The sequence below is a fragment of the Cryptomeria japonica genome, chromosome 5 (genome assembly GCF_030272615.1).
Source record: "Cryptomeria japonica chromosome 5, Sugi_1.0, whole genome shotgun sequence".
In the NCBI taxonomy this organism is placed as follows: Eukaryota; Viridiplantae; Streptophyta; class Pinopsida; order Cupressales; family Cupressaceae; genus Cryptomeria; species Cryptomeria japonica.
Window position 1 is genome coordinate 771398045 of NC_081409.1, and position 144179 is coordinate 771542223.

The 144179-nt window shown below is 34.9% G+C and overlaps 1 protein-coding gene across 1 annotated transcript; it reads right to left on the minus strand.

Moving 5' to 3' along the window:
• Window positions 1-78593: 78593 nt before the first annotated feature.
• Window positions 78594-79082, minus strand: LOC131876153 (uncharacterized). The gene has a single exon (XM_059220969.1). The coding sequence runs from the start codon at window positions 79080-79082 to the stop codon at window positions 78594-78596; it is 489 nt and encodes a 162-aa protein (XP_059076952.1).
• Between the last annotated feature and the right edge of the window lie 65097 nt (window positions 79083-144179).

Genomic DNA, 144179 nt, shown 5'->3' on the forward strand with positions numbered 1-144179 from the left:
ATGGTGAGCAAGTGCCTCAGAAAATTGTCTAAGCCTAAGAAACTCAAAATGCAAGCAATGGTGGAAGTAGACAAGGCTACATGTTAGTGGGTGGCTGAAATAGGTAAACCTATCCTAGGCAGAGATTCAGAGAAAGTCACTGAAGATGATTTTACTATTGAGAAAATCGATTTGGGAATTGCTTCACGAGTGGTTGATGTTAAGCACCTTGAATCCTCCATAAAGAGGATGATTTCTAGGTCTTGGAAGGATGAGAACGATAAAAGGGAGTTAAAACAAATCATCACCCAAATGGCTGAATACATCAATGCCATACATAATCCAAGTCCTCAACCCCTGTCACAAATGACACTATCTTTTGATCCCAAGTCGCTGGTGAAACAAAAGTTGTTAGATTAGGTTCAAAGGAACAAAATGGTGGTAGAGATATTTGATGAATGGCTCGATCTTCTAATACAGCAGGGTTCAGATTAAATTGCCAGCTTGGTTAAAGTGTATGAAGATGATGTAATTGTAAGTAAGGAGTTAGAGCTAGAAGTTGTTGCCTGGGAAAAGGAAAGGACTAAATGGGTGGTGGTACTCACACAAATGAACAATGTGCATAAATTTGGTGTAATGAAGTTCTTAGCTAAGAAACCCATGGAGAGTTTGGATGATAATGTGCTTTATGTGTCAAGGAAAAATGTAGAGTGGAGAAATTCCATCATCAAACAAGGCCATGAGGAATCTATAAGGTTTATTAAAGGGCTAATAGATCTAAATGACACAATGTTGAAAGATCTTAAGTGCATTGACATCCAACTCATGAAGGAAGATGCTCAGACAATTGAAGCTGCTATAGATATGGCAAAAATCTTCAAGGAGAGATTACAGCTCATCAGCGAAACAAATTCCTTGACCACAAATGATTTTTCAAAGGTGGTTAGAATAGAGTCAATGCTCACAGTTTTCTGTGACCATTTGGAAGTGCATAAAGCTAAGGTGTTGCAGTTAAATATGGATAAGGAGGTCTGGAAACAACCCATCTTACATATTGGACTCCCATATTTTCAAGTCATCTTGAATTTCTCAGCAGCACATCTGGAGTCGCGTAACATGCACAATTCCACAACAAAGTAGGAGAAATCGACAGTTGTCTCTTCCATGATGAAGTCCTAATCGGCTAGCAGATGAGCTATCATCCTATCTATGGCTTTTATTTATTTAGTTTTATAAAGTTCAAAGAAGATGGTTTCTTTGACTCTAGGTTAGAGTTAAATGATTTAGGGTTATTTCATAACAAACTATTGTCCTGGAGGCTATATATGCTAAAAAATGAAGCTTTATAAAGGTCTGAAAAACTTTGATTTGGAGGAACAGATTTGATTTTCCTTGAATTTCTTAGAACTGATATTTCTGGTATTGAAATGAAATGCTATTTTGATGCAATCTTTAAATTCTATGTGTTTAAAAGGATTAGCAATCTCTGTTGGGATATTTGCTGATTTGTGAAATATATCATTTCATTATCAGATCTTTTTGTGTTTGTGGATTCATTGATTTTCTTCATTTACAAGTAATCCTCATTGTTGTTTGAATGGCACTGATCCCCCTTGTCCTGTGAGGCATGAGTGAGAATCAATCAATATTTACGCTTTATTGAGTTTACTAAATGAACATATGTGGAAGTAGAATTCTGCGAGCTCTACACTTGAAAATAGATCTTTGTAGCATTCTTTTGTGTTGATGAATGAATGCCTATGCCTTCCTTTTGTGGTTTCTGGTGAAATGTGTATTCATTTCTTAATTGACTGCATACAAATTTATTGTAAATGTCATGAGGAGTTGCCCTCTAATGCAGAGGATGAACCTCAATTTGGTTCACCCAATTGTTGGTTCATTTGTTCCTTTTATAAAGGGTGTACACGAGCCAATATTGTAATATACATATATAAATCAAAGAAAGGACAAATCTGTTAACCAACAGAAACAACATGTCATTTACTTACACACATCATTAATTTAGTTTACATTGGAATACCCAAATATTGAATACTAAAATGTTGTTCAGGTCAAATGCCACCCAAAATATTTGATAGACTACAACACAAACTATATAATAAAAAAAGACACATCATAACATGTGCCCCTTGTGATTGTGAAAAGTGGACTTGTATCTGTATCTGAAATACACAACACTTCAATTAAGTCATTACATGTATGGTTAGACATATATAAGCATGAATAATAAAAACACAAACAATAGACCCATTGCCTTCTAAAAGATGCGAGTATAAGATTGCTCTCAGATTTGTATAAGCAATGCCAGTGACTAGACTACACCAAGATGGAGGATTTTTAAATCTATATGAGCATGAATATGAGTTGAATGGATGCAAGATTTAAGCTAGATATGCAAGATTAATCTAACATGATTTAAGCAATATATGAATATTTAAGCTAAATGATTTAAGAAATATGAAATAACTAATATGCAATATCTCAATGTAAATTCTCAATGAACCTAGAGCAAAAACAACATAATAACAATATATTCTCTAGGATATTTGAATGAGAGATGAGAGCCTGAATTTATAAGAAATTCAGAAAGAAACCAAAGGCTGAGATCAAATGATGATGAGTGGTCAAGATTTTCCAAGAGGAAGCACAATCGAGGTGAATTGATTGGATGCTTTTCTCAGTTTTAAAGGAAATTGAACTAAAATTAAGATAAAATTAGGAAAAAACTGATTTATTCTCTATTTCATTCAATTTTAATATTTAATTGTTTTAATTGCTTTTTTTGAAATTATTTATCAATTTTTAATTTGTTTTTCAAGATTATCTCCAATTGATTTCTTTTCTCAAATTTTAATTCTTTTTTGGTCAATTAATTCCTTTTTTTATTTATTTCCTTTTTTGAAGATTTGTGCTCATACTTTCCAATTCCTCTTTCTTGATTTGTTTCCTTTTTTTGAAGATTTATGGCAATTTTTATTAATTAATTCCTCTTTTTGATGATTTAATGGAAAATTGATTTATTTAATTAAATATGCTAGGATATTTAATAAAATAAATAAGATAATTGTTTAAAATGATTTGATTGGAATGATCAATTAATTAAATAAATATTTAATTAATATTGAGTGATTAATTTTGCCATGTGACATTGATGATTTTAGAAATTAATTGTGTGCTCAAGATTTATTTAATTGCCTTTGGTTAGGACCTTGGTGACGTTGTCGAGATTAGGGGCCCATGGTTTTAGATGACCATTTTAAGGGTATTACATTTGCCCCTCTTTGAATTAATGTGCGAGTAGCATGTTGGTTCAAAGAATAGTTGATGTCTAGGAGATACCAGTTCTGAATTTGATTGATCACAAACTAGATGAAAAGCGAGGTGTTTAGCTTGATTTGAAGCGACGAAGCTGAATGAAGTCTGATTAAAGCGATACCAATCCCGAACTTGATTGAACTTAGGAATGATAGATAACAAAAGATACTAAACTTGAACTTGATTGATCAAGAAGCGGATCTTACTGATCTAGAACTTGATAGATCTAGACACAGTGAGTGAAGATAAAAATTGATCTTGAACTTGATTGATCAAGATACGATGAGCGAAGAATAAACTATCCAGCTTGATTAGATGCAATGAAAATGAACACTTGCTTAGATTGAGTGCGATCAAAGATACTCTTTAAACCCTTGATTGAGTTTAAACAAATAATCAACTTGATGAAAAGTGATGAAACTGATTAACATTAAGAGATTGATTCAGATAAAAGACAAATATCAGCTTGATTTGAAGTGATGAAACTGATATGCCCCTAGAGATTGATTTGATGAAGCTTAGCTGCTTGAAGATTTGAAAATTTTCTCAACATGTGAGGTCATAAGGTCATGAGTATGCCCCCTCGGGAGAGAAATCGAAAGATAGCGAGGGTTGTGTAGTGATTGTAGGCAAAAAAAATTTGTAGCGATGATAAGTTATTTGAGCACAAAGATTAATGTTGAAGATTAAAATCAGAGTTAATGTGAGAATTCAATTGAGATTTAGTGTTGATTAACGTGAAATTGAGAGAAAATTGAAGAAGAGAATGAGAAGTTGATGAAAGTGCTAAGTGGTCAATGTCGTAAAATTTCAATGAGAGAATTGACATCAAATTTCAATTTTGATCCCGAAAATGGACTAAGGATAGTCGATTTATGAGCTCTTGATTTGATTTCATCATACTTTGATTATGAGATGTTGTTCTATATGCTTTATTCTATATGTATGCATATCTTTTCAGTATAGATGAATGAATGCAAACGGAATATGGATGTTTATTTTTGTTTCTTTTTATGCAAATAAATGAGGAGAATGAGTAACTAGTAATGCAAATATTTATTTTTCTTCATGCAATAATATGAATGCAAATAAGTATAAAATGAAATGTATGGATCTATATAAGATGCTCATTTATGCATCTAACATCTCAATACACAAGTACTCGATTGGAGAAATGATGATGAAAAAGAGACCACTTAGCTAAGAGATGATGATGCTTCAAACTCTCATTCAGAAGATAAAGAGATCATTGTTATCATGCTGAAATCACTGGAAATGCACAAAATGCAGGATGAAATGCAAAATGCAACCTAAACCTAGTCATTGGATTTTGAAAAGCTTAATTTTCATCATTGAGCATTTTACAAACATAGCAGGCATATTAAAGTTCCCTTCTTTTCATGTGCAATATTAATTATCTTGTCCACAATGACCCTTTTTCTCGTTCATATCCTTGGACAGATTTTGCAGGGACTTGGATTGCATGATAAAGAAATTCCCTCAAAACAAACAAAGAAATGATGGGAACCTCCCTGTAGCATTCAAATAAGTGGAGTCGAGGTATGTGTGGCGATTTCACCTTAATGTGAAGACACTTATCACAGGCACTCAGTTGATTAGATGTTTCCAGATCATCGGAATCATTCCTACAAGCAGAAAACAAAGAAAATATTATGCCCCCAATCCTTGCTCCTCTTAGTCAAGATAGACTTTGTCGAGCCACTCAGAGGGAAAATAATTGAAAACCAATATAAAAGACAACACACAAAGAAAATTTTCATGCATATCTCAAACTGTTCAGTAATTGTTTTTAGTTATGTTGTTTTTCTTATTTACTCAGTGATAAAACTCTTCAGTAGTTAGGAGATAGGTGACTGACTCAAAGTGGACGACCAGGTTTCACTGACGGAAAGATGACTTGGTGGATACTGCTTAGGACATGTAATGTACTCTGTTGATGAACCTAACACTAGGACATTGATCAGTTTCAATCCATGAGGGTTCCAACGAACCAGGATGTCACAAAAGTGACTGAAATATATACAAGTGAAAGTGATTATGCATGAAAGTGGGAAATGCCAATGTTGCGTTGATAGATGGAGCGCTTGAGTACAAGAGGCACCTATTTGCCAGGTTTTCACCTGCTTGGCAAAGATTCATTTTTTTTAATTTTATTTTCTTCTTTCTTTTTTTTTCTTTTCTTTTTTTTTTCTTTTCTTCAAGACTTTTTCTGATTTTTATGATTTCTTCAGGACTTTTTCTGATTTTTAGGATTTCTTCAGGACTTTTTCTTATTTTTATGAATTTCTTTAGGACTTTTTCAAGTTTTTTAAGATTTTTTAATGTTTGCCCCTAGTGTCTAGCAAGGCAAAAGGGATTTTGAGTACATGAATGGATAATCAAATGATGGTGGACGCTTTCAAGGACTATTTCACAATTTTAATCCAAGCACAAGGTCCAGATATAGTAATGTAAAGCAAGGATTTTAGCGATGTAAAGCAAGGATTTTAGCAATGCAAAGAAAGGATATAGCGTAACAAAGTCATATGGTCCAAAGAAGTGGTCTGTCAAGAGGTTTGTGGAAAGCATGTTTTTGCATTTTCTCCATAGTATTGATCAAGATCAAGGGATAGATTTGGATAGGAGGCAGATATGATAAGCAAGATCAAAAGGGAGTAATGAAGGATGTAAGTGAGAAATGGAGAGGAGATAAAGGGTCTAGATCAAGTGTAATAGATAGGACACATGAAGCCTGCAAAGATCCTTAACCTTGTCAAGATCAAAGGTGGAAAAGGGATATGAACGTAGATAGAACAAATGAGGGATAATGGAGGAAGAAGGATAATAGATGGATATACATAGATGAAACTTTCCCCTAGTGTAAAGTGCAAAAGGATAATTGATTTTGCATGATGCCTGTTTGCCAGGTTTTCATCATGGTACTTGACCAAGGTGCCACAAGAAGTGGTTTTCACTCGTGGACGAAATTATTTCTCTTTACTTCTTTTTTTGATTTTTTTTGCATCATTGTTTTTTTTTTTTTTTGGAAGATAATGGAGGCATGATAGGGGATGGAAGAAGGACCCCAACAACTCGCTGCTTTGGATGGTACCCTTAGAATATGAGATGCAATAGACCATGGCTATGAAGGTATGCTCAAAGATGTTGGCGGGATAATGAAATGAAACTAGGGCAAGGATTTATGCAAAGGATTGTATAAGAGGGATGGAAGGGTGGAAAAGAGGTGTTGGATAATGGATGGGACGTTGGAAGAATTGTGTATGGCTAGATGGAAATGTTGGAAAGATCAACATTGGTACACACCTTGAGAAATGGTAGACATATGGAAGAGAATTGAATCTCAGATTTTGAGATTTGGATGGAGGAAAGGTTACAAATTTTGGGGCATAAGTACCCAAAATGGATGAAGGAGGTGATGGAGGAATAGACTCGAAAGGTTTGGATGGAGGAACAACAAGTTTGGATGCCAATTTTGATTTTTCTTTAGACTGTTGTGCTTCAAGCAGCCGCTTAGGGATCCACATGGTTTTTGATTTTTCATGATTTTATAGTTCCTTAGAGTGCATTGCTTGTACAAGTGCCTTAGGAACCCATATAACTTTTGACTTTTCTTCTTTCTTTGTGGGCCTTTGTGGTGTTTTGTATTTTTCTTTTTCTTTTTGGATTATATTTTTCTTTGTTTTGACATGTCGATTAGATGGGACATGTTGATCCTGAATACATGTAGATTACTTGACTTATGACTTCTATGTCTGGCATCCAAATTGCTTGGAGGGAGATGTGTGGGTAGATAGGAATGATATGGAGGTCTTTTAGATGGATGGAAGGTACTCAAAGATGTGTGCCTTTGTTGATCCTGCATAAGGGTTGGAGGGATACAGGGACCTAGAATGGATGGAAGTGATGATGGGGAAAGCATATATTTAGATTTAACTAGAGAAATGTAGGATTTATGAGAGATACCAACATCTTGAAAAATGTCCCTAAGACCATGACCTTTAACATTTCCTTTAATATGGAGTGGTTCTTGCTTGTGGAGATTTACCCCTTTGCCTTTATAAATATTTTGACTTGTAGGATACACTTTGCTTTGGAAAGAAGGCGTAAGTCCATTATGAGATGTATGTGGAATGTAGGGAATGATAGGATCATGAGAGGGATTTGTAGGTATGATGGATCCTTGAGGTGAATATGGAGGATTATGACAAGGAGATGAGGGGATACTTTGATCTTGACATGGAAGAGCACCATTAGATAGTGTAGGAAGGGTGTTTGACTCTTCATTTTGAATAGGATTGTTTGAAAAGGTAGAAGAGGTATCACGATCTTTCATAGGAAGGATGCTTTTCTCTTGAGATGGAAGGGGGTCATCTTGGAAGAAATGGAAAGATACAATGGGATCATCATGGGATTCTAGTGAAATAGGATCTTTTTCAATCATTGGATGGGATTGAGGAGTTTTGGTGCCTTGATCTTGATTTATGATAGGACCTGTTTCTTCATTTTTCAGATTATTCTCTTGACATGGACTCACTTCTAAGGAAGGGATAGGATTTTTCATAGGAATAGGGGATTCTTGGAAGGTCTCCATATTTTGACATGATGGGGAAGCATTTTGGAAATGGGCCTTCTAGAGTGGGTATGATTGGAATTGGAGTGCATGATGGCATAGGATCTAGGATTTTTAAATCATGTGAGGAACTTGTATCAATATTGGCATTAACTTGGATTTCCATAGGAGATAGCCCTTGAAGGTCAACATGAGAAGTTGCATTGTTTGAAGGAGATGGTATGGATTATTGCTAAGAAGTCTTAGGAGATGAAGGCATCATGGAAGGGATGAAGGCTACATATGGAGCCTTGCTAGACATAGGTTCATGATTTTGATCATGCTTAGAAGTAGTTCCTTCTTTTTCTTTAGGTGAGTCATTAGGATCTTCAATTTCAATGACACCATTATCAATGAGATCTTGAATCTTATGTTTTAATTTCATACACACTAAAGTCTTAAGTTTTTTATGCCTATCATATGCACAGTAACTACTCAAAACTTCACATCCCCATTCGGTCTTTTTAGGCAATATGATAAGGTTGTTCTTAAGAAGCTCTTCCAAAGCTAACTCATTAGATTGCCCCAAAGGTGTAAACTGTCTATCTAGGGAATAGATGTATTTTTGTCTTGGTGAAGGTGTTTTATGATCTTGTATGAGATTTGGCTTTTGATTGTCAATTATTTCTTATTCCATCTTATGTAATTGTTTTAGTATTTCTTGAAGTCTAGTGTTCTTGATATCATGAATTTTTATCTCAAGAGGGGTCATTGAATCTCCTCATTGGGTTTGAATGTCATATATTTTTCTTCTAAGATCTTGAATTTGTTGAGAAAAGGAAGCCATGGGATTCTTACTTTTATCAAAAAAGTTTAGAAGAGCTTCTGGTTTAAATAGGCATTTACAATTGATAGGACTGAGAGCTAGATGTGTTGCAGAAGTCAAGATCAAATTGTAGCTAGTTGTTCATTTAACGTAGTGATTGAGTGAAGTAACTAAGATCTAGTCTGGTTTCAAAAATGATCTATCCTGTGTAAGACATTATCTAAGTTAACTTAGGTTTGATAGGATGTTGTTTGAACTAGTTGATAAATGATCGACAAAACTATGCAATGCAACGACAAGGGTACACTATCAAGATTGTTTATGCTTCAAAATTATGATAACCAGTTTTATGCTCATTTGTAGACTGTTTTAGATGGGTTTGACTATTCTGGACTAGCAAAATCAGAGATTCATACGATAGGATTTCTAAGATCGTACGACAGTATAACAGCTTCAGGATAATAACAGTTTTGTTTTGTACGAGTTGCTGCCTAGTACCATACAACAAATGGGCATGTCCCGAATGACAAAGGATTCAGTACAGTTATGTCTCATATGACACAGGATTTAGCTTTAAATGATAGACAACTAGGTCTCATACGATAGAGGATTGAGCTCAGAAGATAAATTAGAAGACTCATATGACACAAGATATGGTGCAGGATGACAAATGATCAGGTTCGTACGACTGTTAACAGGATAGAGACAAAATTTTGAGTTTTTCAATAGCTGAGTATGACAACTAAGTATGACCAATTTTGAGGTGGACTGATTTTTTACCAGGATAGACTAATTTTGACATGGATAGAGTTTATCACTGAGTTGTTGATTTGTTTTCTCCAATTTTAGTATTCCAGTTTTAGTTTGAGGGATGAAAACACAGAAAACATGCAGTATGAATAGTAACTCCAATCACAACATGCAAACCCTATGGAAGTTGGCTTAGAGAAGAAAATATTTGCTTGCTGACTTAGGTACACACCCAATAGCTAATCATAATATGACCACTGAGTCTCATGCAATGGATTCTCAACGCCGTATTAGCCAAATCCAAATGCTAATGGGGGCATGATATGGCAAGTGTCTTGGGAGAGTTACTATCTCTCTTGCACAAAGATTATCAACCTTTTGGAGGTGAATCGGGCAGCTTCTAATTTTAATTGGATCTAGTAAGGGGTCCATTTGGCGCATCAAGGTATAAACTCAATTAAGAGGTCTCCCAGCCTTGAAAACCAAGGTTCAATATACCTGAAGGTACTGAGGAGAGCTATTCCCGAGCACTATCGTTGACTCGATTTTCATCAAATCACGTTTATTTTATAGTGGGTTGGAGTACTTGGCCGTTTAGTCATTCCCACTTAGGTCGTTCCCCTCACACCGGCCATAGAGGCTTTAATATTTTTTAAGCTCCTTAGAACGATAGGCCTACTAAAGATGTACAAATCTCTAACAAAGAAAATGCCTCAAGGGTCTAGATTTTTGATTGTCTAAAAAGACAAGAGAATACTCTCCTACCTCTCAAAATTTGCTTAAAACATGAAATACAGGTTTGTTCTTTAACCAGATAGCAAGTTAGGTGCCTAAAAATGAATTTAAAGAATACACAATGTTTGGTTGATTCTCTTTAGGCAACCTGCAAAAACAATGTATCAGTAGCCATGTTTTTATTCTTTGACAGGTGTATGTTTGATTGATAAATTCTTTAACAAGTGTCCTGCAAGAAAATGGTTAGGCTGTGAAAATATTAGGTAGACAGAAGATGATTCAGGGTTAGAATCGGTATCATCAAAATTTAATTCAAGAAAAACCCTGAAAAGTAATTTGTTTTTCAAAAAATAATCCTAATCTAACTCCTCCAACCTGCAAGAAATTGTTAGAAACCTGCAAGAAGAAAATGTTAGTGAAATATCAAATCTCTTGGTGAGCTTACACAAGCCTAATTTCAAATCGTGGTTATAAATTTTTCACTCCTAATGTTGAAATGCCCTAAAATTTGATTAATTCTAAAATTTGGAAGATCCTCCAAAAACTAGATTTTGCATTATAACTCTTGGAGGTTCAAAACCCCTCTCAAACATCCTGACAATATATATGGAATATAACTTAAAGTATAAGAAAGAGAAAAGAGAAGAGTATATGTCACTTATACGACATATATATATATATATTGACCTTCCACAAGCCTAATTTCAAGCAAACTTTTGAAACAAAAAACTTTGTTTTTCATACGACAAAACAGTAACTCGTACGAAAATTCTCATAGAGTGAAATGAGAAAAGGCTTTTATCGTACGAGTTAGAAACAAGCATAGGACGATAGAAGATAAAATCAGATAATCGGAACAACATGTCCTATGACACCATTTTCTGATTCGTACGACAAATAACAGGCTTCAATATAATGTCATACAATGCAGTGATACTACTCGTATGATATTTCACAGAGATTATACAGACGAAACCTATAGGATTAAAAAAAATCATTTTGAGGCCGAAAAATTAGTTTCCTGCCCCACAGTGAGCACAAAAAATATGTGTGAAAAGTGGACCTGTATCTATTTTTGAAATACACAACACTTCAATTAAGTCATTACATGTATGGTTAGACATATATAAGCATGAATAATAAAACCATAAGAAATTGACCCATTGCCTTCTAAAAGATGCGAGTATAAGATTGCTCTCAGATTTGTATAAGTAATACCAGTGACTAGACTACACCAAGATGAAGGATTTTTAAATCTATATGAGCATGAATATGAGTTGAATGGATGTAATATTTAAGCTAGATATGCAAGATTAATCTAACATGATTTAAGCAATATATGAATATTTAAGCTAAATGATTTAAGCAATATGAAATAACTAATATGCAATATCTCAATGCAAATTCTCAATGAACCTAAAGCAAAAACAACATAATAACAATATATTCTCCAGGATTTTTGAATGAGAGATGAGAGCCTGAATTTATAGGAAATTCAGAAAGAAATCAAAGGTTGAGATCAAATGATGATGAGTGGTCAAGATTTTCCAAGAGGAAGCACAATCTAGGTGAATTGATGTGATTGGATACTTTTCTTAGTTTTAAAGGAAATTGAACTAAAATTAAGATAAAATCAGGGAAAACTGATTTATTCTCTATTTCATTCAATTTTAATATTTAATTGTTTTAATTGCTTTCTTCGAGATTATTTATCAATTTTTTATTTGTTTTTCAAAATTATCTCCAATTGATTTCTTTTCTCAAATTTTAATTCTTTTTTGGTCAATTAATTCCTTTTTTATTTATTTCCTTTTTTGAAGATTTGTGCTCATACTTTCCAATTCCTCTTTCTTGGTTTATTTCCTTTTTTGAAGATTTATGGCAATTTTTATTAATTAATTCCTCTTTTTGATGATTTAATGGCAAATTGATTTATTTAATTAAATATGCTAGGATATTTAATAAAATAAATAAGATAATTTTTTTAAATGATTTGATTGGAATGATCAATTAATTAAATAAATATTTAATTAATATTGAGTGATTAATTTTCACATGTGACATTGATGATTTTAGAAATTAATTGTGTGCTCAAGATTTATTTAATTGCCTTTGGTTAGGACCTTGGTGACATTTTCCAAATTAGGGGCCCATGGTTTTAGATGACCATTTTTAGGGTATTACACCCCTTATATAACTTGTTTCTTATCTGCTTGCATAGCAACAAATTATATAAGAAAAAAAGACATGTTGTAACATGTGCCCCTTATGACACTTGCTTCTTATGTGCCTGCATAGCCACTTCCAATTTCGAATGGGTAACCTTGCTTAAATAATTTGCCTAATATAAATAGGTGACCTAGTCTTCATTCATTTCAATGTCAAGATCCTGGCCCACAAAATGCTCTGAAATCAGCCTGTGTTTAGGCAGTTTCCCCTTTTATTGTTATTTTTCATGGCCTTTCTAATATCAGAAGGCTGAGATTTACTTGCCTCTGAATTGACAATACTAATAGAAATCAGATATTATTCTCTTATCTTTGAAAAGAGTTAAAAGAGTCACGTCAATGTTGAAAAACAAATCTCAAGCTTTGAGAGAGTACAGTTCATGAGGCTGCTGGGAACCATTTCATAGATAAATCAGGCCCACCCGCTTGCCCTCTATGAATAAACTATAGTTGTACAGTTGATCTCATTGTTGGCATTGTAAGAAAATCACATCGATAGAAAACAAATGGGAGAAAGATGAGAAATAGAAAGGTGCATGTTCCTTATTTATTTAATATTTTCGTAGTTAATGTGGTCCATTTGCTATGGATTATATGAGAAACACTTTGATTATACTTAGGTTTGAAAGTGTACTCAAAGTTAAAGCTTTGTCCTTTTTGCCCCACTAAACCTTATAAACAAATTGACCTCATAACACTTCTTAAAAGCATAGAAAATGTTATGGGTAAATTCCAATGCTTATTCAATCTTCTAAAACCAAGTTGCAACTACAATAGTTCTTATAACTTGGGAAAAAAATTATAAGCATTCATTTCATTGATTAGACGGCATTGGCCCAAAGATGCAATCTTTGAATTTTTTCAGAGTAGCTTATATCAAGCAGTAGATCTACAATTTATTGGAGAGCAAGTTATCTTAAGCAGTAGATTTATCATTCTTTTAGAATGGTAGCTAGGGATGGTGATGCAGGAGCATCTCTAGTCGTAAAAGCAATATTTCATCAATAAAAAAATAATTTTTTTTTTCATTTAGTCTGTAGTTGTAACCACATTTTCTTTTCATCCCTTGTAGATTTGGATATACATTCAGCATGAAGTCATCTACATCATATCCAGAAATCATGTGATTTGAATTCATCATCGGGAACTTATTTCTCTCTAAAGTTACATCCAAATTCACTTTCAAAGCATTCAGGTCCTAAGTTTGCGGACCTTTCCCAGAACATGTAAGCTAAGAAGAACATCATTCAAGGCATTTTGGGTCTTGGGGGAGACTTTCCAATGGTCCATGTGCATTTGTGAACCTTAGGGCCAATGCGGAGCTTTTCTAGAGCTAGAGGAACATATTTAACACCATTTTGTAATCAATTCATAGTAGTTAAGTTGTTCTCTATCGACAGATCTTTAGAATGGAAATTTTCCGATCTACCAGTCCTTGGACTATCTTTAGGCTAGGGAGCCCATTATATTATGGCAGGCCTATGTGCCCTAGACTTTTTTCATATGAAGGAATCTAATGTAATGTAATCTTACAAATGGTGAGACCAATAAAACTTTGCTTTTGCTGAGCATTTTCTTGTGTTATTTTTGATATGTTGAACTCTATGCTACACAGTTGGGCAGTTCTTTTTGGACCCTCCATCCATGGCTACACCAAGTGTTATCTCGACTATGAGATAGTTGAGACCTTGTAGCCAAATTGTCGAATTGAGGAAGTTGCACTAGAGCAATGCTGCTAAGGAAAGTATCTACTATGGAAAATGTCGTTGATAGAATGGGTGCAATGCTGGAGATGATGAAAGTAATGATAGTTTGATTGGATTTTGTCTAAGAATATAGAAGGAGAAGCCTAAACCCTAGACAAGAGGGTGAAAGTGATGATGAGAAATAATAGAACCAAATTGAAGATGATTCTAGAGAAGAAGAAGAATTAAATTAGATAAAGATGATGAAAGCTATTTTCAAGATCGACAAAAGACCTACAATTGATATTCAAAATTACACATGAAACTTGAACTCTGAGGAGTTGATTGACTGGATAAATGATATGGAGGAATACTTTGAAGATTAAAAAAGGGTGAGAATTACAAAAACTAAGTTGAAAGGTCATGCTACTTTATGGTGAAAAGAAGTCCAGTTGGATAGAAATATGAGAGAAAAGGAGAAAATCACAAAATGGAATATGATAGTGACAAAACTGGAGAATCAATTCATACCTGCCAATTATAAGCTTGAATTGCTAAAGGGACTAGAAAAATTGAGAAAAAAGAAAAAATATGTGAGCTTGAGTATACTAAATAATTATAAATAGTGATTATTAGGATTGGAAATAGTGAAGAAAATAAAGAGAAGGCTTTGTGGTACATCAATGGACTAAGAATAAATATTCAAGAAGAATTGAGTGTGGTTAGGATAATGTAACAATTGAAGAAGCATACCAATTTTCACTTAAGGTGAAGGAAAAATTAAACAAGAAGTTTGAAGATAGACAAAGAAGTGAAAGAGGAAGATTTAAAAAAGGAAGAATGCAATCCAGAGATGGGAGATCTTATGTCGAGTAGAACAAGGAAGGTAATCCCTAAAACAATGAACAAAAAGATAACAATTAATACTAGAAAGGGAGAGATAACATAAATTCCTACTACAATGGCAAAGGAGGCTATAATTCCTTTTGCAATGATGGATACCAGAGAGATAGGAGTAGATTTGAAACAAGACCATTCAAAGGAACCTGTTTCAAGTCTGAAGGTGGAAAGAAATCATTTTATTGTCATCAAGGGAGTAGTGATAAAAGAACTAGGAACACATACAAAAGAGTTTTAAAAAAAAAAAATGTCTATATTTTTTAAAAATAAAAGGCATATCTTATGTTTTTACTATGACAAGGTCTATTTCATGCCAAGATTTAGTAATTTTTTTACCCTTGGTGTTTTCCATGAATGTTATGCCTACAAATAAAAATGCCCAAAAAGTTAATTTATTGTATTTTCATTAAACTCATAGATTTTTGGAGCTTTGGTACCATGATGGAGTTATTCATTGAACCCTACAAGCCCTAAAACCACCTATAACCAAAACACTTGTCACAAATGGAGATGAAAAAATGATATATTTTCTCAACAGCCTGATCTAAACTATAGATTAATATTAAATCAACTAATGATAAGTGTCAACATCATATTTAATGAGACACCATGAGCTATTATTATCCCAATCTACTAAATGAAAAAAGAATTTCTAAGTTTAACTCAAGTGAATAAAGTAATAAGGACCTAATTAGATAATTAATTAGGTGATATCCTAACTACTCTAACATTTTCTACCTAGTAACTTAAGCTTCTTCTAAAGGTGTGAATGTGTAATATCCCCGAAATATTTAAATGACTTGATTAAATAATATCTTACGGACCCTTTAATTAATTAATTTAATGTAATAAATAACTCTTGTCGCCCTGCTTGTAACCCTTCAGGAAATTTCCTGGAACTCTTTATAAGGTCGTGGTGGGCTTGTAGGAAGGCATGGTGGATGTTTTTGTTCTCTAGTGTATTTGCAATTCCCATTGGAATTGAGTGTTTTGGTCACCATTTATGAGGTGCAAGATCCTCCCTATTCCGGCACTCGCAATTTCAATGGGAATCACTCCTCACCCTATTCTATCTATTTATCCAAATTCATGAAACCTTCTGTTGTGGAAAAATTGCAATAATCATCTCAGAACTGTTTTATTTTGTCTATATATAAGAATATTTTATTGGTGGCTAATACTATTTTGTATCTGTGATATTAATTATTGGGTGTCTTCTCTATTACATAATTTGAGTAGAAATATTCGATAGTTGCCAAATTGAAGAAGGCTAAGGAAATACATATTCTCTTGAAGGTGTAGTTCCATCGAGAGTGTAATCCTGCCAAGAGTGAAAACTTGCCAAAGGTGTAGTTTTGCCAATAGTGAAAACCCACTAAAGGTGTAGTTTCGAGGAGAGTGAAAATATGTTGAAGTTGTAATCTTGTCAACAGTAAAAACCCACCAGAGGTGTAGTTCTACCAAGAGTGTAATACTGTTGAGAGTGAAAACCTTCTAAAGGGTACCAAGGGGTGTCGTAGGGACAAATTTTGTGGAAGGGGGTCATAGGGAGAAGAGTGCCAAAGGGATACTTTGTTGAAGGGATACTCTGTCGAAGGGATACAAAGGGAGTTTCTATTGAGGGGTATTTTACCATATGTGTATGTAAAGAAAGTCCATATGATCATAGTGTGGGGGTCGAATCTGTGCAGGTACATTAGAAAATGTAGGATTCAAAATTTATGGTGGATGATAAAGAACACCATGTCACCATTAATATGGTGGGCATTTTTTATTGTAAATTTTTTTTTTACTACAATATTGATGATTTTCTACCACATATTAGCAAGACATTTTAGGAAGGTAATAATGTAGAATTTTATTCTTCTCTTCTCTTGAGATAAAGTTTCCTCAATAGTTAAATTATGTGTTTATCTAAGAGAAAATCTCAGGTTTAACTATGCTATGAATTTTTTAGCCATTGATCTTTCACATAGGAATCAATACCTTGGGTTAACTGCTATTTATCCTTATACATTTATACCTAGTCAAAACCATATAACCAACATTTAACACATATGGAATTTTGTGATTATGATGTAGATTAGTAAACATAAAATCAAAGAATTAAGCTTATTATTTAGAAAATCTGAAAAAATAAATGATAGACTTGAAATACAACAAAAAAGCATAATTTTGTTATAGATCAACAAAAACTTTTTTATGTTAGGACAACTTTCTGGTTGAGGGTTCCAGATCCATTCAAAATCTAATTGTACAGGGTTTCAAGTCCCTTCACAATTTGTTTTTACCTATATAAAAAACAAAAGCTTCCTCCTAAAATTCTTTAAAATAATGGCCATAATAAAAATAAAGGATTCCTTATGATTTCATCATAGTTAGAAAATATGTTAAGGAAAAGTTCAAAGACATTACAATTTTATCTTTGAGATGCCTTGTTGAAGAAGCTTCTCCTTTACCATAATTTTGAAAGATGTAGATCCTTATTGACAATGTATATGCTATTTTATAATTTTTTAACATAATGTAACAAACTTTATTATAAAAATTATACCAAAAATAGGCATCTATTATCATGACACAATGCCATTTCAATTAGGATATTTTCTTGAAACCTTATGGTTTCTATCTTTCTTCATTAAAGAATCCACATGTTGTAGTCTCTTTATATGACATGTAATCAAGAATATGAGAATATTTATCTTACCTCAATATTTAATCATGAATCATGATGGTACCATAATGTTAGGCACATGCTTGGAAGTTTCTAATTTGTCAAACTTCTTACCTTAACCATCCAATATTTTGATTTTTTCTCTCTTTCAACAATTTTTTTCACATCTTGATAATCGAGTTGTTGGTGTAAATAATTATTCATCATGGATATTATCACACCTTAATTAAGCTTACTTTGGAAATGCATTTCATAGTAGTTTGGCTATGAGACACTTGGGTGTTTGTGCCGCATTTGGTTAGTGTGTGTAGGAGAATTTCCACCATTTATGGTGTTGATCTTGTTACTACTCTATCATATCCACTTATTATGGAGTGAAAATTCCACCTTCGGTGGGTGATCCACCTCATGTGAAATATTTTATTATTTCTCCTACCTACCACACCTATTTCCTACCTACCTTTGTTTCTTATTGAGCCACATGTCATGTTTGTGTGCTCACATATCCATATAGCCTTGCCTATATAAGCAAACTCATCTACATTGAACAAAATGTAATGATCCAGTTGATCAATATTTTCTTGATAGAATACAGTTTATTTATATCATCTATTTTGTTTTCTCTTATTTTTGCTTTCCATTGCCTCTAGATCTTGGAAAAATCTCGCATGGTATCAGAGCCATTAGAGTGTCAATGGTTTGCTAATTAAGAGAAATTTGATGCTATTTGGGGTTTGCATTTTGGAGCTTTCTATTATAGGTTATTATTGAAGCTTGATGGGTACAATTTGAGGTCATCATTGGATTGAGGAGGTCCAAGAAAGTCAATTTTGCCTTTTGTTTTATCCAAATTGGACTTTAGAGGCTAAATCTAGAGGCATTTGAAGTTTGAAGCTGCAACGGAAATTTTCCAAAAATGATAATTTTACAGGCAATTTTCAAATAGCAATAACTCACTCATCTAGACTCCTTTTTTTGAGCAATGTTTTTTGTTTTAGGGTATAATTTTGCGATCTTTATAATGGTGTAGGAGTTTTCTGATTTTTGGATACAAGTTTTTCTGAAATCGTGAAATCCCAATTTTTACAACTTTGGAGGCTTCGTTCGGGCTCATATGGACTCCTTTTCAGGTGTTGTTCTTTTTGAAAGTGCATAATTTTTTTTCTACTTTCATAATCTACTATTTGTTTGTAGTGATTTGAGTAGAAATTGTACTTTCAATATTTGGTAATTTTTTGGCCTATTTGGTACTTGTATTTTGCTTGGATCTTAGTTTAGATCACTAGTAGTATTTGTTGAAGTCTCTCATATCTCATTTTGAGAAGTTGTAAAATTGAAATCAGAAGTCCACCTTTCCTTGTTTTGAAAGTGTCCTATTGTACACGCACTAAGTATAAAGTGCCAAATCATGATTTTGGGGGGGCTTTCTTGATTGAGTAAATTTTTTTTTTTTTTGGGGGGGGGGTCCTGTGTGATTGTGCCTCTCTCTATATTGTGTTTTTTCCTTTTGTTGCTATGGGTTCTCCTAAGTTTTCTCTCTTAAATCCTCATAATTATGCTACTTGGAAAATTGATGCATGGAGTAAACTAATGGAAAAAGGACTAACTCATTATATTCATGGAACTATTGTTTCTCCCACTGATCCTAAGGTTGATCCTGTTGGTCACTTGGATTGGCTCACTAAAAATATCATGGTAATTGGTACCTTAAGAAAGTATGTATCAAAGGGTCTCATTTTTCATATTGATAAATTTACTCTAATCAAGGATGCTTGGCAAAAGTTTCAAGACTTGTATGGTCAAGTTGATGAGATTAGGGGATATCATATTGATAATGATCTCACCATGTTAGATCCCAACAACTTTGATACTATACAAAATTATGTCACTAAGGCAAAAGATTTGACATCACAACTCAAGGATTGTGGCATTGATAAGAAGGATACTCAATTAATCTTCAAATTGATGGGCAAAATTCCACAAGAATATGCAACATTTGTTTCTAGTTTTTAAACCCATAGGATGGAAATGGGTTCAATCTAAACAATACCTACATTTGATGCTTTCGTTGAAATGTTGATGATGGAAAAAACTAAGTTGATAAGCATGGGCATTATTAAGGCTTCTAAGTCTCAAACATTAGTGGCAAATAAAGGGAACAAAGAAAATCAAGGAAAGGATAACTCAAACAAGAAGAAATGGTAATTAAAGCCTAAGGACAAAGCATCACCTTCTCCACAACAAGGAGATTCATCCTCTTCCAAGAGGGACAATTCACCAAAGAGAGAGAGAGACCTACTTGTGCATATTGTAAAAATTTTGGTCATGAGGAGCTTTGTTGCCATTCTAAGATTGATGAGCTCACATATATCCTATAAAATCATAACACTGATTTTCCTAATGTCTACAAGAAGGATGATTCATCAACTTTTACTTCCTCACATTCCAAAGGAAAAGGGAAAGCATTCATGGCTTCTACAAGTGGCAAGACTCACTCTTTTGGGACAAGAAAAGGAAAATCTCTTTGTGCTACTACAAGTCATGATTTAGGGAGATGGCTTCTATATTTAAAGGCTTCTCATCATATGGCATCTTCACAGTCTATGTTCTCTACATTTGAGCCTTGCACCCTGCCGCAGATTTTGATGGGCAATCATTCATACATGGATGTGATCGGGAAAGGATCTATTGTCATTGGGGATAAATACTTCAATGACGTGTTATGTGTACCACATTTCACAGACAATCTCCTTTCCATCTATCAAATCACACATGGCGCAACTAAGAGAATTATGGAGTTCACACCTAAGTATGTTTTCATTAAAGACTTGGAGACTAGGGCTATCATTGTGACTGGGGTGGTTGATCATGCATCTCAGTTATACTCCTTTTCATATTTTCACATTTGACCTCCTATTGATATCACATCACCTGTTGCACCTAATGATGTAGATAGTGTGACAGTTTTGCCTTCATGTGATTCAGTGCAGTAGGATATTTCATGTCTTCCAACTTCAGTTTCATGGGATGAGTTCTTGATAGACATTGCAGGTTTATTTGTGGAATCCTACATTACAGATTTGGGAGACATCATTGATGATATTTATCTTCTCTTTGATGAAGATGATCCTTCTTCTATTTTTGTGAGGGAACACTTTGACCCTCTTGTTCATTCTCTACATGATCATTCTTTCGAGGTTGACATGATTGTGGATACTTATGTACAATAGTTGTAGGAGGTCTCTTTATGTCTAGAGGAGACATGTGAGTCTTTGGGACATGTTCTACATCCATCTCCACTAGAGCTTGGAGTGCCTTTTTCAGCAGTGTGGAGGAGTTCACCAACTTTGGAGGGGGTATCTTTCAAAATCGACACGAGGACACTAATTTTTAGAGATTCCATTCATCATGAGTTTTTTTCATACATCTTCCCTTCATGATTGGGGAGACTTCATGGAAACACCTTTGGTTTTGTTTCTTCCTAAGGGGAAGAATGTTGTTCAACGTTTGTGGAGTAGTTTCTTCATACATCATCGAGCTTATATCATTGGTGTAGATTCCACATTGAGGGGGGCCTTCCTAGCTTCTCTTCTTCTCTCATATGGGGGAACTTTTTCCTCACATGGGGTTTTGTTCCTCACATTATTCCATGAGTTCTCTTGTATAGCTTTCATCTCTCTTTTGGGGGAGCATTTTTTCCCATTGGTTTTTTCTCTCTTTCCCTGCTTTGTGAGAGATTTCATTGCATTGGTTTGCATGCACTTGCTTTTGTATATGGGTACCTAACATGGCCTCTTAGTCGGGACCCATCTTGCATTGCTTAGTTGCATTGTAGACTTAAGTGCATTCCCCTAAGTTGCACTTAAGGGGGGGTGTTGGTGTAAATAATTATTCATCATGGATATTATTACACCTTACTTAAGCTTACTTAGGAAATGCATTTCATAGTAGTTTGGGTATGAGAAACTTGGGTGTTTGTGCCACATTGGGATAGTGTGTGTAGGATAATTTCCACCTTTTATGGTGTTGATCTTGTTACTACTCTATCATATCCACTTATTTATTGAGTGATAATTCCACCTTCGGTGGGTGATCCACCTCATGTGAAATATTTTATTGTTTCTCCTACCTACCACACCTATTTCCTACTTACCCTTGTTTCTTATTGAGCCACATGTCATGTTTGTGTGCTCACATATCCATATAGCCTTGCCTATATAAGCAGGCTCATCTACATTGAACAAAATGTAATGATCCAATTGATCAATATTTTCTTGATAGAATGCAATTTATTTCTATCATCTATTTTGTTCTCTCTTATTTGTGCTTTTCATTGCCTCTAGATCTTGGCAAAATCTCACACGAGCCTATCTTAAATTTTTAGTATAATATATTATAATTATAAAAAATGGATAAATTTTTATGATAAAATTACAATGTTATATAAATAATTCTAAATTAACTAATTTTTTAATGTGACATTAACAATTTTTTGTATTTATTAATAGAATTTCAAAACATGATCTTTGACCTTAAAATCTTGTACTTTATTTTAGTTGTGAAACCTTCACTTCACAACTTTCCACAATCTACAAATTTAATTTTAATAAAAATGCCTTTATTCTTTTAGAATTTATCAACGGAATGAGCCTTATCTTCATCACACAATTTTTTTCTATAATAATATTCTATAGCTTTTTATTAAAAAAATATAGTAATAAAATAGTATTTAATTCTACATTTATAATATTTAATTGATAAAAAACTAATTGGAATGAATTATAATAAAAGCTAAAATAGTAGACATTAAATATTTAATGATGGATTTAATTTAAAATTTTAGGTTGTTGGCATTTTTGATGATTATGTTGTGATTATCATTGATGGACACACACTTGCTATGAGATCGCCTCTTGAATGTATGAATTATGCTCAACCGTTATTTGTTCCAAACCAGTATTATGTTGTAGTCTTTAGACTATCAGTGTTTTGTAGAAAGTGTTTACCAATCTCAAGCAACATGATGATCTCAAGCGGCATGAAGACCTCAAGCGGTTCGAGGATCTCAAGCGGAATGGAGCAAAGGAACTAGAAGCAGTAGTTATCATTTTCCCAGTCTTCATTTTTGTCAAACCGGTAATCTGTTTAATAGTTAAACCGGTATTACTCTAAGTTATTAACCAGTAATCGGTATAGTTGTATAAACCGGTAATTCTCTGTGATGAGTTACCAACTGCTATATTTTTTTGATGAGTTACCATCCACCGACACTTTGACAGTGATTTTGTGTCGTGTTACCAAATGTGTCTAGATACAATGAACCTAGGAACTTGCAATGTAATCCTATTGGACCGACATGAATTCAGATTCCTTTTAAGGACATCATGTCTAGGGTTTTAGAAAGTGTAGTTGTTAGGGTTTTTGGTGGTTGAGTTCTTGTATGTGCAATCTTAACAGAGAAGATCAAGTCTATGTGCTATAACAGAGTGTGGATTTACTAAAGACTGAAGTAATGCTGAAATGCATTAGCAATGAGCTACCATGGATCTAATCAAGCAAACTATGTTGTTTGCTAAATCAGTCACTTGTTGATTACTCACATCTTTGACAAGTCAGAAACCCTTAATCGGGTAGGCCCAGAAAAGCCTTTGTAAATCCTCTAACAAGGTGATTCACATCTGTGGATCTAAAATCCTCTCACAATGTAGTCTTTAATTGGACTTATCTCCTAACAGAGATTGAGATTCCTAATAGGATTTGTTCTAGTAAAGAACATTGTATGACCTTAACCCGTCTGGTTACTATTCTGCAGATAGTTACTTGTGAGTTGCATCTCACCGTGGTTTTTCCCATTTGGGTTTCCACATCAAAATCTCTTGTGTTATGGTAATTGTGCTTCTATGGGTGAATGCCTTACTTTCTATTTGGTTTGCATTTGTGTTAACCGATTTGTTAGTTAAACTGTTTTACCAGTTTGCTGCTAGACTGATAAAGTGTTTGAGTTCAATATTTTTTGGTATACTAATTCACCCCTCCCTCTTAGTATTCATCAATTGGTATCAGAGCCAACCTTTCTATAAGTCTAACCACTTGGAAAGAGATATGGGGGAATACACTATGAGGGAACTTACTCATCAACTCACTTAGACTGAGCAAGCCTATGATGAACTTAAAGTCAAATATAAGGCCTCTCAGGCAAAAAGAAGAGAGCATGCTGAAAAACTGATGGAGCTAACTGAAAATAGTTCTTCTGATGAAGTGGACATGGAAGCCCTAGTTCAAGAAGTTGAAAAATTTAATGAGTCTAAGGCCAACCTAAGAAGAGAATGTAAAGGACTAACTATCAGAATGTGTCAAGAGCTTGAGAACCGGAGGAAAGCTGAAGATCTAGTAAAAGACAAAGATCATGAGATCTCCAAGATGAAGCAAGAGATTAGTGCACTTACCGCTTATCTTCATGAAAATAAAATGGAAAAGGAAGAAATGCAAGGTGAAATACACATGGCAATTTCTGAGAATGCAACTTTAAAGGAATCCAATGCTGCTATTACCAAAGAATTTACTGAGTTAAAGGAAATACTTGCCAAATTCAATAAAAGCACTATCAAGCTAGAGTAGAAGCTTGAATCATCTAAACCGTTAAAGAATACCAATGGACTTGGTTTCTCTAATTATGAGGAAGGTGAGACCTCTAGAACAAAGGATGGAGCATCAAAGAAGCAACTGGCACCAAAGGATAAAGGTAAGCAAAGGTTCAAACTTGTTTGCTTTAATTGTCTCAAGGAAGGACACACTGCTAATGTATGTAGAAGTAAGGCTTAAAATAATTTTCCTTATTTTCTAAATGATAAGCCTAGACCCAATAGATTCAATGTTAATTGTTATGCATGCAACAAGTTTGGGCATAGAGCATTTGAATGCAGGTCTGTCATGCACAACACCGGAAGGTATCCTCAAATGAGTCAAGGAGTTTTTCCTGAATCCTCTGGGAACCGGAACCCAAACCGGTTTAATACCTATAATCATCAATCAAGAACCAGTGGCTATCAAGTGGCAACTGGAAGGAGAGCAACCTATTTGATCTATCATGGTAGTAGTCACAGTGCTACAACATGCAGAAGGAAGAATGAAAACATGAACAATGGACCTTGGAAAGCACCTAGAATGATTTGCTAGCATTGCAACAAACTGGGTGATATAGCAAGATTCTGTAGAATGAGAAAGAATATATCAGATGATATACCGGTCACTCCGGAAGGAAAGATTAATGTTGAAACTATTCAAGCAGATATGAAGAAAACCTAGAAGAAGAAGCTAGAAGAAGTGATTCAAGAAGAACCGGTTTCTGCCCCTAGTGTGGAAGACACTGAACCAGCAAACTAAGCATCAGAAAAGCTTAGGGGGAGCAAACAGTGAAATGTTTAGAACCCTCAGTTTACACTGGTAAAAGACCTTAACCGGTCTGTGATACCTACCAGCTGGCAGAAGACCAGAAATGGTAAAAGGCAAATTAGGGTTTACGCCCTAATAGTGGAGCATTTATTATGGTAGGTGGAGAACTTGTTTAAAAGGATTTTTCAAGTCATTTTTCACTTATCAGTTCTCGAGCGAAGAAGTTTTTAAGTGTTGAGCGACAAAAAGTGATTTGGATTGCGAATCAAAGAATTTTCAAAACCTTGAAGAAGAATCAGAAGCTAATATCAATCGATCAAGTGTAGAACACAAAGCAGTATTTCAACAACCGAAGGAGTGTGTGGCGAAGTGTAATTTGCAAGGCCTAAATTTTGAATTATGAAGGTATTTCTCAAACTTCTCTATTTATCATGGCTTTTGCATCACACTCTAGCTCTAGCGCACCCATTGATTCAGTAGACTTCATTCAACGGAAGGCAAAATACAATGCCCTATCTCAAATACCCACTGGTGTTATAGTGGAGGAAGGCATTTCTGATTACATTGACTATAAAATTGAAGACTTAGGATCTCTTGTAATCCATTCTCAGTTGAGTTTGTTATGCGGGAAGGACAAGAAGATTAAACTGGAATTTAGTAGCCTGGAAAAGAAGATGCTTCACAATGCAGTTTATTTCCTTGAAGAGTTTTCAGATGATCACATCTGCATCATTCTAAGTAGAGTGCACAGTGATAAAATGTACTTAGAGAGGATGCATGAAATCACACCAGAAGTGATTCATGTCGTCACCAGTTTCTATATCATCGGTGAAGTGCCATCCCTAAGGAAGATCAGCAAGACGGAAATGACCAAGCTCATCGGTTTTGTGAGCGACCAATGGGGAATGACCATCAATCCCATCAAGGATGATCTGGTCAAATATGCCTACATGGTAATAGGTTACCGAACATTTTATGCTAGCAGGATCAACCCTGTCTCTGCTGCAACAGTAAATGCTGCCTACAGGATGATCATGGAAGATGCATCATTTGACTTATGAACCTATATGCAAAGGCAACTTTTGGTGAACCTGAAGTCGATTAGATAGGAGAATGCCTTGAGATTTAAGTTTGGACAACTATTGGTTGGGTTGTTCTTCTACTTCCAAGGTTACTTCCTAAGAGTTGGAGGTATTCAGTGGTCCGCTAACCAACCGATTACAAAGCAAATCAAGGAAAGCCTTCAAGCGGTTGGAACTAGTTATCCGGAAGTTCTGAACAAATTAATTGATGAGTTCAGATACAAAATGAGCCAAAGAGTGATAAGATCAGGTGATATTGTCAAGAAATATGAAGATGACATCTGCTTCACCATCAAAGTTAATGAGTGCATAATGGAGGCCGTTGAGCCTAGATAGGAAGAAATGGAACCCATGGGATATGAGGTAATGTATGACATGCTAGATGGGTATACCTCTACCCTACTCACCTTGCCCCTTGATCCAAAGGAAAAGAGAACTTGTACCTATTTGGAAAGGGTTACACCAGTTGAAGAACCTTCAGTAAAGAAGGGAAAGGCAGTGCCTTCAGTATCGACACCGGTTACCTCAGTAAGTCCCAAAGTGACCAAGTGGTCACTAGCAAAGAAGAAATTGAAAGTTGCACCTACCAAAGTCTTTGAGAGAAAGTGGAAGACAAAAGACAACACACTGGACTTAGAGGACACTGTGTCTAAAGAACAACCTAAGAAGACTAGGTAAATGAGGAAAAAGACAAAGAATGAACCGGCAACATCAGCACCGGTAAATATTGATATCTCCTCCTACAAACCTTTGACACATTGTCAAAGAACTATTAAGAATATTAGAAGAAAAGTACTTGGTGATTTGAAAGAGTGCTTTGATTATTTTAATGATGATGAAAAGAGAAAAGAAGAAGAAAAGAGGAAATAGGAAGAGGATAGGAGAAAAGAAGAGGAAAATAAGAGATGAGAGAAGGAAGTGGAAAAGAAAAGGAAGGAAGAAGAAAAGATACAAGAGGAAGAGAAGAAGAAGAAGGAAGCGAAGAAGGAAGAAGAAAAGAAACAGGCAGCGCAGAAGAGAAAGCAAGAGGAGAAGAGGAGGCATGAAGAGGAGAAGAGAAAAGAAGAGGAGAAGAAGAAGAAGGATGACGATGAAGAGAAGTGGAAAGAAGAAGAAGAGAAAAGAAAAAAAAAGGAAGAGGAGAAAAAGAAGGTAGAAGAAGACAAGCTAGGAGCAAAAGAGAAGGAGGAAGCGGCACAAAGCACTCAAGCAGAGACTCCAAAGGCAACCAACAGTCAAGCCAAACTGGCTAACATTACGAGTCCCATTGATCTCCAATCTACAAATGAATCGGAGCTACTGCAGAGCATGAAGCTTGCTCAAGAACACTTGGAGGTGATAAGGAGGAAGAAGGAGCAAGACGTGATCCAAGCTACAGTGGACACTCTTACTAGTTTGATACCTGGTACCAACCTCCCTAGTACTGATTCCTCTCTGGCCCAACTAAAACTCTTATGCACAGTTGTGGAGGACCAAGTACAAAGCCTGGAAAGAGGTTGCTGAAGCGAATGCCAAGAAGGAGCATCAAAAGGCTTTGAACACTACCTTGGTGAAAAAGTTACATGATCTCCTGTCCGATTTGTAGAAGGCACAGAAGGACATCAGAGATGCAATGGATGAGGGGAAATTACTGCTCAGTAAGATATGTCAACCCCATCTATTCTGTGATGATGTGCTTGCTCAGATAGACAAACTGCAAACTGATTTGTAGACATTCATAAGCACTTTCAAGATGCCATATGATTCCTTTACCGCTTATGGGCAAACCGTTCACCGATTTCAACTTCAGGCTGCAAGAATTGATTTGGAGATCAGCAACTAGACCAAGGATTTGCAAGAACTACAACTGGTTCTACTACCAAGACTGCAAATACTTCAGAAGTGCTATCTCAATCTGGATGCCTTGATGGTTACTCAAGAGATGAGTACCTTGAATGCCATGGAGGAACAGGTATCCCATATGCAAATGGAGAGTGAGGTTGCTACCTCATTACTTGATTCATGGTCCTTATCCATGAAGCAATTTATGTAGGACTTTAAATCTCCTTTTGACAAGTTTCACTCTTTATTGTCATAAACATTTATTCAGCTAATAGAAACAGGGGTTATTCAGCTGTATTTTGTCATTGTTGGCAAAGGGGGAGAAGTATTCTAGTATTTAAAATTTTGATGCATGCTATGTATACTCTCATGTTTATCTCTGTAAGGAAGTAGTATACATTGTATTTTCGACAAAGGGATAGTGTATATGCTTAGGGGGAGTATTTTTTATTATGGCATATTAGTTTTGTAGAACACTTAGATGTCAAAATTTTTCCTAAGTGTTGCCATCAATGCCAAAGGGGGATATTGTTGGCATTTTTGATGATTATGTTGTGATTGTCATTGATGGACACACACTTGCTATGAGATCACCTCTTGAATGTAGGTATTTGTTCCAAACCGGTATTATGTTGTAGTCTTTAGACTATTGGTGTTTTGCAGAAAGTGTTTACCAATCTCAAGTGGCATGATGATCTCAAGTGGCATGAAGACCTCAAGCGGTTTGAGGATCTCAAACGGAATGGAACAAAGGAACTAGAAGCGGCAGTTATCATTTTCCCAGTCTTTATTTTTGTTAAATCAGTAATCTGTTTAATAGTTAAACCAGTATTACTCTGAGTTATCAACCGGTAATCGATAAAGTTGTATAAACTGATAATACTCTATGATGAGTTTCCAACCGGTATATTTTTGTGATGAGTTACCATCCACCGACACTTTGATAGTGATTTTGTGTCGTGTTACTAAATGTGTCTAGATACAATGAACCTAAGAACTTGCAATGTAAACCTATTGGACCGACATGAAATTAGACTCATTTTAAGGACATCATGTCTAGGGTTTTAACAAGTGTAGTTGTTAGGGTTTTTGGTGGTTGATGAGTTCTTGTATGTGCGATCTTAATAGAGAAGATCAAGTCTATGTGCTGTAATAGAGTGTGGATTTATTGAAGACTGAAGTAATGCTTAAATGCATTAGCAATGAGCTACCATGGATCTAATCAAGTAGATTGTGTCATTTTCTAGATCATTCACTTGTTGATTACTCACATCTTTGACAAGTCAGAAACCCTTAATCGGGTAGGCCCAGAAAAACCTTTGTAAATCCTCTAACAAGGTGGTTCACATCCATGAAGTTGAAATCCTCTCACAAGGTAGTCTTTAATCAGACTTATCACCTAATAGAGATTGAGATTCCTAACAGGATCTATTCTGGTAAAGAACATTTTATGACCTTAACCGGTCTGACCTTAACCGGTCTGGTTACTATTCTGCAGATAGTTACTTGTGAGTTTCATCTCACCGTGGTTTTTCCCATTTGGGTTTCCATGTCAAAATCTCTTGTGTTATGGTGATTGTGCTTCTGTGGGTGAATGCCTTACTTGTTGTTTGGTTTGCATTTGTGGTAATCGGTTTGTTAGTTAAACTGTTATACCGGTTTGTTGCTAGACTGATAAAGTGTTTGAGTTCAGTATTTTTTGGTATACTAATTCACCCCCCCTCTTAGTATTCATAATAGGCATGCTAAACAATTTCATTTCAATGTCACGTAAGTTGATGTTTTGGCCCTCTAAATATTCAATTTGACAACTCAATATCATTATACGACCATTAAATTGAAACCTATGTTCCTTAACATACTAGTTCTGCACTCAATAGCTCTATGTCCAAATTTGTTCCATGCATGACATCTTCCAATAAAAGCTTTTTTTTATTTGATCTCTATATTCAATAGACTTATGTCTAAATTTATTACAGTTGTAACACTATCCATTAAAGAATTTTGATATAATTTGACTTCTATGTTCAGTAGCTCTATATCCAAACTTACTAAAAGTAAAATAGTTCCCATTGAAAGTTGAATATCTATTTAGAATAGTGGGAGAACTTTTAACATTCTTCTTTTACTAGAGTGGAGTGAAGACTTGTTGACCTTTAACAAAGTTAGTCAATTCAACCTTTACCTTTTTCTTTTCTTCATTAAACTATATTTATGTCAAGGTGGACATTGGTTCCATTGTCCTACTTCCCTTTTCTTGATTCAACTCTTCTTCCATTATGCTTATCAAGTTATTATCTTTCTAAGTGAGCTTTCCTTTAGTTTCAATTTTCCATATATTTTTAGTTTGATACTATTATTCGCATAATTTTCCTAATAGGAAATATTCATCACTATTATCCTTCACATAGTAGACATTTTCCCTTAGCTCTTATTCCTTTTGCAACAAGTTTTTTGAACCTTCCTTTTCTAATTTCACATCTGGCCTCTTTAAATGTAATCTCGTACCCTTTGTTGCACATCTAACTAACACTCAATAAATTATGTCTTAAGACCTTTAACATGATAGACATCACCTGGCTTATGCTTACCATCATTTTTAATGGTTTCTTTTTCACAAATAGGAGCTACCTCTTCTCCTACAAATTTCATTGATCCACCATCATACTTCTTAAGGTTAATGAACTTGTTGAGAGACTGTTGGAATTACTTATCCATGTTGTCACTGATGTCAAATTTGGTGCTTTGGATTGGTCCAGACTGGTATGTGTGATGTTGGTGATTAATATGAGAGATGTAGTATATGTGGATTGATATGTGAAAGGTTGTATATGTTGAGTTGCAGCATAGTGGAAGATAGGTATGTATATTACAGATTGCATGATCCTTGTTGTTGCAGTATTTGAGATGATTATTGCTCTAGAATCATGAGGATATGAGTGTATGATGGGCAAGGCCATTGATGTCACAACTTGCATCATTTTAATTAATTTATCATCAACTCAAGGTGTGCTTGAAAGCTATCTGTGATAAGAATATTCTCAATTGTGGGGGGTTGTGCATTGTATAACAACTACTAAGGTTGGATCATACCCTGTTAGGAGCTATCAGGATCTATCTGCAACTTTTCCTAAAACTACTATTTTTATAACTTAAAGACTTTTCAAGAATGAAACTACAAAAAATAATGATCCTAAAAAGAATTTGAATGTGTTGCCAATGATTTGAACATCACATAATTAAAGATCTTAATCACGAAATTTTCTAATCCGAAGCTTAAACAACTTTTAGCTTCCTAAAAAATCGAATGTATCATTAAGTGCTAAAAAGAAACCTAATGTACATTTGTTGAAAGTGAAAATAAACCTAAATTATAGTAGTAGAATTGAAATCTAATTAAACAACAAGAAAGCGATTAAATTCCATGATTTAGTCCCAACAATGCTTTTGTTCTTTTCTTAGTGCCAAATTCTTCATCTTACTAAAATGAGAAATTTCATTCACTTATTGTAAACAAAATAACTAACAACTGTAGACTAAAAGCTCCATGCATTTATCAAACCAAGATCTAAATGAAAATGAAACAACTATGATTTAACACTTTATTATAATTGAGATAATTTAATAAAGATTCTGAACAATGTGAAATGAATTTCAATAATGAAATCAAACATGAAAGAGAAACAACACAAGGATCACCTCCCTTTGGTTGAGAGGGCCCTTCTCTCCCTCTGGTGGTATCCTCAATACACAATTTTTTAGATCAACTTCTGATTTTGATTGAAATGTACTTCCAACAAGAAGTAAAAATGGACTTGCTAATTTACAAAACATGAAGCTCTATTGCTGGCTACTTACTTACTAACTTTTCCTATCATCTTCTATAGGACTCAATGGGATATTTATAGATATTCATTTATTCAAATTCAAATTCATGTTGCCTGCTTAAAATAGAGTAACAACTGCAATGGGACTGAAAGAAAATTTAATCATTGAACAAGTAAACTTCGGAATGAAGTTAATGTTTCAAAGACAGCTAGTGGAATAAACATAGGGAAGATCAAGAGGATCTTCAATCTAGAGCATTCCAAAATCCATCATCAAACAAGTGGCCGTTGAATTGGAATTGACTAATTTATGACAAAAGAAATAGAACAAAGCAATGTATTTCTGATTAACGTGGCATTCATACTTGTAATTTAATTAAAAAGTAAACTATTTAACCATAAGATACTATTTCTAATATTACTTCTAATAAGCAAAGTATAATAGCAAAAAAAGAAAAACATACAAGTAATAAGGATGTCGCTAGGCATATTAGTTCATAGATAATTAAATTTTTTAAAACATAAGCTATTATTAGTAGTGTCATGATGAGCCCTGATCATTTTATCCCCCTCCTAATTCCAACCATGTCCTCATGCTTGATCTGGGAGATCCTTGTTCTACCTTTCAATCCATAAAGTTAGATCCAACTTATTAAAGTTATACGCATGATACCTTTTGGGGGCCACATAGCCATTCCACTATTCAACTTCATCTATCCAATCCCTCAATGTTGATCCTAGAAATTTTGTTGGTGCATTCAACTATGGTACTGGCATAAGAATTAGGGAGGCCTGAATCTCATTCCAATCCATTAAATTTCCTATTCTTCTATTATTATTATGACTAACCTTGCTTTGTTAAGGCTCCAGGTGATGTTTGTGTGAGAAATGGACTCTCTCCTTCTCAATGACAATTGAATAGTATCATACCTGGCTCTAACTGCTTGCAATGCCCTATATGGAAGCTGGATTTGGATTTCTCTGAATGCCCTTATACTGTTATCCAAATTTTGGGAATATGAAGGCTGAACCTACTATAGTTTAGAAATTTAAACAAACTTAAACTGAAAGGCTGAAGAATTAGGAGTTTCATCTCTTATAGGAAGGGCCAGAGCATTTTGGCTTCTCTTTACTGACTTAACTAGTTTTCCTAGTCTACTTGATTTTGCAACAATGACACAAAAACTCTGACCTAAACGTCTCCAACATAAATGTTGAGGAAGGACTGATAGTAGTGACCCATCAAAACTTCATGCAAGAAAAATTCACACATTTGGTTCTGGTAAGTGGGATAACTTCTATAAAAATCCTCAAGGAATTCATGATTGTTATCATAATCTATCTTTCTATCCAGAACCAGTTGATTTATCTTCCATTTAAGAAATTTCTCATGTAGAAATAAAGAATAAATAACCAAAGGATTTCGCATTGATACTAAAGTAGATGAAAGTTCTACAATCTTCTCTACCCTTTGGACTGCTTTACCTTTTTGTTCTTTTTCTTCTTCTTGTTGTTTTGTAAGCTCAGAATTTTCTTGTTGCAATTTCTCAATAATCAAGGAAAGTTCCATTGAGAGGGAAAAATAAGTTATTGTTCCTTGAGTTGATGTTGATGGTCTTTGATTTCTTAGTTCAGGTTCTTTTATTGCCAATTCCTCTTTTAACTTCCCAATTTCTTCATTCTTTTGCAACAACTGTGTAGTGGTTTGGTTTAAAGTTTCCCCAAACTGTTCTACAATTTTTATCCAATTTTCCTCTTTTTTGAGAGAAAGTCTTTGTGTTGTTTCAATGTTTTGAGTAGCTTTTCTAATTTCTTCATCTTTCTATCTCAAGATTTCATCCATGAATCTTATTTTCTTTTGTGCATCAAAAAGCTCTATCTCTAAGTGAGACATTTGTTAGGCCCAATATGGAAAGCTAAAGTACTAAGAGGGGAGGGGTGAATCAGTACTTCAAATCCTTTCTTGAACAATAGCTTTACTGTTAAGCATAAACCAAAAACTATTGTAACATAATATAATGCTAAAACAAATAAATAACAATCATACATGATTCACTCCATAACACATATATTTTGGTTACGCAGAAACTCTTGGTTAGAGAGAAAAACTGTAGTGGGGATGGCACCCACAACTTCACTACTGCAATAATAAAGGTTGCTTGGTTAGAGCTACATGTTTAGCTATTTCTGATAGCTTACCCTATTAGGAGTATCAAGATCTTTAGATCTACCTTGCTAAAGGATTTTACAACACTTAAACTAAATGTTACACTTGGTTAAAGGCTTTACAATTTATAGACTTTGTTAGAGTCTTTTACCCTGTTAAAGGTTTCTCTTATAACTCAAAATATTACAATAAAATCTTTACAAATATCTACAACTTTACATCTAAAATGTTATAGCAGATTCTATGTGCTCAATATAATATTACCTTGCTCATAGCATACCTCGGTAATTGATAAATCAACTCGATAAACCCTTTTGTTTACTCTGTCCCTTAACTGTTCTCTGAAATCTTTCTCGGTGACCTCTAAATATTTCTGACAGTCATAACAGTCATAACACATTGTTCTTTCTCATGATATTTCTTTTTAACTTATTTATCACACATGTCTCATACTCTATTTTTTTCATCTTTGATCCTTAAATCATTTTGCATATAAATAGATCTCTTAGGACGGTGATCTTGTTCATGCATCAATCTTACAAACAAGATTCATTGAATGAATAACCATACAAATTATTTCATTGGATAGATGTCCTCAAAATCATACACAATCTAGAAGTGCAATTTCCTATGTGATAACGGTTCTTTGTTCCTCGATCTTGTAACACATTTCCACACATGTGTCCAAGTTCAATGAATCTGGTAACACGTTTTCACTTGGTGTGTGTTCACTCAGTATATCATTTTTGCTGCTCAGTAGACATAGAGTGTTAATCGGTAGATAGCTCAGTGTCTACTAGACTCTGTGACTTCTATCTTCTGTAACCGACTACTTTAGTGCTTATCGACTGAATGTTCTGGTAGTATTAACCCCCTAGAGTATATAGGATGACTTTGGATATAGAACTAATGACAACTTAGTAAATAGTAACAATCTCCCCTTTTGACATTAGTTTTGAAATGTTTGACAAAACTCCTTTCAAAGTCATAACTCAAAATCTATATACTTACAAAATTTGACTAAACTGATAGTATATACTATAGTCAATAAATAGTATACTCAGATATACTCCCCTTATCAATATACTATACATAATTCTGATTTGGCATGCTCGGTGATCAATGTTCTATGTTTACTACACTTCTTCTTTTCTCTTTGATCACTGCTCGGTGTTTACTGCTCCCCTGTCAAATTCAACTATGCATTTGTATACTCTATTCTGCTCAGTATACTCCCCCTATATAGTACACTCCCCCTTTGATACTTTGATACTATACTCCTCCTTTTTGACAAACATCAAAACTAGTTACCATTCAGTGGAGGTAACTAGTCAAAAATGGATTTATACTTTGTCCTTGCATCGGTGAGAGAGGTAGAGAGGGCATCCTTGACACTATCCATGAGTGAATTATGAGCTGTAATGTCAGCTAGGAGTGAGATCAAACCATATAAAGTGCTTCCCTCTAGTTGAGTGGATAAATGAGTGACTCAGTTGATCTGCTCTTGAACAGATGAAAGATGAGGAATGAATAATGTCTGAAGAGTCATTATATCCATCCTGATGTTGTGCTCTTCATTTCAAAGTTCCAACTATTGAGCCATAAGAGTTTGCAATTTGGTGTAGAAATTCTGAATAGAATTTGGCTAGGTAGTCAATGTATTGGAGAGATTGGTGATCTCTTGTTCAATGACTTCGGTTTTATTTTTGATATCCTTAATGAATAAAGAGAATGTACAGAGCTTTTGAAACAAATAAAGAATATGCTTAAGTTGAGGGGACAACTCAGCTATGAATTTGACTAGTTTGACTTTACTGACAGCAATTGCTTTCTGTACCTCTTCAATCATTTTGGTAGTTAGCTCTTTATCCTTCATCTTGCTGAGGTATTCAGATGCGTCTACGCCTGATGCTTATAATTGAGTGAGGAGTTAATCCAGTTGCATATGGATGGTAGCATCTTTATTCATGGTAGCTTCAGGTAGCATGTCTGACAATAATTCCTTAACCTTCTAAAGTTCATGGTTCTTTTTCTAAATAGCCATCTATCTTTCCTATTTAGCTGTGCCTTTGCATAGCTCTCTGAATTCAATGAGTGCTTGTCCTTTCAGTTTAGAAATGTCAACATTAGGCAACACAATTGGTTTTGACAAATCTATCTTGGAACTATGCTTTTTCATTTTCTTTTCTTTAGAGGAGGCGGCTTTTGCCGATTGAACTAATACAATGGCTTGGGAGGCTTGTTTACCCTCGGTAGGTTGCTCAGTAGAGGAAACACTTTTGTCAGTTCCTATAGCCTCTATTGTGTCCTTTGGTGCTTCTGTGCTTGCGGTCTCGGTGGCAATAGTTTATGTGCTTGCAGGTGCTTGAGAAGTCTATTCCCCAGTGGTCTGAGAAGTAGATTCTCCTTTGGCAGACTATTGACCCCCTTTCCCTTGATCAGTATCCTTAGGATGCTCGGTTGGGACTTGTTGAGTGACCGGAGGATATGACTTGACTTGTTCCAAAACTGATTCACTAGATACCAGTTTGGTATAGGCACCACCTTCTATCATTTCTTGTCCCTGATCCTCAGAAGCCATGACATCCTCATCTAATTGAATAGTTTCAACAGGATCTTGTTTGGTGATGTCAACTATTTCAACTTCACTTTGAGGTTCAACATGAGGTTCATCATTCTTGAGTCGGAATATTTCTTGTCATTTTTCCTTAGTTTCATTCTCGACTTCAAGATAAAGACTATTCATCATTTTCAATGCTCTCTGCTTTACTTGAAAGTTTGTCTGTGAGGTCTTTAAATGTTCTTTAATGTCATCTACTGACATGTCTGGAAAGAGATGTACCAAAACTCTTTCTCTAACCTATTTCTCTGAGTCCATAGCATATTGCCACTTGGTGTCAATATGTGAATACAATGTTTTAGGAAGGAAATTAGTCACTTCCAATGAGACTATTCAGAATTTAAGTAGTGTACATGCTACTGCTTCTTCTATTTGCTTCTTTTCATCTTCATTTCTGGAATCATATTTTACATATCTAAAAGCTCCAAATCCACCATATTGTTTTAGATTAGCACAAAAGTTATCAACACTATGTACTTCTTCCTTTTTACTCTTAACAATCTGAAATTTATTTTTGTCTTCAGATTCGATGTCATTGGACTATTTGTTCAAAATGAGTCTCTGAGTAGACTTCTTGTAAGTTTTTGTTACCTTTGGAACTGCAACACTTTTTTGTTTCTTGCTCGGTGACACTGTAGATGATCTAGTATTAGGTCGCTTTGCTGGAGGAGTTGGTGATACTTGTGATGAGTCTTGTTTCTTCCTTTTCAAAATTTTCCCTTTTGGCAACTTGATGCTCAATGTAATAGCTGCTTCTTGGGCTTCAGATTCCTCCTCGGTTATGACTTGAACGCTCTTGACAAGATTGGTGGAAGAACCTTCTCCAAATTTCTCAGTTAACACTTTAATCATTTTGGTTGCTTTCCTTGTAGCCTTAGGTACTACAATTCTCATCTTAACTTTTTCTTTAACCTTTTCATAGGTTCCGTACCTAATTTTTGTAGCATGCCTTGGAAGTGCAAGAAAGGCATCTATCTGCTATTGTGAAATGTCAAAATCAATCTCATAACCCATAGGTGGCAAAGATTGAGTTCTCGGTTCCACTGCATTGACATAGCAGTAGTCGGTGTCTACTTCAAAGCATATATCATCCTTGTATTTCTTCACTAACTTGGGTGGAATCCTATACCTGTTATGCATCTTTTCTTGAAACTTGCTAAAATAATCATCCATAATTTCATTGAAGTTATCACCTAGCTGTTTGATGAAGTCATTGATTTGATGGGTGAAAAGAATTTCTAAAAATAGAAAAACATGCATACCAAGAGTGATCCAAACTTCAGTGTGTTAGTTGAGTTGTTCTTCTTCAGCTTCCTTATGGTGTTTAGATTTTCAAACAGATTCTTCAACAATACTTCACAAAGATCAATCTTCATTCCCTTCTTCACAATTTTATATGCTAAATCAACAGCTGCAGATGGTACATTGTTTTCCCTTGCCGATTGAAAGAAACAATAACCTATTACTCTAATAGAAAACTTCATCTCTGCATCTATGACATTATTCAATTTAAGACCTCTGCAATCATATTCAACTCCAGTTAAAGTGATCAATTCCTTCTATGAAATCATTTTCTGAGCTCGGGCATGGTCATAAATAGGGTATCCGGTTATCAAGTGAATGATTTCCTTGGTGATTTTGAATGGTTTCTCCTCTAACCACGTGAAATCATCATGAACTCTGCTCAGAACAAACTTGACCCATTGGGGTTTGAAGACATGGGGATAGGTTAGGGCTTAAGTCAATCCCTTGACTTTAATGTGTTCAAACTTGTTATCTAGTTTTCCATCGGTACATAATTCATCATATGTGTCCTTGATCTCAACATGACCTAATTCCTCAACACAACATTTGGTGAAAAATCTAGTATCCTCAACTAGCAGAACCCTATCCGGAATGAGTGAAAATATCATTTTATCATCTGGTTCAGATGCTACTTTGGGAGGTAGGGAATATTTCAATGAGAGCTTCTCAATGGTTTCAACAACAGTGGGTTTCTCAATCTTTGGAGCCATTACAAACTCAGGATATCTACTAACGAAAAAGGCTATAGGGTTTGAAACTTAACCAACAAATGCTTTCACTTAGTAAATATAAAATAGATAATCACACTAATATTTCTGGGTTAGCTAGCTCTTAGAAATGCTTGAGATCGATGTGTAAATACCTTGAAATTCACTCAGGAGGTGTTTGATCGCCTTTGAATCACTTAGCTCTGCTCTCTGAAAACTTGGTAAGTGTGAAATGACTGTGCAAAGTGCTTTAAGTACACATTTTACCTTGTCGGGCTCCATGCGGTTAGGTCAAAAAAACATTAAAAGCACTCAGTTCCACTAAACCGATTACCTTCCTTTTTGCCTTTTACCGACTAGAAAAATTTCTTGCATTTACCGACTAGATAGGTCTCTTGCATTTACCAACTACTTTGGTGCTCTAGAAGACTAGATAGAATTTCAAACTCACTAATGCATCTTAGCTATGCAGATTTTGGAATTAAGTACATGATAAAATAGGGACTGTTAAGATCTAACTTTGAGAGAATGCAGTCCCTTCATACCTTTACCGATTAATTCAAAGTAGATGCACCTAACTCGGTAGGTAAGGTGCTTTCTTCATTAGTTGATCTATTTTCCTTCTTTTTCCAAATCATCTATAATTTGCTTCTTATTACCTCAGTATCTCCTCTAGGTTGATCTCTACAATCTCCAGCCACGTGTCCAACTTTGTGACAATGAAAACATGCCATACCAGGATTTCTCCATGATCTTTGGTTGTTCATTCCAAACCTTATAAAGTATTTGGCACTTATATGTCCATATCTTCCACAACATTCACACCATATCCTTGTATTGTAATCCCATGGTACTGCAACATATTGTCGGTTAGGATTAGTGTGAGTTCGATAGCTTCCAGTATTTGCTCGGTGTGCAGACCACATGTAGTTCTTCTGCTTAAACCAACACTTCTCAATACTATGTCCATATCTATTGCAGTTTTTACAAAACCCCTTGAATTTTTCCTTCTTATAATTGCTAACAGACTTTGTCCTACATTGATTAGATGTGTAACCATACTTATTGCAATTGTAACAATAACCATCAGACCTAGTGACATTCGGTTGCTTACCTTTTTTGATTTGGCACAAGTTGGTAGTATGTCCTTGTTTTCCATAGTAGTTGCAAATAGGCTTCTTTTCTTTGATGATTCTCCTCTCTCGATAGTGTGGATTCCCTTCCTGGTAGAGTCTTTTCCTTTGTAACTGAGTCCTGCATCTTTGTTGGGTCTTCTTATATTTAGTTGCTCATCCAACATCCTTGATGCTTCATAACTTTTCATCAGTGATTCTTTGGCTTTCTTCTCTGCTTCAAGTTCATCAGTCAATCTTGATAGTTCAAGTTTCAATGCTTGATTCTCATTATCCTTCAGATTTGCTTCATGATGTGCATAACCCAATTGATCAGACATATTGTGTTGAATTTCAGTCATCCTTGTGATTTCATCATTCTTTTCAGATACTAATGCTTCAAGCTATTGTTTTTCTCTTTCTTTATCTCTTATCTTATCCTCAGCTATTCTCAATGCATCTAGACTTTCAGTCATCTGTGTGCTGAAATGCTCATGTTCTCTTTTCATTGCTTTTAGCTATTCAATCAGTTCTTTGTTCTTTTCTTTCAATTTTCCAATCATCTCTTCAGTCTCTTTAGATATACTATTCTCAGATGATGTCTAAATTTGTTCCACCAACTCTTGTGAGTCTTGTCGATCATCAAACAACCTTCTTCTGACTTTCAATGATTTTTGCATTTGTCTTTGCATGTCTGCAATGACTTGATTAGCATGATCCAACTCTTCTTGCAGATACAAAATTCTCCGAGATTGTTTATAGCCTTCCATTGATAACATCTTTTTCTTTAGGCTGTTAAACCCTTTTCCAAGATTGAAGCTCTGATACCAATTGTTAGGCCCAATATGGAAAGCTAATGTACTGAGAGGGGAGGGGTGAATCAGTACTTCAAATCCTTTCTTGAACAATAACTTTATTGTTAAGCATAAACCAAAAACTGATGTAACATAATATAATGCTAAAACAAATAAATAACAGTCATACATGATTCACTCCATAACACATATATTTTGCTTACATAGAAACTCTTGGTTAGAGAGAAAAAATGTGGTGGGGATGGCACCCACAACTTCACTATTGCAATAATAAAGGTTGCTCGGTTAGAGCTACATGTTTAGCTATTTCTGATAGCTTACCTTGTTAGGAGTATCAAGATCTTTAGATATACCTTGCTAAAGTATTTTACAACACTTAAACTAAATGTTGCCCCTGGTTAAAGGCTTTAAAATTTATACACTTTGTTAGAGTCTTTTACCCTATTAAAGGTTTCTCTTACAACTCAAAATATTACAATAAAATCCTTACAAATATCTGCAACTTTACATCTGAAATGTTATAGCAGATTCTATGTGCTCAATATAATATTACCTTTCTCATAGCATACCTCGGTAATTGATAAATCAACTCGGTAAACCCTTTTGTTTACATTGTCCCTTAACTATTCTCTAAAATCTTTCTCGGTGACCTCTGAATATTTCTAACAGTCATAACAGTCATAACACATTGTGCTTTCTCATGATATTGCTTTTCAACCTATCTATCACACATGTCTCATACTCTATTTTTTTCATCTTTGATCCTTAAATCATTCTGCATATAAATAGATCTCTTAGGATGGTGATCTTGTTCATGCATCAATCTTACAAACAAGATTCATCAAATGAATAACCATACAAATTATTTCATTGGATAGATGTCCTCAAAATCATACACAATCTAGAAGTACAATTTCCTATGTGATAACGGTTCTTTGTTCCTCGATCTTGTAACACATTTCCACACATGTGTCCAGGTTCAATGAATCTAGTAACATGTTTTCACTCGGTGTGTGTTCACTCGATATATCATTTTTGCTACTCAGTAGACATAGAGTGTTACTCGGTAGACAACTCAGTGTATACTAGACTCTGTGACTTCTATCTTCTGTAACCGACTGCTTTATTTCTTACCGATTGAATGTTCTGGTAGTATTAACCGACTAGAGTATATAGGATGACTTTGGATATAAAACTAATGACAACTTAGTAAATAGTAACAACATTAACATTGCTTTTACCCAATCTGCATCTTCTTCATCTCTACCTTTATCAAGAGTTTGAGCATTTTCTTCTTCTACCAAAATTTATTTTCCCTCCATTCTAACAAATTGTGAAGGAGATGAAGGTTCTTGAGGTTATACATTGTGTAGAGGAGAGGAATAAATTTGAGTTGCCTCAAATTCTTTAGAAGCCTCTAAAATTTTTGAGTCTACCATAGAGGATGTAGAGGAATGAGGAGATTGTTGTGCTTGCTCCTCATCAAAGGAGTTATTATCTAGAGAAATTATCTGGGGAGGTAATTGTTCAGGAAATTTATTGATTTTTGACTCTTTTTGTGGCAAATTGTCAACACTTGGTTGAGGGAGTTCAATAGGAACATAAGGGTTTATATCAAGTACAATTTATTGAATGGGAGGGTTTGACAAAGAAGGGTCATCATGCATAGTAATAGGGCTTTGTTCCGAAGTATGTTGTGAAATTTCCTCAGGGTTTGTTAAAGAGGGGTCATCAGGAGCCCTATGGGGGTCAGAAGGAGGACTATGTCCATCATTCTTCTATGGTTGAGAAGCCTTTTGGGTAGATCTATGAGTAACTCTAGTCACTTTAGGTTCCCCACTTTGATATTTTCTCTTTGTATGTGATGGGCCCTTTTTGTCCCCTTTTTGGAGGATTACCCCTTTTCTATTTTTAAACTTTTTAAGATAGACCCTTTCTTGGCTCTATTAGCAAGTGAGGAAATAAATTAAAGACACTTCTCTTTTCCTTCTTCTTTCTTCAGAAAGTGATGTTTAACAATAATTTGAATTAAGCCAGGATATTTAATTTGACCATCTTTCCCTTTTACCCTAGCTACCATGGAAGAAATTTGTGAAAACAGAAAAGATGGAATATTTACCTAAGCCTCAGGTCTTGTGTTTGCATACCTTAGGTGAATCCATAGTTTCATTCCAGGGCCCAATGTCATACCATACTATCCTTCACAAGTGAAAAACTTCATGAGCCAAAGGACTGCAGTCTTCCATGGTTCGTCTAAACTACTTATGTTTATTCCTTTTGTGCTTCCTTTATGCACTTATAAAGAAGGTTTACTTTCATTCTTCTGATGGAATGAATTAATTACCTCATCAAAGTTGATGTTCCCTTTGTTTATGAGCTCCCCTTCCGTAGAAATTCCTAAAATTTCACTTATAATCTATGGAGTGACTTCAATTACTTCACCTTCTACTCTGGTAACATTAACATGAAAGTTCTTCAAAAATTCCTCTACAATTTTAAGTAAATAACCCTCATACATTTGAATAAATCTCATCCATCCCACTTCTCACAATAGTCTTTTTAATTTTGGGTCAAGCCTAGAATTTTTTGGTTCTGCAATTCTCTTATTCCCCATTTTCTTAGAACTCTGCAATTCTTAACTTCCATCACTGAACTTTAGCTTTTATAAATGAGAAATGAAATGAAGTACTTTCTATATCTCGCATAGAAATTATTTCATAATGACTATTAATTGTACAAACACATGTTTCATAAATTTCATAATAAACTAGACGATCCGCCAGACATCATCTTGTACTTTGATTTCAGATGTGTTGAGTTGGTGGTAGTCGAATATGTGTGGTTATCACTATAATCATTAATTTTTAGATTTTGAAATGACAACTGAAGTCAATTCAATCTTTTCAAATCATTTCATTTTCTAAACCTTAACTTTTAATAATAACATTATTAATAAGCTGGAGGAAAACTTAATACGAACAAAATTTATCATTCCTACATTATATCCACAAAATAAAAAAAATAGTACTTCGAAAATAATACTTACGATAAACATTTACCTTTTAATAATTCAATGCATTTTGGTCAGGAATCATTATGCATAACTGATCATTTTACTATTTATAAGAAGCAGTGTGTTTGATCAAGAGCTACCAAGAGAGAAAAGATTAATATGTCAAAATAACAAGTCAATCAGGAGCTCTCGGAGCTTCTTCTACACGGACTAATAAAGCATTAAATAAAGTTATTCATGAAATGATCAGCAACTATCAAGAGTAAGAGTGGTATTGCTTTGGTAAAGACTTATTTAGAAGTTTTAAATCTATCAAGAGTTGTCAGGAGCCATTAGGAGCAAATTGGAGTTGATCAGGAAAAGGCCACAATTTCTAGTTTTCAAATTCTTCCATAGGTATGAACCACATTTCTGGTTTTCAATTCACCCCTGAGGTAGACCGCCATTTATGGTTTTCAATCTTCCTCAATTTTTTTTTGGAAGATAAACTGCCTTTTCAAGTTTTCAATTTATCTTCTTTATTATGCCTTTGCTTGAATCATGCATAATAGCTGGATTCCACCACAAAAGTGATGTCTTCCATGATGAAGTGTTCAATTTTTTACTGTAATTCCTCACAAAATTCTTCTCTTGATGTTGGTTTGTGATATAATTTGAGACGGTGACCATTAACAAACATCATCCTATTTTCTCCATCAATAGGTACTAATTGGACTACACCATTATCATAAACTTGACTAATTTCATAAGGTCCCAACCATCTTGTATGAAATTTCCCTTTAAATTCTTAGAACGTGGAATCAAATAATAGTGCCTAGTCTCCCTGTTTAAAATGTATATATACAATATACTTATCATGCCATAATTTCCTTTGATTTTGAATCAATTATGTATGCTGTAGTGCTTCTGTCCTCCTCTCATCTACTCTATTCAACAACAAAATTTTGGTCTTCTCTGCTTCTGAAAGATTAATCACAACTTCCCATGTTGTTAATGTTTTTAATTCAAACTCAACTGGCATGACAAGTGTTTTTTGACATACTAGTTCATATGGAGAAAATCATGTTGTTGTTTTCTAGGTTGTGTTTTAATCCCAAACTGCTTCATCCAACCTATTTGACCAATCTGACTTTCTCAAAGAAACTATTTTTGTGATTATATTTTCTAATTCTCGATTGGTAACCTCCACCAGACCATTATCTTGAGGATGATAAGGTGAATATTTTTGATGTGTCATCTTATATCTATGCATAAAAACTTCCATCATAGTAGACATGAACTGTGATCCTTGATCAGATCATATTTCTCTTGGAACACCAAACCTTTGAAGAATTTTTTTATACAGAAAATCAACAACCTTTTGTTCTCTAGCTATCGACAATGCTTTCACTTCAGCCCATTTTGTAACATAATCTATACAGACCAAAATATAATGATATCCTTTTGAAGGAGGATCTATAGGTCTCACAAAATCAATACCCCACTTCTCAAAAGACTCAAGAACTATTTGCAGTTGAAGTGGAATCTCTATTTTTTATGTTTCTCTCCCCATGCACTGCTATTCATCACAATGCTTCACATAAAATGAGACATCCTTAGTCATGGAAGGACAAAAGTATCCTACTCCCAAGATCTTATGAATTTTTTTGATTGTTGAATAATGTCCATCTTCTAGTTAATTATGACATGCATGAATAATGTCATAAACATCAATCTCTTGTATACACCTATGAAGAACATGGTCAAGACACATTTTAAATAGCAATCCATTGGAATCTAGAACTCTCACAAATTAATCGTTTCTTTTGCTTAGACTTAAAATGATTTGGGCACTTCCCTGTTACAAGGTAATTTGCAATATTTGCAAATCATGGTGCTTGTACTGAGATAGCAAACAAATGTTCATCTAGAAAGGCATCATTAACTGGTTCATCATTACCCAACAAAACCATTCTGGAGAAAAAATCAGCTACAATATTATCTTTCCCAAGCTTATTTACAATAGTTATATCAAATTCTTGCAAAAGAAATAGTCATCTGATTATGCATCCACCAACCACAACTTTGTTCATTAAATAATGAATACCTGAATGATTTGTGTGAATGAAATTTTTGTAGCTAGTTATATAATGTCTAAACTTGTTTATAGAATACACAACAACTAAGAATTCCTTCTCAGTTGTTGTATAATTTCTCTTAGTTGGACTCAAATTTTTGTTGATATTATAAATAGCATGCATTTATCCATTTTCATCATTTTGTCCTAAGACTACTCCAATGGCAAAACTAGATGCATCCATATGTATATAAAATTGTTCTCCCCATTTAGGTCCCTTGATTATTGGTGAGATGGTCAAATCATGTTTTATAGTTTCAAATGACTTCTGACAGACATCTATCCAAGAAAATTCAGAATCATTCTTGAGTAAAGTGAACAATGGTTCAACAATTCTACTGAATTCTTCTATGAATCTTCTATAGTATCTGGCATGACTAAGAAAAAATCTAACATCTATTTGAGTTCTAGGAACTTCAATTTGTTGGATGACCTCAACTTTCTTTGGATGTACTTTAATACCCTCTTTAGAGATATGGTGTCCTAAGACAATTCCTTTTGTCATCATGAGTGAGCATTTCCCATGGTTAAGTGACAATCTATGATCTTCGCATCTTTGTAACACTTTGTCTAGACTTTATAATGCTTCTTCATATGTTTTTCCATGAATTGAAAAATCATCCATATAAACCTCTACACATAAAGTAGTTAAGTCAACAAAAACGGCTAAAACAACTCTTTGAAAAGTGGCAGGTGCATTACAAAGTCCAAATGGTAAGAATCTATATGAAAACTTTTCCCAAGGATATGCAAACATTGTCTTATCTTGATCTTCAGGGGCTACTTGTATTTCATTATAACCACTAAACCCATCTAGAAAGGAAAAATAATTACTTCCAGCTAGGTTATCAAGAACTTGATCAATGAAGGGCAATGGAAAATAGTCCTTCTTGGTGGCTTTATTCAATTCCCTATAGTCAACACAAACACACCACTTCCCATTTTTTTAGGTACAATAACCAAAGGTGACACCCACTGACTATCAGAGATTGGATAAATAAATCCTACCTTTAATAACTTCTCAATCTCAGTTTTAACAAAATCCCTTAAAGCTGGATTAATAGATCTCTATCCTTGTCTCACAATTTTGACATCCTTTGTATAAATATGATGTGTACAAATTGAAGGGTGGATTATTCTCATGTCCTTATATTCCCATGCAAATGCCTTTGTATGTTTTTTGAGAGTAAGTTTTAACTCCTTTTCTTGTTCCATAGGCAGGGATGAATTAATGAAAAAGGATTTATTTGTTGAGAGTAAAATCTCCTTTATATTATTTTCCCTTTAAATTGGATATTTGATAAGAGTATTGAAAGGACAAGAATCCTAGTCATGATGATTCAAAGTTTTTCTTTGGCTTAGATCCTTATTTTTCTTTTGAAAAGACTTTCCATCAATCTGTTCACAAAGATTCTTAGTGGTATCCAATTTTTCTCCCTTATCCACATTGCCTTCATACACTTCAACATGTTCACTTAATGTGACCATGGCTAGTTCAACAATTCCATCATCTTCTAATTCCATATCCTCATCAACCCATTGCTGAGTATTAGAGTTTATTGTTGGATTTTCTCGAGCATAATGTGTTAACTCATTTTGTTTATGGCCATTAGAAATGGTCATACTACCTAATCTACAATCTATGAGTGTTGCAGCAGTTTCTAACCAAGGCCTTCCAAGAATAATTGGATATCCTAATACTTTTCTCCTTGCTTTAAGTACCAAGAAATCTACTGGGTAATACCCTGTGTCTATAGTTACTATGACATTTTCCAGGATACCTTCAGGTTTAGCAGTAGACTGATCTGCCAACTGAAGTATAGTTGTGGTTGGTTGGACTTGAGTCATTTTTAACATTTTTGTCATATCTGTTGTGATAAAATTTATGGTTGCTCCTAAATCGATCAACAAATTTGGTATTTCAATTCCCCCTATGCTCAAGGTAATCACAAGACTCTCGAGATCACTATATTTCCGAGGAAGTAATCTTCTTGACAAATCATCACTAAGTTTAGTTCCTAATTGTATTATAGGTGGAAACTTTCATTTTCTACCAGGTGTCTTAACACAGAGTGACTTAACAAGCTGATTTATTTCTGGAATATCCTTGATAGCTTGAAGCAAAGGAATTTCAATATTAAATTTTTTTAATTCCTAAAGAAGTGGTGAATCTATTAGATTGGCATGATCTAATCGGGGTGAACTCACAATACTGGTTCCCACTTTTTGACAAACTTTGACACTTATATGAATATTTTGAAAAAAACTCACTTTCCGACACCTATAACTTTTAAACCGTTAAGAATTTGAAGATGATATAAACTAGTAATTTTTAACATCTTCTTTGTATATTCTAAATATATTTTTTTTCAAATTTGTTTGAATAAAATTTTATTGATTTTTCCATCTCCCTCAAAAAGTAGTTTTTTACAGAAAACAACATTTTTTAAGAATGATGTGTATCCCAAAACGTATAATTTTTTTTCTATAAATGATAAAAACTTAATTCTTTTGAATTTTGGTTTGTAACATCAATACCCAAGGCATGCAGTTGGTTTGATAGTGATATGTTGAATATTTTTCATTTTATTAAGTTTTGAAGTTTGACTAATTATAATTTAGATATTGGTGTACATTTGAACACAAAACTTATTCTATATATATCAAAATTCAATTTTCTTTTTTTTGTTAGAAAGAAAACATCAATACCTAGTGCATAGATATTTTCAGATTTTTTTGAATTAGTTTACTATTTTTCCCAATGCATTGAACAAAGAAGTTCATGTTCAGTGAAAACCTACATTCATAAGAAATAAAATAAAAATATATTAATGAAATTAAATGTATTAAAAGTTATACTATTTGGAAATCTTATAATAAGGACTAAATACTTTAAAAAAACAAAACTTTTAAATGAATTAATTTGACCCCCAAAAAGCTAATACAAAATTGGTTTTTTATCAGCATTTAATAGATGTAAAGGAGACTCCATTGCAAGTATGATTCAATAGTAGAGAGGTTCTATCCAAGAAATTTTGATCTAAGAGCCTTTGATTTAACTCTCTTTAATTAATTACTTAAAATGGGACCTCTTAAAGCTTAAAGCATTATATTTTTTAAAAAATGTATGATTTCAACAAAAATCAGAACGTACCAAAAAGTGGGAACCAACTTTGTGAGTTCACCCATTGGGAGAAATCAGGAGCTTTCTATGGTATATTCAACTATTCTAGATATGGTGCTTTATCTATTACTTATTTATCATTGTTTGTGTCGGGTTATTCTTCCCTTATTTCTTTTATATCTCCTTTCTCCTTAAGAATATCTTTCAAAGGAACTTTGTGATTCCTTATTTGGATATCATTTACTTCAATTATATTTAAACCATAAGGATTAATATCAGCATTGTATGCTTGTTGAGGACAGTTATTCTTGGGATTGGGAAATGGTTGTGTAGTAATCTAAGGTTGGTTAATCTATTCATTAGCAGTATTTGGACCAGTGATAAGAGGTGGAGGTTGTCCCCAAGGATGCTTTGGCCCTTTATTTTTCAATGGTTGAAATTGAGGTTGATTTTGTTGCCATGGTTGTTGATTATGGTGCCACTATGGGTTCCATTGTGGTTGATTCCATTGCAGACTAACCCATTCAGGAGGTCCCCAAGTTGTAGGAGGTGGTTGCATTCGAGGAGGATTCCATTGATTATAGTTCCAGTTATTCCTAGGACCATATTGTCCTTTGTATGCATTAAAACCAGCATTATGTGATCTTTGTCCAACATAATTGAGTTCTTCTTCGATTATAGGTGGTTTCTTCAAATGATTCTTAACTTTTGGTAAAAGATTGCAAGAACTTGTAGCATGGATTTTCTCATAAATTTCATAGATTTCAACTTGGTTCATTGGACACTCCCTTAAAAAATGTTTCCCCATACATTTTGAGCAATAGATGGCTAAAGGCTTGGTGTTCTTCTTATCTACCTAAGTATTAAGATGGAAGGAGTATATCAGTTTTCAAAGTTACCAATTCTTCCATAACTTGAGATACATCCGGTCCTATAGCTTTGTTTCTTTTGGATCCTCTAGTTCGAATTCTTGTTCTAGAGTAATTTTTATAAATATTAACAATTTCCTCTAAAGGAATCTTATTAATATCTCCTTTCCCCATTAAGTTCAAGGCTTCTTTTGATTCATCATCAACTCCTCATAAGAAAATTGTTCGACTAATTTCATCATTAAGTCCTTTAGCACACCTTCTATACACAAACATGAATCTATTTACATAATCCTCTAAGCTCTCATCTTCTAATTATTTCATTCAAAACAATTCCTCCTTCATATCTCTCACTCTGCAATAATCTTGGTATTTATTCAAGAAAATTGTTTCTATTTGAAGCCAAGTAGAGATTGAACCAACCTGTAAACCCATAAACCATCTTAATGTTGATTATTTCAAAGTGGAGGGAAATTACTTCAACTTTTGATTATCATATGTGTAGTCATATGCCTGACATAAGACTTTGAATTCAAAGAGAAACTGATTGGGATCTTCAAAAGTTTTTTCTCTAAAAGTTGGTAGTACCTAGGGTGAAATATTTTTCATAGGAGGTTCATTATCTCCTATATTTAGATTGATAGGATATGAGAATGTCCTATTTGGTAGATAATCTTCAGCTTGTACTATTTCACCCTTTCATTGTTTTGTTGTTGTTCAAAGTGTTCAACTTGTTCTTCTAACTTGTCTTCTTGTTCTTCCTACAGTTGATCAAGGTTATATTGTCTTGGAAGAAATCTTCCAAATTGGTCTCTAGATCTTCTCATCAACTGCTCAAACTTTCCTTATCAGCACTAAGATTCTAACTTTATTAGGCAAATCTTTTTAATTATTCCTCGGCAATGGCACCAAAAATGATGGGCAAGGTCGTTGATGTCACAACTTACATCATTTCAATTATTTTATCATCGACTCAAGGTATGTCTAAAAGCTATCTGCGATAAAGATAGTCTCAATTGTGGGGGGTTGTGCACTATAGAATAGTGACTGAGGTTGGATCATGCCCTATCGGGAGCTGTTAGGATCTCTCTAGAACTATTCCTAAGACTACGATTTTTAGAACTTAAAGAATTTTCAAGAATAAAACTACGAAAATCAATGTTCCTAAAAAAAAATTGAATCTTTTACCAATGATTTGAACTTCACAGAATTAAAGATCTTAATCATGGAATTTTCTAATCCTAAGCTTAAATAGCTTTTATCTTCCTACAAAATCAAATCTATCATTAAGTACTAAAAAGAAACCTAATGTACATTTGTTGAAAGTAAAATCTCATTTATGCTTGCAGAAAATAAACCTACATTATAGTTACAGAATTGAAATCTAATTTAAACAACAAGAAAGTGATTAAATTCCATGATTTAGTCCCAACAATGTTTTTGTTCTTTTCTTAGTTCCAAATTCTTCATATTACTAAAATAAGAAATTGCATTCACTTATTGTAAAGAAACTAACTAACAACTGAAGACTAAAACCTCTATGCATTTATCAAACTGAGATCTAAATGAAAATGAAACAACTATGACTTAACGCTTTATTCTAACTGAGATAATTTAACAAAGATTTTGAACAATGTGAAATAAATTTCAATAACAAAGTCAAACATGAAAGAGAAAAAACATAAGGATCACCTCCCTTTGGTTGAGTGGGCCCTGATCTCCCTCTGCGGGTATCCTCAATACACAAATTCTTAGATCAACTTCTAATTCTCATTGAAATGTACTTCAAACAGGAAGTAAAAATGGACTTGCTGCTTACAAAACATGAATCTCTACTCTTGTCTACTTACTGACTAAATTTTCCTATCATCTTCTATAGGACTCAACAGGATATTTATAGATATCCATTATTCAAATTCAAATTCATGTTACCCGCTTAAAACAAAGTAACATCTACAACAAAACTGAAAGAAAACTTAATCATCGAACAAGTAAACTTCGGAATGAAGTTAATGTTTTAAAGATAGCTAATGGAATAAACACAAGGAAGATCAAGATGATCTTCAAATTGGAGCATCCTAAAAAAATTCATCAAATAGGTGGTCATTGAATTGGAGTCAATTGATTTAGTTTTCTTGTCTCTCAAAATATATTTAAAAATACATTTATGACAATAGAATAGAACAAAGCAACATATTTCTGATTAACATGGTATTCATGCTTGCAATTTAATTACAAAGCAAAATATTTAGCTATTAGATACTATTTTTAATATCACTTATAATAAGTAGACTATAATAGAAAAAATAGATAAACATGCAAGTAATAAGGATGTTGCCAGGCATATTAGTTCACAGATAATTAAAAGTTTTAAAACATGGAATATGATTAATAGTGTCATGATGAACCCTCATCAGTGTATGGTTGTGAGATTTTTTGGTGTTGGTTGTGACATTTTTCCATGTGCTTCAGAAGCTATTCTCCAGATGTCATAGTTCAGATATGTTGTGGTGAGAATCCGATTCTTGTGCTCTGGTTTCCTTAGATTTTTTTATTGCTGGTAACATTCATTTGGTTTTTTGGTTTTTACATCTTGAATCATGTGATGCTGACTTGGATTATGATTATTGCACTCTGGAATTTTTGGTCTTAGCTATGATTCGATTATTCCATTTTGTGTTGTAGTAATTACGATGTTATGGTAGCATGTTGTTTTGGTGCTTCGAGGATGTGTTATTTTCTGGTCTGGCCGACCTTGAAGATCTATATTGACATTATACACTTGTGATTGTAGTGTGTCACTAAAATTTTATTTTGTTAAATACCTCAAAGGCCGACTTGATGTATTTCCAAATTGATATACATGTATATATATACAGAAGCCCTTTATGATGAGAAGTGTGAGTGTGTGAATATATGTGTATGTGTGTGAGTAAGTGTGTGGAAGCATATGAGTGAAGAATAAAAGTGGTAAGTGAAAGAGGTGAAGTGTAGGATTCGTATAAGCAGAATTGTGCAGTGAGTTAGTGAAGCATTTTGCAGAGGTTCCTAACTAGATCTATTGTAAACAGTCTGAGTATTGCAGTAAGTTGGTGAAGCATTTTGCAAAGGTTCCTAACCAGATTTGTTGCAGGCATATAGTGTGATGTCAGAGTTTTAAATGGAACTATTTCATGCATGTATAGATGCAAACTTATCAGTTCACTCCTTAAGGTAGTAAGTCTTTTCAACAGTAGGTCATTTGTATTTTGAGCAATAAGCTCTCCAGGTAGTGAGCCCTCCAACAGTGAGTTTTTTTTGTAACCTCATATAACTAGTTATATTATCTTGAGAGTTAACCCTCTCCATGGTTTTTCCCTCTTAAGGTTTTCCACATATAAAAATCTTTGGTGTCTCTTTTTTGGTTGTATTATGCAATTTATTTTTGCATTTCAAGGATAAGTAAGATTAAGTTATGTTTAACATATTAACTTGTTCAATTTTAGAATTTGAAGTAGAATATTGATTCACCCCCCTCGCAATATTCTAGTTTTTTTAACAAAACTTTCTTCTATCACCTATCATATGGTTTGAACATCTGCAGTCAATAATCTAAGGCTTTGTTTCAATTTTAGCATACAAAGAAGTTCTTTCTTTTGCTAAGTTTCCACCATCTAGTCTTCTAGATCTTCCTTTATCCTTCACCTTTATAGCCAAAAACAAAAACTTTTCATTTGCATCATCACCATGTTCATCCTCAAATTAATATGCCTCCATTTAGAAAAATTCCCTTTTGCCTTTATCTCTATCATTCCTTTTGTATATATCCTTCTTCTCACCATCACCTAATCTCTTATAGTCTTACTTATACATACATATAGAAGCATAATGACCAATTCTTCCACAATTAAATAATTTACCTTTGTATCTTCTAGTTCCTCTCTTCACTCTAATCAAAATATTTGCTTTGATCTCATCCATGTCTTCACTTTATTTTGGTTCAACATTAGTCTTCCTTTATATATTGAATGCAGTATCTTTCCTTTCCTTTTGATATCATCAATTTTGACAATCTCATAGGCAGATAGTGAACCAAGGATTTGGTCCATTATGTACTTAACCAAATCATGACTGTCTTCAATAGCACATTTCTTGGGTTTGTAGGTTTTCCATAAAGTTAGCAACACTTTTCTCACATAATCAATTTCTTCCATTTTTCCACCAGCAACCTTAATTACATTTACTATTTCATTCACTCTATGTATATAATCTTCAATATTCTCATCATCAAACATTCTCAATCTCTCAAACTTGTTCTTTAGGTTTATTAGTATGTATTTCTTTGTCTTTGAATCTACTTCATATGCATAGTATAGTTTCTCCCTGACATCTTTGGCAATGTTTAATACTATAACCTTAACAAATATTGTATCACTTATATAACTGGTAATTGCAACTCTATACTTCACATTGTTCTAATGATTCTTAACCTCATTTGGAGTTTGAGGATCATTCTCTGGAATGGTATAACTAGCCTTGATAGTTTACCAAATTCCATTTGGTAGAGTTTCTAAATAGAATTCCATCATCTTCATCCAATAAGAGTAGAGTAGTTTGTTCCATCAAACTTTGGTGCTTTGTAGTTGGACTCTACACCATTTTGGATCTACATCAGGAAGTTAAGATTCTCTAAGAGGAAGCTCACTCTGATACCAATTGTTGAACACATCATAGGACTAAGGGGGGGGGTGAACTAGTCCAAATAAATTATTTTCAAATCTATACAACTATTAGCCTTCTACTGTAATTGCAAACCATGAAAGCACAAAGAAAATTCTACACACGAACACCACATTTACATGAAAAAACCCTATTAGGGAAAAACCACCATGAGAATCAAACTCACAATATAATAAAACTAATTAAGAGGTTCTAGGCTCAATGCCAAGGAGAAATATGCACCTGATGGAATTTCAATGCTAAGGTGCACAACCTTAGGGAAAGATACAAAAAAGACTTGTAAAACTAAGACACACAATATTAGGGCAAGATATAAAATTCCACCAACAGACTCAATGTCCATTGGCAGATAAGAGAAATAGTTGAAACTAAAATGAGTAATATCTTTTGATCATGAGATCAACCTTGAACCTTGGTGTCAAGTGAACAATATCATGGCAAGCACATATAATCACAAACATTGTCTCTGATCACTGTCACTCTGAAGATATTACTATCAAGGCACTTCTAAATTGGCATTCACACATCACCGAAAAAAAAAATTTCATGAATATTACTCTCATCCACTTTGTAATGGTTCATACTCATTCCATACCTTAACATGTATAGAACCATAAATTCTTATATACAAAGTTCTTCATCAAAACCCTCAACTTGGTCACCAAAAACAAAATAGAAAATATTACAAAAATTAGATCATCCAGGTCTGAAACAATCACACTGATTCTCTCTAGGATATATAAAGGACCCAAAAAATCATAATACATTCATTCAAGTAGATACTAGCAAGCCACATGTGCTACCACAATCTCCAAGATTGGCACCAAACAAAACATGTAGAAATATAATGAAACACATCAACCAGTTGGCCCAAAAACATCTTCCAAAATAAATTACTAATTGTGGATCATCACATGCCATGGTGAGATCCATATAAATAATCTAACTCATCCTCCAAAGAATATGCAGACCAAAAGAGCATAATCTGAACAAGATATATCAACCAGAACAATTGAGACTTAACACAACTAATCATGCCAAGAAAATACCAACATAACTAACTTGTGGAACAAAACCAACACTTGAAAGATGAACTGGAAACTGCACAATCTAAATAAACATGTCCTCCAAACTCTAAACCTTGGATCCACATATCCAGAAGCCACCAAGTAAATTCTTGACCAATCTAACAAACAACCTTATTACTTGAAAATAATTACAACTAACTTCATCATTTGAGCAATCAAAGGACCTGCACACCTAATAGCACCTCATTCATAGAACACATAAATTGTATCCAAATCTGCACATCATGATCTTGATAATCCAAAAGGATGCCAAAAATTCTTCTTTTGGAACATTAAATATTATTTCCTACATATTGAGACTTGATGTGTTGTAACCTTTTGAAACCAACTTATGTATGCAAAACATTGGTGCTAGGCAAGATTATAGCATTTGAATATCTAGTCTTGGATCATATACATTACTAAACACTTGCAATCAGAAACATATAGCAACCAAGAATGACATATAAGACTAATAACCATGAAAACACAATGCATCAGTAACCATCATCTCCAAGTTTCCATACATCCCAATCATAACTAAATATCTCCTGCATACTTACACAAATTGATTGTGACAAACCATACAAGGTACCATTTTTTGCACATAGGATATAAACACTCTTTCTTGGATATTAAGGCTTACTCAACATTAATATCAAACAACATACTAGTTCTCTTTTCTATACAAAAACATCCACAACTATAGATGTAAGGAAAACTATAGACACCTAAAAATGGTCAACGCTTGCAGAGTCATACTTTAACATTTGTGCATTGCCTCATTTTAGGTTTTTGCGTCGCATTAACATTTCTCCTATGATTTGTACTTGGTTTTTATCGTTTGTGAACATCAAGTCATTCTTCTACATTCTTCATTCATCTCACTCTCGAATTTGGTCTTGTCGACAACAATCTTCAATCATGATTTTGGGTCGATCTTTGTCCTTGTCAATCTTGTCATATTGCGATCGATTCGTCATCGATCCTTGTCCTTTTCAATCATGTCAATTTGGTCAATTTGTCATTGATTTTTGTCAACCAATCTCAATCAAATCATTTATCACATTGGTCATTTATCAATCCAAAATCAAATCATGATCGAATCAATTATCTTTCATCAAGACCTAATTCATCTTCTAGGGTTTCATGATTTAATCATTTAACCTGGTTTGTCATTTCCCTCTTTAGGATTAATAAATTATTTATTTATCCTAAGTCTTCTCATCACAATTAAATGTTCATTTAATTGGCTAATTATTCCTCTTTGTGAATGAATTAATTAATAAATGAAAAATTATTGATTAATTCACTAATTTCCTAATTTTCATCATTTTCCTAATTCTTAATTTCCTCATTCCTCTTTTTCCTATTTTTCTAATTTCTTAATTCCTAATTTCATTTCCTCCTATTTCTCTCCTACATTCATGGGAATGACATGTCAATTTGTCATAATTTGTCATAATTGACAATCAATCAATTCTTGCATAGAAATTTGTCATAAATTGTCATCAATTCTTGACATAGAATTTGTCATAAATTGTCATAAATCTTTGCATAGCAATTTGTCATAGACATGTCATAATTTTGCTATTCTTGATTTGAATTTCCATTCGAATCACTATCATGATAATTTGATCACTTCTCCAATTTATCTATAAATTGGATGATTTTCTTCTCTCAAATCCCTTGATTCTTGATCCCGAATAATTAAGAATCCATAATCAGGCTATCAAATCTACGCTTGTAGTACTCTTGATCAAAAATCCCATCTACTTGCTTTCAATTGTGTGTGCACTTGTAGGTGAGATCCACAACTATTTGGAGAGGAAAGAAGAACAATGGAGCCGCATGAAGGAGCATTCAAATCATGTCTATGGTTTGCATAATTTCTAGTTTTGTATGCTTTGTTTTCATGTCTCTATTGAATGTGTCTTAGGATAGATTCATTGCAATGAATGCTTTTGTGATTGAGCTATTATGTTTATCTTGTTTGTGATGATTTCCTATTTCCTATGCTACATTAATTGGTGAACCCGACGTGAACACTAACCATCTAACCCTCTCACTGTGTTTTGGAGTGCTTTCAAGTTGATTTTGCAGGCCATAAACCCAAAAACAGGGTCGTGCAGGGTATTCTGGAGACTTCTGCGCCTATGTAAGACAACTTGCACCTGTGTCAGACATTCTGCGCTTGTGTAGGGGACATTCTGTGCTTGTGTCAGACATTATGCGCTTGTGTCATGACTTCTACGCTTGTGTAAAGTCCAGAACAAAGGTAAAAATGCAGTGTTTTACGTGAAATTTGTTTAGTTTTTGCATTTTGTTTTCTGTGCTTTGGTTTTTGGTACTAATTATTTTTGCAGAATCTTGGCATATGCATGGCAAAGACAACAAATCAAATTACTAACATGTTTATGCAGAATCGATAGTCAAAGACAACAAATCAAACTTCTAACTCGGGTTTTGTAGGTTGCCTTGGAGAAACAACCAAACTTTGTGTTTGTGATTTTTAATTAGGCACTTAGTAATTTTTAAATAGGTTGGAATGAATGTGTTTGTGCTTTGATTGTTGAGTGTGACATTGGAGTAGGAGAGTATGCTCTCATCCTTCTTAGGGTGATCAGAAATCCAGATCTTCGATACCATGCTCATGTCTTTGATTGTTTGTCTCCTTTAGAGGGCCTGCCTTCCCGACCACTTTGCTTTTGCAAGTAAGTGATAATCATGAGAAGGGAATGACCCAAAGTGAGTACAGCTAGAATTCCTTGGCATTCTAACTCACTATAAAAAAATACCCGATGAGCGAAAGCTTTGAAGGAAGTGTTACGTGGGAATTGCAGTTACTTGGGAAGTGATGACCCTTGAACTCTTTCTCATATCAACATCTAAGTAGGGCCTCTTGGTCTAAATCGTGCTTGCGTGACTACATTTTTTTGGTATCTTGATGGGCTTAATGTCTCAATCACGCTTGCGTGACATCAAGGAGTAATGCTTAATAGAAATCCTTACTAAACACCTTGTTTTTTAGAGGCCAAAAACCCTTCTAGTTGCTTGAGAAGGACAAATTCAAATACTTGGAAGAGATACTAAGTTTGCCATGGGGAGATTTCCATGGGGACGGATGCTTGGCTGCCCTAAGAAGTGAGTGCCGTGGAGGGGAGCCCATGGGGTCAAGCATCTATGTATTCTCCTTGAATCCCATAATGAGTCTACCTCTCAAGTACCTAATGTCTTTTCCTACCATAAGAAATGTGGAAATGAGCATGATTGTCTTGAGTCTAAGTTGCAATATCTTGTATTCTTTGCTTGTCAAAAGTTTAATTGCATCCCATTTCAAAAGCAAAACAAATTGATCCAACATAAGATTAAACACAAGAGACATTCATCCAACAAAGGTCCAACAAATCTTCAAAACTCATCTTCAAGCATGGTTGTCAAACATTGTTCAAAATCTTGTCTTAACATTCATGTCACTTACATTTAGGTTCATCCTAGGTTGCATTTTGCAAAGTTCATTGTCAAGTACCAAGGTTAGGTTTCACCTAAGTCATACTCCTTTGCATATCAATAAGAGTCATCCATTTGCATATGTCCTCTTGCATTAAAGTCATATCATTGTCATACATTTACATTGCTTACCCTAGGTCTCTTCATTAAGCTTAGGTCATTATCATATCATATTAAGGTCACTTGCATATTAATTGTCCCTTTGCATATAGTGTCAAAACTAGGTTTTGTCATACTTGAGTAATCCAAATCTTTGATAAACCCTAAGTCATTGTTAAGAAGTCTAGACCTTATCAAACCTTTTCTTTTTATGTCATTATTGTCATTTGGTCAAACCTAGCTTAGTATCCAAGCATATAGGGGAGACTTTGTCATTTGTCCTTTTGTCACGTGGTCCTTTTGTCCTTTGAGGTCTAGACATAGTTTCAATTTCCTAAGGGTCTCATTTTTAGATTTGCATTCCAAAAGTTTGTCCAAAATCTTCAAAAACAACCAAAAACATAGATTGCATGCTCGTCTATATAGTTTGCATTTAGTTGCATATCATATATCACCCTTGAAAAATTCCAAAAATATTGCATTTGCATAGTGACATGTCTATTGAAACAAGGTTCCAAGCACTAATGATGCAACAAAGTTTGACATATCAACCGACAATGCAATCACAATTCTATCCAACCCAACAACAAGGCAATATTGATCAAACTTTTTATGATGAAACAAGTCTCCAAATACAAAAACTAGAGGAGAAGCTGGCTCAAGAACAAGAGATTTTGGAACAAAGAGTGAAAAACATTGAGAAGAATAGATCACAAATGTCCAAAATGTTTCGAAAATTTCCAGGTCGAAATCTAAATATCGAGCCAATTGATGTAAGATCTCTTATTGAATGATCAGACATACCAGCTCTCCTCTCACAAATAGAGATGATGAAACAATTTCAAGAAAAGAGACAACAACATTATGTGCCTTCACATCAAGAACAAGAAGGTGTTTACTATCAATCAGATTTTCAACCATCACAACCAATTGTTCAACAGCTCCAACATTTCCAACAGACACAACCAATGGTCCAATTTCAACAATATGTCCAACCAGCTATACAATGTCAACAAATAGTCCAACCAATGGTGGAATATCAACAAGTTCAATCAACATATCAATGTCAACAACACCAACCAAACATTCAAAAACAAAACTTGCAACACACACCAACCCAAGTTTCAAACATGTCAGAACAATTGAACCAAGTCCAATATCAAAACATGACATCAAACCAAAAACAAGTTCAAATTCTAGATCCAATCATGTCAAAACCTCGAAAGAAAGGTGGCTTTATTGCAATGCTCTTAAGGAAATTACCAAGTGAGTTTATTGAGGAAGATCAAAATAATACACCTATGTCTAGCAATGCCTCATCCCCCCACAAACAAATTGACTCTCCAGTGGCATCTATCCCTACACCTTTAGAAGTTTCACAAGAACCTTCCATACTATCCTCATCAAACAATACACCCAAGGATGCAATTATCCAAGAGCTATCCATAATTGATTGCCATGATAATCCAATTCATGATGCACATCCTTGTCATGTTTCAGAAATACAAGACCCAATGCCACCATGCACTTTATTGCCATTACCTATTTTAGAGGACCCCATTCGAAGTCACTCTTCCTCATGTTCAAGCATTGATTCCTTGCCAAAATCTATCACAAATGTTCAAAGTGCATCCCCTTCATGCCAAATCATTGATCCCTTGTCAGAATCCCCCATGCATATCCAAAGTCCAACCCCATGTCAAGAGGATAATTTAGAGCATGAAGAAATGTGTCTTAAAACAAATCAAGATCAAGATCTTGAAACCTTATCATCCCATCCAATTGTTGACCAGGACTCCATGTTCCCAAACACTCATGACAATTCCCCTATTCTTGTCCATCCTATCAAAAGTCCTATTGACACTCCATTCCCCGAGCAAGATCAAGATATCCCAGTCCCTCCAATCCCAAATGATCCCCTTCCATTTCATGAACACAATATCCTTTCAAATCCCATTGACATTCCACTTCCTAAGAAAGATCAAGATATCCCTTCCATCCTTTCCGATGATCCCATTAAAAGTCAAGAGCAAAGCAATTTTAAAGAGGAATCCAATGATCTTCCTCGTTGTCAAGGTCAAAGTATCCTTCCAAATTCATTTCCAACACAAGACCCTATCATTCCTTTAGATCCTCCACAAGATCCACTTGTTCCTCCATCTCCTTGTCCTAATCCCCCATATACACTCCAAGATAGCATTTCTTTTGATGATCCCATTATTTCTCCCATTCCATCTCTTGAAGAGCCTGTCATTGAACCATGTCCACTACATAATCCTAGTCCCTCTCATGATCCTAATCCCCCTCATGATTCTAACGTGTCAGTGCAAGATGTTCATGAACCCTCGACATGCATAATGGGTTCTTCCACTTTGGTCCAATCTGATCCACTTCAAGATCTCATTATTTCTCTCATATCATATCCACCTCATAATGGACTCGCATCTTCTTCCCAAAGAAAAGAGTATCCTACAAGTCAAGATATTCATAAAGGCAAAGGAGTAGACCTTCATGAGAAAGAACCCCTTCATATCAAAGAATATACAAATGGTCATGGCTACAAAGCTCACACTCAAGGCGTTGGTATCCCTTCAAAGTCAAAATCAAAACATACACCTTCCCCATCATCACTTCCATCCATTCTAGGTCCCTATATCCCTTCATCCTCTATGCAAGGTCAGCAAAGGCACACATCCTTGAGTAAATTTCATCCATCCAAAAGAAATCCATATCATTCCCATCCACATCGACATTCATTCCCTCTTCCAAGCAATTTGGATGCCAAGTATACAAGTCATAAGTCTAAAAATCCACATGTATTCAAGGATCAACATGTCCAATATAATCGACATGTCAAAACAAAGAAAAATATGATCCAAAAAGAAAAAGAAATATCCAAAAGGCCACAAAGGCCCATTGAGAAAAATAAATCAAACTCAAAATATATATGGGTTCCTAAATCCCTTGTGCAAGCAATGCACTCCAAGGAACCACAAAAGCATGAAAAATCAAAAACCATGTGGATCCCTAAGCGGCTCCTTGAAGCACAAAAGCCTAAAGAAAAATCCAACTTGGCATCCAAAGTTGCTATTCCTCCATCCAAACCTCTCAAATCTATTCCTCCATCACCTTCTTCATCCATTTTGGGCCTTTATGTCCCAAAATCCCAAGCTATTCCTCCATCCAAATCTCAATATCCAAAAAACATTTTTCCTCCATCAATCCACCACCCATCAAGGTGTGTGCCAATGTCGATCTTGCCTTCAGTTCCATCCACTCAAGCATAGTTCTTCCAATACCCTATCCATTATCCAATGCATATTTTCCATCCTTCCATCCCTTTGATTCAATCCTTTGCATAAATCCTTGCCTTAGTTTCATCTCTTTTTCCATGTCCTTATCCTACCAACGTCTTTGAGCATACTTTTAAAGGTCATGGTCCATGTTTTTTTTCAAGGCTACTATCCAAACAAAAAAGACACTTGAGTCCTTCTTCCATCCCCTATCATGTGTCCATCTTCTATTGAAAAAGTAAAAAAAAAGTGAAAAAAAAAAGAAAAAAAAAAGTAAAGCAAAAATAATTCGTCCACTGGTAAAAACCTGGCAAACAGGCGCCTTGGGCAAGTACCATGATGAAAACCTGGCAAACAGGCGTCATGTGTAATTTATGAACTTCTTGCACAATCACACTTGGGGGCAGTTTTCCTCCTTCATATCCTATTGCCCTTCATTATCCTATCATACCATGTCATTACCCTTCCATTATCCTATTGTCCCTCATGTTCATTTTCCCTTTCCACATTTGATCTTGACAAGGCTGAGGATCGTCATGAGCATCATGCATCTTGTTTGCAGCTTTTAGTCCATCATAGCTTTTGGTCATTTATCCATTTTCTTATTACAACCTTTCATCCACATTCCCTGTCTTATTGCAACTTTCTGCCACTATCCATTATCCTATCTCGACCTTCAGTCCATGTCCCTTATCCATTCTTGGTCTTGCTTATCCTATCCATATCTTATCACTATCCCTACAATCTTTTTCATTCCTTGATCTTGATCTGACATAAGGACGCAAAATTTAAACATGGTTTCAAAAACCTCTTGACATGTCCCTCATGCCATGTCACTACTTTACATTGTCATATCCAATTTCTTGTCCCATCATGTCATAGCCCTTCAAAATTGCATATGTATTGTCTCCATGATAAAAGGCCTTTGTCTTCCCTCTATCCACCATCATTTCAGCAAGCTTATTTATTCACCTGTCATATTCCTTGCCTTGCTAGCCACTGGGGCAAAATCATAAAAATTGAAAAATGTCCTGAAATAATCCAAAAAAATTGAAAAATGTCCTGAAATAATTCAAAAAAATTGAAAAATGTCCTAAAATAATTCAAAAACATTTTAAAATGTCCTGAAAAAAGATCATAAAAATATTGAAAAATTGAAAAAAATGAAAATCCCTAAAAAATCAAATAAAGTCCTAAAAAAATATCTAAAAACTGAAAAAAATGCAAATCCCTAAAAATCATATAAAAGTCCTGAAAAAAAGGAACAAATTTTTTTTTCAAAACATTAAAATCCAAAAATAAGCATTTTGCAATAAAGGATCCCCTTTGTGCATAGACAGATCACTGAGCATCCATCCAATGCCTCGCAATCAATCAAACATTGTGCTTTAATGAAATCACGCATTAACAGATGAACTTTTTCACTCAAACCAGACATTCAAACTGATCCGAGTTGTCAAATCAATCAACATCAAAATCATTTGTCCTTGTTACTGCTATCATGGGTCTTATACAGGGTGTGGTATACTCGAAACCAGACTATGTCCTGTCTTAGACGGGGTACCGCATTCCCTGAAACCAGACAACATGATCGTCCTAGCAGCACTTTCAACTTTTGACAACGAAGATCAAGGTGTTTGTTTGATTTGTTGGAATTTGTGCATCTTATCTTTTTATTGATTTATCTTTAGCTTCGGTCATGTTCCTATGTTGCTCAATGATGTCACTGAGTGATTTAGAGTGACCAAGATGGTTCATGATCTCTTTCTTTTTTTGTGATTGTTGTTTGTCTGTGATGTGTGTATCTTTTGCAAAAAGGGTTGCATTTCAGCTCTGGCCTTCAATGCCATGATGCTACGCATCCGTTTTGCTACATTAAAATAAAGGTTCTCACCTACAAAGTGCATTACTGAAAGCAAATTTTCCTTCATCTCTAACTGTCCTCTGTCTAATTTCTTCTCACTAACATTTCTTCCATTAGTCTTGGCAGTCTGTTTGATTCGTTCGAACCTGTCATCTTCTGTCATTCTTATCGATCAATTGGCCTCTTTTCTAGATCTTTCCGGCCAATTCCTCGAGGGGGCATGCATATGTCATTGTCATTGTCTGGGGCATTTTCATTATTGTTCTTTGAAACAACACTTAAAATCACATTGTCTCAAAGAGGGGCAAAATGTAGACACCTAAAAATGGTGAACGCTTGCGGAGTCATACTTTAACATTTGCGCATTGCCTCATTTTAGGTTTTTGTGTCGCATTAACATTTCTCCTATGATTCGTACTTGGTTTTTATCATTTGCGAACATTGAGTCATTCTTCTACATTCTTCATTCATCTCGCTCTCGAATTTGGTCTTGTCGACAACAATCTTCAATCATGATTTTGGGTCGATCTTTGTCCTTGTCAATCTTGTCATATTGCGATCGATTCGTCATCGATCCTTGTCCTTTTCAATCATGTCAATTTGGTCAATTTGTCATTGATTTTTGTCAACCAATCTCAATCAAATAATTTATCACATTGGTCATTTATCAATCCAAAATCAAATCATGATCGAATCAATTATCTTTCATCAAGACCTAATTCATCTTCTAGGGTTTCGTGATTTAATCATTTAACCTGGTTTGTCATTTCCCTCTTTAGGATTAATAAATTATTTATTTATCCTAAGTCTTCTCATCACAATTAAATGTTCATTTAATTGGCTAATTATTCCTCTTTGTGAATGAATTAATTAATAAATGAAAAATTATTGATTAATTCACTAATTTCCTAATTTTCATCATTTTCCTAATTCTTAATTTCCTCATTCCTCTTTTTCCTATTTTTCTAATTTCTTAATTCCTAATTTCATTTCCTCCTATTTCTCTCCTACATTCATGGGAATGACATGTCAATTTGTCATAATTTGTCTTAATTGACAATCAATCAATTCTTGCATAGAAATTTGTCATAAATTGTCATCAATTCTTGACATAGAATTTGTCATAAATTGTCATAAATCTTTGCATAGCAATTTGTCATAGACATGTCATAATTTTTCTATTCTTTATTTGAATTTCCATTCGAATCACTATCATGATAATTTGATCATTTCTCCAATTTATCTATAAATTGGATGATTTTCTTCTCTCAAATCCCTTGATTCTTGATCCCGAATAATTAAGAATCCATAATCAGGCTATCAAATCTATGCTTCTAGTACTCTTGATCAAAAATCCCGTCTACTTGCTTTCAATTGTGTGTGCACTTGTAGGTGAGATCCACAACTATTTGGAGAGGAAAGAAGAACAATGGAGCCACATGAAGGAGCATTCAAATTGTGTCTATGGTTTGCATAATTTCTAGTTTTGTATGCTTTGTTTTCATGTCTCTATTGAATGTGTCTTAGGATAGATTCATTGCAATGAATGCTTTTGTGATTGAGCTATTATGTTTATCTTGTTTGTGATGATTTCCTATTTCCTATGCTACAAAAACCATACACAAATAGAAACACCACCATCAAACAAAGCATCAAGGTCTGAACCCATTATTTAAAACATCTTCTCTATTATTTCCAAACCATGTAGTCTACATGACTAATGAAAACCTAAGCACTGGATAAATAATCAACAACTAAACAACCAAATAAACACATCAAATAATCACTAAGAAAATCATTAACTCATCAACTAAACATCAGAAAAATTGTCAACTCATCAACTGTCACACATCAACTAAACATTAGACAAATCGTCAACTCATCAACTGAAACACATCAAATGAATAACAAACAAATTATAAACTCATCAACCAGATCTAAAGGTGGACAACCACTAGATAGGTAGACCAAATTTAGCATCAATTAAACTGATCAACTACATCAATTGATTATGACAAAATACAAGACAAATTTGACATCAATGACAACACAATAAAACATTATTTAGGTTTCCAACAAAATATTCATTCTGATCCACCCCAAGAGATAGAGAGGACCCAAAAATATCACAACACATAATTTTAAAATTATTACAGTGAACTGCACATGCTAGCACATCCTTCAAAGCCATAATTAAAGGAAACATGTAGATAAACTTTAGAGCACATTAACCAGTTGGCCCAAAAATAGACCTCCAATGTAAATTACAGAATGCAAATCTCAAAACACGATGGTAAGGCCCAAAAAACTAACCAAAATCATCTTTGAAATAAAACCTAGACCAAAGGAATGTGATCCAAGTAGGATACATAACCACAATCAATTGAAAACTAGACGAACAGATAACACAGAACTTGGAGCATCATAATTCCAATTGCCAATGAATCATCACCTGAAAGATGAATAGGAACATTGCACAAACCACATCAACATGTCCTCCAAATTTTAACACTTAAATCCACATATGTGGGAGCCACCAATCATTCTTTGGGCCTTTTCTAATAGACAACTTTACTTTTAGAGACAAAAATAACCAATTCTACTACTTGAGCAATACAGGACCTACAAATCTGAAAGTGCAATATATGTAGATAATAAATATTATATCCAGAACCATAGCACATAGTCTTCACATACCAGAGGAATGCAAGGAATTCTTTGACAAGGATATTAAAAACTCTTTCCTACATAAATACTTTTTCTTGCATATTGAAACATCCACTACACCATCCTTTCGAAAGCACCTTGACATGTTCACCAAACCATCTGCAACACATAGTGACCTCAATGCCAACACAAGACAAGTTAACATCAATGACAACACAACACTACAACTCAAGCTTCCAACACTAGTTTTCTCCTTTACGTCTTAATCAATTTTTCTCTCCAAAATTTTGGGTGTTCATTTTGCTTCCTGTGTAGATGGTGGTAATTGTATTCCCTAAATGGGTGTGCATAAACAATTAAGTGGAGATTGCCTATCACTCAATTTAAAGGCTTCCGGATTTGTTTTAACTTTCACTACAACTTAGTGGTTAAAAATTGAAGTTCTAGCTAGTTCAAACTTGCATGTGATGAAATAAGAATTCTAATCCTTTCATCTATATATTTAAAGGTAAAATAATAAGTGTATAAGGAAAAAAAAAGAACACATCTATTTTATTTTCTTTCTATTAATAAATTTAATTAAAATAATGACTTAATAAAAGAAGGGAAGCAAAAATAATTCACAATTTCTTATTTATCTATTTTTCTTTCATTTCAAAAGCAATAACATAGAATAGTATATTCTCCTAAGAATGCATAGTTAAAATAGTATTTAATCTATTAAAGTAAGAATGCAATTCATAAGAAATCATTTGGTTGGCTAATTATTATAATCATTCATTGAAATCAAACTAGGTGTGTGTGCAAATCTCATCACACCATCTATTTCCAAAAAGCGAAGGATCCTTTGTTTGGGCCATATTTTCATTTTCATGCCTACAAAACACTCACAAACCAATTTTGCATTAATAGGTCATCCCATAAATAATAATGCATCATAAATATTTTTCATTGCATTTCAAATTAAAACATGATAATTATTGCATTCATTTTGCATTTTAAATAAAATATAATAATTACTACATTCCATAATCATCATCAATTATGCATGTATTCAAAATAATTATTATGATCAATGATTTCATACTTCATTTTCATTTTCAGAATAGAAATAAAAATCAAGGGTCAACACCATATCTATTAAACTAGCATGTGTATTGTTCAATTATTAGTAATAACAAAGTCTGATAAAGTTTGAGTTAAGAATTTTTATTTAGAAATGAAATATGAAAGAGATTTGCATGTCGTTTTTTTCTCATAAAATTTTATTAAGTTTTCCATGTCAATTTATATGTAATATTTTTTACTGTTTTCTCTACATAAATTTGTACTATTTTTATGACATGGAGGTCATATATATTTTTGACATTATTTTCCTAGACATGAAGGGGAACTTCATTTTAAGCTACCTTCAAATGAATGTATTGTAAACAAATGTCCTTGTATAGATTTGTTTTCATCGATGTTGAAGTATTCCTTAGAATTGTTTATTCTAAAATTTAGGTTAGACAAGAAAATGAAGGTGAAGAGAAGAAGACATTCACTGTAAGCAAGGATACCGGTAAAAAGACATATACAGATGTTGTTAAAAATTGCCACACAAACTAGTATACACAAGCAATGAACCAGAGGCCAAACTCATTGTACCGACATGTAGATCCAAGGAGAAATGCAAGAGTTGACCATGAAGGATTCACCAGAGTCAACATCATGAAGAGAAGACCCCTGATGAGGCAATCATTTGTAGGACCAAGGCAACCTAACTGGTATGTTTCAAACCTTCATGGTTACTATTAGCGGTGTAACAAATTTGGGCATAGAATAGCTGACTGTTTATTAACCAATAAGCCCTCTATGAGTTATGAAAGTAGAAATCCTTTTAATGCACTCTGGGATATGAATGTTGTATGTTATCAGTGCAATGGATATGGTCATAGGAGTTTTGAATTGTTAGTGAATAGATTTTGTCTTTCTTTTAATTGAATTAATTCAAAGCTCTGTTACCCTCTTTGAAAAACAAAAGTTCAACTAAATAGTTGGGTAAGTGTGACATACATCACTTCCCTATGAATTTTAGATAGGTATAGCTCCCTCCATTAGTTATTCAGGGAATAATCTAACTAAATAAAACTGATATGAATTTAACCTAAAATCACGTAAGGTTGCCTACTTCATTCTTAGATGAGAGATCAGTAATATGCAAATATTTCAGAAAAAACTTTCTTCAAGATGCTTCACCATGAAAATCAGAAGTAATCAAAGAAAAGTTCAATAACACTGATTTCAGCACTAAATAAAAATAAACAAGAGAAACAAAGTCTCTTTTCAAACAAATATCTTTGTAAACAACACAGAAAGAAGCTCCAGATTAATAATAGTATTCGCCATCAGAAAGATAATCACAAACAATTTGACTAGATTAATATTAGCAAAGAAACATTACTCCATGGATTCAAACTCAAAGATTTAAAACCTCAAATTGCATATGATCTTTATATGTATATTCCATGCAATAAAGACATAAAGATACACACATAAGTTCCTTCCAATCTAAGATTCTAAAAAAAAATGATCACTTCCTTTAGAAATTTTTTTTTCTAGTCTCTAAGTCTACTATTCTAACCCCTTCTAGATCCTTTTCATCTAACTTATAGTAGTCTTTTTCAAGAACAAAGGAGGTCTCCTTGAAAACCTGACCTCCTCTGGAATAGTTATAAAACTAACAAAGTATTTAGGGGACAGATGTCCTGAAGTAATTGTAAGGATTTTGAAAAGCATTTAAAAACAAAAACAAAGCATAAGCATCAAATTATGCTTCATCTCCAGTGTCATCTCCTCTTCCACTTTTCTAGGCATCATGGGTAGTTGTAAGCTCCTGAATCATAGACTGACTTGGATTCTTCATGGCATTAGTTTTCGCCTTTGTAGCTTCCTTTTCCCACCTATGTTTTACCATTTTCTCGGCATGTTTAGGTAACTGTGAGGCCCTACCCCGATCCATCCTATCTCTTCAGCTATTTTCATTTTGGAACTATTTTAGATGCTAGTTTTGACACACTATGGATAGAGAACTTTACATGGTCCCATGATTTTGGTAACATTGATATATATGGATGCTTCATTTCTATGTCTTGTGGATTATAGAATATTATATGATTCTAGATTAGGGTAATATTGTGATGATGTAGGTTATTATCTGAATTTCAGAATTTGTTATAATGTTAGAAAAATGTTTGCATATCTTGTAGATGGATCAAATTTTGAGGATTATAATAAATTGCTTTGATTTGTGATAAATCATATTTTATAATGACGAGCCTTTGCAGAATGAATGTATTGTATTCTGATTATGTGTTATATATTATATGAGGTTATTTGGGAAGTACTAATGCTTTAATTGAGATGTGTAGGAAATTATCCATGTGACCATGGAAATATTATGGAGAATCAAGCCTACGCCAATGTGCGTTAGTAAAACTAGGGGTTGTCTATTTGGAGAGACAACACCCCGTATGTACTATATTTTATTCGTAAATATAAAATGTTGCATGAGTGTAAATTGTATTTATTGGATTGTTTAAATTGTGTAAGGGACAATTGCCATGTGTGTATTGTGATGTGGAATTATTTTGTAGTGTCACTTGACACCTATGTAGTATGTTGTGTTGGCAATTTGTCTTGTCACCTTTTTGGAAAGTTTTATTTTTGTTAATTGTTATATCTCCTAATTATCCTTGAAGGAACCAAGAAATCTAGGTTAGTGAGCCACAAGGAAGGTCAACTCAGAGTTGACCCGTAGGTTAACTTCAGGTGGACTTTCTGAAGGTCAAATCAACTCCTAGAGTCAATTTTAGAGCTTTTCTATTAGGCCTCATGGGGTACCTATGGGTGAAGGCCAAAATTGGCCATGTGTCTTTCCCTTAGGACTTTTTTAACCACCCAAAAAAGTGGTTTTCCCAAGATGGACGAATTCCATCTATAGGAGTGCCATCCTTGGTAGGATAACCTTCTTGTATATAGTAATCCCTCTTCCCCATTTCCATTTCCCTTCTCTAGGTACCTAGGTTAGGGAGGATGTAAGACCTAGGGAAGACCAATCCAATGGGGGATCCCTCACTCTATCCAAGAGGTTGGAAGGAGTGAGAGAGGCTTTCTTAGGCTAAGAATGGAAGCTTAGTGAGCTAATCACCCACTCTCCATCCTTGGAGATTCTTGGAAAATTTTGAAAAGAAAATCAATTTTAGGATAGTAGATTTGGGGGGGCTAAGGAATTGCAGAAAAAGATTGAGGATTGGGCAGCTCTTCATCAAGCCTTCCCATAGATTTCCCTTGGCAGATCAAGGTTGGTGTTATCCTTTCCCCTCTTATGTAAATGTAGAAATGTTATAGAATGTTTGAATGCAAATTGCTGTAACTGTTTATTGTGTTGTATTTGTAAAATTTATGTGTTTCTTGTTTATATCTGTTTTATGTAATGTTGTGTTTGGGGAGTATTTCAAGACCATCCTTTCCTTGGGAGGAAAGATTGGTCTTGGGGTTGGAAGGAGCTTGACAGCCCTTCGGGTGAGAGGCTCTCATTTTGAGAGTGATCTCAAGGGTCTGTCCATGAGACCCTTGCTGCTTTCTTTTGTGTTATTTCTACTTGGGGGTCATAAGGGGTGCAAATATGGCATGGTTGCCTTTTTGGGGGTCATAAGGGTGTAGGGATTAAGGATGAATTCTGGTTATGCATTCATGGGTGCCATGAGTTGGCTATAAGTTTTATTTAGCAGATTTCTCCCCTAGGGTACTTGGTCCACTTCCACCCTAATAAGGCATCACATTTTGTGATGGAGTTTCAGCTTGGGAAAGGGTGTCTCTGTTGTGTTATTTTCTTTCCCTTTTGCTTGTTGTATTGCTTGGTTGTAACCCCGTCTAGGTCTTGATTCTCCTAGCTCGGGGGTGGCTTCTGGTAAGCCTAGGCTGGGAGGTGAGCATCCCATGGTCACAGTCCTAAAGTTTTATATGCAGGTTGTTGGGAAAAAGATCTAGGAGTTGCAGATTTGTTTGGTTGCAGATCTTTATTCAGATTCAGATTTCTATTTAGATGCAGGAAAGCAAAAAAATGTAATTTATGAATTGTTGCAAAACAAAGGAATACAATGTAAATAAAGGGCTTAAGTTGATTCTTTTGTTTCTATTTAAAGAAATGTATTTTTTTTTATTGTTCAAGTCCTCATCATTAAGAATGAGAGACTAGTCGGGGTTACTTTCACCCATTGTAAATGTGTACCCTAGTATTCAAATATTCTGTAGGCAAAATACCTTTTTATTTAAGTTCTGAACATTTATTAGGTTGTTGTAAATTGTATCAAATTCTGTCTCAAAAAAAAAGAATTCTGTTGTCATGTTTATTTCTTCAAATATAAGTTAAGAAAGAAAAAAAAAAAAAGGGGGGAATGCATTATGTGGAGTAAATTCTTGCAAAGTTCATTTACTGTTATTTTGTTACTTTTTTACTCTATTTAGGCACAATTGAAAATAAAAGACCTAGCATTTATACATCGCTATAGAAAACATGTTGTAAGACTTTAAAAAAAAAAGAGAGAGAAGAAAAATAAGACTCAGTCATATGCTGTTAAGAGACTAAGATCAGAATGTAAGATGTTAGAATCTCAAAACATTATAAGGGTTTCCAACCCTATTTTCTTAACATTTAGTTGAATATAATTGTAAATATATAGGTATATATATATATTGAAAAATATATATATACTTATATATATATAGATATATATATAAATTCCTTTAGGTGTTTATCCCTGCAACAAAAAAAAAAAAGAGAAGGAAACATGTTTTGTCCTTGTGTAATTCCTGTACAACGAAAATATACAAAAGATTGCATGCTGCTATGCTAAAATATTACAGAATAGACTTCCTAATCCTAACTATATTTATATATTCCTGCATCTGAAAACATACTCTGTGGAAGCCTTCGGAAAATATATATACATATATGTTATGTTCTGATCATAATAGTGTTTATATGTTTATATAAATATATATATACAAATATATATATATATATTTACATATTCATATATGATGATGTGCACCATATATATATATATATATACATATATATATATATATAAATATACATATATATATATATATATATATATTTGATATTTAAAAAAAAAAAAAAAGAAAAAACACATCATATAAAATTTAAACCCTCGAAATATTAAAAGATTTAAAAAAAAAAATGTGGGAAGACACGGGCACCGAGCCACGGGCCACTGTGTGTAACATAGTGGATGGCCATGGCCGAGCCACTGTGCTACACACAGTGGGCGGCGCCGAAGGGCACCGCATTGTGTGTAACACAGTGGAGAGATCGCGGCCGCCACTGCGCTACGCACAGTGAGCAGCACCCGCCACTGTGTGTATACACAGTGGGCGGTGGTTATGCCGTCTGCTACTATGTGTACACACAGTGGGCGGTGCTGCTGCCACTGTGTGTACGCACAGCGGCGCCCGGAAACCCCCCCCCCCCGCGCACTTCCTCCTTTCTCCCCGCTTCGAAACCCTCCGCCGTACCCTATTTCGCCTCCGTACCTGTAATCACACACTTTCCCCCCCAATTCAAAAAAAAAAACTAGTTTAATAAACCCTAACCCATTTCAGGTTAGGGCATAAAATAATAAGAAAAATAAAACAAGTGGGATTATATAGAAATGCAACCCTAACCCAATTTCGGGTTAGGGTTAGCATTTTAGGGATTTTATATATATATATATATGGGAGCATTAAAATGTAGTTTTAATTAGGGATAGCATTTTAAAAATTAAGGATGTCTTTATGTTAGGGAATTTAAAATTTGAGATGGGAGATTTAAATGGGTGTTTAAAAAATATATATATATATTTTTAATTAATAAATAGGGTTATTTTTATGATGGAATTATTATATGTTTCTTTTTATTCCTTAGAAAATTTAAATTTTAATATAGTTAATTCAAGGGGTTTAAAAGGAAAGGATTAATATCGTTGGATAAACTATACGTTAAATCCATTAATATATTTAATTAATCAATGGACTTTCCCTATATATTTGGACGTTAGGAAAATTTAAAAGGAGAAATTGTAGAATTAATTTTATGGACCATAAGCCCTTGGTGACCAGTTTGGGCCGAATTTAATTAAATCATCATAATTAAGGGGTTAGAAAAAAATTAGAATTGGCTTTAGCTTTTGTCGGTCTTAGTGGGCAAATGACCTTATAGAAATTTGAACCCTCATCAGTTGGATTTAAATAATAAATTTTGCATGAGCATCAATTAATTATTGGTATTCTCATTATATGAATGGGAATGATTAAACTCACGAAGATAACCAATTAACCCTTGTTTTTAATTAGCGACAACTTGAGTTAGGTAATTGAGCTAGCCAATAATCCATGATACTAATTTAATCTTTACTAAACTAGTCGCTCGTTCGAGTTGGTTAATTAACCCAACCTTAGTAAACAATTTTATTCTCACCCTAGATAAGACAAAACTCTAATAAAGTTAATATTATTATTAGGATATATTGCGAGTTCTTGATGTCAAAAAAAAAATTTGTTGTTCCGTTTTTGTGCCCTAAAGTTTGGGCACGACAGTAACTGATCATTACCAATGAACGTCATAGATTCAATTCGGGCAATCTGTGTTATATCTTTAGAAGTAAAGTTTTCTTTGGCCCTAATTTTCTCCATGCACAATTTAAATGCCTTTATCACATCATGTGTGTTCAGCCCATAAATTCCTAGTTGCCAATCATGATCTGGGTTAACCACTTTATTATCATTGACCAAGATATATTGAAGTTCCTAGAGCTCGTAAACGGAGGCTTTGGCATTAGAGATTACAGCCTTGAATGTAATTACCCACCACGCTATGGTTTTCTTCAACACAAAGAGCTAGCACTCATCAGTTACCAGTTTTATTGAGTTTTTTGTTAAAAACTTAGTGGCTCCATATTTTTCTATCTTGGTGAACATAGGTAATACGTTTTCCCACTTATGCTCCTCCTTTTCCCATTGCATAACCTGATTTTGGATCTCTGCAATGAGGTTTTCAATTTCATCGCATAGCTTCCTAGAATCTGTAATATATTTTTCTTCATCCTTGATCACCCCTTCAATCCATTTTTCTATGTCCCCTGTGATGCTCTTGGCTCATTGAACTTGATTCATCAGTTTCTTATTCTTTGGTGAAGTGGGATCAAAGTTTTCTGAAGCTTGCGATATAGGGAGTCCTCCAAAACAGCCTAGGATATCAATTAATTGGGCTAAAAATTTGATGTGTTGTTTTAGTTCCTTTTTCTCTTGTCTGTCTTTCTCTAACCTGGTGACAATTTTCTTAAACATCACATTGAAAAGGTGGTTATCAGAGTCCCTACTCATGTTTCCCAGGTCTACTTTAGTGACTTCAAAATCTTGTGCATTAATTTCTTTAATTTCATCCTTGGGTTTATAGGAAGCAATTTCAGCAACCCATCTCCCAGTCTTTTCATCAGTGTCCAACCTGGTGGTTGTTTTGAACTTCTTCTGTTTAGGACCTTTTTCCATGTTTTTGACCACCATGTCTTGAATTGGGATAGATATTGGGATCGAGCTTCATTTCTTACTTACTAAAGTAGTTAACAATTTGGGAGTTGTGCTTGAACTAGTTGTTCCTCCAGTTACTTTAGGTGGTGGTGTCATGGCTACAGTGATTGCATGGGAATCCGTGGTGTTGAAAATATCACTATCAAGGTCCTCTACCTCAAAAATTTGAGGGTCAAGGGTCTTATCTTTCACCTCTCTATTTCTGACCAGGTCCATTTTCTTTTTTGCACCACTCTGCGACCTTGTAAATCGAGGAGTAGGACAATTCAAAGAAGGATTAGGCTCGTGCTTCATGTGAGATGACTTCTTATTTTTACCTACATGAACAGACATAGAAGTGGGGTTAGAAAATATTTTTGGAGAACATAGAGAAACTACATTATTTCTTGTAGGACTGATCCTGGCTGATTTCATTGCTCTTTTCTTATTAACCAATCTGTAGTTCTCTCCAAGACTCTTTTTGTTCTAAGTTGTATATCATCTTCTTCTTCCACATCCCAATTAATAGAGAATGTTTCAGGTTCAGTTTGATCTAGATACCCAAGTTCAAATAGCTCTAGATTATCTTCTTTGATCCCACTTATATCAATTTTCACCTACAGTGAAACTATCTATCCCAGAATCATTCTCATATTTTCTCTTCTGAACACTTCAAGTTCATCACAACAATCTTTACAAAATTCTTCCAAGTGTGAGATAGGAAGGTGCACCATCAAACCAAGGCCCCATGAAAAACCTTTATTATCAAAGTCATTCCTTCCTTGATACAGTCTGAAATTAAAATTCTTCAAGTCAGCTCCTATGCTCAATGCATCTGACATTGAACTACAAGATAAAGCACCTAATTGAACAGGGAAACAATCTTCCCATTTATCTTTGGGTTGAGATTTCTTAATCACAACAGACAACTATCTACAAGTCTTAGCAATGACAAAGCAATCTGAACAAAAATTAGGAAGTCTAAAAGGTTCTTCTTTGAAACCACCTACCCTTATATAATAGAAATGAGGAAATTGAGCAAAGAAGCCACCATATCTTTTCACCATGGCCTGGGCATCTTTCGACATTCTTTTTTATTTCATGATCTTCAATTCATAGCATAGGTCCCCTAGGAAAGCATTATGCACTCTCTTGAAATCTTGTAATGCATTATCTCTTTCCAGCATGGGGTAAAAGTCATATACAGAAACATCCCCTTCAGCAGGTTGCCTAGGAATTCCCATTATCTCTTTGGTACATGTCAAAAAATATATCAAATAAGAAGACATGAAGAAATTTTGTTTGAACTTCTTTTCCATGCTCAGTTGTTCTCTCATAGAGTCAGCAATAAGCTTTTCCCAGTCAAGGAACTGCTTTCCCTCCAACACCAGTTGCACATAACAGTAAATCCAGTCATCAAAGTTGTAGGCTTCAACTGAACCTCTAACTCAGTGTAACAACAACATAACATCATGAATATGGGAAAGCATGTGATTTTTATTGGGGTGTTTAGGTAGCCTAGAGCCACCTTTTTGAGGAACTACCAACCAATGTTTTGCTATATTGTTCTGGTGTCCATTCTTGTCTACATTGGACTCAGTGACTGATTAGGCAGAGGAAAAATTTGAGAACCTGTAATCTGGCAATTTGAAAATAGAAGAAATAACTTCCCTATTTATCGCGAGGAGGGTTTCACAATTGTCCCTCTTGATAGTCTCAGAAATAGGGTCATATCGCACAATGCATTCCCTAACTAATTATGGGCAAGGAATAGCAGGTGGGAAAGTTGCCACCTCTATCAAGCCACTACTTAGAATTTTTAGACCAAAAGAACCATCAATACCTTTAAATGTCCTTTACTTCAAGGCTTCCAAATTCTCCTCTTTCAGGTCTGTGTCATTGACAATAGGTTTTGTGCAAGAAAGACTAAAAGTATTTCCGAAAAGATGCAGAGTTGACTTCATAATTTATAACCAACAACCCTTATCTCTCCAAGCAATTTTATTACGAGAGAGAAAAACAACTAAAACTCACTGAAGAAGATAGGAATCAAAACTCAACTTCATGGCTAAAACCAATTGAACGACTACCAGTAGACAAACCTTTGACCAGACACTCCACAGCAATCAAGAACAGGTTTCATAAATAAATCACTTCATACCTTATAACAAATGAAGCACCAAAAACTCATTTAGTGCATTAATTTTGGCCATCAACTCAAATGAGCTGAGTATTGAGATTTGACATCATGTGTGTGTATTGAATGCATGATAGTGCTTCGTGGTGTAACTGCCAATTCCCAAAAATGATTACTTGCCTTCAAAAATCGGTTGATTGATGTCACCCAAGATATGGCCAGATCTTCATCGCACTTAGCAATAAATGCACCATCATGTCGTTTAGTCTTTTCTATGGGACCCACCTGATTTGAACATTCATGAACCATTTGAACTGCCTTCATGAGGGTTCAGGTAGTTCAAAACATATGCTATACCAAGGAGATTTTCCTTTGGAAAAGATTAACTTTGTTGATTGTCGTTGATCCTTTGAATTTCATCGAACATTTTGAATATCACTGAACTATTTGAACTAGGTTCAAACGGTTCACAGTCTAGAGAAAGAGTATATGAAACATCATCCGTAACCATGAAATAGAGCTGCTACAAAACACTTAATGTGAATGTTAGCCTGAAAATGTCTTAGACACAACTTAGAACTTGCGGTACCTAAATGAACACTATGAACTCTTTTCAGGATGGTTCAAGGGGTTCATGAGGTTAAAACAGACCATTGAAGCATAATGCTAAGGATTTAGAAATGATTTATGGGAGAATTGGAGATTGAACAAATGAACTTTTCACAAGATTTCCGAGAAAGAGGGAGAAAATGACTCAACTAAAATTTTTGCAAGGTGACTCACTCTTGTTTTGAGGGACGAATGACAAGGTAACATTGGCTCTGACTAGGGTTTCCATTTTGTGAAAAGTGCAAAGAACTCTAAATCTTTGGTTTTGCACAGCAAAATAGAAAGAGGATGAAAGGACGCACACCAAAAAGACAAAAACAAACAACTAATCTACTATGTACAAGAACTCTTGATTATAGATTTCAAAGTTTATAGAGCTTCAGGTCTTGCGCATTATAGGTATAGGGCATAATCGTTCCATCAGGATAATTCAATCTGAATGCATTCAGTCCCACCACTTCATGGATCTTGAACAAACCTCTCCACAATGAACCAAATTTTTCATGAGCACCCTTTGGTTCTCTTCTCTTGTCCCACAACAGTACTTCATCATCTTTTAGGATCCCCCTTGGTCGAGCCTTCATATAACAGATTTTCTTCACCTTGTTCTGATGTTCAATAATTCTGTCCACTATCATCTCCCTTTCCTCTTCCAACTTCCTCAAATACATGACTCTCTTTTCTAGAGCATTTTGGAAGAAGCGATCCTCAATTACAGCTTGAAGCTTTGCTACTGCCAATTCTAGAGGTAAAGAAACCTTTGCACCAATTCCATACACTAGTTCATAAGGTGCCATTCCAATTGCTCTTTTAGGGGTAATTCTATCTGCCCATAAGGCTTCATATAACATTCTATGCCAGTTCTAGGTATTATCATCAGCTAACTTCTTCATGATTGCTACCAAGTTCTTGTTGCTTGATTCTGCCAATCCATTACCTTGCGGGAAGTAATCAAAGGAGTGTGAAAGAGTAATTTGATGTTCATAAAAAAACATGGTTAATTCCTTAGAGGACAAATATGGTGCATTATCAGCAACAATCTTCAGAGGAACCCCAAAACGGACTAAAATGCAATCTTTGAGAACATTACATACCACCTCTAAGTTCACCTTCTCAGTGGTGATAACCTCCACCCACTTAGTAAAATAATTTGTTGCTGTCAGAATATACATATGGCCAGCACTAGAATGAGGATTTATTGGGCCTACGAAATCAATACCTCATTGTTTGAAAGGTTCATCCACTACCATAGGTTTTAAAGGTAGAGCCGCCAACTGTGGTTTTCAAGAAAAGAGTTGACATTTTTCACATCCCTTAACATAGGTATACGCATCATAGAACATACCAAGCCAATAAAAAAAATCTCTTAAAATCTTAAAAGTGGTTATTGAGGATGAGAAATGTCCACCGTGGGCTTCATCATGATAAACTTCTAGAAGCTTCCACTGTTGTGGCTTATCTACACATCTCAAATAGGTATCATCCAAGCCTTTTTTATACAAAACACCTTGCCAGATAACATACTTAGCTACTTTTAATTTGATATTCCTTTGTTCTTTAGTTGACAAATGACTCAGGCAACTACCATAGGTCAAGGAATAAGCTACGTCAGAAAACCATGTATCTTGCAACCCAACAAACAGAGTCAAAGGTAGCCCTTCATTTGTTTCAACCTTATTCTTTGCTATAAATTTGTATAAACCTTTTCCTTTAACCATCCTTTTAGGATGAATATCCAAATCATATTCCTAAATTTTGGTTACCCATGTCACTCTTTTGTTGAGCCCAACTTCCCGCTGAGTCAATTTACTTTTCATCGCAGAATCTGGAACAAACACCACAGAGTGAGAATGTAGAATATAATATCTGAATTGTTTTACAACTTTAACCACGACAAAGGTTTTTTTTTTTTTAGAGCGAATACTTAAGCTCATGTTTCTTAAGAGGGACACTTATGAATGCCATGGGTGCTTTAGTCCCATATTCATCTACCTATAATAATATTCTTGACATTGTATGTTCTGAGACATAGCAGTATATGATAAAATTCTTTTTAAAATCTCGGTTGATGAGTGTTGGTGCACTGGCAACTAAACTTTAATCTTTTCAAAAGCTTCTTTGGCTTCATCAGTCCATTTAAAAGGGTACCTCTCACTCAACAAGCCAATGATATGCTTAGTAGTTTCTGTAAATTCAGGTACGAACCTTCTTAGGAAATTTACCTGAGCGAAAAATGACCTTACTCCAGTTCGATTTGAAGGTAGGCTGAGGTGTTGGATTGCATTGACTCTTTCAGAATCAATCTTGATGCCTTCTTTCGAAACAATGTGCCCCAATAGTTTGCCTTTAGTTACACAGAACACTGATTTTTTTGGATTCAAGGAGATACCATGTTCTCGACAACGTTGTAAAACTACCCTCAAATCTTTGAGATGATTCTTCCTTTGTTTAGAGAACACGGTCAAGTCATATAGGTGAATTACAATAATTCTGTCATGGAAATCCCTAAAAGAAGAATCCATGGCCCTTTGAAAATTTGCTCCGGCATTAATCAAACCAAAAGACATACGATTATATGAAAACGTTCCCCAAGGGGTGATAAATGATGTCTTATGTTGTTCATTTTTTGCAAAACTAATTTGATTATAGCCATAAAAGCCATCTAACATTGACATCATTTCTAACCCAGCTACTGTCTGCAAAATATGATCCATATTGGGTAAAGCATAATTATCCTTAAGACTTGCCTGGTTCAAATTGCGAAAATCTACACAAATCCGGATTTCCCCATTTTTCTTCCTTACAGGTACTCTATTGTCTACCCATGTGGAGTGATGGATTGGGTATATAAATCTAGCTTTTAGCATTTTATCTATGTTAGGATTCCCACAGATATTGAGAGGGGGGGGGGGTGAATCAGTATCTAACTGGTTATAAGATTTTCTTAACTTAAAACATGTAGAGCATATTAATACTATGTACCGGCAAGCAGAAAGTAATGTAATAAATAGAGATAAAAACAACCACATGAAAAACACACCATAACACAAGGATTTAACAAGGAAACCTGGTGTGGGAAAAACCTCAGTGGGATTTGTGACTCACAATATTCACTTACTGGCCAATAAGAGAATATTACTACTACAAGAGGGGCCTGCACATGCAAGAAGGCCAATTGCCTAGAGCTCACTGCTCAAATACAAAATAGGAAGTCTCACTGACTTACAAAATGGATTATATAAATCCAGTGTCTTGTACTGCTTGAAGGTAGCATCTATAATGCTAGATCCCATACCAGTTTCTGCTCTACTTCTTATATAAACCCTTAACTTATAATTCGCATAATAGGTCTCCCTTATTTTGCCTAATTACATTCCTCTTACTTCATTACAAATGTTCTACAATGATCTCTCTTATATAAGAGTCATTTTACAACTTGCCAAGTCGGCTTACAATGATTTTACAAATAATAAACAAAATATATTACAACAAAAATCTTGTCGGCTTTTGTGTCGATATGCTTCCTTTCACTACCGGTGCTAGTGATCTGAGTGTTAGTGTAGAGTCTGATCTTGCTAGTGCCAGTGGAATGCCTTGCCGGTGTCATAGGATTGTAAGGTTGCCATCAATGACAAAACCTTCAATCACCTACAATGTCTCATGGAGTGTGCATATGCCAACAATCTCCCCCTTTGGCATTGATGGTAACACTCATGAGAAAATTTCAAAAGTGTATCCAAAAATTGTGTACCAAAAATATTTGAGCTCCCCCTGAGCAGATAAGTCTCTTTCTAATTATTTTCTCATACTACTACTCCCCCTTTGGCATCAATGACAAAGGTTGTCAAGGTGTCAATAGAGTTGTAGTTTTTCTATCTCAACCTTGTAACTGGGTGGTTACAATTTGAAAGAGATCTACCGAAACCAAATTTATGCTTTCCATAAACTTCTTACTATCTTTTATTGTTGCCTCTGTTCTGTGAACTGTACCGGTGAGTTGCTGCATATGCTCTATCGGTGTTTTTTGTCCTTGTACTAATGCCTCACATATTTCCTTCCTCAAGAATGATAGATAGTCTAGTCTTGGACTTAGTCTTAGTCTCAGATTCTTAGCCTTGTTTATTATTCTCTCCTTTCCTCTCTCTATCTTTAGTAACTCTTCCTAAAAACCTATTATCTTTTGCTCAAAAACTGATAATGTATCAGGTGAATTAACAAAATTGTCAGCAAGTTTATTAATTTCTTCTTGTGCCTTGCTCATTTTCTTATCTATGTCCACTATCAAAAAGTTTGTCTTGCAAGTATCTTTGTACAGAGTTTTACATTCCTTCAATATGTTGCATAGTTCCAGTAGAAGTATGTCAAATTCCCTAGTACACTTATTTATTTGATCCTCAAAGAATTTTTGTTTTTCAATTTCCAACTTGTCTTTGAATGCTTGTTCCTTTATCTGCTCAACTATCACTGTGTTGTCAGTAATATACTTCAAAAAAGTATCAAGTTGACTCAAAGAATCCTTGTTATCTATGTTGCATTTTGGAGCTATCATCCTCAAAATTGGGATTGTGTCATCTATAGCTTTATAAGCTTGTGAACTACAATCAATTATTTTCTTCAAGGAATCTAAAAGAACTTTAGTTACATTGGTTGATTTGTAATCTACTAAGGAGGAACCAACATTCTAAATTCCACTGGTGGAGGAAGTAACCATGCTTGTAGTGACCTCTGGTAGGTCAGTCTGTGTTTCCATTTCCTTAAGCAAGGGTTTTTGTTTCTCTCCTATTGCCGGTGGCACTGTTTACACATGAACCTATTCCGCAGCCTGTTGCTTTGTTTGTCTCTCTATCTATTGATCTGTTCCAGTCTCTATTTGTTGGCCTGTGCTATCATCTTCAACTTTTCCTTCAGTTTTATTAATGTTGTCAGTTGTTGGTGGCTCACTAGCCATGTCAGTCTTACTGGTTGTGTCTTTATCTACCACAATGTTGACCTTTTGAGTATCAACATCAACTGTGTATAGTATCTCTAAATTAGGATTAGTATCCTCTTGTGATACATCCATACTGTCATCTGATGATTGGTCTTCTATTGTTGTTACTGGTGTAGTAATCAGAAGTGGTGGGGATAAGTTATCTTTTATTTTGATACTAGGAGGTCCACCAACCTTTCCTTTACCCTTATCTTTGTCCTTTTGATAGACTTTGATAGGCTTGGGGTTCCTATACTCTTCCTACTTTTCCTTCTCCACAAGGAATATATCCCATCCATTTTTTGTTTCTTCTATTACCTCTTTTACTCTTCCTACCATTAGTGCAATATGTCAGTGTGTAGTAGAGAATACTGACCGGTTGGCCTTTGCAATTAGATTATCTATTTCTTTTGGAGAGTTGACTGGGTAGACACCAAATAATTTTTCAATTTTGATTTTCTTGTCAAGTTCTACAATAGATTGTCTTCTTCCTTCCAGTCTCTTGAATAATTCATCTGGTAGTTCATCTACAACTTCCATAAAAAACTTCTTATAGATATCTAGGTGTAAAATAACAATGTTTTCAACTTGCTCTTTCTCATCTACTGATAGTGTATCATATAATTTTTCTATGTTCTTGAGTTTTCCTTCTTCTATGATTTCATCCAACACTCTGTCAATCAGAGAAATATTCTATTGAGTCCTTTTCTTCTTGGGTGTTAGCTTTTTCTTTGGGGTTGTCTTCTTTACCGGAGACCTCACTGCCTGTTGTTTTTGTCTAGTTTTTCTAGGCAAGGGTGTGGATATCGGTGAATGTTATCTTTTCCTTACAACTCTTTTGAATTCAGCTGGCATGTCACTCTCTAAAGAAGTTGCTACTGGTGGAAGGTGAGTTTTTGGTTGTTGAGCCTATGACTCATCTTTAGTGATACTGGTTTGTTTCAGTACATCTTCTTTTATAGCCTTAGCCTGCCTTGAACCTCTCCTTACTGTTTCTTCTACCTTCTTTACTCTCTTCTTAGATTGAATTTGGTTTTCAATGGTCTCAGCACTACCAAATATTTCTTCTTTAGGTTCATTTGTTGCTTCCAGCAGTGCTTTAGCATATGTTTCAATGATGTGGTCATCAATCTCATAACCCATCTCAGTAACCAAACTTTTCTTGGGATAACTGCTTCCATCCAGATCTCATCCTTTTTAATCACAAAATATATATTATCTTTGTATTTGTTTACAATTTTTTGTGGCAGTCTGACTCTTTTGTTCATTCTAGCCTTTAGTGCTTGAAAATACTCATGAATATTGTTTTGTTTGCTTTCACCCATGTTGTTGAACAAGTCTGATAACTATTTTCCTACCGGTATGTCAAATCCAAGGTTCTTGATACCTATACCGAGCACCTATTTGGTTATGTGTAGCATTAAGCATACAAGTAAGTTACCAAATCTAAATGTTCATTTCTTATCCTTCTTGATCTTCCCTAAATTGTCAATCAATTCATCTTTTAACCATTCACATACATCAATTTTCACATTTTCTTTTACCATATCATGTGCACTTTTTATGCATAAACTGGAAATTGAGTTAAGTCGGTTTGCATGAGTTGCTTTGTAACCTAAAATCATGCTGACAAATCTCACATTTATGTCAATCACATCATTAACCCTTAGAGACCTTCTGTCAGATGTTGTACCAGTTAGGTTTATTACTAGGTCATTTGAGACCTTCTTTGTCTTGTCTGGTCTATTACCGGTGGAAGGTAACCCTATTACAGCTTTCACAACTTCCTTGGTAATTTTATGAATTGAATCTAGCCAAAAGAATTCTCCATGTACCCTGCTCAATACTATTCTTATTACTTCCTTGGGGAATTCCAAAATGTATCTCAGTGAATCCTAGGGTTTCAACAATTTTGTGTTCAGGTTTTACATTTCTGGAGTCATCACAGATAACAGATTTGTACATGTTCTTGATTTCTTCATCTCCTAATTCTTCTATATGGAAATGGATATAAATTCTAGGGTCTTCTGCAAAAACAACTCCTTTGGGAATTTGGGAAAAAGCACCTACATTGTCATCCTTTTTACCTATCTCAAGGACTAACTAAAATATGGGCCTAGGGCATTTTATTACCTTGACCACAGTAGGGTTTGCTATGAATTTAGGTACAGAAGAGGATGCCATGATTATAAATACCTTTTTCTACCTTTGGAAGAATTGATCGCTTAAATGGTTTGCCTCTTTGCTCGAAATGCCTTAGCTCTAGAAATTTCACGCTCTTCGAATGTTTGAATGCTCAGTGAAGTGAAATGGAGCCAAAAACATTATTTATAATGTCAATCTATGAACTACCACATTTAATGTATGCCGGTTAAGTAATCACTTAACATAACTACCAGAATAAAAGTAATTTTCAACTTCTTACCATCAACCGAGGGAATAATAGCATATGTCTCATTGATTGCCAAACCCTCAAAGAAATTTCTTCAATTTGATGAAGAGACTTCGGTCAGTGGAGTGCTACTTTGTTCTGTCAGTGGAGTGTTTCTTGGTTCTACCAGTGGAGGAGTATTCCTATCCACATTCAGTTTTGATTTCCTGATCCATTGTTTTGAGAATTCCTACTTAACTTCTTCAACTTTTTCTTTTCCTTTCAAACTAGGACTTTTGTTGTCTGCCAGTGAGGACTTGCTTCTACAAAATTTAGCAATATGCCCAATTTTGTTACATGCATAACAAGTCACATTATTTCTCTAAATAGCCTTTCCATAACCTATGCCGGTTTGTGTTCTGCATTGATTCGATAAGTGTCCAAATCTTCCACAAACATAACATCTCACATTCATTTTGCAATTCTCAGAATTATGACCAACTTTGTTGCATTTTGAACATTGACCAGTGGGTGCATTGGTATTCTAATAGTTTCTAGATCTACATTCATTTTCTCTATGACGATACTTATTATAGTTCAAGCATTTTCCATTGAATTTATAAGTAGTAGGTTGTCTTACTGGTTTGCTATGATCCTATGTGTTTGCAGTACTGAAGCTTTCACCAAGTTCAAAGCCAATTCCAGAAGTCGGCTTACAATGATTTTACAAATAATAAACAAAATATATTACAACAAAAATCTTGTCGGCTTTTGTGTCGGTATGCTTCCTTTCACTACCGGTGCTAGTGATCTGAGTGTTAGTGTAGAGTCTGATCTTGCTAGTGCCAGTGGAATGCCTTGCCGGTGTCATAGGATTGTAAGGTTGCCATCAATGACAAAACCTTCAATCACCTACAATGTCTCATTGGAGTGTGCATATGCCAACAATCTGCCTCTTTGAAAATTGCTTCTGCCATCATGGGATTGAAATTTCTCAGTTTTTATCTAAAAGGAGAAACACCAGGCTTCAACGGAATTTGATGTTGAAACTAACAATTCCTAAATTCCTTCAACTCATCATAACACCAAGCGAACACATCAATGTATTCTTTCAATAACTCAGTGAGCATTCACTTCTCCTCAGAAGAACAACATCTACTGATTGTCATCATTCTAGGATTAGATTCATCACCAAGATTGATCTTTTTGCAGCCCACCTTACTGTCATCATCAGGAATATTTTTGCTAGTGAACACATCATTATGTGTGAAAAACCTCTCTAAAGTCACCAAACCTTTAAGGATTTTGTTCCCCTTAAGCTGAATGAAATTCTTATCAGAATCAATACCAGGATCTGGACAAAATTATTTACACATATCCTCAGAACCCTCAAAATATGATTGGACAAAGGAATGGGCACACTCCAAAAAATCTTTAATTTGAGCATCTGTATCAAATACTTGCCTATGATACACATTGTCAAGAACACTAGGTCTATAAATCATTTCAATTCTATAAAAATCATTCTTAAAGTCTGGGTGTGGTAACAAGAGAGAAGTTGAAACAACCAATGAATCTACCCTAGTGTTTTGCTCTCTTGGTATAGCTTCAATTGAGAAAGCATCAAAAAACTCTATCTCATCCTAAACTCTGTTTCTATAATGTTTCAGTCTATTTATTTTAACAGAATAAACATTTCTTACCTATTTAACAATTAGCTCAGCATCACCTTTCACCTTTAGCAATTTTATGCGCTTACATTTGGCCTCATTCAACCCTAAAATTAATGCCTCATATTCCACAGTGTTATTTGTATTCTTGAAATCTAATTTGAAAGAAAAAGGAAAAACATTACCATTAGGTGAAATCAAAACTACCCTTGCTACTGATCCAGAGTTGGCACAACTTCCATCGAATTCCATTTGCCATAGTTCATCTTGTTCATCAATTGCTTCTTCTAACTCTTTTTTATCAGGTGCAAGAATGAGATAATTTCCAAATTCACATTCTTGGAATAGAATCTGAGCTTTGGGATTATTAGAAGGAAAAACTGTATATTTATTTTTCAGTTCAGGTTCAAGTTTGATCTTTTGTTTTCCTATTGGAATGATATCCTCTGACCAGTCCATCTTGATCTCACCTCCCAGATCTCTACAAAAAGTCCCACTTAAAAGCATCCCATAACTTGCAGGAATGTCAGCAACCAAAATAGTTAGCTTTACCCTTTTATCAGGACATGCTGCGAGTACTGCTTAAGCATCCTTTACTTGGCCAATGACAGGAAGCTGCTTCCCATCCATCAAGTAACATCTCCCAAATGTCTTGGTAAGTGTTAAACCTAAAGCTCTGGCAATAGATGATGGCATTATATTATTTGACGCCCCGAATCTATAATACAATTACTAAGCTTCTGACCATTCAAGAGGAGAGAGATATAAAAAGACTTGGGTTTTAGAACTTCAGTGTCAAGCTTATCTTCAGCACTGTGAGAGGCACAGGGATTAATCGAATCAGTGGGAGGGCTAGAAGCAAATGTATATTTTTTAACAACAAACAAACCATTATCAACCATACACTCATGCACTGAGGACTTTGAGGTAGGATCTCCTTTTACATATTTGACCAACTTGTCTAATTCCCCTGAGGATCTCCTTTTACATATTCAGTAGTGGAAATTTGAACAGTTGAGGATTTGCAAAATTCAACTATGTCAAAAGAGGGAGAGGGAGAATAATTGTTTTTACCTTCAGTATTTCTTTGCAAAATCTTAACTTCAAGAGTTTTTACATGAAAGGAAGAATCATTACTTGTGGGATCCTTACCCTTGAAATTAGTTCCGGGAGAGTTTGCAACAGGTCCAGGTTGGGGGGTTCATTGATTCCTTGTAAGGATTGCACATGCAAGGTCTTCAAGAGTTACCAAAATATTACCACCTCTTTCTAATTATGATTTGTATTCAAGGTAAAATGATCCAGAGTCGCCAGGTACTTATTGAATTTTCTCTGCTTCAGTGAACTCCTTGAGTTCATCCTTTGTGCTTCCCATTTGGACATGCCTTGTCATGTAAGGACAAGAATTCCCATCATGATTTGAAGTAAGGTGAAAAGAGAACATAGCACCTTTATCAGGAGGACCTTCATTTGCAATTTTTGCGGGGCAGCAAAGAGTTGCAAAGTTTGCCCATAATTGTGTTGGTTTGGTTGTTTCCTACTTATATCTTGATAGGGCTGGGGGTAAGAACCTCCATTTTTTAGAATTTGCCTCTTCAAGGCAATCATATCATTGACTAATCTTTGGACAACTAGATCAGTCAAAGAAGTGGAAGCTTGAGATTGACCTTAAGGGATTTGCATGTCTTTCCTCCACTTCCCTACTGTTATTAAATCATCTTCAAGCTCTATAGCTTGGTTATGTGCACTATCAAGATCAGCTGGCCTATTTCTTCTGAGATGGAACCCGACATTAGGAGGCATAGATTTGATAAAGAAACATTGTTGGTTATCAGCATTTGGTCTTTGAGCAATGGGAATTTTATGAATAATTTTATTATACCTAGCCACATAATCTCTCATTGGCTCATGAATCTCTTTCTTCATTTGTGTGAGCTGAGCCAAAAGTGAGTGCTCATCATTAGTGCTCTTGAACCATTTCTTGAAAGCAGTTTTCATTGTTAGCCAATTAGTTATAGATCCTACCTACAGATGACTAAACCAATCTGCTGCTCCCTCAGTAAGAGTTTGAGCGAAAAGCCTAACAGCCACGTCTTCATGCTGCATTGCCAGTATCCCAGTTGCTACATTAAAGGAGTTCAAATGTTCTTCAACTAAGATTTTCCCATCTCCATTGAACTTAGGTAAAACATCCCTAGCTCCTTTCGGGAGAGGATTATGAGCACCGAGAGCAAGAGGCCTGACTATAGCGCCCCATGGTTGAGCCATGATTGAAACAGGGAAAATAGTTACAAGAGGAGGAGCTTGAATTCGAGAAAGTGTTAATGCTTGCCAATTTTTAGAAGAGAGAGATACTTTGGGAGTAGTTTTAGTAGGGGAAGAAGGTCTACTTTTAGCTTTCCTCTTGGGAGTTTGTAGAGAGTGAGAACCCTTGCAGTTCTTCGAAAAAGTTATCAAAAACTCCCTCCCTTCTTTGTGATCTAGTATAAGGATGAGAATCTAGTGTTATTTCTTTTAGAGCCTCTGAACAACTCTATCAACCATAACAACTTCTTGGGCTATGGGAATCCTTCTCAACTGTTCACCTATTTCTTCTTCTCTTTCCAATACCAGGCGATCTTGTTGATATTGTTTGTTTTGAGTTCTAACTTTCTAGGAAACAACGTCAAGGTCAGCAATAATATCTTCTTAAGTGTCTTCAAAATGTAAGTCGGGTTGAAGTATGTGTTGTCTAGGAATTATATCCGAAAGTCAAACCATGACTTACTCAGTTTAAACAAATATATAACATACTGATCTATTGAATGTTGACGTCCCTAGCAGAGTCGCCAAAAATCTGTTAGTGAACAGATTTTGTCTTTCTTTTAATTGAATTAATTCAAAGCTCTGTTACCCTCTTTGAAAAACAAAATTTCAACTAAATAGTTGGGTAAGTGTGGCATACATCACTTCCCTCTAAATTTTAGATAGGTACAGCTCCCTCCATTAGTTATTCAGGGAATAATCTAACTAAATAAAACTAATATGCTTTTAACCTGAAAGCACGTAAGGCTGCCTACTTCATTCTTAGATGAGAGGTCGGTAATATGCAGATATTTCAAAAAAAAACTTTCTTCAAGATCCTTCAACATGAAAATCAGAAGTAATCAAAGAAAAGTTCAATAACACTGATTTTAGTACCTCATAAAAATAAACAAGAGAAACAAAGTCTCTTTTCAACCAAATATCTTTCTAAACAACACAGAAAGAAGCTCTGGATTAATAATATAATTCGCCATCAGAAAGATAATCATAGACAATTTGACTAGATTAATATTTGCAAAGAAACATTACTCCATGGATTCAAAATCGAAGATTTAAAACCTCAAATTGCATATGATCTTTATATGTATATTCTATGCAACAAAGACATAAAGATACACACATAAGTTCCTTCCAATTTCAAATTCTGAAAAAAAAACTGATCACTTCCTTTAGAAAAACAAAATTTTCTAATCTCTAAGTCTACTATTCTAACCCCTTCTAGATCCTTTTCATCTAACTTATAGTAGTCTTTTTCAATAATAGAGGAGGTCTCCTTGAAAACTCGACCTCCTCTGAAATAGCTATAAAACTAATAGAGTATTTAGGGGACAGATGTCCCGAAGTAATTGTAAGGATTTTGAAAAGCATTTAAAAACAAAAACAAAGCATAAGCATCAAATTATGCTTCATCTCCAATGTCATCTCCTCTTCCACTTTTCTAGGCATCATGGGTGGTTGTAAGCTCCTAAATCATAGACTGACTCAAATTCTTCATGGCATTAGTTTTCACCTTTGCAACTTCCTTTTCCCACCTATGTTTTACCATTTTCTTGGCATGTTTAGGTAACTGATCATTGCCAATGAATTTCATAGATTCAATTCAAACAATATATGTTATATCTTCAGAAGTAAATTTTCCAAAAGGCCGCAAAGGCCCACTAAGAAAAATAAAGCAAAGTCAAAATATATATGGGTTCCTAAATCCCTTATGCAAGCAATGCACTCCAAGGAACCACAAAAGCATAAAAAATCAAAAACCATGTGGATCCCTAAGTAGCTCCTTGAAGCACAAAAGCCTAAAGAAACATCAAAATTGGCATTTACAATTGCTATTCCTCCATCCAAACCTTCCAAGTCTATTCCTCCATCACCTTCATCATCCATTTTGGGCTCTTATGTCCCAAAATCCCAAGCTATTCCTCCATCCAAATCTCACAATCTGAGATACATCTTTCCTCCATCAGTCCATCACTCCTCAAGGTGTGTGCCAATATCAATCTTGCCAACATTTCTATCCACTCAAGCACAGTTCTTCCAATACCCTATCCATTATCCAATGCATATTTTCCATCCTTCGATCCCTTTGATCCCATCCTTTGCATAAATCCTTGCCTTAGTTTCATCTTATTTTCCATGTCCTTATCCTACCAATGTCTTTGAGCATACTTTTAAAGGTCATGGTCCATTTTTTTCAAGGCTACTATCCAAACAAACAAAAAAATGTTTAAGTCCTTCTTCCATCCCTTATCATGTGTCCATTTTCGACTAAAATGTCAAAATCAAAAAATAAAAAATAAAGTGAAAAAAAAAGAAAAAGAAAAAAAAAAGTAAAGAAAAATAATTCGTCCACTGGTGAAAACCTGGCAAACAGGTGGCTTGGGCAAGTACCGTGATGAAAACTTGGCAAACAGGCATCATGCGTAATTTATGAACTTCTTGCACACCACCCTTGGGGGCAGGTTTCCTCCTTCATATCCTATTGCCCTTCATTATCCTATCATATCATGTCATTACCCTTCATATCCTATTGTCCCTCATGTCCAGTTTCCCTTTCCACCTTTGATCTTGACAAGGCTAAGGATCTTCATGAGCATCATGCATCTTGTTTGCAGCTTTTAGTCCATCATAGCTTTTGGTCTGTATCCATTTGTTTATTATAACCTTTCATCCATATTCCCTCGCTTATTGCAACTTTCTACCACTATCCCGTATCCTATCCCGACCTTTAGTCCATGTCCCTTATCCATTCTTGGTCTTGCTTATCCTATCCATATCTTATCACTATCCATACACTTTTTTTCTTTCCTTGATCTTGATGTAACATAAGGACACAAAATTTAAACATGGTTTCAAAAACCTCTTGACATGTCCCTCATGCCATGTCACTGCTTTACATTGTCATATCCAGTCTCTTGTCCCATCACGCAATAGCCCTTGAAAATTGCATATGTATTGTCTCCATGATAAAAGGCCTTAGTCTTCCCTCTATCCGCCATCATTTCAAAAAGCCTATTTATTCACCTATCATATTCCTTGCCTTGCTAGACACTGGGGGCAAAAATCATAAAAAATTGAAAAATGTCCTGAAATAATAAAAAAAATTGAAATAAAGTCCTGAAAAAAATCTCTAAAAACAAATAATGTCCTGAAACAAAATCCCTAAAAAGTCAAATAAAGTCCTGAAAAACAAACAAAAAAATTGTAAAAACTTGAAATTCCTACAAATTTCAAAATGCTGAAAATCCAAAAACAAGCATTTTGCATTTTGTCAACAATAAATGGTCCCCTTTGTGCATAGACAGATCATTGAGCATACATCCAATGACAATCAACCCAACATTGTGCTTTAAATGAAATCACGCATTCACAGATGAACTTTTCAATCAAACCAGACATTCAAACTGATCAAAATTGTCATATCAATCAATCAACATCAATATCATTTGTCCTTGTCACTATTTTCATGGGTCTTATACAGGGTGTGATATACTCAAAACCAGACTCTGTCATGTCTTAGACGAGGTACCACATTCCCTGAAACCAGATAGCATGATCATTCCTATTTTCCACTTTTGACAATGATAATCAAACTGTTTGTTTGACTTGGTTGAATTGTGCGTCTTATCTTTTTACTGATTTATCTTTGGCTTCGATGATGTTCCTATGTTGCTTGATGATGTCATTGAGTGATTTAGAGTGACCGGGATGGTTCATGGTCCCTTTCTTTTTTTTGTTGTGTTCGTTGTTTGTGGAATGTTTGTCACAAACTGGGGCAACTATATCATTGGGTGTCTATGATGAGTACATTCGCTTTGTGAACGCCGCACATACCTCGACCCTTGATGTATGCACCCTACGATGCTTCACTCATTCCTTGTGTGCGATGTGTCTGTCTTTTGCAAAAGGGGTTGCGTTTCAGCTTTGGCCTTCAATGCCATGATGCTCTGCATCTGCTTTGCTACATTAAATAAAGGTTCTCACCTACTTCTATGCATTGATGAAAGCAAGTTTTTCTTCATCTCTAACTATCCTCTATCTAATTTCTTCTTATTAACATTTCTTCCATCACTCTTGGCAATCTGTTTGATCTTATCATTTTCTATCATTCTTATCGATCAGTTGGCCTCTTTTCTGGATGTTTCCGGCCAATTCCTTGAGGGGGCATGCATATGTCATTGTCATTGTCTGGGGCATTTTCATTATTATTCTTTGAAACAACGCTTAGAATTGCATTGTCTCAAAGAGGGGCAAAATGTAGACATCTAAAAATGGTCAACGCTTGCGGAGTCATACTTTAACATTTGTGCATTGCCTTATTTTAGGTTTTTTGCGTCACATTAACATTTCTTCTATGTTGCACACTTGGTCTTTATCATTTGCAAGTATCAAGTCTTTCTTCTACATTCTTCATTTATCTCGCTTTCAAATTTGGTCTTGTCGATAATAATCTTCGGTCATGATTTTGGTCGATCTTATCCTGTCGTATCAATGTGCGTGTTCATTTGTCATCATTTTGGACATTGTCAATCCTAATCGATGATAGAATTAGGGTTTTGTCCTCTTTTCAATCTCATCAATTTGGCAATCGATTTGTCATCGATCATTGTCCTTTTCAATCTCGTCAATTTTGTGATCGATTTGTCATGGATCATTGTCCTTTTCAATCTTGTCAATTTTGCAATCGATTTGTCATCGATCGTTGTCCTTTTCAATCTCATCAATTTTGTGATTGATTTGTCGTCGATCGTTGTCCTTTTCAATCTTGTCATTTTGTGATCATTTCTCATCGATTGTTGTCATTTGTCAATCTTGTCATTTTGCGATCAATTTGTCATCGATCGTTGTTATTTTCAATCTTGTCATTTTGCGATCGATTTGTCATCGATCGTCGTGCCTTCTCAATCATGTCAATTTGGATCAATTAGTCATTGTTCCTCATCAATTGGCGCATTTATCAATCAAATCATTTATCAGCATTGGTCTTTTGTTAATCAGAATCATGATCAAATCGACATCAATTATCTTTTGTCAAGACCTAATTGTCGTCCTTGCATTTCTAATTCATCTTCTAAGGTTTTATGGTTTATTCATTTAATCTTGTTTGTCATTTTCCCTCTAGGTTAAATAATTTATTTATTTATCCTAAGTCTTCTTGTCACAATTAAATATTTATTTAATTGGCTAATTAATTCCTCCCTCTTTTTGTAAATTAATTAATGAATGAAAAATTATTAATTAATTTACCTAATTTTCCAATTTACTAATTTCTCCTCATTCCTAATTTTCTAATTTTCATCAATTTCTAATTTCCTAATTTCCAATTCATCTAATTTTCTATTTTCTCCTATTTTTCTAATATTTCCCCTAATTTCATGGGAATGACATAGTAATCTTGTCATAATTTGTCATAATTTGTCAATCAATCAATTTTGCATAGCAACCTTGTCAATTTTGTCATAATTTGTCAATCAATCAATCTTGCATAGAAAGTGTCAATTTTGTCATAATTTGTCATCTTTGTCATTCTTGATTTGAAATTTCCTTTCAAATCTCTTCATGCTAATCTTGTCATCTCTCCAATTTGTCTATAAATTGGATGAATTTCTTCAATCAAAGGATCCATCTAATCACATTTTTGAATCCGATCTGAATCAATCACGCTTCTAGTATCCTTATGTTGTCTTGTCAATCTTGCTTTCATATTATGCTTACGCACTTGTAGGTGAGATCCACAAACACACCAATTTGAAGGAGAAATAAGGACAATGCAGAATTCTAAAGGAGATATCTACATTTGGTTTGCTTTGATTTCATTTTGAATATCTTGTCTTCATGTTTTCTATTGAATGTTATTAGGATTTGTCATTGCATTCTAGTTTTCGTGATTGAGCTAGTCTACTATCTATTGCTTTGATGATTTCCAAATTCCTATCTACACATGGGAATGCGTGGTGTTCACAATATCACTATCAAGGTCCTCTACCTCAAAAATATGAGGGTCTTGTCTTTCACCTCTCTGTTTCTGACCAAGACCATTTTCTTTTGTGCACCACTCCGTGACCTTGTAAATTGAGGAGCAAGACAATTCAAAGTAGGATTAGGCTCGTGCTTCTTGTGAGATGACTTCTTATTTTTACCTGCATGAACAAGAATAGAAGTGGGGTTAGAAAAGCTTTTTGGAGAACGTAGAGAAACCACATTATCTCTTGCAAGACTGATCCTGCCTGATTTTATTGCTCTTTTCTTATTAACACAATCTGTAGTTCTCTCCAAGACTCTTTGTGTTATGAGTTGTATATCATCTTCTTCTTCCACATCCCAATTAATAGAGAATGTTTCAGGTTTAGTTTGATCTAGATACCCAGGTTCAAATATCTCTAGATTATCTTCTCTGATCCCACTTATATCAACTTTCACCTGTAGTGAAACTATATGTCCCAGAACCATTCTCATATTTTCTCTACTGAACACTTCAAGTTCATCATAGCAATCTTCCCAATTGTCTTCCAAGTGTGAGATAGAAAGGTGCACCGTGAAAAATTTTCATTATCAAAGCCATTCCTTCCTTGATACAGTTTGAAATTAAAATTCTTCAAGTCAGCTCCTATGCTCAATGCATCTGACATTGAACTACAAGATAAAGTGCCTAATTGAATAGGGAAATGATCTTCCCATTTATCTTTGGGTTGAGATTTCTTAATCATAGCAGACAACTGTCTACAAATCTCAACAAGGACAAAGCAATCTAAACAAAAATGAGGAAGTCTGAAAGGTTCTTCTTTGAAACCACCTACCCTTATATAATAGAAATGAGGAAATTGAACAAAGAAGCTACCATATATTTTCACCAAGGCCTGGTTGTCTTCAGACATTCTTTTTGATTTCATGTTCTTCAATTCATATCACAGGTCCCCTAGGAAAGCATTATGTACTCTCTTGAAATCTTGTAATGCATTATCTCTTTACAGCATGGGGTAAAAGTCATATACAGAAACATCCCCTTCAGCAGGTTGCCTAGGAATTCCCATTATCTCTTTAGTACATGCCAAACAATATATCAAATAAGAAGACATGAAGAAATTTTGTTTGAACTTCTTTGCCATGCTCAGTTGTTCTCTCATAGAGTCAACAATAAGCTCTGCCTAGTGAAGGAACTACTTTCCCTCCAACACCAGTTGCACATAAGAGTAAATCCAGTCATCAAAGATGCAAGCTTCAGCTGAACCTCTAACTCGGTGTAACAACATAACATCATGAATATGGGGTTTCACCATTGTCGCTCTTGATAGTTTCAAAAATAGGGTCATATCACACAATACATTCCCTAACTAATTTTGGGCAAGGAATAGCAGGTGGGAAAGTTGTCACCTCTATCAGGCCACTACTTAGAATTTTAAGACCAAAAGAACCATCAATACATTTAAATTTCCTTTCCTTCAAGGCTTCCAAATTCTCCCCTTTCAGGTCTATGTCACTGACAATGGGTTCTGTGCAAGCAAGACTAAAAATATTTCTGAAAAGATGCAGAGTGGACTTCATAATTTATAACCAACAACCCTTATCTCTCCAAGAAATTTTATTATGAGAGAGAAAAATAGCTAAAAATCACTGAAGAAGATAGGATTAAAAACTCACCTTTATGGCTAAAACCAATCGAACGACTTCCAGCAGACAAACCTTCGACCAGACACTCCGCAGCAATGAAGAACATGTTCCAAAAATAAATCACTTCATACCTTATAACAAATGAAGCACCATAAACTCATTTAGTACATTAATTTTGGCCATCAACTCAAATGAGCTGAGTATTAGGATTTGACATCATGCATGTGTATTGAATGTATGATAGTGCTCAATAGCGTAACTGCCAATTCCCAAAAATGATTACTTGCCTTCAAAAATCAGCTGATTGACATCACTCGAGATATGGGCAGATCTTCATCACACTTAGCAATAAGTGCACCATCATGTCGTTTAGTATTTTCTATGGGACCCACCTAATTTGAACATTCATGAACCATTTGAACTAACTTCATGACGGTTCAGGTAGTTCAAAACATATGCTATGCCAAGGAGATGTTCCTTTGGAAAAGATTAACTTTGTTGATTGTTGCTGATCCTTTGAATTTCATCAAACATTTTGAACATCACTAAACTGTTTGAACTAGGTTATAATGGTTCACAGTCTGGAGAAAGAGTATATGAAACATCATCTGTGACCGTGAAATAGAGTTGCTGCAAAACACTTAATGTGAACGTTAGCCTGAAAATGTCGTAGACACAACTTAGAACCTGTGGTACCTAAATGAAAACTATGAACTCTTTTCAAGATGGTTTGAGGGGTTCATGAGGTTCAAACAGACCATTGAAGCATAGTGATAAGGATTTAGAAATGATTTACAAGAGAATTAGAGATTGAACCAATGAACTTTTAACAAGATTTCCGAGAAAGAGGGAGACAAGGACTCAACTAAAAATTTTGCAAGGCAACTCGCTCTTATTATGAGGGATGAATGACAAGGTAACATGAATGTAGGAAGAATAAACCAGTTCCCTACAATAAGTTTAAGGATTCATCTTTAAATGAAAATGTGAAATTCTATAATGATCCAGAGTTTGGACATATAAAAAAGTTTTGTAAAAACAAGAAGATCAAGCAGAAGAAGACAAATCTGGATCAAGAGCCATTAGTTGAACTAAAGCATAAAATAGGAGCTAACAAGAAGAAGGAAACCAAACCTTTATGGGTTGAGAAAGAAAAGGGCAAGGCAGAATCAAGTTTGATAGTGCAGACTACTTTACATGTTGAAAGGAATAATCTATAGGTTGTAGATAGTGTCTATTCCAACCACATGACCGATGATAAAAACAAATTTATCAAACTTGAAGACTATAATGGTGGTTCAGTAAGATTCAGAGATGACTCATCCATCAAAATAAAAGGAAAAGGTACTTTAAATATTAATGGAAAATTGAAGGCACATGATATATATTATGTCGAAGGCCTAAAGCATATTCTACTGAGTGTGAGTCAGATGTGTGACAAAGGTTATAAATTCACCTTTGACTCAACTAGTTCCAAGATTAATAAAGAGAGTACCAGTCAGGTTGTGGAAGAAGGAAAAAGAATAGATGGCAATGTTTACAATTTGAAGGAATGCTATGAGTCCCAATGCATGATAGGATCGGTTGATGAAATATGGTTGTGGCACTGAAGATTAGGCCACATAAACATTGATAACTTAGTTGTAGTAAGCAGATAGGGGTGTGCGAGGAATATTCCACCCATCATCAAACTGGTAAGCACATTTTGTGATGAATGTGTAAAAGGGAAGCAGACTAAGGTAAGCTTTAGGACAAAAGAGCACAACACCTCAAGACCACTTGAAATTGTGCATACAAATCTGTGTGGTCCAACTAGGACAAGAGCTCTTTCTGGTGAAAAATATTTTATGCTCTTTATTGATGATTATTCAAGAATGACATGGGTCACTTTCCTACAAGATAAGTCACAAGCATTTGATAGATTCAAGATCTTTAGGAAGATGGTGGAGAAGGAAAGTGGGTGCAAGCTAAAATGTCTAAGATCAAACTGGGTTGGAGAGTTCACATCAAATGAGTTTGAAGATTATTGTGAAAGACATGGAATTAGAAGACAATACTTAGCCCCTAGGACACCACAACAAAATGGTGTGGTAGAAAGGAATAACATGATAGTCAAAGAGATGGCCAAAACCATGTTAAATGAGGCCAGGCTACTAGACACATATTGGAAGGAAGTTGTTCATACTGTTGCATATACTTTGAATCAGGTTCAATTAAGAACAACCAACAGAATTACACCTTATGAGTTGTGGTATGACCGGAAGCCATTAGTCAAATACTTCAAAGTATTTGGAAGTAAGTGTTTTATCAAAAGAGATATGGATGGTCTAGGTAGTTTTGACTCCAGGAGTGATGAAGGAATTTTCCTTGGTTACTCATCTAATAGCAAGGCCTACAAATGCTACAACAAAAGACTAAGAAGAGTCGTTGAGAGTGTTCATGTAAAAGTTAATGAGGATATGCACAAATGAAGTCAATCATAGGTAAACTAGTATGATGATTCTGGTGATGAAGGTGAGGAAGCTCAGTCAGGCAACAAACTAGAAGAAGCATCCAAGAAGGCTCTCAACCGGTATGTGTAGTTGAATCACCCGAAAGAGAAAATTATAGGAAATAAGAATAATGGTGTGCAAACTAGAAGAAGACTTGCCCGGAATGATGAACAAGTCAAATTTTGCCTCATCCTAAAGTAGAACCTAAAACATTCAATGAGACCAACAAAAGACAAGAATGGATGGATGCCATGGAAGAAGAACTGCAATAAAGTGAGAAGAACAAGACTTGGGAATTAGTCCCTAGATCAGAAGACAAAAACATCATTAGCACTAAGTGGGTTTACTGGAATAAGATGAATGAAGAAGGTAAAATTGTTAGGCATAAAGCTAGACTTGTGTGCAAAGGATACTCTCAAGTAGAAGGCATTGACTTTGAAGAAACATTTGCACTAGTAGCTAGATTAGAAGCACTTAGAATGTTTCTAGCCTTTTCTCCCTATAAGGGCTATAAAGTATATCACATGGATGTAAAATTTGCCTTCCTAAATGGAAATTTGGAAGAAGTATACATAGAGAAACTGGAAGGGTTTCTCCTACATGATGATGAAACATTTGTGTGTTGGTTGAAGAAGACCCTATATGACTTAAAGTAAGATCCTAGAGCATGGTATTCAAGATTAGATCAATACTTGAAGGAGCAAGGATTCAAAAAGGGGAGTGATGACAACAATTTATACATAAAGAAAGATAGAAAACACATGATCATTGTGGTTGTGTATGTAAATGACATTATTTTTGGAGGCAATAAAGATGCCATTTGCAAAGAATTTGCTGATTAGATGCAATCAGAATTTGAGATGTCAATCCTTAGTGAATTGACATACTTACTTGGTTTGCAAATATTACAATAAGATAAGGGAATCTTTATCTCACAAACCAAGTATGCAAAGGATATGCTGAAGAAATTTCAACTGGAGGATTGCAAACCAATGTGTGCATGGTGGCCAGATTTCAAGCTACATCTAAGAAGTCACATATGAATGTTGTAAGCAAAATCTTTAGGTACCTCCAAGGAACACTCATTTATGGATTGTGGTACCCTAAAAAGGGGGAATTCATCTTGGAAGCATACACTGATGCTGATTGGTTAGGTTGCATTGATGATCGGAAGAGCACAAGTGGTGGTGCATTCTTCCTAGGTGACCAGTTGGTCTCATGGCATAGCAAGAAGCAGGATTTTGTCTCCCTATCAACTATTGAATTAGAATACATTGTTTATGCTACATGTTGCTCTCAAGTGCTTTGGATGAAGCAAACCCTCAAAGACATACAGGTGGACATCACTAATCCTATACTCATCTGGTGTGATAATTCGAGTGTTATCAACATAGAAAAGAATCAAGTGATCCATTCCAGCACAAAGCATAAAGCCATCAAGTATCATTTTCTCAAAGAGAAGGTTGGAGGATAGGAAGTAAAGATGGACTATGTCCCTACTAGAGAACACGTAGCAGACATTTTCACCAAGCCATTGTCGGTAAGAACTTTGGAGTACCTAAGACACAAGTTGGGAGTTGTGTCATCTGCCTTATGCACTTGAGAAAGGAAGGATTTATATGGTTCAAGTGGAGTTCATAGCAGCATCTATAACTCTTAAACCACATCTTAGTATCGAGTGCAATCATTGGTAGCAATCTAAGGGGGAGTGGGTAGTACCCTTTGTCATTGTGTCCAAGGGGGAAAAATATACTAGTATGAAGTGTCTTACAATAAGTTGACATCAATGCCAAAGGGGGAGATTGTTGGCATTATTGGCATTTAAGTTGTCATTAATGTCAAACTGGTTTGGCAAGGTCACCGATAAGTAAGAAGTGGTGACTGGTATAAGAAGAGAAAGATAGAAGGAAGGCTACCAGTACACATAACTTGTGTCATCTACTAGTAAAGCAAGCTTACCGGTAAGGCACAAACTGGGATGAAGGTTGTTTGTTTGTTATGAAGGCACAACACTCGGTGAGCATAACAAACAGGATGTGTTGTCGGTATAGAGGATATTTGATGGTCATATCAGTAAGGTGAACTGAGCTGGTGGTCAATCTTGGTCAACAAATAATGTCAAACCAACATAGGAATCCAAGCAGAGGTGGATGTCAACAAGCATGACAGCTGGATGCCAGGTGGAGGTATTACACAGGTCGGTGGAGTGTGTATTGACGTAACAAATCTGCAAGTAGGTCAGATTTTATAAAGAACCCGCAAGTCACGGAGGATGCCAGAGGATTGCGGCTCGAGGAAGGAAAGCTAACAAAGTGACTGAACTGATCCTGCAAGAATATTTGATCTTTGTACCCATTTGGTGAAGGAAACAACAAAGCCATTAATGGCAAATGACAGAGAAAAGCAGAAAAGCATGGTGTCGACCTCCAGATTTAGAAAATGCACATTGGAATGTGAAGCTTTGCTGGTATTCATCAATGTCATGAAGATCATATCCCTGGAAAGAAGATTGAATCAAATCCGATTGGGTTTGAATTCAAGAAGGCAAAACCTAACACAACATTGTTGAATGCAGATTTAGGCAGGAATCCAAGATTACAAATAGATGAGCTCGAGACAGAAAAACATGATGCTTGTTGTGAAGAAGGAGAGTCAAGTGAGTATGAGTGCATAGAAAGATCATCTTCCTTAGAATTTATTCTAAGAAAGTTGCAGAGTGAGTGAGCAGGCAAACTGGTGAGAGGGTTTAACTGACAGTGATAGAGTACCAATATAACTATAGCATGGCTGATAGTTGAGCTAACCAGTGAGGTGTGATTGATCAAGAAGGCATTCAAGTGTGACACAATGTTTTGTAAGGCTATGTGAGAGAGAGAGAAGAGAGGATAAGAATCAAAGAGAGTAATCTCATAACCAGTAGTGTGAGACCTAGTAAATAAGAGAAGACTGAAGAGTTGCAGAACTCATTTGCAATCAAAAGCTATAACTGTATCAAAATTGTATTTCACTATACATCATCAAGTTGGAGCTTGGCATAGGTGTTGGTGCTCCTTGGGTTGGTGCCCTAAATCTTTGTAATTCATTGTTTCACTTGTGAGGCCGGATTGGAGCAGTAGTCTCCAGTAGCATTTCTCATTGAGGTTTTTCCCATATTGGATTTTCCTCGTACATCTAGTGTTGTGGGTTGCATTTGTGTGATTGTTTTCTTTGGTATACTCATTTGCCTTACCAGTTGATTGTTTAGTGCTTAGGATAACAATTGATATTCTAAGGTTTCTTTAAAAGACAAAAGAGTTTAGGAACCACTGATTCACCCCCTCTCAGTGGTACATTGTGTTCAACACTTATTAGCACAAGTGAATTTAAGTAATTCTAAATAAAAATTAATTTCAGTCAAACATATGGTCTATTATAGATTCATTATAGCCAAGTTATATATGGGCCACAACCTTCCCAATTCAAAGTGTCTACTAAATGTATATTTTATACCACTTTGGTTCTAATTACCAAAAAAATTAAAATTAAAAAAACTCGATGTTTCAACAACTCCTACTCTTATAAATAATATTTTTTTTGAAATGTAAAAATACCCTTTTATAGATCAATAAGTGAATTTTCTAAAATATATATATTTTATTATTTTATTTAGATTTTAGATTTTAGATTTTATTTTTATTGAAAGTAGGCCATTAGCACTAAAATATAAGGTTGATTATCTTGTCAAGAAAAAATACAAAAAATTATTTAAAACTTTTGAAAAAAATATGATGCAGTAGAGAAAAGAATCTATGTCAAGCTGATATAATTATTTTTTAATTTGGATAAATAATTAAGAAAAAAGGTGGTGGCAATTGGAAAGAGGTATTTCAGCACACACAACTTTTCAAATTTATTGAAAAATATATATTTATAAAAAATAAAAAATATATCCATGCACTAAAGTTTCAAGTTATCAATATACAAAAAAAAATTGAAGAAAAAAAAGGTAAAATTTACTAAATAAAGTGTGGTGGCTTGTGTAACTTCAATTTCAACATATTATCAGCAACTAAATTATAGGGTTTACTTTATTAAAAACTACATTCAAATAACTTTTTAATTTTTTCTTAAAATTACAAACATAAAATAGACAAAAGAATTTAAATTTTATTAGTTTACATCATTTCAAAATTTAAAAAATATATTTCACTTTTAATTGATTTAATTTAAAAAGTTGAATCAGCATTGGCTATTTTTTTCATAAAAGTGTGACACAACTTTGTACTTTTACTTCCCAGTCCTAAGGCCTTACCCTCACTCTAGAACCCTAGGTTCCTAGGATCCCAGAGTCCTTTATTAGTTTGCCCTCTTTCTACTCCAAAACCCCGGGATCCCAGGATTCTAGAGGGCGTGCCTAGTTCCATGATTAGCCAACTTCAAAACCCTGGGTTCTCAGGGTCCTGAAGTATGCTCTCAACTACCTTTTCATCCAATTAGGAATCTTGGGTTTTTAGGATCCCAAAGTACCTTGTGGCCTTTTTTTCCAAGCCTTGAAAACCTTGGCATTCTTGGATTCCAAAGTCATCCTAGAAGCCTTTTACCCAATGCTTTGGGATCTTAGGATCTTGAAGCACCAAGTCTATTGCCAAACTCACCCTTGAGTCCTAGGACTCCAAAACTCCAAGGTGAGTCCTTTATTGAGTTTCCAAGCTTCAAAACCCCAGAACTCTGGGATCCCGAAATTGTGCTCAAGGGTTTATTTTGACCCCTAAACCCTGGGATTCTAGAGTCCATTATTTTTATGTAAATATCCTAAGGAACTAATTATGTATATTCTTTTATGCAATTTGGAGAACTCTTATGGAAACATTAGCCATCCCAAGGAAGAAGACTAGAAGTGAATTCGGGCTTTACAAAAACCTAGTCATAATGATGTACTAGTACCAAGGCCAAACATTGGTCTCAAAATTTTGAAATGCTATACAATGGATCACTAATATAGGAACTGGGCATGTGGAGCTAGAAGACATCAAGAAGGAAGTATCAGGGCAAAACTTGAATGCCTAATACAAAAGAATACAGAAGTTTGGGTTTGTAGAAGCCACAATTGTTTTCCTCAAGCACTGGGATGCATATGCAGCTGAATACTTTTCCCCAACCACTGAGTTTGATGTCATGATCATGGAGAGGTATATGTACTTATTTCTCTAGTCCTATCAAGCTACACAAACAATAGATGAGCTGGTTGATGAGATGAAGGCGTCAAGGAAAATGTTAAGAGTTTCAAAGTTCTAGATCGAGTATTTTCCTGATTCACCATCAGCATCAATAGACTGTTACAAGGACAATAGACAAATAAAAAGAAGTTGACTCTTAGTGCACTCTTGTTACCACAAAGAGGCAAGGAGCAACCTCGGTGATAACTACAGTTTTGAGGAAATTCTTGGACTGCACTTTCCATACATAAAGTACCACTACTTGTAGGTGTACCTATGTCGGGACTGCAAGCACAGTCACATCTAAAGAAGACTCATTGTTCACATGCATGTAGTGTTGGTTTAGTGGAGCTCAAAAGAAGTGACTTGCATGTCAACTACGACTCCCACCATTTTGTAATTGGGTTATAGGCATAGTTTATTCCTAGAGTATAGGAAGCAAGACACTATAAATGTAATGAATTGGGCCATTTCAAGGGTCTAAAAATTGAAGATTGGAGGTCATGGTTAGATGCTCTTAAATTAGACTTTTTAGAATTAGGAACTTAGAATTATAAATAGCTTAGGAGCTAGAAATTTTCTGAAAATTGGCTGATGGCCATTCCAGGTAATGTTCCATTGTATTTTTCATATTAATGTAGCTGAAAGAAATTTGATGTAAGTAAACATTTAGTATGACAAATCTGTTGAATAACTATCCTCAATCAAAGGCAAATATATGAGCTTCAATTCAATTTCCTATTTACTTCAGTTGTTTTCTTTCATATGATGAATGTTTGATGTCCTTCTGTCTGATTCAACTTCCTAAATCTGGAGATAGTTGTGCTTGCATTGCTTGAATGTATGCATATATATGGTGATTCATGTTAATGTAACTATGGTTTAGTCTTTCTTTCCATTGAATCTAGCTTCGTTAGTATGTTAAATTGCTGATTTGCATGTCGATGTATGCTTATGTTTCAATTTTTGAGTCTAGGTTAAATTGATATTGTCAGATGGAATGAATGTTGAATGTTTATTGTATTCTTGTGTTCTATTTCCCTTTTTTATTTCTTTCTCATTAGTTAGTTGAGATTTAGTTTTAGTTTTCTACCTTTTGCAAACGAATCAAAAAAATTTAAATCAGTAGGCCCCTTAACAGGTACAGCTACATCAAGCCATCGACTTACCCAACATCATTGTGACTTGACCATAGAGACCTTAGAGTCGTCAATCCTTGATATTTGTTACTTTTTAGGAGAGGTGGTGTGTGAATTCATGTTCTTCCTGCCTATTGGTGAGTGTGTCAAAACACCCATCAACAAAATTGGCATTAGAAGGAGGGCTAGGTAACATTTTCTAAGTTATTTTCTTAAGTTAAAGTGAGCTGAGCCTTGGCAAAGATTGGCTTTGATGGGTAGTCCTTGGTGCATACCTGGGGTTATTCATCCAATCCCTCATCATATACATACAATGGACTTCCTATGTTCTATCCCAAAACTGGACAAAGTGCTCCAAACCACATAAGTTCTTTAAAAAATTATGTAGAACTTCTTCAAAATGTGTCACATGATATCATTTGTAGCTTATTTGCAAGTACTTTTCAAGGTTCAACATCACATTGGTATGTAAATATTCCTCTTGGTTTAATTTTTTCTTGGTGAGAGTTAGAAATTTTGTTCCTGTGTTGATATGATCCACTAATGAGCACACGCAATGTTTTAATTCAATTTGCAAGGGTTAAAAGAAATTTTATTGAAACTATTTCTCAATCTAATCACAAATTTCTTTTAAGGTGTCAGAGACTTCAACGTACACACAGGATTATCAACACTTATTGTTTGAAAGAACACTATCTTTGGGGTATTGGTCGCACATTTACAACAAAAGTGAAAAGTTTTGGTTAATCAGGCAATTAGCATAGCCTTGATGCTATCACAATTTGGATTTGATACACCAAATGACTATCACAATGAATTCAATAAATGTGTGACTGATAATTATCGATAGACATGGGATTCTGACACAATATACACCATGCATGTTCAATAACAATCATGTGAGAATTTTAGTGTTTTAAACCTTCTCAACATATATTTAACCAACTCAATGAATGAACATAATCATGACCAATGAATGCCAATTCTAAATTTGAATGACAATAATTTATCTTCTTTTGAGAGTCTAACTGCTACAACTTCCTTTTTTGATCATGATTTAGGAAGTAGAGCAACAGATTATAATGAAATTGCAGCTGCAACAACAAGTGTACAACCATGTCAACCCAAATGGCTAAGTTGGAATGAAGACAAAGCAGCTGCAAACATTGATCATGAGAAAGAAATCAAGTTTGGAAGTGACTCAACAACCACTTTTGTAAGAGATTTTGAAGAAGTTGAAGCTTCCACAACACTGCCCCAACATATCCATAATGAAGAATCAACAAGCGGAGAGTTTCATATGCATTATCAAGGTGAGTTTCATGATGATCACCCACATAGTGAAAGTGTGCAAACTTCTATTTTTTGTCTAGATACCCCACTTGAACATAGAAAAGAAAAGTATCATGTTCCTTCCTTGTTCCTCTAGTCAGAGACATCATGGAGTCACTCAAAAATCATGATAGCGAAAATCAAGATAGAACAGTTGAACCAAAATGTGAAAAGCATTATCCAAAAGATATCATCCATTGAAAAGTGTGTGATGTGCTTAGGCTAACATGTGATAGTATTGATGATTGACAATTTGATCTCATGTTCAACGTTGGATGTCTCATTTTTCGCTTATGAGTTGTCTAACTACTATACCTTTTTGATTAAGCTCAAAATAATCAAAAATTTTGCCCCCAACCAAGTGCGGGATTTTTCTCCTAGCCTAGAAACAAAGTTATTATGATATACCCAATGATCCAAACCATGGCGAGAAACCAACTGTGATGTCTGCATATGTACAAAGGTTTTATTATGGATATGAACAACACTAATGGAAATGAATGCAAGCAGAAGGATGCATGAACCAATAGATGGAAGAGCTAGCTGACAGATAGTGCCTATTTGCCAAGTTTTCACCATATGTTTTTATTGCACTTTTTCTCATATTTGATTTTTTTTTCACTATTTTTTATATTTTTTACTTTTTTGGATTTTTTGCTTTTTCACTTTTTTTGGATTTTGTTCTTTTTCACTGTTTTTGGATTTTCTGCTTTTTCACTATTTTTGGATTTTTTGCTTTTTCATTGTATTTGGAATTTCTACCTTTTTAGACATAAAACTTCTTTAGATGCATTCTATTGATGGGTTCCTCAACCTGATCCCTATCTTGTGTTGATAGCTGATATGCTCCTGACCCAAATATTACTATGACTACAAACGAACCTAACCAGTTTGGTTCAAACTTCCTTTTCTTTTCTCGATCTGACTAGTTTCGTGGATTTTCCTTTAGTACTAGTTCCCCAACTTGAAATGCTCTTGGTTTGACCTTGTGATTATAAATGTGGCACGTTCTTTGTTGATATACCTTCAAATGATCAAAGGCATTTTGTCTTCGTTCATGGATCAATTCTAATTTTGGCAATCTAGATACTCTTTGTTCTTCATCTGGGATAAGACCTCTTAATGATACTCGTAGAGAAGGTATCTCTACTTCTATTGGCAAGATTGCTTCTGGTATAGTAGGCCTATAGAGTAAGATTCAATTGAATATGCCAATCTTTGCCAGCATCATTTACTATCTTTTTGAGGATTTTCAAAATAGTTTTGTTTTTCTGCTTTCCCATTCCCTTATGGATGGTAGGGTGTGGAAAATTTGTGTTGGATCTTGAATTTCTCACATAGTTCTTGGACATCCTGATTCTTGAACAGTTGTCCATTATTAGTGATAATGGTCATGGGTAGGCCATAGTGACAAATGATGTAGGTCAAGATAAATGCAACAATTTATTTCCTTGTGATATTGATGAGAGGTACTGCCTCAATTCATTTTGTAAAATATTCTATAGCTACAAGGATGAATTTTTTACCATTGGATGAAGAAGGATTTATCTTTCCTACTAGGTCAAGACCCCATTGGCAGAATGGCCAAGATGTTGCCAAAGCATGAAGTTCTTGTGCTAGTGCATGAAGTTCTTGTGCTAGTGCATGAATCAAATTCTCATGGATCTAATATTGTTTGCATGTTTTAGCTATCTGAAAAGAATCTTATTCCATAGTTGGCCAATAATAGCCCAAGCATATGAGTTTTTTTGAAAGGGTAAGACCACTTGAATGAGTGCCACAAATGTTGTTATGGACTTCATTTAAGCCCTTCTCAGATTCTTCTTGTTTGAGATATCTTAAAAGAGTACCATCCAGACCTTGTTTAAAAAAGGTATCCATGACAAGAGTATAATGAGAGAATTGGTGAATAAAGTTTCTCTTTTGGTTCTTTGATAAGTCAGGAGGGAGGATATTATCTTTGAGGTATGTGTAAGTTTGGCCATAGCATGAGGAATCATGCCCAACAAGGTGATATATAGTTTGGGAATCAAGACAATTCTGAGTAGGGTAAAACAACTCTTCCACTAGGAATTCATAACACTCTTGATTTTCCTATGTCCTAAGGAGAGAAGCAAGTGTTGCCATGGCGTCTGCTGCTTTATTGTCATTCCTTGGAATTTGCTGAAAAGTTATTTCGACAAAGTATTTCTTGAAGTCATCAACCATCTTCTTATAAGGCATTAGCTTTTCATCCTTTGTTTGATAATTGTCATTGATTTGATTTATGATGAGCTGAGAGTCTCCAAAGACTTGAAGTTGTGTAATGTTCCATTCTATAGCCATTTTGATACCTGTAACCAAAGCTTCATATTTTGTTCTATTGTTGATGCATGGAAAAATTAATTTGTATGCTTTTAGAATTGTATGACCATGTGGTGTGATGAATAGAATGCCTTCTCCTGATCCATGTTGTGTATATGAACCATCAAAGTATAATTGCCATGTTTTTGTGGTAACCATTAGGATATCAGCATCGAGAAACTCAATGTGTAAAGGATGATCATCTTGAAGTGGTGCCTCTACTAGCTGGTCAGAAATGACTTGCCCCTTGATATATTTTATGTCAACATACTCAATATCAAACTCACTTAGAATCATTATCCATTTTGTTAGTCATTCTATTAATGTTGCCTTGCTGAGAAAATATTTCAATGGATCGATTTTAGCTATCAACTTGATGGAGTGAGATGGTAGATAGTGTCAAAATTTTTGAGAAGTGAAAACTACAGCCAAGCATACCTTTTCTATTACACAATAGTTGAGCTCTTATCCCACTAGTGTTTTGCTGATATAGTAGATGGCTCATTTTTTTCCTTCATTGTCTTGTTGTGCAAGAAGAACTCCTAATGATACTTCAGTGGTTGATACATAAAGTAAGGATTTCTTGGAATTGGTGACATTAAGCCAAGTGGTTACATGAGATAAGCCTTGATTTTGTTGAATGCATCCTCACATTGCTGGTCCCTCCTGAAATTAACATTTTTATGCAATAGATGAGTAAATGGTTGGCATTTATTGGCTAGCTGAGCAAAAAATCTTCTGATTGACTGGAGTCTTCCTTGGAGTGATCTTAGTTGACTGATATTTCAGGGAGATGCCATTTCCATGATTGCTTTGACCTTAGCTAGATCTACTTTGAAACCTCTAGATGAAATAATGTATGCCAATAGCTTGCCTGAAGTGACACCAAAGGCACATTTCTTGGGATTGGGTCGTAGCTTATACTATTCTAACTTGTCAAAGATCTTTTCTAGCATTTCTATATGGTCTTCTCTGTTGTATGGTTTGGCCAATATGTCATCCACACAGTCTTCCATGAATGTGTGCATCATGTCATGGAATATAGATGTGATAGCTCTTTGATATGTAGCACCTGCATTCTTTAGTCCAAAAGGCATGACATTCTAGCAAAAAGTTCCCCACGGGCATGTGAAAGGTGTCTTTTCTTGATCTTCAAGTTCTATTTTAATCTTATTTTATCCAGAGAAACTATCCATTAGCAAAAACATGGAGTTTCCATCAGTTAAGTCTACAATGATGTCAACGTTAGGCAAAGGAAAGTCATCCTTTGGACATGCATTATTAAGATCTCTAAAGTCTGTGCATACTCTGATACTTTTGTCTGGTTTGGGAACATGAATAATGTTCGATACCCATTGAGGATTTGCTACAGGTCTGATGAATCCTACATCCTGTAATTTCTTTAGTTTTGCTTTGACAAGAATATGAGGATGCATCTTCCTTAATTTCTATTTAAAAAGTTTGGCTCCTAGACTGACATTTAAGTGATGCATAATAATCTCTGGATCCAACCCTAGCATGTCTACATATGACCAGGCAAAATTGATTTGCTGTCGTTTGAAGAATTCCATATATTGCTGCATTTCTTGCTCTGACAGATAAGTTGTTGGATGTAGGACCTTTGGTTGCTCTATTGTGCCAATGTTCACTGCCTCTGTTGGTTCAATAAAAATCGATGACCTTTCTTGATAGTGCTCAGGTAAAGTGTCAAATCTCCCATCTTATGGTGCCTCGAAAGAGGTTTTCACCGTTAAATGCATCCTTTCTTTTTACTTTTTGTCAGTCTAATGTTGCTAGTAAATGGTTTCAGCATTGGACTTGATATTGTTTTCTTGATTTTCACTTTTGCGACTAGGAGATTTGGCACCCACTTGATTGGAAGATGTGTTGTTGAAATTTTTGGTGAAAGTTGTTGCGGGTTCAATTGCATTAAGATATATGGATATGGCATGGTCATTAGGAAAGGTATCAATGGCAGTATATCTTTCATTTTCCCAATCAATAAGTTCGGGATGGATTAGAGGTAAGGGGCCCTCACGATAAGATGTTTCAAGGGTATCAAGGGTCATGATAGATATGTCAAAGTTTTTGATATATAGGTCCATGTCTAGAATGGTACTCTCGTCTGAATGACCTCACACAAGTAGTTCCTAATCGTCCTCGATTAAGTCCAAGTCAGCCGAATGTGATTCTAATTCAAATGAGCTAGTTCCTTAAGTTTGTCCTGCATATGTATGAACTACATTGACTCCTACATCCTCTTCAAAGCAATTTTCTTCAGCTAATTATTTAGAGTGATAGGAATCCCATTCCCATTCATTAGAATTTGTCTCACTTGTAGCTTGCAATCTACAAATTTGTTCATATAGCATTTGATTTGTTTCTTCTATTTTTCTTTCTATATCTTTTCTTCTTTCATATTCAACTTCTTCTGGACTGAGATTGAGTTCTGTCAACCTTGCTATCAACTCTCCTTGATTTGTACTAGCTTCTTACTTGTTTTGATTAAGAGTTAATGCTTCTTGGGAGCTATCATTGGTTTGTTTCTCTTGTTGATTAGTAATTTTCTTCTTTTTCCATTTCATTTTTGTTTGTTCTTGTTGCTTAGCAGATGTTTCTTCCCTTTCAATTGCAAGTTGTTCTTGTTTGTTTTCATATTCACTTTGTTGGTGGCTAGAAAATGTGTCTTCCATTAGAGTAACTTGTCCAAACCCTAAGCCTGATTTGTCTGTAGCCTGTTGAGTATGAGGTTGAATAGGTTCTAAGATACCTTCTTGTCATTTTCCTACAAGACCTGTTCCAGTGTATCCCATATTTTGAAGATTGTTAAATCCTTTTCTATACTTTTATGTAGGTATTTTGACATTGTTGATCTTTTGTTGGACTTCTTCATCTTTGTATAGCCACTGTAGCACATCCTTGTCTTTTGTTTCCTCTGATAAGGTCCCAGCACTAATAAATGCTCCATCAAATATTAGAAGATGTTTTTCAATTGGTTGTTGTTTAGAATTTGATGGTTTTCTATAGGATTTAGGAGAAAGTGGTAGTTGCGATATTGAATATTCTCCATTCCCTCGATCTCTTAGCTCTCCATTCCCTCAATCTCTTAGTTGCATTTGTTTTTCCATACTTGACAAAATTGAGGCAAATGATTTTTCTTTGGATTGTTTGTTTAAAGACGGTGCCTCCCTATTATGAGGAACAATGACTTCTTGAGCTGGTTTTAGATTACTGCAGTATTGAAATAGATTTGAATCTATTGAGATTGTGATTTCCTGTCCATTGTATGGAAATTTTAGGCACTGATGATATGTTGATGGAACAACGTCTTCCGAGGAGTATGTTTTATGGTAAGTCTAAGTCTAGAACTTGGCATGTTGTGTCTTTCTGAAAAGGTCCCACTCTGATGGGTAATATCATAATTCTTTTAGAGGAACATTCTTCTTCATCATATGCTTTGATGGTGATATTTTTGGGGGGATCACTGCATCTTCTAATTAACCTAGAGCACGGACAAGACTCAAAGAACAAATTTTTAAGCTAGCTCCCCCATCTATTAGGACATGTTTAACTCGTGTCTTATGAATGAGAACTTCGATATGCAAGGGAGCATTATGGGGATTTTGCAAGGACATGTCATCTTTTTCAGTGAATGATAAGCAGTGAGGTGTTGTGAGATGTCCCACCATGGTTTGGAATTGATCTATATCAAGATCTTTGGACACTATTGTATCTACTAATGCTCTTTCTAGAATTTCTTTGTGTGCAAGTGAAAGCTTTAAAAGTTATAAGATGGATATTTGCATGGGCATTTTCTATAATTGATCCACTAGACTGTATTGTTTTGCAATGGAGGATGTGTTTTTTGTAGGACCCGGCAAAACAACTTTGTCTTTGCTTCTTGTAATAGCATGAGCATATTCGTGATGTTGTTTCTCTTTAACCACGATCACATTTACCACATTATCATATGCATGAGCATAGTTTACCTTTGCTTTACCTTTATTGTCATGCAATGTTGATGATTCGCCCTTCTCATAGTTAAGAAGTGGAGTTTTGAAAGCCGTATGAGATTCATTTGTCATATGTCCATCCACAATTATTACTCCATTATCAATCAAATCTTGGATGACATGTTTCAACTTCTAACAATTATCTGTGTAATGTCCCTTGTTTTGATGGAAATTGCAATAGTGGTTGTCAATCCACCAAGGGGGTTTTATTTGAGGTTCATAGATTCTTGCTTCTAGTAAGGTATTTAATGTTAAGAAATTTAGATCAGAGATAGAGAATACAATAGTTTGGTAATATGTAGTGAGGATAGACTAAATAATAAGATCATTCCAATGAATATGTTTTACCTCAGATGTGTATATATATATATATATAACTCTAACTATTAATCTTCTATGATAATATCGATAGCTTGTTGGTTCATGAAACTACCACGGTTATTGGTGTTAGTTCACAACAAGTTTTGATTCCTATAAATAAAAGGATGAAGAGTCATGTCCACGTAAGGGCATGACTTCTACATGGATTATGCCATGTAGAGTCATGACCTTGCGGGGACATGACCCTTTGTTCAATGTCATTATATATTACTTGCTTCAATCCGAATGAGGCTATATTCTTAATACTCCCTCTTAGCAAAAGAGGATTGAACTTCATAATTAAGTTTTAAGGAACAACATTCTAGATATACACATTCATTTGACATGATCATTCACTCAGTAACACTTACTAGTGAAATACTTCATATCTTAGAGTGATATGGATTATTTGATATCCAACACTCTGGGACAACAACTACTTGAAGTCTTATCAAATTACAACCTTGATTCTAGTGACAATTGTAACATTGTCATTATCACAGGTGAAATAATTTTAGTATCATGATATCTGACACATTACAAGACAACAAATTAATGTAGTCAATCATGATATGACTGTTATCATAATTTCTGACATATTTTGAAACAATCATTTAATGATAACAATTCAATAACTCATCTTAGAAAATTTAGTATCAAGATTTTCGGCACATTCCACGATAGCAACTTAATGTAGTCAATCTTGATAACAGATTAGGCGATTGTGAAAGTCATCACCTTGCAATAGCGATCTTACACTTACATCACATGAAAGATCGTCACCTTCCATGACATAACACATACATGCAATATTGCATTCAATATATTCATGAATATATCAATTACATATGATTAAGATTAATATCAAAAATTTCCATTATAATTTAGTCATATCAAGTTTACCTCTAAAGTACTCCACTTTTAACTTTGCAAGAGGTTTGGTGAATATGTCGGCACTTTCCTCTTCAGTGTTGATGTAGGTCAATTTGATGACATCTCTGTCTCTTATGTAATGGTATGAGATTTCTATATGCTTGGATCAATTATGAAAAATTGGATTTACATAAATTTTGATGTATCTTTGATTATCACAGTGAATCATAGTGGGGTTTAGGGGCTTCCCAAATAGTCCAACTAGAAATTTCCTTAACCATACTGCCTCATGTTCTCCCATGGAGGTAGCCATATATTCAGCTTTAGTGGAACTCTGAGCAACTCCTGACTGTTTTCTGCTAAACTAGGATATCATATTTGATCCAAGACTAAAGAAACACCCCATTGTACTTTTATGATCAATGAAACTTCCTGCCCAATCAGAATCAGAATACCCTTGGAGTTGTATGTCAACATTTTATACTTCAGGCTAAGTCCAATAGTGCCACACAAGTATCTCAAAATATGCTTAGTAGCCATTAGGTGAATCTTCTTAGGTTCGCACATGAAATGACTTAACACATTAGTAGTGTAGCAAATATCAGGGTGAGTGTTTACCAAGTACATAAGAGATCTAATAATTTATATATAGTATGTAGGATCTGTAGGTTCTGAATCTGCTACTTCACTTTTGAGCTTATGAAGATTCATTTCCATTGGAATAGATAGAGGCTTACAATCTATCATACCAAATCTGGTCAAGATATCAGTGGTGTATTTTCCTTGATTTAGGAAAATATAATTCTCTTTTTTCCATACTTCTAGGCCTAGAAAATAGTGTAGTAGACCTAGATCCTTCATATCGAATTCAGCCACAAGACCTTGTTTGCATTTTGGAATGAGGTGATCTTCTCCTGTTATCAACAAGTCATCAATGTAGAGAATAGGTATTAACATGTCACCATCTGATATTTTGAAGTATATGTTAGAGTCTGCTTCATTTTTGGAATATCCTATCTATCCTTCTATACCATGCCCTGGGAGCTTGCTTAAGGTCGTAGAGAGCATTTTCTAGTCTACACACATAGAGATTTCTATCATGTGTAGCAAAGCCTTCAGGTTGTTCTATATATACTCTTTCCTCAATAACACCTTTCAAAAATGCGGTCTTCACATCCATTTGGTGTATCTTCCACCCTTTGGAAGCTACAATGGCAATGATGGTTCTTATAGAAGTATATCGGGAAACTGGAGAAAATGTTTCTTCGTAATCAATTCCAGCCTTTTGAGAGAACCCCCTTTCAACGAATCTGTCTTTGTGTTTTTCAATACTACCATCTGGCGCATATTTGATTTGGAATAACCACTTTGATGAGACAACTGATTTGTCTATTGGTCTAGGTATAATGTCCCAGACATCATTTTTTAAGATAGATTGGTATTCCTCAATCATTGCATCTTTCCAAGCTTGACATGTTAAAGCCTCTTCAATACTTGATGGTTCATATTTTGTAAGTTTGGTCATGAGTGCAACATAGCATGATTGACTTCTTGTTTTCTTATTCTCTTTGAAGATTTCATCGGGTTCCACATTATTTTCTTCAATCATCTTTCTTTAACATAGTTGTCTTTTCTTGTTGTTAGGATTTTCAACATTCTCAAAATTAGGTGATTGAAGTTCATGATTTTCTATGCTAGTCTCCCTCTGATTTTCAATTGTAGGATCTTCATCTGATTCTATGGTTAGATCATCTTTTGCACTTAGAGATAGTTTATAAGCAACATCTTCTTCAAATTTGACATCTCTATTGATTTCAATAGATCTTCGTCCTGGAATATAGACTCTATATCCTTTAGTGGTTTCACTGTAGCCAACAAATATGCCTTTCTTCCTGGAGGGTTCTAGTTTGGTTCTCTTTTCTTTAGGAACATGAATATACACGTGGCAACCAAAGATTCTTAGATGGCTTAAATCTGGTTTATTTCCTATAAAGGCTTCTTCAGGTGTTATATTTGTAGACATCTAAAAAAGGTCAATGCTTGCGGAATCATACTTTAACATTGATGCATTGCCTTATTTTAGGGTTTTTGCGTTGCATTAACATTTCTTCTAGGTTACGCACTTGGTCTTTATCATTTGCGAGCATTGAGTCATTCTTCTACATTCTTCATTTATCTCACTTTTGAATTTGGTCTTGTCGATAACAATATTTGTCATTATTATCATACATTTCTATGCAATGATCATTATTAATAGTATTAGGTGTCCATTATTTTATTTATTGCTTTACAATTATTAATATATGAAATTGTAAATCAAAATAAGATGTAAAAGACCATGACCAATGTAAGATGGATAGGGTGCACATCCATCTATGCACTGACAAAGATCTATAAATGAGGCAAAGAGAGTAAAAATTGCTCATTTGCACTAGCCAAATAGGAGGATTTGTTGCTCTAGAAAAGGACACTTGCAGAGAGATGGTGAACATTCCAAGGGCAGATCACCTCAGAGAATGTGTACGCACGTATAGACGATCGGACGATGTAGGAGCAGCGGTATGTATCTCAAAAACCCATATTTTCAATTTGATGAATTTGACTGGCTTGCGGGACATTACGGGGCCCACAGGGGATGCAAAAAGGGACTCTTGCGCTTGTGTAGGGTGAATCTTGTGCTTGTGTAGGGTCTTTTGTGCTTGTGTAGGGGAACACAGGCATAGGTTGTGTTACACAGGCATAGGTTGTGTTACACAGGCGCAAGAGTGAGCACACAGGCGCAATTGTGCATTGGCAACCCTAGTTTTGTCAAAATTGGCATGTGAATGATCCTGAAAAGAGGGGATAAGAATAGGATAGGTCAAAAGAGATGAAAAAAAACACCCTGATTTGGACATAAAACAAGGAAATGTAGCCCATAGGAGAAAACCCTAAAACTGACAAAATGTGCCCCAATTGTGATGCAGAGTCGACAGTATCCATTGATCACGTGGGAGAACCGACCTGACTGCTTCATGTTACGACATAGACTCAGGAGCATGGACAGAGATACATTAGCAGGGCTTGGAATAGGAAGGACACCATCTATGAGACATGGTGGGGATGAGGAGAATAGAGGGAGCACCCAGTGACAGAGGCATGTGCTCCTTAGGACAGAGACATATGTAGTTTGACATTATGTAGTCAGCCTGTGGACCATAATTAGGACAGACAATCCAATTTTGTACTTTGATATTATTGTGATATATGAGATGATATGCATTGATATGATGGGATGCAAATCTATTATGACTTATGATTATTTTCTATGTATGGATGACTTATGCACTGTTTATTGTGGAACATGTATTGAAACATTTTTATGTGTTTTTTATGCATGTATAATATGAAATGGATAAAATTCTTAATGTGATGCTTGATGTGATATTTGATATAATGCAAATGTACTAACCAATGAATGTAGGATGCAGCATATGTGTTTGGAGATCACAACACTAGACTGGACTGACTATCTGAACTAACAGAAGAAATGTTAGTAAGAAGAAATGAGACAGAGGACAGTTAGAGACGAAGAAAAACTTGCTTTCAGTAATGCACTTTGTAGGTGAGAATCTTTATTTAATGTAGAAAAACGGATGCAGAGCATCATGGCATTGAAGGCCAGAGCTGAAACGCAACCCTTTTTGTAAAAGACAGACACATCGCAGACAAGCAGCAATCACAACAAAAAAGAAAGGGGACCATGAACCATCCCGGTCACTCTAAATCACTCAGTGACATCATCGAGCAACATAGGAACATGATCGAAGAGAAATCCATAAATGATAAGACTCGCCAATTCCAACAAGTCAAACAAACATCTTGATCTTCATTGTCAAAAGTTGAAAGTGCTGATAGGACGATCATCCTGTCTGGTTTCAGGACATGCGGTACCCCGTCTAAGACAGGACATAGTCTAGTTTCGGGTATACCACATCCTGTATAAGACACATGATATTAGTGACAAGGACAAATGATTTTGAGGGTGATTAATATGACAATTTTGATCAGTTTGAATGTCTGGTTTGATTGAAAAAGTTCATCTGTGAATGCATGATTGCATTAAAGCACAGCGTTGTGATTAAATGTTGTTCGATGCATACTCAGTGATCTGTCTATGCACAGAGGGGTTATTTATTGCAAAATGATTGTTTTTGGATTTTAATGTTTTGAAATTTTTTTGTTCATTTTTTTAGGACTTTATTTGATGTTTTTGGATTATCTCAGGACATTTTTTTTTATTTTTAGAGATTTTTTTTCAGGACATTTTTCAATTTTTTTGAATTATTTCAGGACATTTTTCAATTTTTTTTTTTGAATTATTTCAAGACATTTTGTGATTTTTTTGGATTATTTTCAAGACATTATGTGATTTTTTTTGGATTTTTTTGAATTATTTCAGGACATTATTTGATTTTTTTGAATTATTTTCAGGACATTTTTCGATTTTTATGATTTTTTGCCCCCAGTGTCTAGCAAGGCAAGGAATATGATAGGTGAATAAATAGGCTTGCTGAAATGTTGGAGGATAGAGGGAAGACAAAGCCCTTTTATCATGGAGACAATACGGATGCAATTTTCAAGGGCTATTGTGTGATGGGAAAAGAGACTGGATATGACAATGTAAAGCAGTGACATGGCATGATGGACATCTCAAGAGGTTTTTGAAAATAGGTTTTGCATTTCACGTCCTTATGTCAAATCAAGATCAAGGAATGAAAAAGAGTGTATGGATAGTAATAAGATATGGATAAGATAAGGAAGACCAAGAATGGATAAGGGACATGGATTGAAGGTCGGGATAGGCTAAGGGGTAGTGGCAGAAAGTTGCAATAAGCTAAGGAATATGGATGAAAAGTTATAATAAGCAAATGGATAAATACCAAAAGCTATGATAAACTAAAAGCTGCAAACAAGATGCATGATGCTCATGAAGATCGTTAGCCTTGTCAAGATCAAAGGTGGAAGGGGAAACTAGACATGAGGGACAATAGGATATGAAGGGTAATGACAGGGGTTCGATAGGATAATGGAAGAATGAAGGGCAAAAGGATATGAAGGAGGAAACTTGCCCCCAAGTGTTGTGTGCAAGAAGTTCATAGATTACGCATGATGCCTATTTGCCAGGTTTTCATCATGGTACTTGCCCAAGGCGCCTATTTGCCAGGTTTTTACCAGTGGATGAATTATTTTTTCTTTACTTTTTTGCTTTTTTTGTCTTTTTTCACTTTTTTTTTTACTTTTTTTTTTATTTTGACTTTTTCAATTGAAGATGGACACATGATAGGGGAGGGAAGAAGGACTCAAGCGTCTTTTTTTTTGGATAGTAGCCTTGAAAAAAAATGGACCATGACCTTTAAAAGTATGCTCAAAGACGTTGGTAGGATAAGGACATAAAAAATGAGATGAAACTAAGGCAAGGATTTACGCAAAAGATGGGATCAAAGGGATTGAAGGATGAAAAATATGCATTGGATAATGGATAGGGTATTGGAAGAATTGGGCTTCAGTGGATGGAAATGAAGGCAAGATCGACATTGGCACACACCTTGAGGGGTGATGGACTGATGGAGGAAAGACGTATTTTGGATATTGAGATTTTGACGAAGGCTATGGATTTTGGGACATAAGGGTACAAAATGGATGAAGAAGGTGATGGAGGAATAGCAATTTTGGATTCCAAGTTGGATGTTTCTTTAGGATTTTGTGCTTCAAGGAACTGCTTAGGGATCCACATGGTTTTTGATTTTTCATGCTTTTGTGGTTCCTTGGAGTGAATTGCTTGCACAAGGGATTTAGGAACCCATATATATTTTGACATTGCTTGATTTTGAGACATGGGCCTTTGTGGCCTTTTGGATATTTCTTTTTCTTTATAGATCAATTTGTTCTTTGTTTTGACATGTTGATTATATTGGACATGTTGATCCTTGAATACATGTGGATTTCTAGACTTATGACTTTTATACTTGGCATCCAAATTGCTTGGAGGGGGAAAGGAATGCATGGATGGATATTAATGAAATGGACTTCTTTTGGATGGATGAAATTTACTCAAGGATGTGTGCCTTTGCTGACCTTGCATAGAGGACGAAGGGATATAAGGACCTAAGATGGATGGAAGGTATGATGGGGAATGTGTATGTTTTGATTTTGATGGAGGGATATTGGATTTAGTAGGGTTACCCATTTATTGAGGAATTTCACTGAGCCCATGACCCTTAATATTTTCTTTAACATGAAGGGATTCTTTCTTATCGAAATCATCAAAGCAAATAGTATTAATGTATGCTAGGAAATCAGAAATCATCACAAGCAAATCAAATATGCAATATAAATCAAATGTTGTCTAGGGATATTGTCTAGATGTAGTTTGACATTATGTAGTCAACCTGCGGACCATACTTAGGACAGAAAGTCCAATTTTGTTAGTATTATTGTCTGGGGCATTTTCATTATTGTTCTTTGAAACAACGCTTAAAATCGCATTGTCTCAAAGAGGGGCAAAATGTAGACATCTAAAAATGGTCAATGCTTGCGGAATCATACTTTAACATTGACGCATTGCCTTATTTTAGGGTTTTTGCATCGCATTAACATTTCTCCTAGGTTACGCACTTGGTCTTTATCATTTGTGAGCATCGAGTCATTCTTCTACATTCTTCATTCATCTCGCTCCCAAATTTGGTCTTGTCGACAACATTCTCCAGTCATGATTTTGATCGATTTTATCCTGTCGCATCTATATGCATATTCATTTGTCATCATTTTGGACATCATCAATCCTAATTAGGGTTTTGTCCTCTTATCAATCTTGTCATCATGTCATCAATTTGTCATTGATTCTTGTCTTTTGATCAATTTGTCATCAATCTTGTCGTCTTGTGATCTATTTTGTCATCAATCCTTGTCCTCTTGTCAATTTTGTCATTTTGCGATTGATTTGTCATCGATCATTGTCTTTCTCAATCATGTCAATATTGGATCAATTAGTCATTGTTCCTCGTCAATTGGCACATTTATCAATCAAATCATTTATCAATTCAAAATCATGATCAAATCGAATCGACATCAATTATCTTTTGTCAAGACCTAATTGTCATCCTTGCATATCTAATTCATCTTTTAGGGTTTCATGATTTTATTCATTTAACCCTGTTTGTCATTTCCCCCTCTAGGATTAATAAATTATTTATTTATCCTAGCCCTTCATGTCACAATTAAATGTTTATTTAATTGGCTAATTATTCCTCTTTTTGTGAATTAATTAATAAAGGACAAATTATTAATTAATTCACCTAATTTATCTTAATTCCTAATTTTTCTAATTTTCTAATTCCTAATTTCAATTCTCTCCTATTTTTCTCCTAATTTCATGGGAATGACATTTCAATTTGTCATAATTTGTCATAATTGACAATCAATCAATTTTGACATAGAAATTTGTCATAATTTTGTCATAAATTATCAATCAATCAATTTTGCATAGAAAGTGCATAATTTGTCATAATTTGTCATAATTGACATTTTTGATTTACAATTTCCATTTGAATTGAATCATGCTAATTTGATCATTTCTCCAATTTGTCTATAAATTGGATGAATTTCTTCAATCTCAATCTAATAATCACATTATCGATCTAATAATCACTTGTTTGAATTACTTTGTCGAATCAATCACGCTTTGAGTATTCTTGTGCCAATGTCAATCTTGCTTTCACATTAGGTTTATGCACTTGAAGGTGAGATCCACAAACAAAAGGCTATTTGGAGAAGAAAAAAGGACAATGGAGCCGCATGAAGGAGACATTCAAATCTGCATCTGGTTTGCTTAGTTTTTAGTTTTGAATGTTTTATTTTCATGTCTTTATTGAGTGTGTTAGGATTGATCATTGCAATCTGCTTTTGTGATTGAGCTATCATTAATACTATTTTCTTTGATGATTTCTGATTTCCTAGCATACATTAATTGGTGAACCTGACGTGAATACTAACCATCTAATCCCTTAACTATGTTTTTTAGTGCTTTTGAGTTGATTTGTAGGTCAAAAACCCAAGAAACAGGGTAGTGCAGTGTTTTCTGGAAACTTTTGTGCCTGTGTCAAGCATTCTGCGCCTATGTCAAGGACATTCTACACCTATGTCAAGCATTTTGCACCTGTGTCAAGACTTTTGTGCCTGTGTAGAGACAGAAACAGAGGTAAAAGGCAGTGTGTTTTTACTTGCAAATTGTTTTGTTTTTGCATTCTATTTCTGCTTTTTGGTTTTGCTTTGGTACTAATTCTTTGTGCAGCACCTTGGCATTATGCATAAAAAAAAGACAACAAATGAAACTACTAACACATTTTATGCAGGTTCGCTAGTCAAAGATCAAACATATCAAACTTCTAACTTGGTGGTTTTGCAGGTTGCCTTGGACTACAACTAAACTTTGTGTTTGCAATTAATATTTAGGCACCTAGTGATTTCTAAATAGGATGGAATGAATGTATGTTTGCTTTGATTGTTGAGTTTGACATTGGAGTAGGAGAGTATGCTCTCATCCTTCTTAGGGTGATCAGAAATCTAGATCTTCAATACCATGCTCATGTCTTTGATTGTGTGTCACCTTTAGAGGGCCTGTCTTCCTGACCATTTACTTTTCCAAGCAAGTGATAATCGTGAGAAGGGAATGACCCAAAGTGAGTACGGCTAGAATACCTTGGCATTCTAACTCACTATAAAAAAATACCTGATGAGTGAAAACTTTGAAGGAAGGGTTACGTGGGAATTGCAGTTACTTGGGAAGTGATGACCCTTGAACTCTTTCTCATATCAACATCTACGTAGGACCTCATGGTCTAAATCATGCTTGCCCGACTACATTTGTTTGGTATCTTGATGGGCTTAATGTCTCAATCACGCTTGCGTGACATCAAGTAGTAACACTTAACAGAAATCCTTACTAAACACCTTGTATTTAGAGACCAAAAATCCTTCTAGTTGCTTGAGAAGGACAAGTTTGGATACTTGGAAGAGATACTAAGTTCGCCATGGGGAGATTTCCATGGGGACTGATGCTTGGCTGCCCTGAGAAGTGAGTGCCATGGAGGGGAGCCCGTGGGGTCAAGCATCTATGTATTCTCCTTCAATCTCACAACGAGTCTACCTCTCAAGTACCTAATGTCCTTGCCTACCATAAGAAATGTGTTAATGAGCATGATTGTCTTGAGTCTAAGTTGAAATATCTTGTCTTCTTTTCTTGTCAAAAGTTGAATTGTGTCTCATTTCAAAAACATAAGAACATTTCATTCAACAAAGTTCAAAACATCTTCAAACATGGTTGTCAAACATTTTTCAAAATCTTGTCTCAACATTCATGTCACTTAGATTTAGGTTCATCCTAGGTTGCATTTTGCAAAAAATCATTGTCAAGTACCAAGGTTAGGTTTCACCTAAGTCATACTCTTTTGCATATCAATAAGGGTCATCCATTTGCATGTGTCCTCTTGCATTAGAGTAATACCATTGTCATACATTTGCATTTCTCATACCCTAGGTCCCTTCATTAAGCTTAAGTCATTATCATATCATATTAGAGTCGTTTGCATAGTAATTGTCCTTTTGCATATAGTGTCAAAACTAGGTTTTGTCATACATGAGTAATGCAAATCTTTGATAAACCCTAAGTCATTGTTAAGAAGTCTAGACCTTATCAACTTTTTCTCTTTTTGTCATTATTGTCATTTGGTCAAACCTAGCTTAGTATCCAAGCATATAGGGAAGACATTGTCATTTTGTCCTTTTGTCACTTGGTCCTTTTGTCCTTTGAGGTCTAGACATCATTTCAATTTCCTAAGGGTCTCATTTTTAGAATTGCATTCATAAGTTTGTCAAAATCTTGAAAAAACAACAAAAACATAGGTTGCATTCTTGCCATAGATTGCATTCTCATTTATTTAGTTTGCATTTAGTTGCATATCATACATTATCCTTGAAAAATTCCAAAAATATTGCATTTGCATAGTGACATGTCTATTGAAACAAGGTTTCAAGCACCAATGATGCAACAAAGTTTGACGTATCAACCGACAATGCAATCGAATTTTAATCCAAGGTAATCACAATTATATCCAACCCAACAACAAGGCAATATTGATCAAACTTTTTCTGATGAAACAAGTCTCCAAATACAAAAACTAGAGGAGATATTGGAACAAAGAGTGAAAAACATTGAGAAGAATAGATCACAAATGTCCAAAATGTTTCAAAAATTTCTAGGTCGAAATCCAAAGATTGAGCCAATTGATGTAAGATCTCTTCTTGAACAATCAGACATACCAGCTCTCCTCTCTCAAATAGAGATGATGAAACAATTTCAAGAAAGGAGACAACATCAATTTCAACATTATGTGCCTCCACAACAAGAACAAGAAGGTGTTTACTATCAATCAGATTTTCAACCATCACAACCAATTGTCCAACATATACAACCAACACAACCAATGGTCCAATTTCAACAATATGTCCAACCAACTATACAATGTCCACAAATGGTTCAACCAATGGGGGAATATCAACAAGTTCAATCAACATATCAATGTCAACAACCACAACCAAACATTCAAAAACAAAGGCTGTAGCACACACCAACCCAAGTTTCAAACATGTCAGAATAATTGAACCAAGTCCAATATCAAAACCTGACGTCAGATCAAAACCAACTCCTTGCCAAACAAGTTCAAATTCTAGATACAACCATGTCAAAACCTCGAAAGAAAGGTGGCTTTATTGCAATGCTCTTAAGGAAATTACCAAGTGAGTTCTTTGAGGAAGATCAAAATAATACACTTATGTCTAGCAATGCCTCATCCCCCTGCAAGCAAATTGACTCTCCAGTGGCATCTATCCCTACACCTTTAGAAGTTTCACAAGAACCTTCTATATTGTCCTCATCAAATAATACACCCAAGGATGCAATTAGCCAAGGGCTATCCATAATTGATTGCCAAGATAATCCAATTCATGATGCACATCCTTGTCATGTTTCAGAAATACTAGACCCAATGTCACCATGCACTTTATTGCCATTACCTATTTTAGAGGACCCCATTTGAAGTCCCTCTTCCTCATGTTCAAGCATTGATTCCTTGCCAGAATCCATCACAAATGTTCAAAATGCATTTCCTTCATGCCAAAACATTGATCCCTTGTCCGAATCCCCCATGCATATCCAAATTCCAACCTCATGTCAAGAGGATAATTTAGAGCATGAAGAAATGTGTCTTAAAACAGATCAAGATCAAGATCCTGAAACCTTATCATCCCATCCAATTGTTGACCAAGATCCCATGTTCCCAGACACTCACGGTGATTCCCCTATTCTTGTTCATCCTATCCAAGATCCTATTGACAATCCATTCCCCGAGAAAGATCAAGATATCCCAGTCCATTCGATCCCAAATGATCCCCTTCCATTTCATGAAAAAAATATCCTTTCAAATCCCATTGACATTCCAGATATCCCTTCCATCCTTTCCGATGATCCCAATAAAAATTCAAGAGAAAACTACCTTTAAAGAGGATTCCAATGATCTTCCTCCTTGTCAAGATCAAATTATTCCTTTAAATCCTCCACAAGATCCTCTTGTTCCTCCATCTCCTTGTCTTAATGCTCCATATGCACTCCAAGATCATATTTCTTTTGATGTTCCCATTATTTCTCCCATTCCATCTCTTGAAGAGCCTGTCATTGAACCATGTCCACTACACAATCCTAGTCCCTCTCACGATCCTAATCCCACTCATGATTCTAACAATGTAAGTGCAAGATGTTCATGAACCCCTGACATTAACAATGGGTTCTTCCACTTTGGTGCAATCTGATCCACTTCAAGATCTCATTATTTCTCTCATATCATATCCACTCGCGTCTTCTTCCCAAAGAAAAGAGTACCCTACAAGTCAAGATATTCATAAAGGAAAAGGAGTAGATCTCCATAAGCAAGAATCCCTTCATGTTAAAGAAAATATTAAGGGTCATGGCCTCAATGAAATTCCTCAAGACATGGGTACCCCTACTAAATCCAATATCCCTCCATCAAAATCAAAACATACACATTCCCCATCATACCTTCCATCCATCTTAGGTCCTTATATCCCTTCATCCTCTATGCAAGGTCAGCAAAGGCACACATCCTTGAGTAAATTTCATCCATCCAAAAGAAGTCCATTTCATTCATATCCATCCATGCATTCCTTTCCCCCTCCAAGCAATTTGGATGCCAAGTATAAAAGTCATAAGTCTAGAAATCCACATGTATTCAAGGATCAACATGTCCAATATAATCAACATGTCAAAACAAACAACAAATTGATCTATAAAGAAAAAGAAATATCCAAAAGGCCAGAAAGGCCCATTTCTCAAAATCAAGCAAAGTCAAAATATATATGGGTTCCTAAATCCCTTGTGCAAGCAATGCACTCCAAGGAACCACAAAAGCATGAAAAATCAAAAACCATGTGGATCCCTAAGCAACTCCTTGAAGCACAAAAGCCTAAAGAAACATCCAACTTGGCATCCAAAATTGCTATTACTCCATCCAAACCTCTCAAATCTATTCCTCCATCACCTTCTTCATCCATTTTGGGTCCTTATGTCCCAAAATCCATAGCCTTTCCTTTGTCAAAATCTCAATATCCAAAATACGTCTTTCCTCCATCAATCCATCACCCCTCAAGGTGTGTGCCAATGTCGATCTTGCCTTCATTTCCATCCACTGAAGCCCAATTCTTCCAATACCCTATCCATTATCCAATGCATATTTTTCATCCTTCGATCCCTTTTATCCCATCTTTTGAGTAAATCCTTGCCTTAGTTTCATCTCATTTTCCATGTCCTTATCCTACCAACGTCTTTGAGCATACTTTTAAAGGTCATGGTCCATTTTTTTTCAAGGCTACTATCCAAACAAAAAGCTGCTTGAGTCCTTCTTCCCTCCCCTATCATGTGTCCATCTTCAATTGAAAAAGTCAAAATAAAAAAAAAAGTAAAAAAAAAAAGTGAAAAAAGACAAAAAAAGCAAAAAATTAAAGAAAAAATAATTCGTCCACTCATGAAAACCTGGCAAACAGGCACCTTGGGCAAGTACCATGATGAAAACCTAGCAAACAGGCATCATGCGTAATCTATGAACTTCTTGCACACCACACTTGGGGGCAGGTTTCCTCCTTCATATCCTTTTGTCCTTCATTCTTCCATTATCCTATCGAACCCCTGTCATTACCCTTCATATCCTATTGTCCCTCATGTCCAGTTTCCCTTTCCACCTTTGATCTTGACAAGGCTAATGATCTTCATGAGGATCATGCATCTTGTTTGTAGCTTTTAGTTTATCATAGCTTTTGGTATTTATCCATTTTCTTATTATAACCTTTCATCCATATTCCTTAGCTTATTGCAACTTTCTGCCACTACCCCTTAGCCTATCCCGACCTTCAGTCCACATCCCTTATCCATTCTTGGTCTTGATTATCTTATCCATATCGTTTTACTATCCATACACTCTTTTTCATTCCTTGATCTTGATTTAACATAAGGACATGAAATGCAAAACCTATTTTCAAAAACCCCTTGACATGTCCATCATGCCATGTAACTGCTTTACATTGTCATGTCCAATCTCTTGTCCCATCGTGCAATAGCCCTTGAAAATTGCATCTGTATTGTCTCCATGATAAAAGGCCTTTGTCTTCCCTCTATCCACCAACATTTCAGCAAGCCTATTTATTCACCTGTCATATTCCTTGCCTTGCTAGACACTAGGGGCAACAAATCATAAAAATCGAAAAATGTCCTGAAATAATTCAAAACAATCAAATAATGTCCTGAAATAATTCAAAAAAATCACATAATGTCCTGAAAAAAATCCAAAAAAAATCACATAATGTCCTGAAATTAATCCAAAAAAAACACAAAATGTCCTGAAATAATTCAAAAAAAAAATTGAAAAATGTCCTGAAATAATTCAAAAAAATTGAAAAATGTCCTAAAAAAAATCTCTAAAAATAAAAAAAAATGTCCTGAGATAATCCAAAAACATCAAATAAAGTCCTGAAAAAATGAACAAAAAAATTTCAAAACATTAAAATCCATAAACAAGCATTTTGCAATAAATAACCCCTCTATGCATAGACAGATCACTGAGTATGCATCCAACAACAGTTAATCACAACGTTGCGCTTTAATGCAATCATGAGTTCATAGATGAATTTTTTCAATCAAACCAAACATTCAAATTGATCAAAATTGTCATATCAATCAACCTCAAAATCATTTGTCCTTATCACTAATATCATGGGTCTTATACAGGGTGTGGTATACTCGAAACCAGACTGTGTCTCGTCTTAGACGGGGTACCACATGTCCTGAAACCAGATAGCATGATCATCCTATCAACACTTTCAGCTTTTGACAATGAAGATCAAGATGTTTGTTTGACTTGTTGGAATTGGTGAGTCTTATCATTTATGGATTTCTCTTCGGTCATGTTCCTATGTTGCTCGATGATGTCACTGAGTGATTTAGAGTGACCGGGATGGTTCATGGTCCCCTTTCTTTTTTGTTGTGATTGCTGCTTGTCTGCGATGTGTCTGTCTTTTGCAAAAAGGGTTGCATTTCAGCTCTGGCCTTCAATGCCATGATGCTCTGCATCCATTTTTCTACATTAAATAAAGGTTCTCACCTACAAAGTGCATTACTAAAAGCAAGTTTTTCTTCATCTCTAACTGTCCTTTGTCTCATTTCTTCTTACTAACATTTCTTTCGTCAGTTTGGATAGTCAGTCCAGTCTAGTGCTCTGATCTCCAAACACATATGCTGCATCCTACATTCATTGGTTAGTACATTTTCATTATATCAAATATCACATCAAGCATCACATTAAGCATTTTATCCATTTCATATTATACATGCATAGAAAACACATAAAAATGTTTCCATACATGTTCCACAATAAATAGTGCATAAGTCATCCATACATAGAAAATAATCATAAGTCATAACACATTTGCATACCATCATATCGATGCATATCATCTCATATATCACAATAATATCGGAGTACAAAATTGGACTATCTATCCTAAGTATGGTCCGCAGGCTGACTACATAATGTCAAACTACATCTGTCTCTATCCTAAGGAGCACGTGCCTCTGTCACTAGGTGCTCCCTCTATTCTCCTCATCCCTGCCATGTCTCATAGATGGTGTCCTTCCTATTCCAAGTCCTGCTAATGTATCTCTATCCATGCTCCTGAGTCTATGTCGTAACATGAAGCAGTCAGGTCGGTTCTCCCATGTGATCAATGGATACTGTCGACTCTGCATCACAATTGGGGCACATTTTGTCAGTTTTAGGGCTTGCTCCTATGGGCTACATTTCCTTGTTTTATGTCCAAATCAGGGTGTGTTTTTTTCATCTCTTTTGACGTATCCTATTCTTATCCCCTCTTTTCGGGATCATTCGCATGCCAATTTTGACCAAACTAGGGTTGCCAATGCACAACTGTGCTTGTGTAACACAACCTGAACCTGTGTCCCCCTACACAAGCATAGAAGACCATACACAAGCATAGGATTCACCCTACACAAGTATATGAGTCCCTTTTTGCATCCCCTATGGGCCCTGCAATGTCTCTCAAGCCAGTCAAATTCATCAAATTGAAAATATGGGTTTTTGAGATACATACCGATGCTCCTACGTCATCCGGTCGTCTGTACATGTGTACACATTCTTCGAGGTGATCTGCCCTTCGAATGTTCGCCATCTCTCTGCAAGTGTTCTTTTCTAGAGCAACAAATCCTCCTATTTGGCTAGTGCAAATGAGCAATTTTTACTCTCTTTGCCTCATTTATAGATCTTTGTCAGTGCATAGATGGACGTGCACCCTATCCATCTTAAATTGGTCATGGTCTTTTGCATCTTATTTTGTTTGTCCTTCATGCATCCGATCTCCGATTGACGGTTCATTCGATCCTATCATTTTTATCGATCAATTGGCCTCTTTTCTACATATTTCCAGCCAATTCCTCGAGGGGGCATGCATATGTCATTATTATTGTCTGGGGCATTTTCATTATTGTTCTTTGAAACAACACTCAAAATTGCATTGTCTCAAAGAGGGGCAAAATGTAGATGTCTAAAAATGGTCAATGCTTGCGGAATCATACTTTAACATTGACGCATTGCCTTATTTTAGGGTTTTTGCATCGCATTAACATTTCTCCTAGGTTATGAACTTGGTCTTTATCATTTGCAAGCATCGAGTCATTCTTCTACATTCTTCATTCGTCTCGCTCTCAAATTTGGTCTTGTCGACAACATTCTCCAGTCATGATTTTGATCGATTTTATCCTGTCGCATCTATATGGGTATTCATTTGTCATCATTTTGGACATCGTCAATCCTAATTAGGGTTTTGCCCTTTTATCAATCTTGTCATCATGCGATCGATTTGTCATCGATTCTTGTCTTTTGATCAATTTGTCATCAATCTTGTCGTCTTGTGATCTATTTTGTCATCAATCCTTGTCCTCTTGTCAATTTTGTCATTTTGCGATTGATTTGTCATCAATCATTGTCTTTCTCAATCATGTCAATATTGGATCAATTAGTCATTGTTCCTCGTCAATTGGCGCATTTATCAATCAAATCATTTATCAATTCAAAATCATGATCAAATCGAATCGACGTCAATTATCTTTTGTCAAGACCTAATTGTCATCCTTGCATATCTAATTCATCTTTTAGGGTTTCATGATTTTATTCATTTAACCCTGTTTGTCATTTCCCCCTCTAGGATTAATAAATTATTTATTTATCCTAGGTCTTCGTGTCGCAATTATATGTTCATTTAATTGGCTAATTATTCCTCTTTTTGTGAATTAATTAATAAATGACAAATTATTAATTAATTCACCTAATTTATCTTAATTCCTAAGTTTTCTAATTTTCTAATTTTCTAATTCCTAATTTCAATTCTCTCCTATTTTTCTCCTAATTTCATGGGAATGACATTTCAATTTGTCATAATTTGTCATAATTGACAATCAATCAATTTTGACATAGAAATTTGTCATAATTTTGTCATAAATTATCAATCAATCAATTTTGCATAGAAAGTGCATAATTTGTCATAATTTGTCATAATTGACATTTTTTATTTACAATTTCCATTTGAATTGAATCATGCTAATTTGATCATTTCTCCAATTTGTCTATAAATTGGATGAATTTCTTCAATCTCAATCTAATAATCACATTATCGATCTAATAATCACTTGTTTGAATTACTTTGTCGAATCAATCACGCTTTGAGTATTCTTGTGCCAATGTCAATCTTTCTTTCACATTAGGTTTATGCACTTGAAGGTGAGATCCACAAACAAAAGGCTATTTGGAGAAGAAAGAAGGACAATGGAGCCACATGAAGGAGACATTTGAATCTGCATCTGGTTTGCTTAGTTTTTAGTTTTGAATGTTTTATTTTCATGTCTTTATTGAGTGTGTTAGGATTGATCATTGCAATCTGCTTTTGTGATTGAGCTATTATTAATACTATTTGCTTTGATGATTTCCAAATTCCTAGCATACAATATTCTCTAGGATTGAATGAGGGGATTTGTTTTGAATGTACATAGTTGTATTTGAGGCTTCAGCCAGAAATTAGATATGTAGATTTTGATCATGCATCATGGCTTTAGCAACTTCGATGATGGCATTTTTTCTTTCTACAACTCCATTTTGTTGAGGATTATAAGGTACAGTACACTCCCTCTTAAGCCCAATAGAAATGCAGAATTCTTTAAAATTTTCAGAGATATATTCACCCCCATTATCTGATCTTAGAGTCTTTATTTTATTCCCAATTTGATTTTCCACTAGGGCCTTAAATTCTTTAAATTTCAATAACACTTCATTTGATTCTTTGAGTTTTATGAAATAGATCCAAGTTTTCCTAGAGTAATCATCAACAAATATCATGTAATACAAGAATCCCCCTAGTGATGGTAATGACATTGGACCACACAAATCAGTGTGGACAAGTTCTAGTACAAATTTTGATTTGTGTTCACTTGAGGGAACGAACCCTTTTGATTTCTTCCCTAGAGCACATCTTTTACAAGTTCCAACATGATCGGATTTTAAATTGGGTAATCCTATGGTAATTTTTCTTGTAGAAGGTAGGGCACTGGATCAAAGATGTCCTAATCTTCTATACCAAATTTCATTAGAGTTTGATACTTCATGATTTAGTGCTTGTTTTTTAGTATTACATAATTTGTATAAACTACCATCTCTAGATCCTATAGGAATAGCATTTTTTATGTTAGAGTTTTTAGGCCAGAGTACAACTTTATCTTCATGGAAGGTGACATGGTATCCTTGATCAGCTAGTCCTGAAATAGAGACCAAATTCCTTTTGATACCTGGTACAAAGAGAACATCTTTCAATTGTAATGTAACTCTTGTTCTTAATTGAATTGAGCAGGTCCCAATTCCTTTCACTGGATAGGTAGAATTGTCTCCTATTGTAACTTCTTCAATTGAGTGGCCTTCAAAGGTTTCAAATTGATCTCTAAAACCGGTTATGTGTCGAGATTCTCCACTTTCGATTATCCATATATGTTTGTTTGAGTTTAGTTCGCTTGATAAGGCTAATAAAAATAGAGGATTCTCTACTTCCTTGACTTCCACTATGGTTGCTTGAGTTTTCTTTCTTTCTGGGCAAAACCTGAGAGTGTGTCCAAATTTATCACACTTGTAGTATTGAATCTTGGAGAAGTCTTTGATTTTTTGATTGTTTCCTCTCTTCCATTTGAACTTCCTTTTCTTCCCTTTGTTTCTTGTATTAGCATGTAGTGCTTGAATTTCTCCCCCTTTGTTTGGACCTAATCCTCTTGTGATTAGTCGAGATTCTTCTTGAGTACAATCATTCTTGAGTTGATCAAATTTTGGCAGTGTTGGACGAGCACTAATGCCTTGAATAAAGGATTCCCAATTGGATTGTAATCCCTTAAGTGCTATTAGAGATAGCTCCATATCATCTATATTATTCCCAATAGTTGACAACTAGTCTTTTAATTCTAAAATCCTCATGAAATAGGATGTGATTGTTGCTCCTTTGTTAATGTAGATATGCATTAATTGTTGTTTTAAAGTGAGCAATCTACTTACATTATTTATGTCATATGAGTTTTGAATGGTATTGAACATATCATAAGCTATAGTTATTTTTGAGATGGTTGGGAGAATGTGATCTTTAACAACATCAATTATGATTTTCTTAGCCTTGTTGTTGTGTCTTTTTCGGGTTGTTTTCTCTAGCTCATCTTCAGGCATCTTAGTATCTTCTTCTATGTATGCATCTAGTTCGAGTTCTTGAAGAATTGATTTTATTTGAATTCTCCATGAGATAAAGTTTGATGTGCCTTCAAGTCTATCCTCCACTCTAACATTGTTCACCATGATTGTTTTTCCTTTGATTCTGAGTGCAAGTTTGAATTTTTTTTAGAAAAGAGGTGTCAGTATTTTATTATTTCACTGCCAACATGGCTCTGATACCATGTTAAAGAATTTAGATCAGAGATAGAGAATACAATAGTCTAGTAATATGTAATGAGTATAGACTTTAATAAGATCACTTCAATGAATATGTTTTACCTTTGATGTGTATATATATAACTCTAACTATTAATCTTCTATGATAATATCGACAGCTTGTTGGTTCGTGAAACTACCACGGTTATTGGTTTTAGTTCACAGCAAGTGTCGATGCCTATAAATAAAAGGATGAAGAGTCATGTCCACATAGGGTCGTGACTTCTACATGGCTTATGCCACGTAGAGTCATGACCCTTCATTCAATGTCATTATATATTACTTACTTAAATCCGAATGAAGCTATATCCTTAAAAATTAATTTGTTTGCGAGAAGAGTCTTTAATGCGGATCCAACAGGATAAATTAAAAACTAGCTATTTTGGTTTTACATTGTTGTTATCCACTATTACATCATTGACGACATTACGATTTATATTCCAAAACTTTGGCTTGTCACTATTGTTGTTGTTATTGTTGTTAGGAGGATGAACTTCTTCTTTTTATATCTTCAATTCACCCTTCTTTATCATGGCTTCTTCCATTCTGATTCCATTATCAATCATATTTCCCAAACTTTGATTGCCTTGCATTTTTAGATGATAACTCATTTGATCATTTAGGTTGTCGATGAATATGTCCATTTTTTCATATTCTGGCACCATACAAGGATATAGTGAAGCTAACCATATCCATCTCTATAGAAATGTCATGAAAGGTTCTCCACTCTTTTGTTTGGCATTACATAGGTCTAGCATTGTTACTTCATGTTGTATGTTGTAAGAGTATTGTGAAACAAATTTATCCACCAATTTTGAGAATGATCTAATTCCAGGTGGAAGTTTGGAGAACCATTCCATAGCTAGTCCACTTAAGCTTTTTGGAAATAATCTCATCAGGTAGGTATCCTCATGTGCAAACTCCATACCCATTGTGAAAAATTATTGGATATGATCTGGGGATCAGTGCTTCCATCATATTTTTTGTATCTAGGAGTTTCACAACCTATAGGAAATAGTATCATTTTTATATTTTTGTCGAATGGGTAAGGACATATTTCTTGAAGTGAGTATCTTCTAATGTTTCCCCTCTGCATATCTTGAATCTGTGTTTGCAATGTTTGTATTTGTTGTGTAAGAGCTATGATAGGATTAACAACATGATTTGTCCTTATATAACCATGAGTTTGTGTCCTAGTATGATCTTGATCTCTTTTTGTATCATTTCTACCCCTTCTTGTGTCCTCATTAGATTTGACATGGTCGATAATTTCTACGTCATCCTTTTTGGGAATGGAAGTTTCCTCATTTGTTCTTGTGTTATCAGGAATTGATGTGTCATCAATTTTGAGACCAAAAATATCCTCATGTCATTTGTATATAGGGGAAGAGTCACTTCTCTTTTGTGCCAATTTTCTCACATCAAAATCTTGCGGGAGTGTAGCACCATATTCTGTTATTTCCTCTTCTTCTTGTATTTCATTTTTGTGTTCCATGTTTCTATAATCTTTAGTTATTTCAAATGTTTTGATTTCTATTTCTTCGATCTTCCATCTTTGTGCTCTAGTTAAAACGGGCATACACGTGTGTTGGATATTGTGCAAGGATTTGATTATCTAAAAGTTGTTTTGATAAGTGATCAAATGTCAATGTAGATATGATAGAATGGTATGGCATGAAAAGATAGTTCAAGTGTTTAAAAGTTTGCAAGTTTTTTGATCTTTGGTTTTGGAGTGCAATGATGATGATTTTGATAAGACCAAGTCCAATAGGAATGATATATCCTACGATGTGGGACAACGTTATACTAACCAAACGTTTTAGTTTTGTGATAGAGGATGATAGATCCTAATGAGAAACTATGTTTGAGTGATCAGTTTATCAAAGATGGTGATAATGCACTTTGAGATGTTTAGATCTTGAACTTGTTGAAGGTGAATACTTGAAAATCTTGAGATGTTTATCTTTAGAATCTGATTGATAGATGATAACTTGACCAAGTGAACCAAGAAGACAATCTAAGAACAAAATGACAGATATCAGATGTTTATGCTCACTATAAATTGACCAAGCAAATATGACAAATCTGAAAAAAACATGCAAGAAGACAGCTTTGGACCAACAAAGACAGAAATTCGTACAACAGCTTAGATAGCCTTGGATGACAATTTAGACAAGCCCATACAGTAAACTAGAAATTTTGCACGACAAAGACATAAACTTGTACAAGCCTTCTCACAAAACTAGATGACAAAAGATAACATAACATTCCCTGCTAAGATAACTTGTACGCCAATTCCCACTGGACCATATGATAAACTAGATTTCCCATACGACAAAGGCACAAACTCGTACGATTTAGGACAAAACAGAGACAAAAATGTTATTTGGACATATTCTTTATCAATAAAGTTGGATGTTTTTCTTCTGTTTTCTAGTTTTAGTTATTTGATTTTCTTGTTTCAGGGATGAAGACACAACAAACATGTGATATGATAAGTGACCTCAAGAACATCAAGCACAACATGCTAAATCCTAAGGAAGTTGGCTGGGAGAGAAAACCTTTGCTTGTAGACTTAGGTACACACCCAATAGATAATCAAAATATGGCCATTGAGTCTCACGCAATAGATTCTCAACGTCATATTATGTGACTCCAAATGCTAATGGGGGTATGATATGGCAAGTGTCTTGGGAGAGTTACTATCTCTCTTACACAAAGATTATCCCTCTTTTAGAGGTGAATTGGGTAGCTTCTATCTTAGGGTTCTTAGTAAGGGTTTTCATTTGAAATTACCCCTTGTAGTCATGCAAGTGCAATTGAGGCCTATAGCCCAACAAGGTAACGAAACAAGAAGTAGTCACGCAAGCATGATTGAGACTGTGAGGCCCTACTAAATGTATGATATGAGAGATCTCAAAAGAGAAAACTCAAATAATCCCATCCTCCAAGAACTTAATCCTGAGAGGCCTATTTTTTAGAGTGATTTGGAAAGCTTAGGTCTAGTTGTACTCACTTGGGTCATTCTCATAGGGTGATTACTTTTTCCCATAGTGACAGGCCTGCTAAAGATAATCAAATCTCAAACATAGAAGCGATTCAAGGGTCGGGATTTTTTATTGTCCAAACTGACAAGAGCATACTCTCCTACCTTTTAGACAACTTCTCAAGAATAGAAAACAAGATGTTCATTTACCATTAGCAAAATAAGTGTGCCTAAAAAACTTAAAGAAGACACAAAGTTTGGTTGAGTCCTAGGCAACCTACAAAATAAATACATTGGTAGTCATGTTGTTTTGATGAAATGAAACCTTGACAAGTCCAATCTTTGAAAATCATCCTGCAAAAACTAGTTAGGTTGCTGAAAAACTCACAAATAGACCAGGGTTAGCATTAGTAATAACCAAATCAAAGCATGAAAACCCTAAAATGCAATCTGTTTTGAAAACACAAAAGCAGAAATTCATACGACAATTTTCACATGCTAGTACGACAATTCTCATATACTCGTACGAAGGCACAAAGGAGCTCGTACAAGATAGAAAAGGTACTCATACAAAATTTTGAATCAGACCTGGCCAGAAACCTATGAGATTGAAAATTTATGATGCTTAGAGGCCAAAAATGAGGTTTTCAACCCCACGGTGGGTGCCAAAATGTCATGGTTGTGAAGTATGATACCTGCAGCTGCAACACAAACACTCAATAGATCATTACAAGCATGGTTAAAAAATTGAAATCAAATGAAAGATAAACCATGACAAAGTGACCTATCACCTCCTAAGAGATGCGAGTGTTGATTTGCTCTCAGATCTGGATAAGCAATCTCAATGACTTGACTACACCTAGACGGAGAATTTAAAATGATGATGATATGCAATATAGATGAGATTGATTATGTTAGATTGATCCAAGAGTCTAATTAAGCTAATGATATGCATGATTAAGCTATGATGATGATGCAATTAAGCTAGAAAAGAGATTGATTAAGCTACATGATTCAATAATTATGCTAGAAAATGATCAAATTAAACTAGATCTAAGATGCAATTGCCTATAATAATAATGCTCAAATGATATGCTAAAATGGCAGGAATCAATGGTCAAGATTGAGTCTGAAGATATCAAGGGTAAAATTGGAGGTTGGAGAAGAGGTTGGAGGAAGGGACACTTGTCATCTCTATGGTGACAAGTTTTAAGGAGCCTTGCTCATGAGAGGGAAAGTGTCCAAGGGAGGAGAAATGTGGCCAAAGTGCCTTGTGTCTCAAGGGGAAAATATCCACACCATAGGAGGTTGGGATAACGAGGTTAGGATGTGCAAGGTAGGATAATGTTAGTTAAACCCAAGGTTAGGTGGAATGGGATAAGTTAGAGGGATGGCTAGGTTAGGTGGTTAGAAGTTAGGAGGCATGTGGGTAATTTGAATTTAAAAATTCAAATAATAGGAAAAGGCTAATTAACTTTCAACAGCTCATAAAATGATTTGTTTTAATTAATTAGGGGATTAGAAAGAATGAATTAAATGAGGGGAGGGATTAATTAATTTTTGATTAAATAATCAAAAGGGGACTATTGACATGAACCTATTAAATGAATCCTTAGATTTATTAATAAGTAGATGAATGGGAGAATTTAATCAAATTGCTAATGAATTCAACTAAATTGGGAAGGGGGATTAATTAAATAATTGCTTATTCAATTAATTATCTTTAAACCATTTTTAGGTGTATACAATCACCCACATAGTGAAAGTGTGAAAACTTATGTTTTTTGGTTAGATACCCCACTTGCACACATATATTTGAATGAAAGGTTGAGAGAGTTAGGCATCTCTAAGTCTCTGGTGGATTTTTCATTGGTAGATGAATATAGAATACACTACATAAACAAATATTATGATATTAATTGTTATGTTTTCCTTGAGAGATTCAATAGATATTTGAAACACGTGAGTAAGATTGAGGATTTATTCACTCCTTTGGAAGATCATTGGGACCTCGAGTTGACAAATGAGTTGAGAACAACCCTTAGTACTTAAGGAACCAGAGGATCCACAACCATTCACTGATTAAAGCAATTTGCTCGATGAGAACTAGCTTGATGGAGAACTTATGACAAGTATGGATGAAGCTAGTAAGTTGGTGTTTATACCTTTTGTTACTACTTATCAAATTGCCATTAGTTTCATATCCAAAGTCATACTATATTCTAGTCAATTAGTATTATCAAATCATGCAGTCGGTACACATAGAGAAGTCGGTATGAACAGTCTAGTCGGTTACTAAAGAAAGTAGTCACAGAACACAGTATTCACCGAGCTGTTTATCGAGTAAAGGTTCATGGCTACCGAGTGGTAAAGTTAACTCACCGAGTTGATATTCACCAAGTGAAATGTCTTACTAGATACATTGAACCTGGACATGCACATGAAAATGTGTTACAAGATCGAGGCACATCTAACTATTTTTTGCATTGGAAATTGCACTAGGAGATTGTGCATGATTACAAGATCAATCTAACCTATGAGATATTTTGTTTAATCGAAGAATCTTTTTGTAAGATCGAAGCAATGAATCAGATCACCACTGTAAGAGATCTATATATACAACATGATTCTAAGGTTAGACATAAGACATGATATGATGTGATAAGAGATGCAATGAGATAGCAGTGTGTATACATGAAGGAAGACTGTTACAAAGACATAGAGAGGTCACCGAGAAGATTATCAGTGAATAGTCGAAGAACAGAGAAAACAGAAGAGTTTACCGAGTTTCATTATGGGTTACCAAGGTATGCTACAAGCTAGGTAATCTTATTCAGAGCACATAGAATTTGCTTTAACATTTCAGATGTAAAGTTGTAGATATTTGTAATGATTATATTGTAATATTTTGAAGTTGTAAGAGAAACCTTTAATAGGGTAAAAGACTCTAACCAAGTCTATAAATTGTAAATCCTTTAACCAGGTGCTACACTTATATAGCATTGTACAAATCCTTTAGTAAGGTAGATCTAACTGATCTTAATACTCCTAATAGGGTAAGCTATTAGAAATAGCTAAATGTAGCTCTAACTGAGCATTCTTTATTATTGCAGTAGTGAAGTTGTGGGTGCCATCCCCACCGCAGTTTTTCTCTCTAACCAAGAGTTTTTGCATGACCAAAATATATGTGTTATGGAGTAAATCATGTATGACTGTTATCTGTTGATTATAGTTTTATTTTATGTTACTGCACTATTATGTTTATGCATAACAGTAAGGTTATTACAAAGGAAAAGTTTTGGAGTACTGATTCACCCCTCCCCTCTCAGTACATTAGCTTTCTATATTGGGCCTAACAATTGGTATCAGAGCTTGAATCTTGGAAAAGGGTTTAACCACCTGAAGAGAAAGATCTTAGCAATGGAAGGCTACAAACAATCTTGGAGGATTGTGCATCTTCAAGAAGAGATGGATAATGCAAATCAAGTGATTGTAGACATGCAGAGGCAAATACAAAAATCTCTGAAAGTAAGGAGAAGATTATCTAATGACTTGCAGGATTCTCAAGAGCTAGTGGAACAAATTGAGACATCATCTAAGAACAGTATATCTGAAGAAACTGAAGAAATGATTGGAATGTTGAAAGAAAAGAAAAAAGCATTGGCTGATCAACAAAAAGCAATGAAAAGAGAACATGAACATTTCAGTACACAAATGACTGAAAAGCTAGATGCATTAAGGAGAGCTGAGGATAAAGCAAGAGATGTACAAAGAGAGAAACAACAACTTGAAGCTCTAGTATCTGATAAGGATGATGAAATCATGAGGTTAACTGGTATTCAATAAAATATGATAGATCAACTAGGTTATGCTCATCATGAAGCAATTCTGAAGAACAATGAAAATCAATCATTGAAACTTGAAGTATCAAGTTTGACTAGTGAACTTGAAATAGAAAAGAAATCCAAAGAATCATTGGAGAAAAGTTATGAAGCATCAAAGATGTTGGATTTGCAACTGAATACAAGAAGACTCTACAAAGATGGAGGACTTGGCTACAAAGGAATTAATACTACCGAGAAAGGAGAATCATCAAAACAAGCTGAAAAAAGAAATAACATCAAAAGGAAGAAGCCTATTTGCTACTACTATGGAAATCAAGGTCATACTACCAACATATGCCAAATCAAAAAAGGTAAGCAACCAAATATCTCTAAGTCTAATGGATATTGTTATAATTGCAATAAATATGGTCACATACCTAATCAATGTAGAACAAAGTCTACTAACAACCATGAGAAGGCAAAATTCAAAGGGTTTTGTAAAAACTGCAATAGATATGGACATAGTACCGAGAGATGCTGGTTTAAGTGAAAGAACTACATGAAGTATCCACATCGAGCAAACACTGGAGGTTACCGAACTCACACAGATTCTTACCAACAATATGCAGCAGTACCATGGGATTACAATACGAGGATATGGTGTGAATGTTGTGGAAGATATGGACATATAAGTGCCAACTATTTTATAAGGTTTGGAATGAACAATCGGAGATCATGGAGAAATCCCGGTATGGCATGTTTTCATTGTCACAAAGTTAGACATTTAGCGGGAGATTGCAGAGATCAACCGAGAAGAGAAACTGAGGAGATAAAAGAAAAATTCAAGGTGATTTAGAAAAAGAAAGAAATTATGTTTGATGAAGAAAGCACCTTACCTACCAAGTTAGGTGCACCTATTTCATATTAGTCAAGAAAAGGTATGAAGGGACTACATTCTTTAAAAGTTAAATCATAACAGTTCCTATTTTATTATGAACAAAATTCAAAATCTGCATAGTTAAGATGCAATTAGTCAAGTCGGTGTATATAGGAAACCTGTCAAGTTGGTTAACAAAGCAAAGTTGAATACTTGATGAAAATAGAAAATGAAGTAAATCGGTAAAAGGTGAACCGAGTACATTTAATGCCATGACCTAACTTGCACGGAGCCCGATAAGGTATTTTTGAGTACTTAAAAGTGTTTTCATGGTCATTTTCATTCACCCAAGTTTTTGAGAAGCAGAGCAGAGCGAATCAAAGCGACCAAATTTCAGTCAAAGCAAATTTTCAAGGTATTTACATCAATCTATTCACACTGTTTAGTTGGTTTCTAATCTAGTCAAATTGCTAGTATCTACCGAGTGTAAAGAGTAAGCTACTTGTAAACCCTAAGGATAACCTGTCAAATTTTTACTTGAGATCTACCATGGCGCCCAAGATCCAAGACCTTGTAGTTGTCCAAAATGTGGAGAAGCCATCTCTGAAGTATTCCCTAACTCTTAAAGTCGCCTCAGAACTGGATGATAAAACTGCATTTTCACTCATCCCGGATCGAGTCTTATTGGTAGAAGATGTTAGATTCTTTACCAAGTGTCATGTTGAGGAACTCGGTCATGTAGAGATTAGTGACACATATGATGAACTGTGCACTGACGGCAAACTAGATAGTAAATTTGAACATATCAGAATCAAGGGATTAACTGAAGCCCTAGTCTATCCTTGTGTGTTCAAACCCCAATGGGTTAAGTTTGTATTGAGCAGAGTACATGACAATTTCATGTGGCTACAAGAGCAACCGTTCAAGATCACGAAGGAAGTCATTCACCTAATCACCAGATATCCCATCTACGATCATGCTCATGCATAGAAATTGATATCACAAAAGGAGCTAATCAGTCTAATCTGAGTAGAATCTGATTACCAAGGACTAAAATTGAATAATGTCACTGATGCTGAACTAAAATTTGCAATTAGAGTCATTGGTTACTATTTCTTCCAATCTACAAGGGAAAACAGTGTACCATGTGTTGCAGTGGACCTAACCTACAAAATAGTAAAGAAGGGAATGAAAGTAGACTGGTGTGAAGTACTACTAAAGAACTTATTTGAGAACCTGAACACAGTAAGGAAGTCGAAGAAGAACAACTCGACAAACACACTCAAGTTCGGTTCACTACTTGTCTGTATGTTTTTCTATTTTGAAAAGTTCTTTCCCTCAGTCGATAAAGTATTATGGGAGCTACACTGATCTATCACCCATCAGATCAATGATTACATCAAGAAGTTAGGAGATAACTTTAATGATGTCATGGATGATTACTTTAGCAAATTCCAAGAGAAAATGCACAACAAGTATAGGATCCCACCACAACTGGTTGAAAAATACAAGGACAATATTTGTTTTGAAGTTGACACTGATTACTACTATGTAAATGTTGTTGAACCAAGGATTCAGTCGCTGCAACCAATGGGTTATGAAATTGATCATGACATCACACAGCAAAAAATTGATGCCTACCTATCATTGACAAGGCATGCAATTGAACTAAGGTATGGAACTTATGAAGAGGTAAAGGAGAAATTAAAAATGAGCATTGTAGTTCCTAAGGCTACAAGGAAAGCAACAAAGATGATAAAAGCTTTATCTAAGAAATTCAGAGAAGAATCCTCACCTACACCTGTCAAAGGAAATCTTGCCATTACCAAGGAAGAATCAAAAGCATAGGAGGCTGCAATAAGATTGAGCATAGAGTTGCCAAAGGGAAAAGTTCTAAAAAGAAAGAAACGGGACAT

Bases quoted from the DNA above. Each gene is read 5' to 3' on its own strand.
- LOC131876153 (XM_059220969.1), bottom strand. From the start codon at position 79,082: ATGTTATATGAAGCCTTATGGGCAGATAGAATTACCCCTAAAAGAGCA.